The sequence below is a fragment of the Cupressus sempervirens genome, chromosome 9 (genome assembly GCF_028749045.1).
Source record: "Cupressus sempervirens isolate cs-2001-9-10 chromosome 9, ASM2874904v1, whole genome shotgun sequence".
Classification (NCBI taxonomy): domain Eukaryota; kingdom Viridiplantae; phylum Streptophyta; class Pinopsida; order Cupressales; family Cupressaceae; genus Cupressus; species Cupressus sempervirens.
The window spans coordinates 371305739-371443892 of NC_143126.1; the positions used below are offsets into that span (position 1 = coordinate 371305739).

At 34.6% G+C, this 138154-nt stretch overlaps 1 protein-coding gene across 2 annotated transcripts; it reads right to left on the reverse strand.

The window, feature by feature from the left end:
• Positions 1-45424: 45424 nt before the first annotated feature.
• LAZ1 (organic solute transporter ostalpha protein (DUF300)) lies at positions 45425-121456 on the reverse strand. Of its 2 annotated transcripts, XM_089800164.1 has the most exons (9): positions 121016-121456; positions 104288-105089; positions 103948-104004; positions 96956-97064; positions 93176-93360; positions 92941-93029; positions 91691-91952; positions 46542-46793; positions 45425-46398 (listed from the first exon to the last, which is right to left on the reverse strand). In XM_089800164.1, the coding sequence occupies exons 2-9, from the start codon at positions 104501-104503 to the stop codon at positions 46045-46047; spliced, it is 1524 nt and encodes a 507-aa protein (XP_089656290.1). In that variant the 5' UTR covers positions 104504-105089; positions 121016-121456; the 3' UTR covers positions 45425-46044. The 2 variants fall into 2 exon arrangements, with proteins under 2 accessions (XP_089656290.1, XP_089656291.1); XM_089800165.1 differs by lacking the exon at positions 103948-104004 and having other exon boundaries at positions 45633-46398; positions 121016-121235.
• Positions 121457-138154: the final 16698 nt, after the last annotated feature.

Here is a 138154-nt window from a genome sequence, read left to right on the forward strand (position 1 = left end):
AGGCAAAGGTGTTTAATTTATCATGTGCAAAAAGTATTTTTGATTGGCTATATCATGTCGAAAGGAGCACTGATGGCATAAATCCTATGGTGATGGGTTCGTGGGTGTAACCATTTTTTGGTAAACTTGGGGTGACACAATGTACCATATATGTGGAAAAAATTTGCCAAACTGATGTTGGCCCATGAACAATATTTTCCAATTGGTGATATTTTCCACTAAAGTAAATGTAATGAGATACCCAAGTGGAAGTGGGATATTATTTCTATGGAATTCATTGTTGGTCTTCCTATGTCTTTTAACCGCAATGATGATATCATGGAGACAGTTGACATTTTGACTAGAGATGCCCACTTCTCACCCATTCATACCACCTCTACAATGCTAGCAATTTCCTAGGTGTTCTTTTTAGGTGTTATCAAACTCCATGGTAGTCCTTGTAAGATCATCTCAAATAGGGACTCATTGTTTACATCTTCTTTTTGGAGATAGCTTTAGGAAGCATCAGGCACTGGGCTCAATTTTAGTATGACATATCACCCTTATACAGATGGGTAGATAGAGAGTTAATCAGGTGTTGGAGAATAAGTTGTGCATGTATGTGAAGGACCATCAAGTCAAGTGGGAAGAGCACCTACATCTAGTCGAATTTGCCTAAAAGAATGGGCATCTTTCATCTATAGGTATGTCACCCTGTCAATCATTATATGGTAGGTAAATTTTTATTTTTTAAACAAATTGATGTTAATAAATTCAATTATTTTAAATTAAATTTATTTTTTTTAATTTTTTTTTTTTTTTTTTTTTTAATTTAAATTTATTATGGTTAAAATCTAAATTAATTAAGTTTAGTTTATTAAAATTTTAAATTATTAATATATATATATATATATATATATAAGGCCATGAGGCCCAAGATCTAATCAGAACTAGATAGGTATCCTTGGTGTAACCCTTACATAAATATCTTAGAGTAATTTAACCAATTTTAGCACCTATTTTTATTTCTAAATTTATAATTTTTCTCTTCATAATTCTTTGTGAATATAACCTAAAAATTAAACTTGGCTACGATCAAGTTGTTAGAACAAAAAGAAGTATGCTACATGATCAAAAATAAAAGTTATCTCCTAATAACTTTAATTTTAAAATCAAATAAAACATAAGGAAAATATTTGAATAGCCCAAAATATGTCACTTATTAACATTAAACTTCTATGATGTTAGCTAAGTTTAACATGTTTATTTTGACAGTACAAGTTCTAAACCGTTTGTTCTTAAAAACAAGTGTCTAACTTAGACTTATCATATTAGCTTGTCTTATTAGAATCTCTTCCCCGTCTTCTCCTTTGTTAGTGAGAGTATCTTCTTCTCTATTACCTTCCCTACAATTATGTTTTAAGATTGTTTTTTCAAATTGATCAACAATGGCTAAGGCATATTCAAGTTTAGAATTAAGGATCTAATTTTGGGTCACTCTTTTTTATAACACATTTGGGATTATTTGGGTCTCCTTTGATAACTAATTTGTTAATGTGTATCTATCTACTTAGAGTTAAGCCTTCTATTAGAGCCTCTAATTTGGCTAAGTTATTGGACATAACTCCTAAAGGTTTAGCACCTTTAGTTAGGCATGAATCATTATTTGAACAAATAATACATCTCAAGCCCACTAGTCCTAGATTACCTCTAGAGGCCCCATCCTTTGACCACCCTATAGGAGGATGTTACCACTTACGGTCTTTCCTAGTAATCTTGTTGGATTTTGTATATATCATTGGTGGATTAATTACTTTAAAACAATTTTCATGCACATGTACATCCCAATCTAAAAAGGAACCCTCATATTTATATGAGTTTCTGAGATTAGTGTTAGCTACCTCAATAATACAAGCCTCCAATTTAGTAAAAAAGGATTTTAGATCCATCTTTTCAATACGAAAAAATATTCTATTTTTTTCTTTCCATTATTCCCATAGTAGTATGGAAGGGGATATTTTACATAAAATACCATAAACCCTAGAACAACCATATTTTGGCCAACTCTTTAAAAAAATATAGGGTATTAAGGAATGTGGTTTGCCAATTTAATTTCTTACATAACCAATACCAGAAATTCTTATCAAAGGGACAAACATAAAGAAAATTTTCAGATGTTACAAATTCTTTTTCATAAATTGGGCATCTAGATGGTCCCTCAAAACCCATCTTGGTAAACCTATATGTTGTTAGAACTCTCTTTTGAAGAGCAGCCCAAATGAAGATACCTACTTTTGGAAAACATGTTGAATCTCAATATAGATTTAGAGGGATGTCAATGTTATCCCATTTTTGAGACTTTATTACCTTTTCATATCCTAGTTTGACTTCATAATTTTCATCTTTCGAAGCTCCCAAAATTAATTTATCTTTCATATCTTAATGTTTTGGTATCTATCATTTAAAGATTGATTAAAAATGTACTTTTTAAGTGATAAAAGTGGAGTTCCATCTAGGGTTTTCTATTGCCATCCTCCATATTGAATATCGTTAATTTTAATTTATAATCACTCATATTCTTATCCCATAGGGTTGAAAGAGTGTTTTATGTTTATAGGTAGATTTACACTATCTAAAGAAGGAAGCCCATCCCAGGAATCTACACAAAACAAATCATCTTTCTCAAAATTGATATTTCAAGTTAAGTTATTAGATATTAATGGGTGGAAATTCAACATAAAGTTCCAAATTCTTGAACCTTTTGGAGGAATCATAGTTCTAAACAAAGGTTGAGGATTATTATTATTTAAATATTTATGATATAAAATTTTGGCTTGTTTACTATTATGTTCTTTAAACATTTTCCAAATAATTTTTGCCCGTATTGCCTCATTTTTCCAACTCAATTTTTTATGCCTAGGCCTCCTAATTCTTTAGGTCTACATATATTTTCCCATTTTATCAAAGCTTATTTTTTGTTATCTCCAGTACCTTTCTAGAAGAATTTTTTAAGTTTAGAGTCTAGTTTCCTTTTCACACCTTTGGATAAGGGAAGATGCAACATATGATATGTGGGGATGGCCAAAAGTACTTCTTTGATAATAGTCATTCTACTAGCTTTAGTTGACCATTTCCCTTTCTAACTTTTCATTTTTTAATCCAACATTTTCCAAAATCATGTCCCAAGCTTTACTTTCTTTAATGCCTTTCTCAAATTGAATACAAATGTATTTACATGGAATGGTTCCTTTTTTAAAATCCATTATTCTACAAATTTCTCTCTCCACTTCCTCTTTGAGATTAATAAAGAAAATCTCTTATTTGTTAGTATTTACTCTTTGACCTTATGCTTCCGTATAATTATTAATTATTTGCTTAAAATTTTGAGCTTCTTTCAATGTGCTTTCTCTTAGTAGAATTGTATCGTCTACAAATTGTTGATGTGTCATTTTAGGGACCTCCTCAGTTAATGTGGTTCCTCTAATTTTCCTTTCAGTTTGAGTCTTTATTATATCTCTACCAAAAGCTTTTTCAATAATAGTGAAGAGAAAAGGTGATATAGAATCCCCTTGTTTGATTCATCTAGATGTGCTAAAAAATCCTTTTGGGGTGTAATTTATGAGAAGGGATATTTTTAGTGTTGAAATGCAGTTATATATTAAGTTGACCCATTGATGAGAGAATCCAAAAGCTTTGAGTGTTTTACATAGGAATCTCCAATCCACTTTATCATAGGCTTTTTGGATATCTAACTTCATTAGCATACAAGATTCCATATTTATTTATTTATTAAAAATAATTTAGCTCATCAAAAAAATTGTGTGTTATTAAATATGTTTATTTTAATATGTTAAATATAATTTGATAAGCCTTATTTTTATTAAACAACGGTTTAATAAATATTATAGTCATTAAAAATGGTATTCCTGGATTCGATATTGAATATGAAATTAATAAAATATGATAGTAAAATTGAATGATGATTTTTTAAAATTTGGAAATCTAGTTTTATAGTCATAGAGATGATAAGGTCTGTTGCACTAAATTTTATTAATATGGAAATTATGAAATGTAAAAGAGAGTGAAGTTCAATAATAGTAGATTTAATGATAAAGACTATTAACATTACAAGTAAATAAATTTAATAATTTAGAATGACCTTAGTGCAATTTTTATTAAAAGTGTGTTAATTAGTTGCATAAGTTAGGAAATTGTGATGTTAATATATAATTAGGATTTTTGTCTACTCTGAAATAGACAACTGATATTAGTGAGCTTTGAAAAAGCCTCAAACCTTTTCATGATGTTAACGTCGAATAGTATATTATCTATCTAGTCAACTCTAATGGAAACTGAATACATAAATATGATAGACTTAGAGACTCAAACATTCTAATCTTGTATGCTCATTCAATTCAACTCAAGGGCTAACTCTAATTACAAACATCGTGTGACTTAGGTGCAAAGTGCAACTTGTTTAACCTTTAAAAAACATTGTTGGTGTGTTTTTGCCCAAGTTTTGGGAATACTCCTTTTTAAGTAGTTCTCAACCAAGTCCTTTCATATCTCTTCATTGTTCTTGTCTTGAAACAAGGGGATTCCCAAAACAAATATTGGCAAGGAACTAGTCTTCATTTCAAGAAATTTTTTTTTAGGGGTATTAAAGAAAAAGAATTCATTTTTTTTCCAATTAATAAATTGTCCTGATACTACCCCATAATTCTCAAGGGTATCTTTTATTACATGTGATTTACTCTCAGTAGCTTCCTCTTCCAAAAAAGTGTTATCAACAAACTAAATATGTGTAAGTGAATCCACCTCTTCAACAACTTTGACACATTTTTGTACCTTTTATTCCTTTTGTGCACATATAATTATTCCTAAAATCTCATCCATGATAATAATTAAGAAGGGGGATAATATATCATCTTGTTGAATCCATTCCTTTTTTCCAAAGGTACCTTGTGGGCTTCCATTAATCAACACTAATAATCTAAGGGCTTCAATGCAACTCTCAACCCATCTAACCCTATCATCCCTAAAACCAAATCTTTGCAAAACTTAAATTAGAAAACTCCTATCCACCTCATCATATTCTCTCTACATATCCAACTTTACCATCATCATTCTTTCTTTTGTTAGTCTAATAGTGTGAACAACTTCATGAGCAATGGTAACACCTTAAAAATAGATCTTCTCAACAAGAAATAACTATGTTCATAAGATATGACCTTGTCTAACACCTTCTTGATCCAATTAGCACTAATTTTAGAAATAATCTTACAAATTGTGTTACCAAGAGATATAGGTCAAAAATCTTCAAAGGTATTTAGAACATTCCTCTTTGGGATTAAAGTAATGAAAGCGTTTTTGAAGTCCCTAAAAACAAAACCACTTTTTATTGATTCTTCTATAATATCAAAAAGGATAAATTTATTTTAAAAATCCCAAAGGTGTTAAAAAAATAGCAAGGAAACCATCTAAGGCTAGGGCTTTGTAACTCATTAACCCAAAAAATGCATATTTCACTTCCTCTAGGAAGACAGCATTCATAAGCATGTGATTTTGGATATTAGAAATGCATTTGGGGATAATATCTAAAATCTCATGATAATTACTAGCCTCGCCCTCATTCCTCTCCTTATAGCTTGAGAAAAATATGATTGTCTCTATATTGATTTCTTCTATCTTCTCTAGAGTTAGTCCAGTCTCATCTTTAATAGTAAAAAAATTATTTCTAACTCTCCTTAATTAAATTATGGAAAAACTTGGCATTATTGTCAATATCTTTTAACCAAACCTTCCTTGGTTTTTGTCTCCAATATATTTCTTCCCTAGCCAAAATTTTCTCATATGCCTTGTTCATTTTTTATGTAATTCAAAATCTATTTCACCTATATTGTTTTCAATCACATTTGTATGTGAAACAATTAAATCCCCCCCAATCTTAAGTTTTCCTCAAAAATGATTTTTAAAATGAGCCATGCTCTATTATGTTGACTTCTCTTTAAGAAATTGTAACATTTTGAAAAAAAAAAAATGAAAGCTTTGTCACCTATTGTCTTCACGGACATTGGCCACCATTCACTAATCAAATCCTTGATGTCTTGAACCCTTAACCACATTGCCTCAAACTTAAAATGGGAACCTGTCTAGGGATTCATCCTCCTAAATTTTGAGACTAATTGGATAATGATGTGAACTAGTTATGGGTAAAATATTTACTTCACAAGTCCAACCACTAGTTGCCCAATCCCTTGCTATTAAGAATTTGTCCAATTTCTTAAAAAATATTTATAAATCCTAGCCTGCTATTCATCCAAGTGAAATCACATTTCTTGAAAGGTATCTCAATCAAATCATTTTCTAGGACAAAAATATCAAAATATATGCTACTCTTTTTCAACCATATGTCACCTCCTCTTTTGTTTGAAGGATTGAGAATGGAATTAAAGTCCCCACCACCACCAAAATAAAATTTTCCTCCCAATTCCTCTCTAGTATCTCAAATAATTAATTCCAAAAAAATTGTTTAAGGGCATCACTATTCATACCATGAACATTTAAAATTGAGAATTTGAAATATTTTTTTTTTTAGTCTAATATTTTCCATTGATATGCTCTCACATTTCTAACCACCTCAATGTGCATTGTAGTGCTACACCACATTACACCTAACCCACCAAAAACCCCTATAGAGATCGCCAACCTACATTCCCACCAATTGAACCTCCTCTCAAAAGAGTCAAAATCTTATTCCTTAATCATTTCATTTTGTAACAACACCACATTAGGCATCAAATGTCAAGACATTTCTTGATCAAATGAATCTTGTCAAACCAAGATTCCATAAGAGAAGCTTTGTTTCTCTTGATAGAGGAAGGTTCCTTTTCTCCAAATTTTGGTTTGGTCTACAACATTCCCAACCATTTCCAATTCCATTTTAGTGGTTTTTGGACCCCTTCTTTTCTGCTTCCCCACTTTTGGTTTGGAGATAGAGGAAGGTTCTTACCCTATAGATCTATATTCTACAATCTTGAGAGTTTTAAAAATTCTCATCTCATCTTCATCCTCCTCTTATGAATTGTAATAAATTTCTAAATCAACACTATTACTTTCACTATCTTGAATTCCTTCTTAAGAGCTTTCTAGATTCCTCATAGGGGATATCTTGATGTCATTAAAGATTGGTTCCTTTATCCTTCCTGTTAACCCTAAATCATCCAATCATTATCTTGCCTCTTTTTCCATATAGGAACCTATTCCCTACTTTAATTCGGCCAACGTATTCTCTATTGGCTCCTTATCTAACTACTTTCCTTCACCATTTCCCTCAAATAAAGTATCTAAGATCTCCATATGCCTGCACTTCACATGGGAGATCTACTTACTATTCATTAGAGTAGTTTAGATCTACTTACTATTCATTAGAGTAGTTTAGACATTAAGTTTTGAATCCCATCACACTTGTTACTCAATTTTTCATATAGAATCTTCTCTAACATATCCTTAATCAAATCCTTTCATGTTGTCATCCTTCCCCGTTCTACCTCCTAATACTGAAATAAAAGGGTTTCCTTTACCACTTTCACTAAACTAACCACCTACATACTCACACCTTCTCCTTCTATCCCTAGAGAAAAGGTTAAGTCAATTGCCTCCAAATGAGCCATTTGGCCTCCCTCATTTCTCTTTTTCTACCAAAATGTGTGTCTCAATATTTGGTCCTTCCAATCTAATTGATTCCTTATTGATTGATTATATCTCACATCCACAATTTTTATTATTTTATCATTAAGTCTATCAAAATTGTGTCCCTTCCCTTTATGTTTTAAAACCCTATTCTTGCCTTCTAACTCACCCTTATTTCCCTTGTTTCAATAAGGAGCTATCTCCACTCCCCTTTTTTTGAATCCTAATTAGGAGGCACCTCGCATTATTATTTCCACACTAATATCTAGTAACAAATTGAGAGGTTTTTTGGATCCAACACCTCCTATTTCCTCTGCCCAATATTCTTGTGGAAGACTAAGAAAATGAAATCACATGGCAAAACTCTTCTCCTCTTCCTTCTTAGGATTAAATTTAGGAGATAAATATTTTATAGAAAGGCCCTTTCCATAGATCAAATATGACTGATTTTCTTAATCCAATCCCTATCATCCTTTGAGGTGCATGTAACCATGAGAAACCCATTGGCTAGGGTCCTTATAGAAACTAGACATCCCCATTTCTCCTTACATCATTCTTTAACTTTAGCCAAAGAAGGTCATGGACCTAACCGCTCCATAACTAAAGCCTTTTACTCCACAAGTACCAAAATTCCAACCACTTCTTATTGTTTATCCTAAGAGAAGGACGTTTAACATAGTTTATAGTTTTTCTTACTTCTACCTTCTTTGAGTCACTCCTATAGAATTCCCTTTGGGTCCATTCTCTTGTTCCCTACCATTCCATACTTTTGGGTACAAGTTTATGAATATTTCCAAAGATGGGCACCGTCCTTCCTTTATCCCTACTTTGATCCAAACCTAATCTTCCCTCATCGATTGAAAGATCATCTACTATGTGTTTTATTACCATAGTCATAGACTCTATATTTTTTAAATCACCTCTTCCCACCCATTGTAGACCCTCCATCCCACTTTCACATTTAGATTGTTCTAAAACATTCAAAATTATTAAGCATTGATAACAATGCTTTTTGGAAGGGGAGGGGCATATTAGGTCCCTAATACTCTATCCAATATAATGAGGCTAATACCATATATTCTTGAGTATATAATATATTTATAAACATAATAAGTTAAACACTCATGCAATTTTGAACCTTGACATTAATTATAGTACCTAAAATAAGATAAAATGAGATGAAGAATGAAGGGGTATGTCCCTACATGATAAACCTTATAGATTAATGTGTAGATGTTTCTCCCAAATCATTGAATTCGAACATTATTATCTAAATATTGGAAGTCACCATCTCAAAGTGATATATTATTTTATAAAATTTTATAATTATTTACATATAATATCATAGCAATTAGTCTAGGTTATCTTACATAGTACCAATAATAGGCATATGCAACTTCTAGGAGATGGGAAAAAGCAAGTAATCTAGCCTTGACTAAAGATTGAAATATAGGCTCATAACTCATTAAAAAAAACCTTAGTGTGATACTCAATGCTAGACAAACAAAAGGAGAAGATTTGATTGAAATGTTTTGGAAGAAATTAATTTTATGTTTAAAAGAGTTAATGATTTTTTGGAGATATTTAAATTTTCAAAAAAATTTCCCATTGGTTGAATTCATTTGAAATATATTAAGTAAATTGGCTAGTTCAACATAATTTTGATTGAATTTCTTTCATTAGACTAATTGGTATTTAAAATATTTGATTCACTTGGATTAAAATTTTTAATTAAGAATTTTATTTTTCTTCAATTGATAATGTTGCTTTAATATTATAAGCTTGCAAGATTGTTATAGTTGTTTAATTGTTTGGATAGCAATATTGCATTTATGAACATGTTCGTAAGAATTAAAAAAATGAGAAGGTTTCTAAGATCGACAGAAAAAGATTAAGTTTGATTTACTTATTTTGCAAAGACCTAATTAATTGTTTGGAATTAGGTTGATTAATTATTTATGTATGTAAGATTGCAAGTATGCTTGAAAAATCTCAAATGGATGTCTAACAAAAAATGGTAAGGTTAGAGCATGAAATTTTTTCTTTAAATCTTTCTATAAATAGATATACAGCTCTAAGAGTGTTCTCATAATTTTCTAATTTAAAAGTTGCAAAGGTTTAGTTTCACAATATAAGATGTTTGATTTGTTTGAAAATTGAACTGCAAAAAATCTATCTTACAATATAACCAATATCTAATTAAAACTAGCACCTTTTATAAATATACTCAGCAAAAACTAACTGCTTTTATAAAAATACTTGTTAAAAACACTACAACTAATAAGAAAACTGAAACATAAAAGAAATAATAATCATCGATTGCCTGATTTGGACCAATTGTAACTTGAATCGAATTAATAACAAAGGAGTTGTATAAAGAACTTATCATGATGATTTTTCATACAAGTATATGACACTCCCTCAATTAAATGCACATGGCCTATTCATTTCAGCCTCCATGTCATATTCATACCTATTGGAAGGTGTTTTGACAAATCTAGGAATGTATAAGCTAAGAGAGTTAGTCACAAGAAAATATTCATACAATTATCTAGAGAAATGGTTAAGAATGTATTTCATGAAAACTAATGTGAAGATTTCATAGGAATGACAACTAACAAGATGCAGAGAACTTAAGTTGAGAAAACTTAAGTTCAGAAGAAAAGGAAATAAAAGTGAGCAACATAATGGGATTGAAAGGAAATCACTTTCCTCTAAATTATCAAGGATACTCTTAAATAAATTATGCAATGTAGAGGTTAAATTGGAGCTCAAAAAATATGTCTATAAGAGACTATAAAAGAGACATCGCATTGTTGATTGATGAAGGAATAAATTAGATATTGAGAGTGGGGGGTGAACCAGAATCTATTATGCTTTCTACCTTTTCTATAATTCATTCACACCTATCAATAATTTGTGCATGTAAAACTAATGTAACATATAAATATAATCAATCACATGCATGAAAGTAAAACACATAACACAATATTTGTTACCCAGAAACCCTCCAAGGTGAAGGTAAAACTAGGGTAGGGTTGACACCCACAAACATTCACAACTACAGTAATAAAGTTAACTAGTTAAGGTTACAATGTTTGACCATAAAATATGATCAACCCTATGAGGAGTATTGTTAGAAGTAGTAATCTTTCCTCGGTTGTATTTATTTATTAAATGGGATAAACCAAGGTATCCCTTATGTATTTTATCCTTTAGTACACATGTGAAGGACATATTATTTTCTTGTCCTCTAGTACACATGTGAGGATAACTCTTTTTTTGTGATTCCTTTATTAAGAAAAATAGTTTATTCCTCCTTAAGATGATGTTGACACTTTGCACACACTTATTATGAATGGTGGCATTCATAGAAATAGGAGTTACATATGCAACTCCTTTCTCATCTCTATAAAAGAGATGCCTCTCTCATTCTTCCACACTTCTTCTTTACATCTTCTTGATGTTATTGTAATGAGCTAATTTGCTCCACAATCCTTCTTCCTCCTCTCTCCTTCCTTAAGCTTCTTTGCCACATTCTTAATATTACACAAGGGGTTTTCTTTGCTTTCCCCTTTCAAAATCTCTTGTCTCCATTCTTGTTGATCCATTGGAAAACTCATTTGAATTATAGTAATATTCTTCACATTAAACTCTCTTGGATTTTTTTATTAGTTTTTATTTTACTCGATTTCTTACAAGTATGTCATGTTAAAGGCTTTAGAGACTGCTAGGTCTCACCTTGCTAGAGGATTTAACACTTACAATAAATTAAGGACACTATTAGGAGATCTAAAAAGATCTTTTAAGACCACACTATTAAGAGATTTACCCTAATTCAAGTCGATTAAAATTGATTCAATACCTGACTCTCGATTTTCTCTACAAGCCTATTTCAAGTCTTCTCCTTGCTAATTAATCCTCTCCTCTAATCTGAAATGCTTGTCTTTCCCTTTCACTTCACTGTAATGACTATGTCACTTGCTCTATTAGATGATAACAAAACCCTTCACTGACTTCTAATCTATTCTTAGTCCTTCTCTTGTATAACACTTCTAGTTTGCATGCATACATCTCTCTTTTTTTGCTCTTACTTCACATTCTTATGATCTAGGTTAAGATCATCTCTATTTAAAGATTTTTATAAAGATTTTTTTAGATGATTCCATAATAGCCTCTTCATCTTGATCATCTAACACACAACATAGGGATCTATGATCCACATCATGTAAATGTTCTGTAACAACCTCTATAGGTGTAAAACATTCTATAAAAATCTTGACAAAATTTAAATATTCCTTCCAAATCAGCTTGATAATAGTTTTTCTTCAAACTCTATTCCATTATGGACTTTTATGTATTATTGTTGCTCAATCTATATTACCCTTATGATGCTTGCCATGTGTTGTTCTTGGCACACACTATATAACTCAGTACTTGTATACTTGGAATTTTCTCGATCGCTGATGAGCTCGGCTTGTATAGAAAATACTCTATGACCAAAAACTTACTTGGCCCCTATAGAACTTAGTACATACTTGCTTATGTACATGACTCAGGCTATATAGAGTAGCTCGGTCGCAATGATGACTGTCTAACTCTGCCGTGTAAATGACTAAGTAGTTAAAACTAATAGACAACAATGGTTAGAGATACCAACAACCTCCCCCTTTGACATCAATGGAAAAAACACTTTGTCATATTTTCATCGTTATAATACAATCAGATAAATGAGATCTCCTCCTAAGTCTTATGACTTATGCCTTGAAATGAACAATGCAAAAATGAATAAAAAATCCATTTCACCTTTATTTGACTTCTTGTTCACATCACATTCTCTTTATCAACTCTATTTTCCCCTTGTTAACTCTATTTCCCCCTTATTTTTTAACACTGTATTTCACTATTGTTGGGGTTGAATAGGTGGAAGTAATCCATATTTTTCAATGAATTCCTTATGAACTTAGGTAATAATGGTCAATGCAACATGATCCCATTTGGTTTGCATTGCCTTCAAAATTTGATTCTACAACTAAATTCCTACAACCAAATCAATTAAACTATCAGCCACTAAGAGATTATGATCTTCTATGATAAGATCCTAGGTTGTTTTCAGTTTTCTCTACAGGACCTCCAAATGGGGTATCATCATCACCTGAATAGAGATCAATTTGGATCTCATGTCACTATCAGCTACCTAAAGCTCAACCAGTGTACCTTGAGCATTCAATAGATTATTGTAGTGATCAATACTTGATCCTACTAACTCGAAAAATGTGATGCTATATCTCTTCATCTCATCCTAAATTTTATTTATTTGTGCTTGAATGTTATTAATGAATCTTAGCACATCAAACAAAATTGTGTACAAATGTTGTACCTTTTGAATTAATTCAATCATAACCTATAGTTTCTCCAGTAATTGTACTTTCTTCTCGATAATGGTTATGGAGACTTTGTCCACAACCTTGGTTTCAAATCTTCTAGCAAACCAGTCCATGAACTTCTCATTTGGTTCCATACTTCCAGCATTCACTTGATCAACTATATTTACAAGCTAGTTTATGATTGGTGCATCTTCTTTAAAAAATTTAATGTCAAAAGCATCCAAAAAAAATATTCTTTACATCATAGAATACCTATTTCTATTGTAGCTCTCTTCTCAACTCTTCTTGTCTCTTTTTCTTTACCAAAACTTCTTAGAGCAAAATAGTTTGCTCCAAGGTGAGATTTTCCAGGTCCAATTGTGGCATCTCAATGATTTCATCTAGACTAACCTTAATATCTAGTGAATCATCTTTTATTGCTTTCCCTTTTCTGCTAGGTGAAGGAGTGTTTTTTCTTGGCAATTCCTTGTGATTTGGTGAAGGAGTGTCACCATTGAGTCTTGCTTGTGCATCTATGCTCAAGACAAAAATAGTTACACTCTATTCAACTTTATTTGATTCTTTGCCTTCTCAATATGAGGTGTTGAAACAATCTTATTATCTACAATTATTTCCTACTCTTTACCATCTTCCTTTATATTTGTGAACTTTAACTGCTTGGCCTCTAGAGTGTCAAGGGTGTCAGCATGTATAGGGGACATGTTTCCTTGTGGACTCAGTACACCTAAAATTTCTCCACTACTGTAATCATCTTCAATGTTTACAGTTTCTATCTCTTCTTTCTTTGTTGTTAATTCAAAAATGTTCTTGCACAAAAACTCAATTTTTTGTTGTATAGCTTCCTCTTTATTCATTAATATCAAAAAAATAATATCTTTAGGAACAAATATGCTCCTATGTTGCTCCAAAAATATGTCTTTTTTCTCCTGAGATAAGTCAAGCATTACTCTAACTAATACATCAATTTATAATGCTAAGTTTCTGGAATAGATTGTGTAGAGATTTTTCATCAACGTTTCGAATCACACTACGTGATCCATCATCAGGAAGAGAGAGAAAAAGGTGTCAAACAATGTGATCCATCATCACATTGTTTGACACCTCTTGCTCTCTCTTCCTGATGATGGATCATGTAGTGTGATTCAAAATGTTGATGAAAAATCTCTACACAATCTATTCCAGAAACTTAGCATTATAAATCATGGATTTTGGAAATTTGATTGCATTAATTAATACATCAATCCTTATCTATTTATCTTCCTTCTATGCTTATTCCCATATTATGTTCAATCTATCATATAGATCTTAAGGTATCTTCTTCTCTATTTCACTAGGAACTAACTTGAAATTTGAGATCATTTCTACCATAGCCTCCTCAATTTTATTTCTATCATCATTATCTAGTGTATCATATTTGACAATTGTAAAACAAGATAAACCTAGAGAACTCCTTAAGTTTGTGCATACCTCCTCAATAGTCTTAAGTTTCCTCTGAGGTGGTCCTATGACCAATCTCCTTCTTTTAGTTATAGTGGCACTAGGTTCTATAGCTTCTTCTACCTTATGCTTTGTAGACTGCTCGGCACTAGCAGTTACCCTAGTCCTTGGCTTATTTGGCAGTGAAGGTGTCACTGTCAGTTTCTTCTCTATTCCTTGATCCTTATTGCTCGATGACATGACAACAGTTAGAGTTTCTCCCTTGTCACATTCTTCTTCCTCATCTTCCTCATCACCATTGTCTTATTCTTCATCTTCACCAATACCTTGTGTGGATTGTAATGGTTCTTTTCCCTTGCCTAATGTGCCCAATTTAGCTTCTAGGTCTTCAATCATTTTCTTCATTTTCTTCTCCTTTGAAGCTATCTTGATATTTACAGCTATTCTTTCTTTTTCTTCTTCATATTTCCTAAAGATTAAGCCTTGGTATCTATCTCTTCTTTTAGAAGCACATCAATTTTTGCACTCACTACATCATTATTTATCTCATATTCAAAAATTTGTAACCATGCCTTCCTTGTCTTAACTGCTTGTACAAAAGTGTTGTCTATGTCAACAAGAAAACATGTCACTGTAATATTTTGTGACCAGTTATTTAGGATCCTCATTTTCCTTTTCATCCTTTTCTTAAACTCATCAAAGTAAGCATTCATTACATTTTCAAAATTTTCTCCTGATTGAGTAATATACTCATTTACCAATCTTCTTACTAGTTTGTCTTGCTCCCATACAACATTACCAATACCAGGAAAATACTTCTAGATGTAAAAATAAATAAAAGCAATGAGGGATCCAAACTTATACATTGAATTCTTTTCTTTTCTTATAAATGGCATATTTTCTGTAAGTTATAAATTTTTTAGCTTGGCAAGATCATACTCATGATCTTTCATCACAATTTTCCACACTTGATCCACAGCCATACAAGGCACTCTATTCAATCTGCTCGATTGATAGCATTTGTGAGAAATGACTCTTAGTGAAAATTCAATTAGTAGATTAGAAATATTTCTAATCGACTGATCTCATTCATACCACTTGGCTTCTATGTTAGCCTCAACTTCTTCATGACTCAAACATCACATGATTTTATTTTTGTATAGAGTTAGATAACTTGTAACCCTGTGAATTAGTTTCTTTGGTATCTCCATTGGTCCATTCTGTAACCAGTACTTCATATCATGAGTTTTAATCAAAAAAAAAATTATCCATTTGATTTTGAAATTTTTGGAAATTCTAGGGCATGAGTTAACCCTTTCCTCTCAACAATTTGAAATTTGTCCTTCAAAATTCCTTCATTGTACAACTTATCATAAGCTTCTCTAATTCCATAATCTTCTACCTCTCCAATTTTTCCCATATAACAACTTTTGACATCATGGATCATAATTAGCTAGGTGGTACTGAAGATAACACACTCATAGAGTCTCCTTTCATAGCAATCTCTGGAATAGTATGAAACATAGGTGGAGGAAAAGCATCACTCTTCACTGGCTAGATTTTACCAACCTCTTGACTTATTCTAGTCATTGATGAAGCTTCCATGATTGTAGTTAGGGTTTGAAGTTCTTTCTTCTCAGGATACTCAACACATTTTAGATCTTCAATCATTCAAGCTTCTTCGTCCAAATTGCTCTTGAAATATTTTCTTGTTGCTAATATCGCCAAATCACTTTGTACTCTAAAAAATCTTTGCACATGGTCTATGATAATGTCCTCAAAAAAATTTATATACCTTATTTTGATTGATTTAGGGTCTCCATTAATTTTATGTACTTAGGTAGGTGGAATCCAATTTTCTTAGTTGATATTGATACCTTTCATCTAGGTCTCTGTACTACGACTCAATCTCTTCCATATCATTTCTAAAATGCTTGGTCTATGTTGCAATGCTTGGTCAACATAGAAAATTTTACTAACACTCAGAAACCTTTCACAAATTTGTTCTTATGCATCTTGTATATGCAGATATGAACTTTTGACACAAATTTATATAAGGAACTGATATATGAAATATCAAATAAGTATATAGTTCCATACATACCTCTCTTGCTTAGTTTAAGATGATATGATAACCTTCTCCATTGGATTGGATGACCTTAGTTCTATTAGCTCTACTTTTTCCATCTTTTGTTTTCCTTTTCCATTTCTAGTTCAATTCATTCCTAATTTGCTCAATGTCCACTTTGCCTTTTCCTTTCCCTTCTGTCTGATTTGTTGAATGCACTTGAGTCCTATAATTATTGCTTTGATTTCCAAAATTGTGACATTTAGAACATGCATTGTTAATTGCATAATTTTTTATTTGATTTTTCCATTAGGGTTTTGTCTATGATATGCATTCATATGCTCTATGCCCATACTTCTGACAGTTATAGAAATATCCTTCAAATCTAGGCATAGTAGATGTATTCCTCAATCTTGACCTACACTCATGGATTTTATACCCTTGTTTCTTGCATTAGAAATAGTAATCAGTAAAATTAGGTTTAGAATTTTGCATACCATGTTTTCTTCTACAATTATTTTCATTATGACCAATTTTTCCACAATGATAACATGTTGATTTATCCTTTGACTTTGCATTCCTCAATTCTCCATTCCTAGATGATTCTCCTTTCTCAATGCATGAATGTCCAAACCCATCAAAAAAGATTGATGACTTCATAAGTTCTTCAATGTACTTCATTGCTTCCTTTGGTTTGTTGAATCTCTCCATGGATTCTTTCTCATTCTTTAGTATGTCCTTTTGTGATTTCATATTTCCAATTTCCACATCCTTGTGATTTAATTCTTGATTTCCAAGCATTAGTTGATTCATCATGTCCAATTGAGTGTTTGTGAGATTTTACACATATGATATCCTTTCTTCAAGGTTGGTAGCCATTACACTTTTGTCTTCTTTGGCTATAGTCTTGTCCTCTTCAACTTTCTTCTTTTGTTCAATCACTTCACATAGTCTTACTGATGGGATTTCATGTTCTCTTTTCAATCCTCTTATTTTTTCATTCAAGAGTTTTTCTTGTCAAGTAGGTTAGCAGATGCTTTTTCATTTGGATTAATTGGTTCAAATAGTCCTTAAGCCTCAACTTCTTCATAGGAAATTTGTTTTATCTAAATTACAATTTTCTTTCTCATTTTTATGGAATCCTTCAGATCTTGTCTTGCCTTCTCAAGTTTCTATAGTGTTAGTTGGATGTCAATCGCTTGATTGTCAATAACCTTATCCAATTTAAATGCCTCCATTTCCAAGACCTAATCTCCAAGTTGTTAAGCTTCTCTCAGAGAACCAATGGTCTGATACCAATTATTGATTGATGGAGGAATAAACAAGATAAACTAGATACTAGGGGGGAACCAAAATCTATTATGCTTTCTAACTTTTCCATAATTCATTCACACCCATCAATATTTTGTGCATGTAAAAATGTTGTAACATATAAATCTGATCAATCACATGCATGAAAGTAAAACACATAACACAATAATTTGATACCCAGAAACCCTCCAAGGTGAAGGTAAAACAAGGGTGGGGATGACACCCACAAATCTTTACTACTATAGTAATAAAGTTAACCAATTAAGGTTACAATGTTTGACCATAAAATATGATCTACCTTGTAAGGATTATGCCATGTTAAAGGCTTAAGAGACTACTAGGTCTCATCTTGTTAGAGGATTTAACACTTATAATAAAGTAAGGACTTTGTTAGGAGATTAACAAAGATCTGTTAAGACCACTTTGTTAAGAGATTTACCCTGATTCAAGTTGGTTAAAAGTGATTTAGTACTTGAATTTTAGTTTTCTCTACAAGTTGATTTCAAGTCTTCTATGCTTGCTAACTGATCCTCTCCTCTGACCTAATGTGCTTGTCTTTCCCTTTCACTTCACTACCATGACTATGTCACTTTCTTTGTTAGATGATAACAGAACCCTTCACTGACTTCTGATATGTTCTCAGTCCTTCTCTTGAATAACACTTCTAGTTCACATGCATGCTACTCTCTTTTCTAGCTCTTACTTTGCATGGTTATGAACTAGGTTAAGATCATCGCTATTTAAAGATTTTTCTAAAGATTTTTTCTAGATGATTCCACAATAGCCTCTTTGTCTTGATCTTTGAACACACAACATAGGGATCTGTGATCCATGCCATGTAAATGTTTTGTAACAACCTTTGTAGCTATTAAATATTCCATAACAACCTCAAAAAAATTATATATTTCTTCCAAGTCGACATTATAATCATTTTTCCTTAACTCTATCCCTTTCTTGACTTTTACGTAAACTATGCATTGCTCAATCTTTATGGTTTCCTGATGCTTAGCATTGTTGTTGCTTAGTTTGTATTACTCTTTTGATGCTCGACATGTGTTGTGCTCGGCACACACACTATATCTCAGTACCTTTATATTTGGAATTTTCTTAGTCATTGATGATCTTCATTGGTATATAAAATACTTTGTGACCAAAAACTCTCGACTCTTATAGAGCTCAATACATACTTGCTTATGTACATGAATCAACCTATATAGAGTAGCTTAGTCGCAGTGGTGACCGTCTGACTCTCCCTTGTAAATGACTAAGTGGTTGACACTAATAGACAACAATGGTTAGAGATACCAACAATGGTCTCTTAGAATCTATCTCATGAGCTTGGGAAAACCATATATTTTTATAAAAGATGATTTTGAAACTAGCATAGCATTTTTAGACTATGTAATCAAAATGCAAGGGCCTCGTAATTAGAAAACTAGTGGGGAAGAACCAAAATCATTATGTAGGTTTTTATGCCCTCTTGTAACATATTGAGTTATGAAATTTAATTACCAAAACAAATAAAAAGAAACCAATAGCGAAAAGGGACTAAATTGCACAAAAAAGAGGTAAAGGGAGCTAGGGGAGGAACCCTAAACTAGTCATCAAGTTTCATGTTATGATGGAACTTTAAGTAAAAGAAACCATCATGAGTCTAAAAATTATGACCTATGAAAATTCAAGTAATTATAGTACCATCTATATTTCTTCTAAAGTGAAAATTTAAACAGGAGATCAAAACATTTCCACTAGTAAGAAAATGACCTTGATCGTGCTGCTATGTTGTCATTAGTGATTTTGTACTTCAAATCAGCCAATATTTTTCATATCACATTTAATGTAGGAATAAATAGGGATTTTTAATACTTATGGCCAGCATTAACATAGTGGTTTTTGTTGGTGCAGCAGTATTGGCTTAAAAAATCATGACCCCTCTAAGCAAGTATCTACACAAACTTGCTCTGAAGTTATTCCATGAGGCAACATCTTTGTTACTCTTGATGTGGTTTTTTCAATACAAGGTTTTGATGAAGTCTATGAGTGGCTTGAAATTTTACATTAATTGGATACTTTTTTGGTCGTGCTCCTTCTGAAAATGTGTTATGGGATTGGGTTTCCAAGTAATGGACCCCTCATGGGGTCGGCCAGATGGTGTGTGAAATTTGACCAAAGATTTTTTCATGTTTCCTTTTGGGAACCAACTCATGTTGAGGGTATTCTTGACCAAAATAGATCATGTTTTGTATGCTCATCACTTATAGTTCATAGACCTTGTTTTTAGGACTTTCCTATTTCCATAGACAAGAAACTTAAAGTCATTGTTGGATTGAGTTTCTTGATCTACTCTTTCCTTGTTGACCATTTTTGAAAATATTGCTTAGACTTTAGGTCAATTAGTTTGCATGAATCCAAAGCAATTCTTTCATACACATTCTCAAAAGAGTGCTTATGTTGAAATTGATCTTGCTAAGGATCTCAAGGAAACAATTGATATACGTATTGGTCGGAAATGTTTCTTCCAACGTGTCATGTAAAATTTTTCCATACATCTTTTTGTCATCAGTCTATAGACCATAAGATTAAGGATTTCCTTTTAATGACTCAAGATGTCTAAAGATCCTCTTAAGGATTTTGCTGCTTCTTGCGCTCTAGAAAGCCCCAAGGGAGATGTTAGCTAGACAATTGTGGTCCATAAAGGCATGAACTTTTTAGTTCTTTGGCTTAAGAAATATTCATATCTCATTGATTCATCACCCGAGGATTTTGCGTCATCCAACCCTTCCAAGAAAAGTAAAAGGAAATCACTAGGAATCTTTCCTTTGAGTTACCAAGGGAACTCTTAAATACATTATACAATTTATAGGTTAAACTGAAGTCCAAAAAACACTTCCAGAAGAGACTAGGAAAGAGGCATCATAGTGGCCTCTACAGTCCATCTCATAAGCTTGGAAAAATTGTATCTTTTTGTTAAAAGATGGTTTTGAAAATCGTACAACACTTCTAAACCATGTGGTTGAAATAAAAGTGCCTTAGAATAACCAAACCAATGGGGAAGAATCAAAATCATTTTGGAAGTTTTGATGCTCTCTTGTAACATATTGAATTATGAAATTAATTGCCAAAAAAAACAAAACAAAACCAATAGTAGCAAGGGACTAAATTGTATAGAAAAAAGGCAAAGGGGGCTGAGGGAGGATCCCTCAACTAGTTGTTGATTTCAAAGGTATGATGGAACTTTAAGTGATATCTTCCATCATTAGTCTACAAAATATTACCCATCCAAATTCAAGTGATTATAGGATCGTCTACATTAATTTTGAAGTGAAAGCACAAGAGATCAAAATAATTCTAGTAGTAAGAAAATAACCTTGATCTTGGTCTGCAAGCGTATGGTATCTTCTATATGTTAGGTTTTCATTAGGGTTTATGTACTATAAGTTGATCAATAATTTTCATTTGAAATTTACTATGGGAATTGATAGGAATTTTTAATGGCTACGACCAAATTTAGTGCAATTTTTTTTGTTAGAAAAGGAGTATTTACTTTAGAAAATTATGACTCCTTCAAGTAAGTAAGCATATATGAAAAAAAAAATTAAGGTTACTCCATGAATTAAGGTCTTTATAACTTGTAATGTGGTTTGTACGATGCAAGGTTTGGATAAAGCCTATGACTATCTTGAAAAGTTTACTTTAATTGCATACTTCTTTTTTTGTGTTCCTTCTGAAAGTGTTTTGTGGGATTGGGTCACCAAGGCATGTATAACTCATGGGGTCTTCCTAGATGGCATGCAAATTTTAACCAAAGATTTTTTCTTGTTCCATTTTGGGAACCCTACTCATGTTATGGGTGTTCTCAAAAATGGCCCTTGGTTTGTATGTCCATCTTTTATGGTTTATCGACCTTGGTTTGGGGATTTTTCTATTTTCAAAGATAAGAAACTTAAAGTCCATGTTTGGATTGAGTTTCCTAGTCTATCCTTTCCTTGTTTACTACTCTAGAAAAATATTTCTTAGAATCTAGGTTGAGTAGTTTGCATGAAGCCTAAGAACTTATTTCATACGCACCCTCGAAAGAGGGTTTGTGTAGAAATTGGTCTTGCAAAGGAGCTCAAGTAAATAGTTGATATACAGATTGGTGGTTAATGTTTCTCCTCGTGTGTCATGTATTTAAAATTTATCAATACATCTTTATGTTGTCAGCCTAGAAAACATAAGATTAAGGATTTCCCTTTAACAACTCTTGGGACTAATGCTCCTACTAAAGAGTTTGTTGCTTCTCAAGGTCTTGAAATACTCAAGGAAGATGTTAGTTAGACAACTATGGTCCATAAAAGCAAGCACACTTTGGCTCTTCATCCTAACAAACATTCATCTCCCACTACTTCACCACCCAAGGATATTGTGTCATCCAATCCTTCCAAGAATTCTCATCATAACTTTATTCAATCAAATATTTTTTGCTTCAAGAGATAGATTTTTTTTCTTTCTTTCAATGGCATGCCATATAATTTGGCCACACAATATGGCTCTTCACACTAACCATGAAGGTGGTCAAGGATGAAATTTTACCCTTCTTGCACCATAGTGGCAAGATGTTATTGTCAATCATGATGAGAACCTTGTGCACAAATTAATTTGGGGAACTCATACAGACTGACAATCAAATTTTTTAGAATTATTAATATTTATGTTCCCAATGATATAGTGGAAAGAGCATACCTTTGGCAATGGATAGATGACTCACTACCTCACCCACTTGGATTTTGTATGGAGACTTCAATATGGTTGAGGTGTCTTCTAACAAGGATGGCATTTTTCCATTCCACTAGATAGCTGGTGAGCATGAGGCTTGGTTCTACATGCACAATAAATTAAGCCTTTTTTATCCCAATATCGACACCTTTTTCTTGAAGTCTTGCATTACTTGAAGTAATTTTTGAGTTGGTTCCCACAAAGTCTTTTTTATCCCAATACCAACTGACACCTTTTTCTTGAAATCTCACATTACTTAAAGTAATTTTTTATTTGGTTCTCACAAAGTCTTTAAATTTCTTGATAGTGTCATGATCTCCTCTCAATATTTTTTCTTCTTTGGGACAAAATTAACCATTGGCACTTTTTCCTTTGTCAAATTTCATTTTGCTGAACCACTTTACCAATTTTCTATTGAAAGGTTTGTTGCTTTGTCACAATCCTTCCAATCTCAATTTTTCAACATGTCAGTATTGAGTCATCCAGCTACTTTGGCCCACATTCACTAGATTTAGAATTTACAACCTAGACCCACTCAACCTTCAGGTTCAATTTTTTGGTGGAATGATGCACTTCATAGAACAAAAAAAAATCCTTTAAATTTAATGGGAGACAACTAGCCCAATTCCATTAGCATTCTTATGCTTGTATTTCCAAAGAATTGTGTGCAGCAACCAAGAGTTTGGAATTTCATGCTTTTTCAATTGTATTATAGCTAAAAGTGGAAATTCTTTGGTCATCAGAAGTAGGTTGTTGACAGCTATGTAGCTAGGGGTTCTTAGATTAAGTACTATGCACTAGTTAAAATTGGTAGATTGGGTCGATAAGGATTTTTTATTCTCTTTATGACCTCATCATTTGTCATGTCTCCTTTTCAAATATTTAAAAAATAATAATCTTTGCTAAGGTAGGCAGGCCCAAGAAAGTGAAGTTTCGGAAAAAGGGGGTTAATCTTTGGAAACTGTTGGACTAATAAATGAAAATTATTATTAAAATATGTTTCATTAACCTCTCTTGGATGTGAGTTACGGTTATGCCCTCTTTTAAGGGATTTGGAGGCATTTTGGGCTGATTCCAGAACTTGATTTTTGCTCATTCTTTGTTATTCTTCAGAGGCTGCCAAACCTGTGGAGAAGGAGACCCAAGAACGGGAGTTTGCAGGTTTCCAGGGAGACCCAAGAACGGGAGTTTTCAGGTTTTCAAGAAGGCTAAGGATGGGAGTTTGAAGCCATTCCATGTGCATGCTCATACAGAGTTTGCCTTTGTGTTGAACAGTGCAGATTTGTGGGTTTTCGGGTGTGTTTTTTGTATGAGTTTGGTGTTTTCAGTTGAGTATTTCATATCAGTTCGGGTTGCTGTTGTATTTCAGACTTTAAGATGTTAAAATAGAGCTGAATATATGTATTGGGATGTGATTAAACTTCTAAGATAGATTATTAGTGTTTTTGTGGTGTTTTCGAGCATTTTTGTGTTAATTTCGGGAGCCCGATGAGCATAGTTTTTGTCCTACATTTGTGAGCTGTTGTGTAAAAGCTATACGGATCTGGAAATGTCATTTTGTAGGCTTTTATGATGCTGAAATTTCTGTAAAAATGTCCATTTTTAGATTTATTAATAATTTGTGAAGTTGTGAAGCTTTTGGCACTATTTTTAGCATACTCGATTTGGGGTTTTTTGAAAAATTTGGTGGATCTTTGTGATATTAGTTGTTTGATCTTGAAGATCTGATTAGAGGCTTGAAATATCATACAAAATTAGAAAATGGACATTTCAGTGGTATCAGAGCCATGATCTTGCCAGCCTAAGGGTTTGTAGAAGTTTGCATGTCAATTTTGACAACTACCCAGATCTTGCATGTTAGTTTTGACAACTACCCAGATTTTGCATGTCAGTTTTGACAACTACCCAGTTCTTGCATGTTAGTTTTGACAACTACCTAGATCTTGCATTTCATAATTTATGATTGCATGTTGCTTCTAATCAGCTGCATGTCAAAATTTATGGTTGCATGCTACTTCTAATCATTTGCATGTTAGTTCTTGGTGAATTTGGTGGTTGCATGTTGCTTCTAATCAGTTGCATGTCAAAATCTATGGTTGCATGCTACTTCTAATCATTTGCATGTTAGTTCTTGGTGTTTGAAGAAGTTATATCCTATTGGGGTTACACTCTACTTTATCCAGAATGGACAGGTATAGTACAGAGTCTCAGAGGACACAATCTTGGACAATTGATATCCAGAGTCAAAATAGTAGAAAGGATGGTTATTTAGACATTCGAGATAAACTTATGAAAATAAGCCATGACATGTCTGAACAGTTGGTTGAGCACCACCGTATGATGAATGACATGTTGTCCGACCCAGCTAAGGTGGATAAGTTGACTGGATTTCTATTTGGCAGATTTTCTCACAGGGCAGATGACACAACTACCAAGAACTTGCATGAGGAGTTTGAGAAACTAGCTTATAGCCAGGCAAAGGTCTCAGATTCTACTCTGCCACAGGAGGTAGTGGGTTTAGATGATGATTATGAGGATTTTGTTGTGCATGATGGTGAGATACCTGGTAGAGATGAGCAGACATTGAGCATTCATGACTTTGCTGAGAAAGAGTACCAGGCACAGTTAGATGCTTCATCACATGAGGTTGAGGCAGGTAGTACTTCACATGATTTGTCCAGCCAACTGAAGGTGAACAAAGATAGTATTGTGACTTCATTATCTCATCATGACAGGATGTGATATATGATAGAGGATCACATTTAGATGATTCAGTTACAGGGTAGACATAAGGGAGTTCAAGCAAAGTCTCCTTGTGTTGACTTACAAGCGATTAGGGAAGGAATGGGAATGATGAAGTTGAGTTATTTACATCTTCTATCAAATCGCGACCATCTTCTTAGCCTTGTCGGAGACTATTCAGATGCCTTGAGGAGGAAGGAGGAGGAAGTTGACAGGCTTTCTCATGAGCTTGAGGACACTCGGGCTTCTTTGGTGAATACTCCATTAGCATTACAAGACTGGGAGGGACATGGGGATAAGCATGGCATGGAATTGAGTTTAGTTTCATCTTGCACTCCTAATACTCAGCTTTCTACGAATGGTAGATCATATGTGGACATTGATAATGTTGTGAGTTCATCTTGCATTCACATCCAGGATATAGGGATAATGTCAAACAGGTATGTGGAATTAGTTGGTATTGGTCATATTACTTAGGTGAGGATTTTTCTTGAGTTACCAGCTGATTATAGTTTATGGATATGGACCCGAGATTGTTATATTGGCATTTGGGATTTAGTTGACTAGAAATCTTTAACACTTTTTGGTAGCAGTGATTGTTTGGGTGCTATCATGGATTTGATTAGCAAATTGCACGGTGTTGTCTTTTCTTGTGCCAAGAGCTTATCCGATGTTGGTATTAGTTTTTATACACCAGTGTTGGGCTTTGTTCATATATCCAGTCGACCATACTTGCTGGAATGTGTTGATGATATTTCATATTTGGCAGTGTGTACAGATGAGTCCCAGGATCATATTGGCATTGATGACATCCAGGAGGATGCAGTGGGCAGTTTTGAAGACTTAGTTTCCTTGGGTACAGAGGAGTTGGACAGCAGTGCTAATGTTTTTGATACTTCGTATGTTGATATGAGCTTTAGATTTGATTCACAGGATATGGATGGTAATACTCTAGAAACTAGTAACTTTGAGGATACTCCTTTAGACAGTGCATCAGAGGAGGTTTCTAGGAGACAGTCGAGCCAGTGCCATCATGTGTCTAATCAGTTGAGAGTTAGTGACCGAGACATTGTTATCACTTGCCAGCATTTCGATGCTGCTCGTCAGTTGTTAGCAGTTTATGGATGGGGTTCTCCTACTAGTGATGAGCAGGAAGGCAGTTATCTTTCCTTGACAGAGATCCACTCTTTATGGGAGGCTATTCGGATTTTGAGACAAAATTATATGCAGTTGGTAGCCAACAGAGATTATCTTATGGAGTGGGGCAGTACAACATATGATGCATTGTTGGCCAAGGAAGATGAGGTGAGTGAGCTTACTAAGAAGCTTGAGGTGACTTCTGAGATTCTTGAGAGTACACAGTTGGCTTTCAAGGAGTCACAGTTTCATTTGGCTAAGATGACCATGGAGTTAGAGTGACTACAGTCTTTACCTGATTCTATACAGTCACAAGCTGTGGTGTTTGGTGATCCGAGGATGTCCATGGCCGAGATTTTCAAAGACAGTGGAGATGGGGATGCATCCATCCTTGATACTAACATTGGCATATTAGGTTCATTCCCACTAGAGTCAGGTTTAGTTGAGTTGGGTGTTGTAGCAGATTGTTGTATGCCTGACATGGTGGTGGCCTCTAGTACTGATGGCACGGAGACTAGAGATGTTGTATCAAAGACCATGTGTGATTTTGGTGAGCCAATAGTTGGCATGGTTCCTGCTAGTAATACTACTCCCTTGGTGATGTCTTCAGAGGTAGTAGTCAGTTCCAACCTAGTTAGTGATCGATTGTAGTTAGCTACATCTAGATTACAGTCTGAGCCACTGACTGAGATTGGCGCATTCTATCAACATTACATTGTGAGGTATGCTCATCAATTCACCTTTGATGACCATGTTGATGAGATGATGATACAGAGATGTACTTTGGTTCCTAGTGCTTATCATCAGTTATGGGATAGTCTGATGCCTCAAGATGAGAGTTGTGATGGGCATGACATGGTGATAGGTTCTGCAGTTGACAGCTTGATAATATGTGACTTAGAGCAGGAGTTTGGGAGTAATGCTTCAGTGGGTGTTGTTATTGATTCTACTCCTTTGGCTATGACATCTCCTGACTTAGCTAGTGATCAGTCACAGTGGGTTGTATCACTTGTTCATGCAGTGCATGGGAGTTATGGTTATGAGATAGTGGTCGGTGATTTGCAGAGTTGTGTTGACTGTAGGAGTTATACAGTGTATGGATTCTCCATACTTGGTACAGTTTCATTCGAGAGCATTCACCATTGTTGCAGAGTTGGATTGTACATTCCGTATAGGCCAGTGGGATGCGTTGATGGTATTTACTGTGTTGGTAGTTTGATTTGTCCACTTTACTTGGGTTCTGATGTTCTAAGAGTTTGTGTCTCATGGGTTTTTGACTGTGGTAGTGGTGATTTTGGAGTTTGGTTGAGCTATAATTGTCAGTTTGATTATGGATTCCTCTTGGTCATATTGTAGAGGATATTGCAGGAGCCTGTGTTAATTGGTAGTAGTATAGTTCATGACTACATTTGGGATCCAAGTGGATTGATTGGTTTATTGTTCAGCCATTGCTTTAGGACAAGCAATATTTGGGAGGGGAGGACTTGTCATGTCCCCATTTCAAATATTTAAAAAATAATAATCTTTGCTAAGGCAGGCAGGCCCAAGAAAGTGAAGTTTCGGAAAAAGGGGGTTAATCTTTGGAAACTGTTGGACTAATAAATGAAAATTATTATTAAAATATGTTTCATTAACCTCTCTTGGATGTGAGTTATGGTTATGCCCTCTTTTAAGGGTTTTGGAGGCATTTTGGGCTGATTCCAAAACTTGATTTTTGCTCATTCTTTATTATTCTTCAGAGGCTGCCAAACCTCTGGAGAAGGAGACCCAAGAATGAGAGTTTGCAGGTTTCCAGGGAGACCCAAGAACGGGAGTTTGCAGGTTTCCAGGAAGGCTAAGGACGGGAGTTTGAAGCCATTCCATGTGCATGCTCATACAGAGTTTGCCTTTGTGCTGAACAGTGCAGATTTGTGGGTTTTCAGGTGTGTTTTTTGTATGAGTTTGGTGTTTTCAGTTGAGTATTTCATATCAGTTTGGGTTGCTGTTGTATTTCAGACTTTAAGATGTTAAAATAGAGCTGAATATATGTATTGGGACGTGATTAAACTTCTGAGATAGATTATTAGTGTTTTTGTGGTGTTTCCGGGCATTTTTGTGTTAATTTCGAGAGCCCGATGAGCATAGTTTTTGTCCTACATTTGTGAGCTGTTGTGTAAAGGCTATACAGATCTAGAAATGTCATTTTTTAGGCTGTTATGCAGCTGAAATTTCTATAAAAATGTCCATTTTCAGATTTATTAATAATTTATGAAGTTGTGAAGCTTTTGGCACTATTTTCAACATACCCGATTTGGGGTTTCTTGAAAAATTGGGTGGATCTTTGTGATATTAGTTGTTTGATCTTGAAGATCTGATTAGAGGCTTGAAATATCATACAAAATCAGAAAAGGGACATTTCATCATTCCTCTCCATGTATATAAAGGATAAAATAGGAAAATTCAGTTCTCACTTAAATTTAAAAGATTCTTCAATCCTTCATTAGTCATTACCAAAAAAAATACTACTTAAGCTCCTACAACTGTCAATAGAAAGCCCTTGAGGACTTTCTTGCAACACTGCCCAATTGTCTCTCGGGCTCTTAAAGGGCAATTTGTGATCAGACATTGTCTCCACAAGACCTTAAGGATGTTTCTTTCTCCATGGCATATGATATATCCCTTGGTTGTGATGTCTTCTCCTACAGGTTTTACAATGTTCTTTGGGCTTTTTTGGGTCAGACCTACATCATGTTTTTCTTGAAGCATTTCAAAATGGCTCACTAGGTACAAAGATGAGTAAGGTAAATATAAATTTCATACCTAAATCTAGTGACCCTTTCTTGCTCAGTGTAATAAAATCATTGCCAAGGCCCTTGCTCTTTAAATTTTCCATCTTCCTCAAATTGTTTGACATGAGTAGACTTGTTTCATACAGTCTAGATTCACACTAGATAATATTATAGTTGTATAAGGGAGTGTGGAATGGATTCATCAATCTAATCATAATGTTATTTTTTTTAAGTCAATTTTGTTAAAACTTATGACTACATTAATTTGTCTTTTATTCTAGATATGTCAAAAGCTCTCAATTTTGGACCTCACAATGTTATTTTTGTTTGAATTCTCTATGAAAGTGCTTGTTCTTACATAATGACTAATGTTCATCATTTCATAATTTTGGCTTGCATTGGTCCATTGGTCAAAATTTCATGTGCTTTTCATAGAAGGCTTTGGCTATTTTCTTACCTTAGTAATTTCTTTTAGATGGGTGCGAGATAGTTCCCTTCCCATTGACTTGTTAATAGCTATTTTGGAGATGATTCCTTCCTCCTCCTCATTAAGGATAAAGAGAATATCCAAAATGTACTTCATTGATTGGAAACATTTTGTTTAGCCTTTGGTTTTTCTATTCAATAGGATGAAACCCTCTGTTATTGTCAATTATTTCTTCCAACTCCATAATGGATTCTTTAGTATGGATGGAAATGGATTAACATTAATTGGGAACCCACTCTTCCTTTCATGGTTCAGCTAAAAAAATTTGGGATGTAGTGCTTTCATAAATTGAGACCAAAGTGGCCTACTAGGTTAACAAAGCCCCTATCCCTTGTTGATAAAATTCAAATATATTCCAAAGTTCTTATAGCCACACATGATTATTACTCCTCTTGTTGGTCATCATTGAAATCCTCTAATAAAAATCTTGAGAAGAATTCGTGTGACATTTTGTGGACTCTAGGTACAGAGAAACATGGTTTCCATAGAGTGGCTTTGGATTATTTTCATCTTCCCAAGAACTCTGGTGGCCTTGTGCTCATTTCTACCTAGAAATAAAGGTAACCCATATATGTCAAAGGTTTTGTTCGATGTATATCGAGAAATGAAGCTTGATAGTTCTTTGCCATTACACTTCCTCTGAGTTCCCTTTGCATCGCTGAACTTGGAAAGAGGTTGGCTTTCGTACCATTATGATTATGTGAGAACCACCTTAAATCTAGGGTTCATTTTGGGCAAAATGCATTTGGTGTGCCTTGGAAGTTGCAAAACCATAGCTTTGTTGGGATGGGCCTATATTTTGAGATGGATTATCTTTCTACTAGCACAACCTCTAGTGATCCTTTAATCGAGATTCAAGGTCTCTCATTTTCTCGAGTGTTGGGTTTACATGCTCTTTGCTTACATAAATGTGGCATTCATACCTTTTTTGCAAGTCTACAATGTCTCTACACAGTTGGGAGGATATGCAAGTTCAATTTCATGACAAGCCAAGATCATCAGACTTTTGAACTACTTGTCTTTGTCTTCAATACAATTGTTGTATAAAATTAGCATTGCAAATATTAGGCCTTGTGGAAGGATCAACATTGGTTTCCTATGATAGGTTTCTAGAGATACAAACATCATCAAGGATATCATTGGATTTCAACTCATTTTTCAATGGTTGAGGATTTAAACCAGAAATGCCATTTATAGTCCTCACACATTCTTAATATCTAGTCTACTATCGCAAAGCCCAAAATAGCACATTTTTCCTAGTGTATTATTTTCCAAGGCTTACTACAATTTAGACTCTCATCTTCATCATTTGGGCTTTGCAGATCCTTATTCCCATTATTGTGTCTAGTCTCAATCCACCCTTCATGTGCTTTTGTTATGTAGAAAGGCTCAAAATTACTAGGTTTGGATCTATGATTTATTTTCTCCATTTTGACCACAATTTCTTTTATGGCATATGGTTCTTCTCAGAGATAAATACAACTTTGGCATATTTTCAAAATGGAAATATTGTTTACTCTATGTGTTATTGCATTTTAACTTCTTATCAAAATTTAGTACTATTAGGTTTATGTCAGGCTTAACTCATAGATTATTGACTTATTTGTTTTGAATATGATTGTAGCTTCTTGAACAATATTAATATTGAAGTAGATTAGATCGCCAATGTAGAATAGGATTATTTTGCAACTACCGAATTGTAGAGAAGAATGTATTTATCAATTTCAAGGATTCTTCTCTTACATTCGATCAGTATATATAAAATATCTAATGGGCATTTACAAGAACAAATGTGACTATTCAATGAATGGTCTCAATGAAGAGAAGTGATTTGTTATATTGACTAATCCAATTTACTCGATTAGGATTGGGGTTCTTATTAGAGTGCCTAAAAATGTTGGGTGTGATTAAAACATAAGAAATGAAGCCTGATTGATCTGAGGGATCATGTGCTGAATCTTTATGCATTACAAATAGAATGATATTGATCTGAAATATGAATTATGATCCCACATACTTGTGTTTATCAGATGAATGGAAATAAGAGGTTTTATGTTAGAGTGCATAAGTGTATGTGTGAATGTACAATAGTTCATGTGGTGAGTTGGTGAACATGCACACACATATACATATATTTTCTTACAAATGTTTCCTTGAATCTAGCCAACGCTGCAATTTTAACACACCCTCTTTGCTAAGGAAGATAAGAAGTATGAGTAGGTTTAGATATCACCTAGCACGTGATATCAAGGAATATGTGAATATCAAGTCAACATGATATTTGAATATCCTATTTATGGTATGTACACTGACATCATGTCACATGATGTCAACCATGACATGTCATGGCATGTCCACAGACATTACATCACATAATACCCACCATGATTATCTCGTAAAGACCATATTGATTCATGATAGATATCAAGTCAGGATAATACCAATCAATAAGTTAGAGAGATATTAGTTATCAAGACATTTCCATGAATATCAAGTTAGCATGATATTTGTCATGATAGTAGATATTGCAAAGTCATCACTTTACAATGTAGAATAAAAGTGTACATTATCTGAAAGATCATCACATTTTAGTGATGTACACAAGAGGCCCATAAATTCATAGAGTCACATCTATGACAAAACAGTTTACACATTAAACATCTTTAATATATTTGTACAAAAAATAAAACAATTTTGAGACTTTATCTCAATTACATTTCAACCATACCAAGTTTCTTTCTAAGGTGTTCTACTTTAACTCTGGAGAGAGATTTGGTGAGAATATCTTATGTTTGATCACTTGTACTAATATACTCCAACTAGATTGCCTTCCTTTCAACTATATCTCTCACATAGTGATAAGGAATCTCTATATGCTTGGACTAATCATGGAATAATGGATTCACATAAAGCTTGATACAAATTTGATTGTCGCAGCAAATAGTGGTAGGCTTCAGGGGTTCACAAATATTCCCACAATTAACTTTCTGAGTCATATTGCTTCTCTAATCCCAATGGCAATTGCAATGTATTCTTTTTGTAGAAATTTATGCTACTAAAGATTATTTCCTGCTAATCCAAGAGATCATGGGTGATCCCAAACTAAAAAACACCCAGATGTGCTCTTTCAATCAATCACACTTCCGGCCCAATCTGAGTCAATATATCCATGTAAGTCTAAATCAACATTTTTATATTTGATTCCTTAACCAATGGTACCCTATAGGTACCTCAAAATATGTAAACAAGGAACAAGATGTATCTCTCATGGTTCACACATAAACTAACTCAAGGCATTCATTGCATAGAAAATGTTAGGATGTGTATTAACCAAATACATTAGTGATTTGATAATCTATTTATAAAGAGTAGGATCTGCAAATATAGATTTTTTTGTTGGATCTTTCAACTTATGTAGGTTAGTTTTCATAGGTGTGGACATAGGCCTACAATTTAGCATTTCAAATCTCTTCAAAATATCAACAGTGTACTTTCCTTGGTTCAGTAGAATACCATTTGATTTCTACCAGACTTCTAGTCCTAAAAAGTAGTGTAAAATACCCAAGCCTTTCATATTGAATTCTGAAGCCAGATCTTTCTTGCATTGAATAATGAGGTGATCTTCTCCTGAAATCAATAGGTCATCAACATATAGGATTAATGTCAACATATCACCTTTAATAACTTTAAAATAAAGATTTGAATTTGCATCATTCTTTAAGAATCCTAGTCCCACAAGATACTTGTCAATTCTTTCATACCAGGCCCAGGGAGCTTTTTTGAGTCCATAGAGGACTTCCTTTAGCTTGCATACATGGGATGCAGCATCAAGAATCATAAAACCATTAAGTTTTTCTAGATAGACTTCCTCTTCTATAATCACATTCAAGATTTTTGTCTTTACATCCATATAGTGTATTTGCTGCAGTGATAGCTATAACCACTTTAACATATGTATATCAAGCAACTAGTGCAAATGTCTCCTCATGAATTCCCTCCTTCTATGAGAAACCTTTTGTAAAAAATGTATCTTATGTTTCTCTATGTTGTTGTCTACAACATGTTTAAATTTAAAGAGCCATTTAGAGGAGACAATATATTTCCCTTTAGCTTTGGGTGTTATATCCCACACATCATTTTTTAGAATGGAATTATATTCTTACATCATGGCATCTTTCCATTCTTATTTTTTAAGAGCTTTAGTTACACTAGTAGGTACTGCATTTGAATTCTCATTCATTAGTACTACATAATTTGACAATATATTAGGCCTCTTACTCTCTCTAAAAGTGCATTTTGGTGCAACAAAATTTTCTACTTCCCCAATAAATTTTCTAGCCAAAAGTGGTTGTTTCCTTTTGTTACCATTAGGGTTTTGCTCCCTCTAAATCTTAGGACTAGTATGGTTTTCATTTGGGTTTTCTTTTGGTTGCTCCCTCTAAGTCTCAAAATTAGGTTCTTCCTCCATGTTCTCATGTGAGTCTTGGATTTGTAATTGTTCTAATCTCTTAGATCTTTTGAATGCAAAGTCTTCTTCGAAAGTGACATCTCAACTTAGCTTTACTTGGCCTTGATCAGATAGGTATATTATATATCCTTTAGAAGTTTCACTATAACCTACAAAAATCCTTTTTTTTCTCAAAAGGTTCTAATTTTGTCCTTTTCTCTTTAGGTACATGTATGTATATAGGACATCTACATTCCTCAGGTGGATTATATCAGTTTTTATCTTGGTAAATGCCTCTTCTAATGTTTTATTATCTAGATGTGAGTAAGGACATCTATTTTGTATGTAAATAGTTGCTCTTGACGCTTCTGCTCAAAACTATCAAGGTTTTGGTCATACATCATTGAATTTGCAACTTCCACAATGGTTTTTTTTCCTCTCAACTACCCCACTTTGTTGCAAATTATACGGTACAGTGAACTCCCTCTTAATCTCAACATTAATACAAAATTCTCTAGAGATTTTGAAAGTGAATCCTTTCCCATTGTCAGTTTTTCGGGTTTTAACTTTCTTTCCAAATGAGTTTTCAATTAGGGCCTTGAATTCTTTGAATTTCTTAAGGATTTCTTCTGACTCTTTATGTTTCAGGAAGTAGATCTAGGCCTTTCTAGAGAAATCATCCACAAAATTTGCAGAGTATAGAGACCATCCCATTGATGGAGTTGACATGGGTCCATATTAATCTAAGTGGACTAATTCCATTGCATTTTCAGTCTTGCTTAGACTATTTTGGAAGGATCCTTTAGTGTTCTTTCCTAATTACTACATGTTCCATTATGGATTGCATTTAGTTTGGGATGTCCAATTACTAAATTTTCCATAGATATTAGGGCTTGAAATGTATATGCCCTAATCTACTATGCCAAATTGCATTTGAGTCATGGGTTTCATAATGAGTGCTTGTTTTGATTTAGTGCAAAGTTTGTATAGGTATCCATGTCATACACCTATTATTTTAGCCTTCTTAAAAGTAGCATTCTTTGTCCATGCCAAGACTTTTCCATTCATGAAAGTGACTCTATATTCATTATCTTCTGGAGCAGGTATAGATACTAGGTTTCTTTCATGGTACAAATAATACATCTAGTAGCTGGATAGTGATGTCAGAATCTAATTTGATGTTATAGGTTCCTACTCCTATTATAAGATGTGCAGAGGCATCTCTAATGGTTACCTCTTCCTCAATTTCTTCAACCATAGTATCTAGAGGTTCACGAAACCTAGTGATATGTTTAGAGGACCCACTATAAATCATCCAAGTATTTACTTTATTTGATACACGATTTGATAGTGCTGAATAGAATAGAAATTTCTCATAATCTTCTTTTGTATTTATTTTCTTGACGTTAGCATAGGATGCTTGTTTGTTAAGTTTGTCAAGTCATTTGGCAGCATAATGTCTATATTCATCACATCTAAAATATTGAACTTGCGAAGCATCTCTCCTTTCCTTGCCCTTTCCATAGAAATTATGCTTCCTTTTGAAGTTCTTCTTTCCTTTCTTATGATGTTTGGCATTTAGAACATCAAGGTATTTATTTATAGATTTTTGTTTGATTCCTTTTGGTAATTTTCTCACTTCTTCTTGTAGACAATTTAGGGAGTTTTGATCTTTGCACTTATGCCCTATTTAAATGATTCCCATGAGTTTGGTAATCCAGTTAGAGCTATAAGGGATAATTCTTTGCTTTCTATCTCATGCCCAATGCTTGACAATTGATCCCTAAATTCTATTATCCTCATGAAGTAGGAAGTCACAGATTCTTCTTTATTCATACTTATGTGATTCGGTTGTATTTTGAGTGCAAGAGTTATGCATGTATTATTTATTGCTCTCTAGAAATTTTAACATGAGGTATGTTGTATGTTCTACCAGTATTGGTACTATGTGGTCTCTCTCATAATCCACTATTAGTTTCATAGATTTCTTATTATTTTCAATCCATTGGGATTTTTTTGTTTCATCCTTTGGTTCTATCCTTTTATCTTTCAAATATGAAACTAATGTGTGCTCATCTAATATCATCATGATTCTTAATTTCCATGCTATGAAGTTGTTGACCCTTTCAAGGTGAACTTCAAATCTTATAGGGTTTGTCATTTTAAGAGTTGGAAGAGTGATAGTACTTAGAAGATAATTTTTCTAACTTCTCAAGTTTGATTTTGATCTTAATGAGTAGGCTCTTATACCATGTTATTGCAATTAAAATTCTAAACAGAATTTAGTACTATTAGTTTTATGTCAGTTTTAACTCATAGAGTATTGACTTATTTTTTTTGAATATGATTGCAGGTTCTTGAACAATATTCAATATTAAAGTAGAACAGATCGCCAATATAGAATAGGATATTTCTACAACTGTCGAACTATAGAGAAGAATGTATTTATCGATTTCAGTATTTTTCTCTTACACTATATATATAATGGGCATTTACAAGAATAAACAAATGTGGTTGTTCAAAGAATGGTCTCAATGAAGAGACATGAGTTGTTATATTGACTAATTCAATTTCCCTTATTAGGATTGGGTGTGATTATTAGTGTACAAAATCATCCAAGATCAAGGAACTCAAGCACAAGCATAGAATAGCCCAAAGTATGATCAGAATAACAATATGATATTCAATTGATGAAATGTCATGTACATACACACTAGGAGTGCCTGAATATAAAGGTCTCTGGAATGCTTCTAGAATGACTAGGAGTCAGCACACTGATAAGTCTTACAACCAAGCACATACCCACCAGGAGTGGATTATCCTCCATTAAGCACAAGAGTAAGTATGATGATGAGAGGATAAGCCTACAAAGGTGTAGCTCGTAAAATTATGTTGTAGACACCATGTGCTAAAATAAGAGTGTGAACAACTGTGTTGTCAACATAACAACTCAGTTAATTATGCAAACTCCAATGTTGTAGACACCAGGGGTTGAATTAGAGTTGCTTACTTCTGTATTGTCAACATGACAACTCATAAGAGTACACAAACTCCTAGGTGTCAAACTAATACATAATGAAATAATGCATTGACCTAAGTAAACTTAAGTAAAGTGTAAATAGTAAATCTTGAATGCTTAGTGAAGCAACTTCCCATGGTCAACCTATGAGTGTTGTAACTCGACACAAAAGATGCATACTCTGAAGGTAGCCTCTTCAAGATGTGATGAATCAATCGATCATCCTTCATGGGATTAACACAATCTTTAAGTAGTGCTCTCAATTCATTGGCTTTGTTGATATAGTCATGAATTGTGTCAAAATTCTTAGGATCCAAGAGAAGTAGATCATCCTCAATTTGGTATCTCTTTTCCTCGTCCACCTTGCCATAAAACCCTTCAAGTTTGTCCCAAGCAACCTTGGCTTACTTAAAACTGGAAATGTCAAAGAAGAGATCTCTATAAACACAACTCCTAATAATTCCTAAAGCCTGATTATCTTTAATTTGATAATAAACTAGTGTTGTAGAGTTAGTGGGTTTGGTAAGTGTACCATCAACATATAGATTTAAACTTTTTTCCATTAATCTACTCCATATAATATCTTTCCATGTAGCATAATTATGTGAAGTTAGAAGTGGAGTTTTAGGTGAATCCATGATGCATAAAATTAAAAGAGCACAAAAGAGAGACACAAGAACACAAGACACACCCCTCTTATTCACTCAATCAAAGAACGCCCACACCCCACCCCCCCCCCACCAAAAAAATGATGCTTTTGGCACTTTATATGTAGTGCATGTACAATAGGTCATTTATTAAAACGAACAAAGTGGACTTTTGACTTTTCTATTTACAACTGCCTTTTGAGGTTCAAATATGGCACTAGGAACTGTAGCTCAAATGTACAACAATTTTGAAAAGTAATCAAAGCAATACAATGCAGAAAATGACCTAATTCTAAAAGTGGTAATTTTTTTCACACAACCCTATAATCTGATTGCAGATCTAGAAAGAAGACAAAAAATTAAGCACTTTTAAAAAAAATAGAACCTGAAAATGTATCCAGACAAGCCCATACGGAGCATTTTAAATTGCAAAATGCAGAATTGGATAGGTACAATCACCAAAAAATGCAATCACTGACAAATTCATGCACCAAAACCAGAAAAGAACAGCACCACTGAAAAGTTCAAGAAATTTTACCCAAAATAAGGAAAAGTCGCACCTGATTTGGAGTCTCGATGACTGAGTTATGGCCTCTCAAATTCGGACTATCAAATCAAAACTGAATCTGGAGAGCTTGGGTCTGGGCAACAAACTATGCAGTTAAATTTGACGATAAAATGGCCATCACATAAGTGTATTATGGGCTAAAAATGACGATCAAACGACCATCAATTTTAACATAATGAAATGCTTACGTCAACGAAAAACCCCCTTGATGACATGGCAGTGATGTCATGATGACATCAGCAATACGGCTGGAGTTGATGTGGCAGGGTGAATTAGCATACGGACATTGAGTCACTAGGTGTCATGACTCCTGTCAATGACACATGTCACAGTATGAATCTGAGCTAGCAGAAGGGGTCCGTGACTAGGTTGGGTGACTGTCGCAAGGGTCCTCATGAGGTGGCACCTAATGTGTCTAAGAGCTAGCAGAACATGAATGTCTCAGCAATGTGTCAGTGAATGACTGTGCAGTCAGAGTGCCAAAGTTTGTTTGACTACTAGCCAGAATTGAAGGCAGTGCTAGGGAAAATAAAGTTATGTCGGTGGTCAGCGTTTATTGCCAAAACTCGAAGTTTGAAGACCGGCAATCGGGTCGAAAATAACAAGTGATGTTGAAAAGCCATGTGGAGTTACCGGCAATGGGATGAATAATCCCACATGCATGGTACAAAAGACTTTCGCCATATTTGAAAGAGGCAACCCACTAATATTAAACAAATGAAAATGGCATGGTGATTGTAAGGTCCGTCAAATGTTGAAGGTTGTTGCTAGTTTGATTTGGCTGCCAATGGATGTATTATCGTGTCGAAAATGTCTAAAATACCATCAGACTATAAATTGCCGATTAGAATGGAATATTTTGCCAGATCAAAAAAGAATATTCCTCTGTGGGGGCCAGGGTTTCACCCCCTGGTTCTTGCAAAAAAAAATTCTCTGTAGGTCCAATAGGCCTAAAAAAAATTTTGAAAAAAGTGTTTTGAAAACAACAGAAAAATTCTAACGAAAATTGTAGAGAAAATAATACAAATTTGAAAATAGATTATACAAATCTAAAAATTGATTATACCGAATTTGTAAATCGAACCTTTGGGTGTTGCTTTGCAAAAAAAGTTTGTCTCAAATTTGACTATGGCCTTGGGTAGGCATATTTATAGTCAAATTTCACCAAATCAACATTCTAAATGCAATGGCAAGGTCTGCTTTGGCTCTAGACACTCCCAATGACTACAATACTCTGGATCTGAGTCGAGGTCCTCCAAGAGGTGAGCCAACAAGATGGTCTCCAATGGCTATGTGAAGAGAAACTCCCTCAACTCTGATACCATGTAAGAATTTTCCTTAGGGAAAATCACCCAAGATCAAGGAACTCAAGCACAAGCATAGAATAGACCAAAGTATGATCAGATAACAATATGATATTCAATTGATAAAATGTCATGTACGTACACAATAGGAGTGCCTAAATATAAAGGTCTTTGGAATGCTTCTAGAATGACTATGGGTCAGCACACTGATAAGTCTTACAACCAAGCACATGTCCACCAGGAGTGGATTATCCTCCATTAAGCATAGGAGTAAGTGCAATGATGAGAGGATAAGCCTACAAAGGTGTAGCTTGTAAAATTATGTTGTAGACACCATGTGCTAAAATAAGAGTGTGAATAACTGTGTTGTCAACATGACAACTCAGTTAATTATGCAAACTCCAGTGTTGTAGACACCATGTGTTGAATTAGAGTTGCTTACTTCTGTGTTGTCAACATGACAACTCATAAGAGTATGCAAACTCCTAGGTGTCAAACTAATAAATAATTAAATAATGTATTGACCTAAGTAAACTTAAGTAAAGTGTAAATAGTGAATACTTATTTACACCAACAATTAGAGCACCTATAAATTATCAGGCATGATTAAAACATAACATATGAAAGCCCAATTAATCTAAGGGATCATTTGCCCAATCCTTATGCATTGCAAATAGGATGATATTGATTTGGAATATGAATTATGATCCTGCATACTCATGTTTATTAGATTAAGGGAAATAAGACATTTGTGACAAAGTGCATAAGTGTATGTGTATGAATGTACAATGGCATACATGCACACACATATACATATATTTTCTTACAGATGTTTCCTTGAATCTGACCAACAAATAGGGTAGATTTTTTACATGTGACAATTGATACTGATAGATCTATATTTGCTTAGACTTACATTTGTAATAATTCAATGTTATAAATACAAGTTCCACTTGACAAGGTAGCATGTTTGCAAAAGGTATTGTAGCATTAGGAAAATGCCCCCTATAAGTTTTAGATTATGGTAAAAGCAAGTTTTGAAGGGACCCAAAACCCTTTTAAAAAAAACTAAAGATAAACATTAAAGCACTACTAGATTTTACAAGGACCTGAAACCCAAAGTTAAAAAACATCCAAACCAGGTTTTATAGGGCACTGAAACCAAAAGTTTAAACCACGAAAAATGACCAAGTTTTACAAGGACCTAGAGAGTTTTAAACATACTGGAAAGAAAAAAGAAAAAATCAAAAAAAATGCCCAAATACAACCAGCACACCCGATCCACAACCAACACCTACAGCAACTCTTTGATAATGTTTGCCACCTCTTTACTTACTTCTATAGTACTCTAGATTATGTCAACTGGAGAAAGAACGGGAGCCTCAAGAGCCTCAGCAACCTTTTTCCTTGTGCTTTGCCTAGTTCTCTTACTCGGCCATTACCAAGAGACATTATCTCTTCATCACTCTTCTTACCCAAACTAGTCACCACAGCACAAAGACTGGAAGTGACCTGTACCATTTTTTGACCACTTTCCTTTATAAGGTGATGAAGCTCCTATTCATACTCATTAAGCTTATCAGCTATGTTATACCAATTTGCACTTCCATCTGGGTTCTCTTAGCACATTCAGCATCCAATTCTCTTTGCATAATCCCCATTTTTTTCTTGAGAACCATTAATTCATTATACAGCCACGAATCACCCTAAAGAAAAGTCTCCTCTTTAATCTTAGCAGTGTTTAAGGAAGGAGAGCTTAGCATCATGGGAGTCATCCCTCCTGTCAACCACATTCCTAGGCTTAGAGGTAGTCATAGTATTGATTTGGCTATCGGTATTAATGTCCATATTTTCGTCCTTTCCTTATTTACACCTTTACTGTGGCTATTATCCTTTCCTACAAGGCCTTTATCTTCATTCTCCTTACCCTTTCCTCCTCCATTTTCTCCTCACTAGCATTATGAGAAGGGTGATCACTTTGTTTATCATCATCCCCCCTATATGTTACCAAGGTTCTTCCAAATGCTTCTACCTTCAATGCTCATTCTCTTTCTTGTGGCCACCATCGAAGACGAAATTCCTCTCGTCAACATATGAAAGCTTTTGATTCCTAGGTTCCCTGACAGAACTAACCCCATCGTCGAATGTCGCCACACACCTCAATTGGTCCCCCATGTCATTATGGGTCCTTGTCTGAGTGGGCCTCCAATAGGCAACACTATTTCACCTCTCTCATGTTGGCCCTCTATTGATGGAGCTTTTGATTGGTCTAATGGAGAGTCAAATTGGCCTCCATCTTCTAAAGGCTTTCCCAGATTGGCACTGTTAATTTCTCTAAAGGCGAGAAAAGGAAGCTAACAAGGATCTAGATACTCCCTATCTATGAGCCAAACCAAGTGTTGTTGGGTTGGGGAAAGAAGGATGACCTAGAACACCCTCCTTCAGCTACAACTTTAGTTCTCTGAGGTAGTTTTATAACTTTAGTTCTCTGAGGTAGTTTTATTAGTCCAATGTTCCTGATAGCCCCCGCCCTATTAATTTTTGCATAACAAACTATGTCATATTCCAAAGTTTTGTAAGGCCTAATTTTAAAAAATCAATGATTATATATTAATTCTAATTTTTCGATTGGTCGGTCCTTAATTTCCTAAGGTTTATTGTGATTTTCGGAGATAGAAAATCTGGAAATGAGAAGGCAATGCTAATGAAGTTTCCAGAGCCCTCTTTTCTCCAATACCTTTGTGGATGTTTCTAATTCTTGTTGTCAATCCCATGGATGATAAAATGATGTTTTGACAAAGGATTTCAGGAACTAAGGATGTTGCGCTTCAAATCTCCCAACAGGCTGCTCACGCTTAATATTTGGCAAACCACTTTGACAACATGCTGCTTTGAAACCAATTTGTAATAAAAATATTTGGCTTTCTGTTGACATGGGTCTTGCCATTGACGTTTTTATTCCACAAGATTATGTGAAGAGCTACCACTATTCAAGAAAAATGTACCTTTAGCAATTTCTTATTTCTTCTCCAAATGTTCAAATGTACTCATTACGAATTCATTGATTTAACAAAAGAATGAAAAACCCCCAATTGTGAGCGACATCTTCAACAAAGAGGAAATAGTTTTCTTTTGTCTTACTTCATAATTAAGCTTCATTCAAAATATGCATGTCTGTCATCCTAGTACAAACAAGTTTTTTGGAATATTTCAGCATCAATATTTATTTAGGAATTTTTTAGAGATCACATTCACCTAAAAAAAATTAATAGATTTATATATTTAATAATAAATTTATTATACTATAATAGTATTCTTATTTTAAATTAATTTTAAGATAAATTTATAATATTGACTATATAAACTTATTTCTTTTATAAAAAAAATTTGGAAGATAAATCTATAATATGACCATGTAAAAACAAATCTACATTTTCAATCAACTTAAAAATGAATCTATATTTTTAAAATAAATTAATAACATTAACTAAATAAATTTATTTACTCATGCTAATTTAATTTAAACTATCCTTTTTATCTGACTTTACTACAACTTTCAAAATTTTAAAAAATTGACTAAATAAGTTAGCATATTTAAATAGATTTACTTATTTAAAGATATATTTATAATATTAGTTAAATAAATTTATTTATTCATGTTAAGTTAATCTAAACGAAATTAACTATCCTTTTTGTTATCTAATTTCACTACATAATTCAAAATTTAAATTAACTATATATGTTTTTCAACATTACAGATAGTCTCATTTTTCCAAAAGGCGAAACTCCAACTTCTCAAAAGCTCTTGTTTCTCTAGTGTATTCATTTGCTTTTATATTGTTACTTAGGTAGCTTTATTTCTATGGTGTATCCATTTGCTTTTATATCGTTGCTTTAGGGCTGCCCTTATGTTTTTACGACATCACATTTTTGGCAAAACCCATGTGACTTACAGAGTGACTTTTTCTTCCTATTAGTTTTTTAAATTATTAGTTCAATTCAATTAACCAATCAACTCATAGAATTGAAAAGATTAAAAGAAACTTCAAATATTTATATCTTTTTCTGATTTTTCATTATTTTTTAAATCATATTTTTTATTCATTCTATTGAACCATACTATTTTTGATAGGGAGAAAATTCAATTTTCTTCAAAAAAAATACAAATATTTTATAACAACTCTATCATGCATTAATGAATGTGTTAATTACAACTTTATCTTTTCCACATTTGTGACAAGTTGATTAGATTTTTAATAACTAATATTTTTACCTTCCACCTCACACCATTTCAACAAAAATGAATGTCTAATCAATATTAATTATCACAATTTATTTTTCTTATCACAATTTATTTACATTGATGCTTATTTTTGCCAATTGTAAAATGTAACTTCTTTAAGTTTACGCTATGTTTTACTAGCTACTATTTTACAATCTTTCTTTAATTGTTTTTCATACCATTTGACAAATTGTAAAACTAATACTACCCCTCAAAATTACTAGATATTTTAGTAAAATTGAATTAAGTAATCAACAATTTATTTTTTTAAATTAAATATTTCAAAACTTATAATTGAATTGGTAAAAATAAGTAGTTCATTCATATAATATAATTTCTATTATTATTTATATATTTTTTTAAATAATATAATTATTAATATTTTTCAAATTCCCTTCAACTCTCTCTATCATTCTACCTTTATTTGTCCTTATAATAACATATCATTCTCTCATTTAGCTCTCTCTTTCTAACCTTCCTTTCTATCTATAAATTTCTATTTTCCTTCTTTTATAATTATTGAGAGGAACTTTGACTGGATTGTGTCTCTTATTATACTTATGATTTTAAGTTAATTTAACTCGTTAAACTTTCAATAGGGAAAAAATATTTAGTACATTTCTGTATGTACAATCTGCAATGCAATATTAAAATTGAGGATGTGTTCAACCACATTCAAAAAAAAGTGAATATGTTGAACCACATTCAAGACGGCACTGTGCAATATGCGAAACTATAACCTCCATTTTCAGACTACTTAACCGTTTGTCCAAAGTGCAATATCTAGCATATTGGTGGTTTTATGAAGATCATTTTCTTTCTGGGGAACACAACAACCTTTGAAATAATATAGGTGAACCCCTTGGCTCAATCAAGTTTATTTGAATTATATGGCTTTAAGATACTTCTTTCTATAAATTAAACTCATTTTTCACTCGGCGTATCTTTACCTTGATGTTTTCATTCTTGTTTTAACATTCAACAATTTATTAATGATGTCATCTGCCCAGCTTGCCCCAAATCTTCAGACGGTCGGAAAGTCATGCATATCCCACGCGCGTGTGTGCATGTCCGTGTGTGGGTCACGCACACAGATGAAATCGGGAGGATGTTTTTAAAATTAGTTGGATTGCGACCATTGCTTGTAGAGATCATAATAATATTAAAAACTTTAGTAATATGCTAAATTGATTGTAAAAACGGTGGTCTCCAGCTCTTGATTAAAATTTAAATGCTTTAGAAGTGCTGCTACTGGTAAGACAATACAGCTTTCAGGTCTGTATGTTGTTCATTTGACTTTTGCTTTGCACATTTTCTCGTGCATTCTTGTTCGCCATTTCATTAACAAATTGAATATCCCAGACATTTTATTTTGCAAGGGTGAGAAAATACCATGAGCAAAGCATCTCACTTCCAAGTTAAAATGAGATTTCCAAAATTGTTCAGCTGTCAAACTGACCTTGTTTTGTTTCATACACTAATTGGCAAATACTTGTTAATCGCCTCGTGTTCTTTATACAATCCATGCATTGCTACGGTATATTAAGATAAATCATAGCACGACAATGATCAAGAGAACAAATTTCAAAGGAGCAATGCCTGTAAGGATAATACTCAATTTGCATTTTGTGATATATTATAGATGCCCAGGATCGTTCGTCCAAATGGAAAAGAATGATAGAATGTATATCACAATAGCAAATTATTTGCTGAATTTGCCCCTTCAAAACTTTTTCAAATCAGGTTCTCCATTATCTACAGGTAAAGGTCCAACGATTGGAGACATATGTACCATATTTCAGACCAGCAGCTGATAACATGTAATAATGTACTGACATCAAATGAATGGAGCCTCCTCATGGACATGTCCTCTATCTTTCGAGGCTAAAAGCCCAGGGTGATTGATATAAGTGTTTCGGTCCCCTATACATCACGTGAAATGACAGCTGAACAAAATAGACTATGTTCAAAACTTCACGGAGAAAATTTTGCAGCCTAAAATAAATCTCCACCATTAGTCCCTCGAAATCCATCTCCTACCATGAATCTCATAACGACCAGTACCAGGGTCACTGTTCTCCCCGCCACTTTCGGCACTTGCATTCCCAGAAGTACTTCTATGTTTCTTGCTTCTGCTTATCCCACTATCGCTGATGCTTCCAGTCAACAATGGATCATCTATTCCACGTATTACTCTGTTGGCTGAATTTGAGGATGAAACAAAACTGTCATCCTTAGTATGTCTTCTCTCTCTCTCATGGCGTTTGATATTTTGTGAGATCTGATGAAATGTTTCATTAATCCGTGTAAATCCCTTTTCAACGGGTTCTACTGCATGGTGTACGGTAAATTTTACATCATTCACAATCTGCACAGTACAGTTCATAAGAGTGAGTACAGCATCCTTTAGCAAATCAACCAGCAAGGCTCGGCAAATTAGAAAGCATTCTATATAATAACAATTCGAATCACTGAGAAGTTTTTAACAGTCTGAAATTCATAATTACTCACGTATTCACCGCCTCCAAAAACTACATCACGGACACTTTCTCTGAATGTCATTGTCCCTCCTCCCTCGATATCTGACTGGGGAAGTCTCATCTTTGTTGGCCGTTCACTGTCTTTCACCTCTTCTGGATCTAAAGGAGAATCTATAGAGGCATAATCTGCCATAACAGCAACGCTTCCAATACATCTTTCCCCCATAAGTTCATATGGTTTTGAGGGGAATACATAGAGATGGAAAATCGAAGCAACACCCATCTGTGCTGAACAATTTCACAAATCTGTCAAATTGCAGATGATAAAATATTAAACTCAAAGGTACCTTTTACTTTAGAAGCAATAAGAGCATACTTGAAACTTGTGTGTCGAATATTCATCAAACAATGAAGGTACCAATCCACACAACTCCTAGCAATACTAGTGTACTATTTCTGCAAAATACAAATTTAGATGGTTTCCTAACAACTGAAAAACATCTAGTGTTCTTTCATTCTGTAAATATCTGTAATATATCGGGGGTTGTGAAACTTAGTCGCACGAGAGACAATTCAGAAGAATCGGGAAAAGCTTATCAGAAAATGTGGATAAACCGACACTTGCAGGATTGGACCCATGACTGGATTCCACCCCTAAAAGATAAAAAAATGAGAAATTATAAACCAACTCATCCAGTTTGAAATCCAATCCAGAATCTTTCAATTTCGCAAATATTCTTAAACAGCAACACCAATAAAGGAAGATTGAGAGTATTGGTTTCTTTAATTATGCTAATCCAAAAAAAACAAAATTAAAAGAATGCACGATCTAAGAAGTAAATTAAAGTAGACGAGCTCGATAGAGAATGCAAAACACCTGTATTCCTCCATCTGAACACACTCTAGATACAATTGCCACAACCAAATAGGTTTCAATTCCCCAAAAAGTTCTCCCATGATAATAATTGTGTATTGCTTATTTCCATCTTAACAATTAATTTCTTTTAAGCAGCTCTTTGATCTCTCCTTACTAACGTTATCATTTGGATGTCCAAGTAGAAATTCTGGGTCAATTTGTATCAGAGACACAAGATTGTCAGAGGCTTGTAAGGAAATTTTACTAACACAACTTAAACCATTTTTTGCAATTGAACTCAGGGCATGCAGGTTGCAAAGAAACAACCACAACCAAATCCACAGAAAGTTTGAATACCACCAAAGAAGACATGAATTGGCATTGGGCAAAAAAAAACCCTCTCTGAAAACAGATGCACCATTTCAGAAAGCAAATTGAAGTCATAAATGGAGTTGAGGACAACGGTGAAGTTTTGATTGGAATCCATGGGCAAATATAAATGAGTTGCTTATTAAATATGAAATGCTATCAAAACAATGAGAAGGGCAGAGCGGGCCCATAAAGGAAGTATGAACAATCCTCAAGTAAAGAACATGAAAAAGAGAAAGCAGGGGAAAATTCAAGTTTTCTTCAATAGATTTAGACTTAGTTACCGATTTGAGTTCGATTCAAAATACAGGTTCCCGGTTCGCCGGTACGGCAGAATTTTGGAAAGGGTTTTGGGTTAGTTCATACAAAAACATATATATATATTATATATATATATATATGAAACCTAGAAGCATGGAGTGTCATAAAATCATATGATTCAGTCATTTAAACAACAAAAACACCATACGCATAAACTTTAAACATGTAAGTTGTAATCATAGCATCATGAATCAAGCTCATACAATCATATATTTCAAAATTCAAGTTCAATATCAAAGATTCAAAACATTAAAACTACATCACAATCCATGAACCATAACAGCAAGTTCAAGTATCATTGTATCATAACAGCAAGTTCAAAGTATCATTGTTTCAAGTTCAAGTTTCAACTAATCATAATATATTAAATTTTAATATTCATCATATTCATTTTCTTCTTTATCATCTTCTCCTCCTCCTCCTCCTCCTCCTAGTCCTTCCACATTAGTTCACTCTAAAGCCAAAATAACCTATTTACATTCACTTTTTAGGGCTGTGGAACCCAAAAAAATATCAAATATGTTCTAATAAAGTACTTAAAAGCTGCCCGTTACTGGATATTCGCCTGGGTTTGATGTAATTCGAACTGGGCTCATCAAATTCGCCCGGGTTCGAATTTCATACCTATGGTTTTGAACCACCCCCCACAAAATGGAACCTTGACCAAATTTTGGTTGAACCAGACCAGAACCCCGAACTGGTTTAAACCCGGACGTGGTTCTGAGGGCAAACCAGAAAACCTGGGTAATTGATGATAATTCTACAAACAATTTGAAAAGTATACTAAGGGTATAGGCTTCAAGTCACTAGGAAGAGTGGGATATTGGAAGCAAAGGGCTTGGTAAATAAGGCCAAGGGCTCTTCCAACCCCTCATAACAAACATTGCCTCTGTAAAGCATCTAAATGATTGTATAATGTATTTTGAAAGAAAAGAGTAGGCAATGATCTGGATGAGAAGATAAGAAAAACTCAACTTGCAAAGGACAAAACAAAACAAAAATTGCAATTCTACGTATACCCTTGAGAAAAATACAGTTGAGAACAATCCACATCTGTAGAGATGAGCCTACAAGGTCAAACCCGCATCTATGGTAATCACCAAAGTCAAATCTAAGGCTGCAAAAGTGGCCTTTGTCTGAATGGACTAACTTTGCAGAAGGTAGAAAAACAGAGCACTCTGTAATTAAAAGTAGCAGAAAAAGATTACCTAATGATCAAAGAGAAGGAACGGGGAGACTCTGGTTCACCACTAGCCAAACCCAAGAAAGACGTAAAAGAGCATGTAGGTTACCAAAGTAAAGAGTTCACATTTTGTTTCAATTGCAACAGGACATGACAAGTCACAAAAGAATGTAATTTTCCTATTCCTTGGACTCAATGTGTAATCTCTGTAAAATGACACACACACCACCACCACCACCACCACGGAGTGTGTGATTCTGGTAAGAACAGAAAAGAAGGTGCTACTCTCCAAAAACAAAGAGAAGAAAGGCCAGAACACATTCAAAGAAAGTATAAGCAAAATGGTTTAATAATTGAGCTCTGAAGTCTACATTGTGGCACAACACAAAAACGAATGGTGAAAAGGATGAAAACCTTCTTTGAATTTGTACAAGAAACCTCCCTTTTGAAGGGTAAATGAAAAATAATATTTTCCCTTATAAACAAGTTACAAAACCTAGAGTTTTCTATAAGTATAGACCCACAGACTTGAAATAAAACCTATAGTTTTGTTCTCAGTTTACCATTAAAGTAGGCTATTCAACACTCCACATCAGATAAAAAAATCGTCCACTCCACACTAGACAAAAAACAAATCATGCATTTACCTAACATGTAAAACTTCAAAGGCAGAAAATTCTCACAGTTTTTAGCTGAAGACTATAATCAAAAATCCCAACTCTATTGCAAGCAACAAGTAAATTTGAACAATAGACGCAGCTCAATTAAAAGAATCAAGGAAACATGTACAAAACCACAATCATCAATTTTACGAAGACATGTGAAATATACTACTTAAAATTTGCAAATTTAAATGCCCAGACAAATAACTGGAAATTCAGATTTCACTTCAACTTGCTCATGGTCTCTAAAGCATAACGAAACAGAGAATTTTACAGACACAACTAAAGAGGCAGATTGACATCATTAACTATGTTTGGATCCTCATATATACTTCAAGTCATAGACTGACATAAATTCAGATCTAAGCAAGATCGTATCTACTTGCAAGCCATTGATAATACACATCCAGTACAATTCATACTTGCTTTCTCCAAGTCAATTTATGCACTCTGAAGGATGGAACAATTATGGATAGGGTGCCTTGAAAGTGGCACAACCACAGGGATTTCCTCTATGCTAATCAGCTCTGATAAACTCCAGGAAATACACAATACTCAAAAAGTGTGACTTCTTGCTTGAAATAACAACTATGGATGTTGCAGCACTTTACAGCCTCCTTATCTCTATCACTCGTACAAGATATGGCATACAGAATAGAGAGGAAGGGCAGTAATAAACTGTGGAGTGAAGAGGTAGGGGGGGGCTTCCAATGCTTGAATGCTCTCCGATTGCACCTTCAGTTGATCTGCACTAAGTGTCCAGGATGGTGTAACATATTTGTTCTCAACATGTGTCCACTACTGTTGCCCCATGGCTTTGATAGAGATCTTCATTCGGTCACACTATATGGAGTAGTCCATCATTTTGATCTTTACCTCAAGTTATTAGGCTTACCAGCAAGAGGACCTAGGCTCTGATACCAATTGTAAGTATTATAAGGTACAGGATTACTGAGAAGTGGGGGTGAATCAATAATCTATCAGATTCAAACTTTTATCAACTTATTACCAAATGATTAACCCAAACCAGATCTACTCAATAAAACATTCAACCACACTCATCTTCTGTTAAACTTGTGAAGCAATAAGCACAACACATGAAAGCATCCACACAAGTAACACAATAACACCACGATTTATCACATGGAAACACTCCGTTGGAGGGAAAAACCACAGTGAGAATTAGTACCCACAAGTAACTTGCATTCTTTTGAAATACACTCGGTTAAAGGCCTAGCCACCCTGTCAGGAGCTTACAATAATGTCCGATTCAGAGAAGACCCAGTTAGGAGTCATCCGGTTAATGAATCTGCCTCTAGCCCTATTGGGTGTAACCTCATTGCAGGATTTCTAAATCAAGTTAATGATGCTGGAGATTGTAGCTGTGATAGAGATCTTAATCTCTACAAATATAACCTCATTGCAGGATTTCTAAATCAAGTTAATGATGTTGGAGATAGTAGCTGTGATAGAGATCTTAATCTCTACAAATATGGGTGTTATTATCATTAACCTTCAGCTGAAAAGGACATTTTATGATAATGACTGTAATATTGAATATAAGATGTGTCATTCGACATGCATTTAGACATGGAAATATGAAGAGTTGTATATGAAAATAAAGTCATGTTTTGGGAAATTGAAGAGACCTTCGGTTATAATGTGAATAGTCTATAAATATGTTATATATATCGCATCAAGTGAAAGGCTTTGTACACTTCAACTTTTTATGATCACTAAAGTGTTATTTTTGTGTGGCTGGGTTTTCACCTTCAATTTTGGAAGGGCTTTCCCAGGGAAATTTTGTGTCTCTTGTATCTGGTTTGTCTTCTCCTTATTGTTGTTTATCTTATTTTTGGGCAAATATCTAACATGGAGAGCCAGCCATTCTAGCAAAGAAGAGTTAAAGCCGGAAGTATGACATCTCCTAGGACAATGGTATAGACGTCCTGCAACAGTAACATGAACCAAGCTATGATCTCTCCTTCATGATTGACAGGAGTGAAAATGTTTGTATTTTCTACTACCACCAAATTCTCGAGAAGAATATTTACGAGATCCACCAGATGTACAAAGGAAGCTCAGAAGCTCATTGAGTGCATGATCAAAGAGTCCCGTTGGCCTTCTGTCGAAGCCATCTGCTTGGGAGCTCTTTATGAAGGTTCATTCTCTGCTATTTCCTATTGTCTGCATGGTCTAAGGCATGGTTATATGCATTGGGGACTATAGTCATCCCTCCTGACTGCTCATCTCTCTCCATAGTCGTACTTTAGATCAATATCTTCAGTTTTTTGGTGCATTGCCCACTGCCAATGCTTGTACTTGTGTCGTATTTTCATGTATATCTAGTGCGGGCATAGATCTCAGCCAGGCTTGTCACAATCTTCTTCTCAAGTGCCAGAACCTGTTTTGTCTCTTGGCACTGTTGCTGAAATGCCAAACACGGTATTCTCATGCCTGTGGTATTTTCGTGCCTGGTATTTTTATTGAATCTGGTTTTCATCCTATTTGATCACTATTTGGATTAACTGTGACATATATTCCTGTTACAATGGTCATTAGCTGTTGAATATGCCTGGCCTAGATACCGCTGGGGGCTTGTAACAACAATATTTAATGTAACCGATGACTTTTGAGTTCTCCGCTAAATGCATCTTTGGTCGTTCACATTCAATTTGGTGTATTTGTGCATATGAATGAATTCATGTATTGAAAGATGTTTCAGATATGGCTCAACAGGGGATGTGGATTGAAGGAGGGAGGAGGTTGTAGAGCCCCTTCTGTCGACAATAAATTTTAATCCGTCTTGTCTCACTCCCCTGCCCTGACCAAACTAGTACTGGCAGACCCACTTGTGACAAAAGGCCTCCGTGTTTTTCATCAGCTCTATTTGTCGTAATGGATATCGCTGCAGTGTATGATCCTCACTATTATCAAGCGTCATCTAGAACTGACTGTGGAAACTTTGAGTGTTTCTACAGCAACTGGAGATCTCTATTCTGCATCTTTTGAACTGAATTCGGGCTTTGCAGCCACTTCTCATAGTGCCCCCTTCCATCTTGAGTTGTCCTCATCTTCTCTATGTTTCCATTTTTTTACCACTGCTCTCTTCTGTTTGAACCTTAAGTGTATTTCCAGCAACTCAGGCTATGCCTGTGCATTTTCAAAACCTGTTATTAGACCACTGAACTTTCTAGAGCATGCAAAGTATGAAGTGCCCTATCTCCTAAGAAGATTTAAGGCATTAATTGCTTGAATAATAATGCCTGCTGTTTCATAAGAATCTTGTTGTCTTCAACGACATTGGTATTAGTGGAAATTTTGAGCTTGAAATATAACAGTGCAGTTATGCAAGTTATTCAACAGCTAAGTTTTGTTTCTGTGGTAGAAACCTGATGTGTAAATGCATTATGACTTGGTCTTGCTTTGCAACAACTCATTTTCAGTTTCACCATTCTTGTATCGCACAGTTCTTGCTTCTTCATTGGTTTCAAATTTTTGCCAAGACAGTCTTTATTAAGTTGTGGGAATTATCACATTTGTCAAAATTTAGTTATTCTATGTGAGAGCCCATCTAAGATTTTCAAAGTCTCAGGAGGATATTCAAGTATTTTGCAGTATGCGGGCTGGGGCCAGAACTTCCAACACTGAACATTGTGAGAAGTTTTGCTTCAACAAGCTAAGAATTTCTCTGTCAAGCCTGTGTATATTATTTAGTTGGATTTCATTTATGACGAGATGCTTAAAAGCTAACTATTTTCAGTCTCGGGAGGATATTCAAGTATTTTGCAGTATGTGGGCTGGGGCCAGAAATTCCAACACTGAACATTGTGAGAAGCTTTGCTTCACTAAGCTAAGAATTTCTCTGTCGAGCCTATGTATATTTAGTTGGATTTCATTTATTATAAGATGCTTAAAGCTAACTTTTTGTCTGTATCTGAGAAGAAACTTTCAAATTGAATGGAATTGTTTTATGGAATAATTTTTAAGGTTTTCTCAGTAATTAATGGCTAGAACCTGTGTGTTAAAGCTGTATGGATTACTTCTAGTGCATAAAGTCCTGTATATGAATACTGGTTATTGATTCATATTAAGGAGATTATTCTACATCAGATAAGTATTCTGAGTAAAATTGTGGATTTTTATTTTGGGATAGGTGTTTAACTTTATGAATTGTTAATAACCTATCTTCGTTGCAGGAAGCAATGAGATGAAGATGATGTGTTTATGTTTCATATTTAGAGGGAGATGTTCAGCTTCAGAGAGAGGATACTTCCACAATCTTATTGCAATGATCAAGTAGTTCTTGATTAAGAGGCAGTTCTTATGGAATCCCCACCATTCTTATATATAGTTAATCTTTTGGTATTAAAATAGATTTTGAAACCCTGTTGGAGAAGATTTTCAGCAATGATTTCCTTTAATTGTCGATTTTGAGACTATTGTTAAAAAAGAGTTTCAGTTGTGGCTTTATGAGTTATTATGCATGTGATATTAATAATAAATTGTAAGGACAACCTGATAACTCTTTCACTTTTGAGAGATTCGTAGTGAACATCAAGTAGAGAAAGTCCATGATTTCATCACATTGAGAGATTCCGTGATGGGAGTTGGATGTCATGTTGAGAGAGTCCATGACTATATCACGCTGAGGGAGTCCATGACTATATCACGTTGGATGTCATGTTGAGAGAGTCCATGACTATATCACGTTGAGGGGGTCCGTGATAAAATGTTAGTTGTGATCCTTATTGGCTTGTCATCTTGAGAGATTCCATGACAGCATCACATTGAGAAAGTCTGTGATGAAAGCTAACTCTGATTCTTGTAGGTTAGTCATGTTGAGAGATTCCATGACAGCATCAAGTTGAGCAAATCCGTGATGAAATCTGATTGTGATTCTTGCAAGTTTGTCATGTTGAGAGATTCCATGACAGCGTCACGTTGAGCAAATCTGTGATGAAAATTGATTGTGGTTTTTGCAGTTATTTCATGTTGAGTGATTCCATGAATTACGTTTTGGATCTATGTGATCAGAATTTATCATTAACATTTTTCGTTGCAGCCTTGAATAACTAATTAGCTAAAGATCTTTCTCTTGCTAAGAGGGACTGTCAGAGATTTTATCTGCGATAGAGATCTTCATCTCTTCATATATGGGTGTTATTATCGTTATGGTCACCTTCAGCTGAAAAGGACATTTTATGATCAAAATTGTAATATTAAATATAAGACGTGTTATTCAACATGCATTGAGGCATGGAAATATGAAGAGATGTATTTGAAAATCCAGAGTCATGTTTTGGGAAATTAAAGAAAATTTCGGCTATAATGTGAAAAGTCTATCTGTATGTTATATATATCGCATAAAGTAAAAGGCTTTGTACACTTCAACTTTTTATGATCACTAAACTGTTATTTTTGTGTGGCTGGGTTTTTTCCTTCAATTTTAAAAGGGTTCTCCCTAGTAATTTTGTCTGTCTCTTGTATCTAGTTTGTCTTTTCCTTATTGTTATTTATCTTATTTCTGGGCAAATATCTAACAAATGAGCCACCCAGTTAAAGGAATTAATCTTCAAGCCTGTTAGGATCTTGCTCACCCTATTAGGAGTGACCTGGTTAAGGGATTTAACTTAAAGAACCTATTAGTCTTCAACAAGGAGGATAATCTTGGAATAACACTTCTCCTTTGCTTGAACAGATCCAATTAAGCTAGATTCTGCTTCTTGCATACAATCAACAAACTGCTTGACCACACCCACAAATCATGATCTATAAACTTGCACATTCATCAAACTGAAATATAAATACATGCTTCACTTGTTAGGGTGGCCACCGCCTTAACCAAAACATTTTACATTTGAATCTCACCTCTAGCACGCCACAACATATTACCAAATCATAATCCATTATTTGTCAATCTTTGTCAACTTCCAATTTACATCACATCAATCTGATTAAGGACACTCAAGACTTTCCGCTTTTTCCAATGCTAATGCATGACACTAAGAAATTTGATCACCACAACTGATGCAAGGCCAAATCGTCATAACCCAATATTGCTGCATCATTGCCACACCAATTCAACACCTTTGATCACAAAAAGATTCATCAAAGTCACCCACAACATCACCAATTAGGATCAAACATAAATTGTTCTAGGTTTTCTATTAACTTCCCACATAACAATCCTCAATCAATCCAAATCAAGTCTTTCGGTAAACCAAACAAGATGCAATCAAAACATCAATCACACAATTGAGCCAAGATCATGTATCCAATACCACATTTAACTCATCATAGGTCTCAAAACATACACCATTTATCACTGATTGTTCTTCCTAGTTGCTCTATCTCAATTTAATTAACCATAATATCCAATCGTGTTGCCAGTTTGTGTGATTATAGACACTGCTTCTAGAGACATCTTTGAGTCTCCCATTCCAACCGCACATACTAATTTAATCTCTAACATTGTCACAATGCTGAATTACATACTGCGTATATTAGAACAATGCTCTCAATAAACCATAAACCAGCACTCCTTAAATTGGCCTCAATGACAACACAATAATTGATCATTTAAGCATCACACCTATATCATAAAACCTTTACAAGACAATCTGCATCAGTTATGCCACCAATCTCCCCCTTCGGCATTGATGGCAACACCAACTTGTCCAACCATAGACATTGCTTCTTGAGACATCTCTGGGTCTCCCATTCTGATGGAGCCCTAATTATTTGCAAAATTTAGGGGGCCTCCATTTGAAAAATAATGTTGGAAGTTCATATTCAGGGTTGATTGGTGATATTGGTACTCTACAGAGAGAATTTATTCCAACCAAATTATGAAACACGCATAGGAAAAGGTTAAGATCGATTATGATGGAAATTCTCTTATGAAGAAGAATGATAAACAGGAAATTCGATCCAGTCATGAAACAAGGAAGTGCTCTGACTCTTAGCAATTAAATGTTAATAGAAATCATATAAAAAACAACTCATTTTCTGACAGGAAAGAGAACAAAGATCCTGTCACTTCAGTGGTTGGGAAATAAACAAATGTGGACTTAGTTCTTGTACACTTAGATAAAGTGGAGTCTGGCACAAAGTGTTAAGGAATGGTGTTAATAATTTAATTGCATCATTATTATGTGCATGTGTTCAAAGTGGTACACTTGCACAGTCAAGGAGAAGAGCTATACTGTTATTGCTACACTCTTCATACTATATTAATGATGAAGATCGGTTGCAGCTGTACACTAGAAAAGGTGCACTTCTCTAAATCATTCTATCCGAAATTCTCCATAGATTGGAAAGCTTGAATGCCGACTTAGAGCTCCCTAGTCATGGAGTGCAAGGGGCATACAAATGAGTATATAGGAGCTCTCAGCTGAGCCTTAGAAATACAGCCCTTGCTAGTAAACCACAAAATGGGAGATTCTTTAGACAAGAGCAAGAGTGCTAGTGTCAAAGAACTCTTTAGATCATGCAATGCAAAAATGAAACTAAATTAGGATGAGATGCACAATGCAAGCTATGCTAATAATGAGATGGGAATGTTACAAATCCAACTATTAATCTATGTGATCTAATTATTTGCAAAGGAATCAAAGTTAAACTAAAATGCAACTATGTTAAGAATGCCACATGATCTTATGCTAATGTGATGGAAATGAGAGAATGAGACAAGAAATGAGAAGTTCTCCACAAAGCTCCAAAGAAACCTGTTAGAAAACCTGCAGCATAACAATATTCAAATGAGGATGGATTGAGGGGGAAAGCTCTCTCCCTTTTAAAGATGTATGGACGGTAGAGATCAAGATGAAGATGGTGGATGATCAACGGTTGAATTCGAAAATAGGAGTGATCCATGTGCGCACACAAGTCAACCAATAGAATATAAGTTGACTTGTCATATAAGACAAAAGTCACAAAGCCTTTTCTTTTAATTGCAAAATAGAAAAAGGACTTTATGTGTGCACTTTAAGTGGGTTAGAAGAATGGGGTCTTTTATTTAATTAAAAGGGGACATGTTCTTTTAATCAAATAATAAACTTAGGATAGCATAGTCAAACTATAGGTTATAATCAAATAAATTGATCATTAGCAATTTGGCTTAGGTAAGTGATTAAATTAATTTAGCCAAAATGTTGAAAAGGGGGCTAATAGTCTAGATGACCATTTTTAGGTGATTACAGCAGCATGTTCTTCCTTATGTCATTGCAATGCTTTCTCATCCAGCTGCTATTGTGCGGTGTGCTGCTTTGCAAAATATCTATGATGTACTTTCATTAGTCAATGAGATATAAAAACGATAATATATCTGGAAAAAGCACAGTATGCAGATCATAAAACTCAATACTGGGATGTCAAGCATGGTGTGGATAATGCAGATTATTGTGCACAGAAATAGAATTGGAGTTGGTGCAGAACAAAGATGAACAAGATTTGGAGAATGTAGTATTGAATGTGATGTCTTCTGAAGCATACTTCATATCTTAACCGAGACTCTAGCGTGTTTGATATTGAGCAAAACATTGTCATATCAGAAATCAAAGTCTTTTCTATCTGTATACATAAAGTCACAGAATTGCAATTGATGCAGAGATGAAATTATCTTTCATTTGTTACTTATAACCAAGTTGATGCTCATTCTGATTGAGTGGACTTAAAGGAAGATTCTTGTAAAAGAATTTATACATTGTTGCAGTGTAAGTACTGGATAAGCGCACCAAAAGTATTGTTTACCATCTTGTGAGAGAAGAATATACAGCAAGGAAGCAGCAGTAACAGTCAATAGCATTGAATAGAGGATGATTCCAACAAGAGTATATACAATCACAATTGCAGATCATCGGTTCAGAACGGAATAAATAAGTGAATTCCAAATCACAGTCAGCAAACACCAAAAGAAGTCGCACATTATCGGAAAAGGAGGACTATTAAACAGCGATGAGGAAATTCTATTTTATGTGGCACCAAGTCTGGAAGTCTATATGCGATGAAGACAGTGTAGAGGGACCTGCTGGCGGTAATCTTCTTTAGCAGATATAGCTGGAGTTATATATATTGCAGAAATTCCATTTGTATGGTATGGGTCAAACAAGCAACAAGACAAACAATATCGTATGTTATTGGGGGGTTTTGAGTCAGCTAGTCCACATCACATAGTATGGAGATGCAATTTCAAATAATAAGCTTCAGAAGTGGCCATCCAAAGTAATATGCAAATACAGTGAACACTCATAAAAGGAACGAAAACAGAGGAAATGACTGCAAGATTCTCACGGAAAATATCTAGAAGCAACCTGAGACTCTTTTCCGATCAGTTTGGAAAAATGACAAGATGCGATGATTAGATTTCATTCACACAGATGATCAAAGACTGCCTACAGGAGCAATTAATATTCCAGAATATTTAGAATGCATATTCAGTCAATATTTTGATTCAGGATGCAAAAAATAACTAAACACCCAATTAATTATTATTTACAAAGGGGTGTCCTTTATAAAGAGATACGCATTTTTTTGCTCCTATATAAATATGTGATGCATTAAACATAAAAAAGAGATTAAAAGAAGAGATATTCGTTAAGGGAGAAGATTAAGATTCATCCTTTATGATCAGTAAGAAGATTATTGAATTATTCTGACAAGGTTTTTTGCATTGGACTTTTCCGCATTCTTTGTTCGACAATCATGGATATTGTGAAATAAATAGGTGTTTCCTTGTCTTTGTCTAATTGGACTCCCGCCAAAGAAGATAAGACTCATTTGGACTAGCAGAGAATTGCATATAAGATTTTTCTTTTGCAGAGCTCACGAGTAATTGATGATATTGAAATAAATATTGTCTCATAAAGTTGTACGTAATAATCCTCCTTGTAGTTGACTCTATTGCCCAACTAAGCAGAGGCATTGGTCTTTTAAAATCATTGAAATATTGTTATTGGAAATAGTAGTTGAAATCAGTAATCTATATACTTCCTTCTTGAAAGCATTTAATCAATTATTGATAACCTTACATAAGCATTCAACCATTTCAAGCAATCATATAACTTCATATTGAACGAGATAGAGGACCTTGCTAGCCTAAGAACTCACCAAGCCCAAATTCGCTATACAAAAGCTTTAAACAAGGTCATCAAGTTCAAGGTGAAGGTCTACCCGTCTAGGTGTAGCGAAGCCTAAAGTGCAAGGGAATTTGGATTGTTCCCGTTTGTTGGCCAAAACTGATTTGAGAAATCCTATCGGAGAATTGGCAAAGCTCTTGGATTTCCAATCTGCGGTTTTGAGAACCAACAGATTGGCGACTCTACTAGGGAGAGCTTCTCACAATATATATTGTGAAGTTATCGAGAATTTCAGACTTCGCAAATCAAAAGCAATAAGTAATTGTATTAGTTTGCTTGGAAGCATATTCTACTAGAAGCCAAAACCCAAAGATCAACAAATCAATACATTCCTCGAAAGAGTTGGCGACTCTATTCAATAAGATTTCAGTTGTTAACTCTGCTGAGAAGGAAATGGTAGATAGCTTTTTCAAATGTATCAATCAAACCTATTTATTATTGAAACCTTTGAGAAATGAAAATGCCACCACCTGTCTACCAAACCTCTACATTAAAACAATAATGCAGAAGTTGCAAATTTATCATATCAAATGTCTAACACAAATTCAAATTAATTTGTTCAAACAATTGTACCCCATTAACAGTAACCTTGATGTCATCAACATAGATGACGAGAAAAATGATGTTATTACTAGTTTGACATACAAATGGGAATTTGAAGCACTTTTATAAAAAGCCCTACAATCAAATAACTATTTACTTTAATGTAGAATGCCCCGAGGGCCTACTTTAAGCCATGAGGAGCCTTTATCAATCTACATACCTAGCGTTCTTTGCCTGTAACTTTGAAGCTTGGAGTTTGGGACATCTGGATTTCTTCCTTTGAATCACCATGAGCAAGGTGCTCTTCTTGTCCATTTGAGTACTTTACCACCATATTCTATTGCAATGGCCAAAACCAATTGGATAGTGCTCATCTTTGTTGTAGGAGCGAAGTTTTTTGCATAGTCAACGCCTTCTTTTTGCGAGAAGCCCTTAGCCACCAACTGAACTTTGTGCTTCACTGAGTGGACCAATTTGTAGCCAACTTGATTCTTCAATGGTTAAAGATCTGGCATAACCCAAGTGTTGTTCCTCAAAAGACCATGATACTCATCATTTATAGCCTATAAATAAATTTAAGGGGTCATAAACTCTTTCAATGTTGTCCATAAGAGCAGAGTTCAATGTATTATTCTTGCTCTAGTTGTGGATGATCTACCCTCAACAAGCTCATCATCCCAAACATCACCAATACGATTTTCACACCACTTTGGCTAGTTGTAGGACTATTTCCTTCCAAATCAGGATGATCATCATGACTTGGATTGCCTGAAACAAATTCATTTGGATGATGATTTAAGCTTCCCTAAAGAAAATATGGTTGTAAAATGTCATGCCTAGGAGATTCAACAAATTCAAGTTCGGAATCCTTAAAATCCCTCACATTAGATGAAGCTAATGGAAGCCTAACACCCAAATCTATTTCTACAAAGGTTGATCTTCAAAGTATTGGATAGGAGAAGAAACCATAAAGGGCTAACCTTCTTTAGCAAAGACCACGTCTATATTGAATGTGAGATGATTAGTGTCGACATCAATCATATAGGCTTTATGATTGTCACTATAGCCTGTAAGCATCAACTTCTAACTTTTGAAATCTAGTTGGTTCTCTTTGCATCTAGAATCCAAGCATGTGTTATCGTCCCATAAACTTTCAAGTGGCTGATATTTGATTTCCTCCCACTCCATGCTTAGTTTGGAGTCTTCTTATTATCGGCTTTTGTGGGAGACCAATTCAGAACGTACATAATCATATACTCTTCCTCTACCCAACACTTCTTACGAACATATGCTCCAACATAGAGCAAGCAGTCTTCGTAATTCTACAGCTCCTCTTCTAAACAATACAATTCTACTAAGGGGTGTATGGTGTGATAATTTGATGCTTAATACTGTGTTTAGCACAAGAGTCGCTAAATTCATTGGAACAAAATTCCCCCCATTATCTAACCTTAGAGCAATGATTAGAAATACCGACACTTTTTAATGCTTTGAACTTTTGGAATTCATTGCACACATCTGATTTTTCTTTAAAGAAAAACACCCACATTTTCCTACTGAAATCATCTATAACTATTGTATACATTATATTAACTATTTAATGAAGATGGTCGTTATCCACTATTTGTCATGTGATGTTCAGCAGTTGCTTGATTTTGGAATTATGGTTAATAATTAATTTCTTTATCTATATTAAATGTTAATTTGAAAATTATTATGGAACTTGTTATTATCGTTGAAATATTGCACGGGTGATTGCACGAGAAGATGAAGGGGGGAAACATTGTTAAACGGAATCAATGGAATGGGATACTAGCTTAGTCCAATCATCAGGTTGACAAAAATGACCTTAAATTGCCTTGGTAAGGACCTAGTGACTTGAACTTCAAGATACAATTGAAAGACCTACATGAGTTATTAAATAAACATTTAAAACATAAATTAATTTAATTAAAAATAATATGTACCTCAAATGGTTTTTGTTTGATTTTCCCACCACATCATTATAATGTATACCAATGTACATACACATAGATATAGGAATTAAGTGACACCATAATTTTTATTTTTTTTATAATAATATGATGCCACCTCATAAGTATATCTACATTCATGTAGATAGATATAAACCATAATTATTTTCAATTTATAACCTTCAAATCGTTTTCCATCTTTTTATTCAATATCTTCCTAGAAACCGAATGAACACTTGGCGTCCAAGAGCCAAGCCTCTGTTTTCATGTTATGGTTTCTTGGAAGCCAAAGAGACATTTAATCTCTTTATATTTTGAAGTCAAGAGAGACGGAAGACATCAATTTCCATCACCCGACTTCCTTGTTAAAACATCTGACTTCCTTGTTTATCACCCGTCTTCTTCCATATTACCTACCACATTTTTCATAGTGCCTAATATCTCTGCAGTTATCATTTAGTAACCACTGCATTGTTCCTTTCCACAATTTCTTTATTATAATGATGTTCTGTTGAAATCGTAAGTAATCTTCATACTGGGAATTAGCGTTCAAGATCTTTACAGTCAAAAGTGAGGTGGGTTGTTGAGCGTCTAGCAAAACTCATTCCTTTTTCAGATTATACCAAGTTATGTGGTTATCCAAAATCCAAACATTGCAATATGATTTCTTTATCAGTTGTTACAGCAAATCGGATTTACATAGCAATAAGCTACAGTTTATATCATGATGCAAATCCTCTTGCTTAAGTCAAATAAAAGCCAAGTAACCATATTATGAAATCATGATTTATTTATGCAACTAGAAATCAAAATCAAATGATATTTTCTACAAGTCTTAAAGAACACATTTTTCAAATCACAAATTGTAATAAACTGGTAACATATAATATTCATGAATCAGTTGAGAATCAACAAACAGAGCTGATTGCTCTGAGATCCGAGCACCTAGGACTCACCGGTTGTATAGCCATGGAAAAGGTGAAGAGGTGAGATGGAATCTGCAATGGTATAGAAATAAAAGTCAGATATGATACAATAAATCTAAGTTAATTTCATCTCGTCCATATTATTGTTCCCCTATTGGCAAGTTGAGCAGTGGTGATCGGGTCAATGAACCCATCAGAAAACCTTGGCCAAGGTCGGTTTTAAGGCATGTTTTCCATCTATGATCACTTGATGTCAGTGGAGCCAGTTATTCAGACATGTCCATTCATAACTGTGCGGACATTCTAAACACCGGAATTCTCAGGCGGTTGGACTAAAAGTATCCCAAGCCCGATCACAGGGTAGGGAGGGCCTTTCTAATTCAATAGATTGTGTGGGGATAAGAATGGTCTGAGGTTGGGAGGTTAAGCCTAAGTCAATGCTTCTCCTACCGAAAGGCAAGGCTTGCACAACCAACTAAAGACTAACCAGATATTATTCGGATGTTTTTCTTCTTTTCATGTTAAGCATTTACTTTATTTATATGTATGGAAAAATAGTAAATCATTATTTCAGTTATTACAGTTGATCATTGTTGCAGTTAATTCAATTAATCGTTATTATAGTTATTACAGTTGATCATTGTTACAATTATTTTAGTTAATCATTATTACAGTTATTACAGTTGATCATTGTTGCAATTAATTCAGCTAATTGTTATTATATTTATTACAGTTGATCATTGTTTCAGTTGATCATTGATATAGTTATTTCAATTGAGCTTTGTTATTTCAGTTAATCGTTGGTAGTTAAAAGTAGTTAATGTCCCATGAAAAGGAATTCAATTTCTTTGTTTAATAATTTGTTGAGGAAAACTCTTTCTAGATTGTCTTTACTTTGTTATGAAAATCCGTTTGTTACATATGGTATCAGAGCTAGGTTCAACACTAAACCTAGGGCACACTACTTTCCAAGTAAACTTGAAAATTCTTAGAATAATTGTACAGGATGCAAGTACGTAAAACACCTCGTAAGAAGCCACAACATCCCATCTTCTTGTACTTAATTAAAAGCATGCCAAACTCCAACTACACTTGATGTTTTGTGCCCCAAAACAATAAAACTCTGAATTAGGGTTTGCAACGAATGAAGAAAGAAAGAGTCAGGTGGACTCTTGCTAGTAAAGCAGTATATAGAAACAAACTAATTCAAAACTGGAACACTCATCAGGGCAACTCTCTTCTGCACTTCCACAGATCTTGGATGGTGCAGGATATGTACAAATTTGAATCAGAACTGAATGCTAAGAAGCAAAATTTAGATTCCATAATGTAAACATCATCAGTAGAGAAAAATTTTATAAATAGGGCTACCATGAATGCAGCAGCAAAATTATTAAAGTTAATAAATTGATTTATTTGTGTGTCATATTCACTCGCAAACTCTTTAAATTTGTTGTAGACACACTTAAAATATGTATACAATAAATTGACACAAAAAAATTTGTAAATTTCCAAGCTAAACCAGTAAACAAACAAAATGAGCAACGACGAGAACATTGCAGGTCATGACATGGTCCATGAAAACACACAATCATCCATTGATTTATTACTTCAGATTTTGCAAGAAACGAAACTGAAGTTGGATAATATGGAAAAAATAATGAATGAGATGGCATCCCAAATGGGGCAGAACCAAAAGGAAATACAATCCTCACCTCCTCTAAAAACAGAGACAGAAGTCTCTGAACACAACAAGAAACCCTCACAAGCTTCACCCACTCAAACTGAAAAACAAAAGAAACAAGAAATAGTGAGTGATCTATACGCAAATATTAAGATCAAACCACCCAAATTTGTTGGTTCTAAATCCAGAGAGGATGCAAAGGCCTGGTTAACCAAAATGGAGCAGTACTTTGAAATTTAGGAACTTTTCAGAAACCTCAAAAGCGGTTTGGGGAATATACTACTTTACTGGAGAAGCTGCTACATGGTGGGGAAACACCAAGGTTAAGCAAAACATTAAAACCACTGAGATCACCTGGGAAAAAATCATAACCATTTTTAGAGATCTTGATTACCCCAAAACTTTTATGACAAAAAATTGTTGGATTTCCAAAACCTGAAGCAAGGAGATTTACCAAATTACTGAAGCATGTACCACCATATCAACAAGATAGAAATTTGAAAGTAAGGAAATTCATCATGAATTTGAATAATAGAATAGGAGGAGCAGTTTATGTTCTCACTCCTCGAACCATGGAAGAAGCTTTAGAGAAGGTTGTCTGATAGGAATATAAAATCAAGAGAGATGACTCCATCTGAGATCAAAGAAAAAAAAACAAACAAACTAGAATACAGAGAGTACAGATACTAGATCTCAGAAGAAACAATTTAAAAATTATAAGTTTAGCAAGTTAGAATCAAAAGGGAACGGAGTCAAGGATTTTAAAAGTAATATTAGTACAAGAATAATAAGAGCAATGAAAAGAAAGCGCCACCTTTCAAATGTTACTATTGTGAGGGAGATCATTATGCAAATAAATGCCCTATCAAGACCAACACCAATCAGCCGCACTGACCACCCCTTCCACAACAGCAGCATGTTTATCAGCAAAGGATTCACGCAGCCCTTGACAATAGACAAGCAGAACAACAGATAGGTTCGATCGAAACTTCGAGTAAGATCTACAAGAACCCCATTTCTATTTTAATTGATACTGGAGCTTCTGAATGTTTTATATCGCCTAAATTATTAAGTAGATTTCCAAAGATATCTAGTTTTATGGCAAAACCATGGACAGTCGAGTATGCAAACCAGTCAAGGGCTAAGGTAGAGCAATGTCTATTTGAGGCTTGAGTTGATTTTCCAAATTTCTCCACTGAATTGAATTTGTATGTAGCACTTTTTGGGTCTTACGATATTATAATAGGCATTAATTGGCTTTGTGAACATAAGGCCAAGGTTGATTGTCTTGCTAAAATTGTAGATTGTTTGGATGACCAAGGCAAACTTGCAAGCATTATACGGATTAAACATGAAATTAAATCAAAACAAATATCTGCCATGCAACTCAAGAAATGAGGAAGAAAAGGCTGTGAGATTTTTGCAATAAGAGTTAACGATATAAGAAATCCAATAAACAACACATATGGAGATGACTACATTTTTTAAGATGGGGAAATCAGAGAAAAATTAAAAGAATCTTTCGAAGAAAAATATCCCTACCTAAAGAATTATCAGGATGTGTTTCTCGAAGAACTACTCGGTTTACCTCCATCCCGAGTCTTTGATTTTACCATAGATTTGTTACCAAGAGCAAAACCCATTTCTCGAGCACCTTATTGAATGACCACCTCAAAATTAATGGAGTTGCAAATACAATTGCAGGATATGTTAAGTAAAAAACTGATTCAGCCCAGTGTTTCACCATGGGGAGCTCCCGTATTGTTTGGTAGGAAGGACGGAACTATGAGATTATGCATAGATTATAGAATGCTCAATAAGGTTACTATCAAGAACCGATACCCACTCCCTAGGATTGACGACCATTTTTATCAAATGAAAGGCACTACAGTATTTTCAAAGATTGATTTGAGGTCAAGATATCACCAGCTTCATATTAAGGACGAAGATATTCACAAAACTGCATTCAGAACTAGGTATGGGCATTAAGAATTCACAGTGTTACTTTTCGGGTTAACCAATGCTCCAGTAGCTTTTATGAACATAATAACTAGCATATTTCAGGATTGTCTAGATAAGTTTGTGCTAGTCTTTACAGATGATATCCTAATCTATTCAAAGAACGAGTGAAAATATTTAGAACATCTAGAAAAAGTTTTGCAAAGGTTAAGAGAACATAAATTATATGGAAAATTGTCTAAGTGCGCTTTTTATGAAAAGGAAATCCAGTACTTAGGACACATTATATCAACTCAGGAAATAGTTGTAGATCCGTCAAAAATCAAGGCAATTAAGGAATGGCCTATACCTAAAAATGTGACAAAAATCAGAAGTTTCATGAGATTGGCAGGGTTGTGTAGGAAGTTTGTCAGAAATTTCTCCAAGATAGCCTACCTAATTACATCACTTCAGAGAAAGGGAAGGAAGTCTGTATGGACTGAAAAATGTCAATTAGCTTTTGAATGTTTGAAGGAAAAGTTAACTACAGCACCCATACTAAGAGTACCTGACCCACAAAAGAAATTTATCGTTATAACTGATGCATCAGGAGTAGGAGGTGTGCTAATGCAGGATGAGCAGGGAATTACATACGATTCTAGGAAATTGAAGAATTACGAGCAGAATTACACCCCTCATGATTTGGAATTAGCAACTATCGTTCATGTTCTTCAAATATGGAGACATTACTTGATTGGAAAACATTTTGATATTTGATCTAATCACCATGGCCTAAAATACATTTTTACTCAATCTAATCTTAATGCTAGACAAAAGAGATGGCTGGAATTTCTAGCAGACTATGAATTTGACATAAATTACATCGAGGGCAAAGAAAACAAAGTGGCAGATGCCTTAAGTAGGAGACACATTTTTGCAATGGCTTTTATTAATTTCAGATTAAAGGATCAGATTTTACAGCATCTAGAGCATGATGAGTTTTATGCAAAAATCAGCTTAGCTCTCATCAGAGACCCACAAGATCCCAAGTATTCAGAATTTAGAATAGAAGAGGATGGATTGTTAAGATATCATGACAGGATTTATATACTCAATAAAACTGAACTTCGGAGAATGATTCTGGAAGAATCTCATTCAGCTCCATATTTAGGACACCCTGGAGTAACTAAAATGTTATCAGATATAAAACCCTTATATTTTTGGAAAGGAATGAAAAGGGAAATAACAGAATTTGCGGCAGGATGCCTGAAATGCCAAAGAGTAAAAGCAGAACGTTGTTACCCAGTCGATCTTTTACACCCAAATGAGGTACCGGAATGGAAATGGCAGATAATTACCATGGATTTTCTACAAGGATTACCTATGACACGGAATAAACACAACACCATTCTAGTAGTAGTAGATAGATTGATAGAAGTTGCTCACTTTATACCAGGAAATCTAACCAATGGGGCACCAAAAATCCCTCATAAATTCATAAAGGAAATTTTCAAATTACATGGAGTTCCAAAGAAAATTATCTCAGATAGGGATGCTAGGATAACTTCTAGATTTTGGCAAACATTATTTCCAACATTAGGCACTAAACTAAACATCAGTTCAACTTACGAGACAGATGGTCAAACAGAAAGAGTAAACCAAGTATTAGAAGATCTTTTAAGATTTTACTGTATGGTTCAGCAATACCAGTGGGAAACGTATTTATCCTTGGTAGAATTTGTTTATAACAACTCCTATCAATCCACCATTAAAATGGCCCCCTTTGACACTCTATATGGCCGCAAATGTAGAACTCCTGTGAGTTGGAATCGATTGGAAGATAGAATTATTGTTGGGCCTGAAATGCTTAAGGAAATGGAAGATCAGATAATCCAAATTCATCAAAGGTTGAAGGAAGCCAATGACAAACAGAAAAGTTATGCAGATGCAAAAAGAACACCTAGGGATTTCTCAGTAGGAGAAAAGGTGCTATTAAGAGTAAAACCTCAAAAGAGTACTATCAAGTTTGGTAAGAATGTCAACCCCAAGGCATGTGGGACCTTTTGAAATATTGGAAGTTATGAACCCAGTAGCCTACAGAATTGCCCTACCACCAGCTCTTGCAAGGATGCATGATGTCTCCCATGCGTCATACCTTAAGATTACATTACTCATCATGATCATATAATTGATTGAAAACCTATTACAGGTGCGAGAACCAAGGGTGATGGAAATAGAACCCCTCAGAATACTCGAGGTGTGTAAGCTACGCTTACGAAATCGAGAGGCAAGGTCTAATGGGATCAGTATGCAGAAGATAATGCTACCTGGGAAGATTATTACGAAATATTTCAAAAATAGCCTTATCTTTTCTCCAGGGCTAGAGCCTAAACCTTTACCTTCTTCAAATAATCTAAATAGATATTGTTCAAGTTTTGTTGTGATATTCATCAAGGACGATGAAAAACTTAAGAGGGCGGGTATGTTACATCCCAAATTTTGACCTCATTTTAAATTTATTTATAGCTGTTACACTAAACGGATTTTTCTTTCATAATCATGTGAAGTAGGTAGTTATTTATATCCATTGTATTCATTATATTAATTGTTTAATGAAGATGGTCGTTATCCATTATTTGTCATGTGATGTTTAGCAATTGATTGATTTTTGAATTATGGTAAATAATTAATTTATTTATCTATATTTAATGTTAATATGAAAATTATTATGGAACTTATTATTATCGTGGAAATATTGCACGGGTGATTGCAAGAGAAGATGAAGGGGGAAGCATTGTTAAACGGGATCAACGGAATGGGATACTAGCTTAGTCCAATCATCAGGTTGACAAGTATGACCTTAAATTACCTTGGTAAAGATCTAGCGACTTGAACTTTAGGATACAATTGAAGGACTCGCATGAACTATTAAATAAACATTTAAAACATAAATTAATTTAATTAAAAATAATATGTACCTCAAATGGTATTTGATTGATTTTCCCACCACATCATAATGTATACCTATGTATGTACACATAGATATAGGAATAAAGTGACACCATAATATTTTTTTTTAATTATAATAAGATGACACCTCATAAGTATATCTACGAGCATGTAGATAGATATAAACCATAATCATTTTCGATTTATAACCTTCAAATCTTTTTCCATCTTTTTATTCATTGTCTTGCTAGAAACCGAATGAACACTCGGCATATTTATTTGGTATCCAAGAGCCAAGCCTCTTCTTTCATGTTACGGCTTCTTGGAAGCCAAAGAGACATAATCTCTTTATATTTTGAAGTCGAGAGAGACGAAAGACATCATTTTCCATCACCCCACTTCCTTGTTAAAACATCCAACTTCCTTGTTTATCACCCATCTTCTTCCATATTACCGACCACGTTTTTCATAGCGCCTGATATCTCTGCAGTTATCATTTAATAACCATTGCATTGTTCCTTTCCAAGATTTCCTTATTATATTGATTTTCTGCTGAAATCATGAGAAATCTTCATACTGGGAATTAGCGTTCAAGATCTTTACAGTCAAACGTGAGGCGGGTTGTTGAGCATCCAACAAGACTCCATTCCTTTTTCAGATTATACCAGGTTATGTGGTTATCCAAAATCCAAACATTGCAATATGATTTATTTATCAATTGTTACAACAAATCCGATTTACATAGCAGTAAGCTACAGTTTATATCATGATGCAAATCATCTTGCTTAGTATCATAGCTTAGACCTTCTCTAAGTCAAAGTTGTTTAAGGCAAATAAAAACCAAGTAAGCATGTTATGAAATCATGATTTATTCATGCCACTATTTTAAAATCAAATGATATTTTCTGCAAGTCTTAAAGGAACACATTTTTCAAATCATAGATTGTGATAAACTGGAAACATATAATATTCATGAATCAGTTGGGAATCAATGGATAGAGTCGATTGCTCTAAGATCCAAGCACCTAGGACTCACCGATTGTATAGCCATGGAAAAGGTGAAGAGGTGAGATGGAATATGCAATGATATAGAAATAAAAGTCAGAGATGATGCAATAAATCTAAATTAATTTCATTTAATAGCTCATGCTCATCTATATTATTGTTCCCCTGTTGGCAAGTCAAGCAATGGTGATCGAGTCAATGAACCCATCAGAAAGCCTTAGCCAAGGTCGTTTTAAGGCATGTTTGCCATCTATGCTCACTTGATGTCAGTGGAGCCAATTATTCAGACATTTCCGTCCAAAACTGTGTAGACATTCTAAACACTAGAATGCTCAAGTAGTTGGACTAAAAGTATCCCAAACTTGATCCCGGAGTAGGGAGGGCCTTTCTAATTCAATGGATTGTGTGGGGATAGTATGGTCCAAGGTTGGAAGGTTAAGCCTAAGTCAATGCTTCTCCTCTTACCGAAAGCCGAGGCTTGCACAACCAACTAAAGACTCACCGGATATTACTTGTATGTTCTTCTTTTCATGTTAAGCATTTACTTTACTTATATGTATGGAAAAATAGTAAATCATTATTTCAATTATTACAGTAGATCATTGTTGCAGTTAATTCAGTTAATCATTATTATAGTTATTACAGTTGATCATTGTTATAGTTATTTTAGTTAATCGTTATTACAGTTACTACAGTTGATCATTGTTGCAGTTAATTCAGTGAATCATTATTATAGTTATTACAGTTGATCATTGTTTAAGTCGATCATTGATATAGTTATTTTAGTTGAGCTTTGTTATTTCAGTTAATCGTTGGTAGTTAAAAGCAGTTAATGTCCCATGAAAAGGAATTCAATTTCTTTGTTTAATAATTTATCGATGAAATTTCTAGATCGTCTTTACTTTGTTATGAAAATCCATTTGTTATAGATAGAGTATTTACTTGTTCACAAACATCTACATGAACCAGCTGCAAAACTTTGGATGCTCTCCAAGAGTCTTTGTTTCTCTACCAAGTGAAATCCACATACTACAAGTATCTACAATTAAATCTCAGATAGTCCTGCTAAAGCTCAAAAAGTTTTTGGCCTCCAATTTAGAGATAATGTTGGAAACTTGGTGGAAGTTGTCATTGATGTCATGACTCAAAGGGACCTCTTGTAAAAATAGCAATCAGGCATGAACAACATTAATCTATTGTAAAAACCCCTAGCTAGTTAGAATTCAACAATTTAACCTTAAAACATTAATTACCTTGACAAATCAGGAGTTTGACATTTTGTCAAACAATTGGTCAGCAATTCAGATATCCAAGTATGTGTTTAAATTGAAAATACTGAAATTCTCAATAATAATATAGAATTTTGACTGAAAGATAGTATCAAAACTGTTGCCTTTATTTTGAAACAATTGCCACTCGTATGCTAAGATATATGCTAAGAATTAAATTGCAATTGATTGGTCCTTTATAATAATTTTTTTAATTTTGTAAACAAATTATGTTAGATAAGTGGACGAGATCATCCATGGCATTTTATACTTGACCATCGTAGATATTGTGAAATATTTAATTGTTTTTTAATCTGTTTCCAGTCTATCTCCCCAACCTTAAGAGTTAAAGCGCATCTGGACTAGTTTAGAATTGCTTATATATATTCGATCTATCGCATCTTGATCATTAAATTGTGTCTAGTTTACGTGCATAGAACATTATAAAGTTGTACGTTATAATCTTCAATATAGTTGACTCTGTTGCCCGAATAAGCTAAAGCATTGGTCTTTTTATCATTTAAGTATTGGATTTATATTTGAAGTCAGAAAATCTATAACTTCCTTCTTACAAACCTCAAATCCATTGTTAAAAACCTTATACAAAAATCCATTCTAAATTATCACATAACTCCATATTAATCGAGTTGAAAGACCTTGCCAACCAGAGAACTCCAAAGCTTAAATTCACTATACAAAAACCTTGAACCAAGCAATCAGCATTTGATGTGAAGGTCTACCCGTCTAGGTGTAGCGGAGCCTAAAGTGCAAAGGAATCAAGGTGATTCTCGTACGTTGGCCAAAACTGATTGTGGAATCCTGTTGGAGAATTGGCAAGTTCTTCGATTTCCAATCTGTAGCGTTTGCAACCAACAAGTCCATATACCGGATTCTCTGAGACAATTGTGAGAGATATGATAAATTGAGGTGTCTATACCACTGATGCCAAAGAAAACTAATGCAAGAACCCTTTGCTACCATTGCAAGCTCCTGAGACCCCAATATCAACAAGGCGATATATAACATGATCTTCAAGGCCAACTACAATTGTCTTCTTGGACTCCTTATCAACAATGTGACAATTGTGTGCACTAAAGACAATATCCAGCTTTGAAAAAGTGTTATATAATCTGAATCACAAAGAGTAGATTCAGGTCCATGCCCAAAACATAGTATTCGTTGAGAAATATGAGATTTCTCCAACCCTCATCCCCATTTCAATGGTGTTTTGGGTATAGTGATATGATAAGGGATGTCCCTTGGCCATCCCTACAAATCTCTAAATTTCCAAAATATTTTTGAAATGAATAAGATATGTAACAGGGAGGCACAGCCATCCCCAGGACACTCAAAGCAGCCTTCTAATGGAAAGGAAACTTTTTATTATGGTTTTAAAGTAAAAAAATCATTTGTGACATTCAAGAATCAAAAATAGTTTTTTACACGTCCTTCATGAACCTGAAGAACTTATAAACCATTAACTGTTATATAACTGTTCTAAAAGCTCTCCACGAATCTGAAGAACGTACAAACCATCAAATGTTACCTTTCTGTTTTAAAATTATTTCACAAAATATTTTTTTTTAAACTAGTAATTGTTATATACTTCATGAATCTGGGGACCTTATAAACCGTCAACTATTATATTTAAATTTCCATCATGATATCAGAGAGATAATGCTAGTTATAGCATTAAATAATGAATCAGTAACATGATAATTTACTGCTGCCAAACTACATATACTATTCTTATACTTCAGATACTGTTTTAATAGTGATGTCATGTTAATCAAAGTAGGTAAATCTCTCTCTCTCTCTCTCCCTCTCTCTCTCCCTCTCTCTCTCTCTCTCTCTCTCACACACACACACACACATACACGTACACCATTAACTGCTGAATCACTTTTAAAATTCCTTCACGATATCAAAAAGATGTTAGCTGTTACATTATTAGATATCAACCTGAAACATGATAAAGTTACAGCTAATCTACTACTGTCACAGAAACTCTCTCTCTCTCTCTCTCGTAAGCTTCTCTTGCGGAATCAAGATATCACTCAGTGCAAGGTCAATCTACTACTGTCACAGAAACTCTCTCTCTCTCTCTCTCTCTCTGAGGAGTGAGATTCAGGGGTGGTGGAAATAGAGCCACTCAGAATACTCAAGGTGCGTAAGCTTCTCTTGCGGAATCAAGATATCACTCAGTGCAAGGTCCAGTAGGACCAATATACTGAAGAGAATGCTACTTGGGAAGATTATGATGAAATCTTCCTAAAATCTCCACATCTTTTTCCAAAAACTAAAACTATGAATAAATTATGATTCAATTTTATACAATGATATATAAGTTGTAATTGGAATTTTTTTTTGTTTGAAAAGTTCATCGAGGATGATGAAGGACAAGGGGGAGGGTATGTTACATCTCAATTTTTTCTTAAATTAAAAATGTTCTAATAGCCGTTGAGATTACATGTGAAGTCGGTTGACAAGTAAATTAGTTAAACATTATTGTTTCATGTGAAATGGAAAAGTTGGTTATTCATTAAAATTTCATGAAAAGTGAGATGGTGGTTAACCACTATGATGTTTTATGAAAAAGATTACTTGTTATAGTAACCTTGATTTTATAATGAGAAATTGGGTAAGGGACACCAATGGGCCAACATGTATGAATTCTAACCACCAAGGCTAAGGGGTGTAAGTTTTAATAGATCTTGTTTGGTGAAGACTAAGTACTGGATATCTGAAATTTCCTTTATTATGACAGACCTAATGGATGTAGAATGATGTCTTGATTCCTAAGTCTAATGTTATCTGAAACTTGTCTTCAAATGATGTCTTGATTCCTAAGTCTAATGTTATCTGAAACTTGTCTTCAATTTTCAGTCTGAGATCTATATACCAGTGTTATTGATATTAATCTACAAATGGAAAATGAACCGGATATATATATATATTGAAACATGATCAAGTAGGGGCATGAACCTACTTGATCATGCCTCAATGTATACAATACTAAATGTGACTGTTCATAACTAATCTCTAACACATACTAATCACACCCGATGGTAATCTCATTAATGGTAATAATGATCGGTTAAGGAAACTCCCGATTATCCAATCGGTGGAAGTAATAATGCAGTTCACCTTTATAATTGGCGATGAATATATACTGCATAAACCCGATACTCATCAATGTTGATAACATGCATTTGAATACACACGATACAATCGGGATTACAAAGAGGCATTGGAACTTTATTAAATCTAACGATCGTAGAGTATGTTTAAGTTTCTGCATTCAGAATGACAAGTGAATATATATATATATATTTTGTCAACACTTATGAAACAGCAGATGTTTCTGAAACAGCAGATGTTTCATCACTGAATGCCTAACAGTCTTAACAAGGGGAAAACGAGCAAGAGTATACTATGGATTACCATGAGCTAACCCGGTCAATATATATATTATTAAAAAAAAGATCACTAAGCATTAAATTAAAAACTAAGAACTAATATATTACCTTATAAATTGGAATGATCTCAGAGCTTCCTGTGATATCTGTCATATCTTAATATAACAATACCATAGTATCTGTTCGTTCTCAAAACCACAAATTGAAAATTCAAGAGCCTGCCACTTCTCCAATAGGATTCCACAGTCAATTTTGGCCAATGAACGGGAATGACCTTGATTCCCTTGCACTTCAAGCTCTGCTAACCTAGGCGGGTAGACCTTCACCTCAAGCCTAATCACCTAGTTCAAAGCTTTTTATCTAGCGAATTTAAGATTGGTGAGTTCTAAAGTTGGCAAAATCCTTGAACTCAATCAAAATAAAGTTGAATGTTGAATGTTTGAATTGAATGAATGTTTTGTATAATATTTGTCAATAATGGATTTGATGCTTGTAGGAAGGAATATATAGATTTTTTGACTTCAATAATAAGAAGACCAGTGCCTTTGCTCATCCGAGCAACAGAGTCAACTAAAATGAAGAGTATCACGTACAACTTTATAAAGTTCTATGCACTTGAACTATAAGCAATTTAATAATCAAGACGCAACGGATCAAGTATATATATGCAATTTTAAACTAGTCTAGATTGCACTCAAACTCCTAAGGTAGGGAGACAAACTGGAAAGACATGGAAACAGTTCAATATTTCACTATGTCTATAATGACCAAGTTTAAAATGCCATAAATGACTCAGTCCACTTATCTGACACTTAAAATTGCTTACGAAATTTTAAAATGATTATAAAGGACGAATCAACTACAGTTTAAATCTCCATGCCTCAAATACAAACAATAGGCTTTTTATTTATCATTAGAATTTTTGTTACAAAGTCATATTTTTGCTCATTATTCCTCGTTACAAGCGAGAATATGAAATACTTTTTCTTCCAAATTTTATTGTGAGAATATCTCGTATTGTGTTACAACTTCCCCCTTTATTTATATCTCAATAATAAAGAAGTGTGACTTTTCAAATTGAAAATATATTTCTCTTCAAGAGTAAATCACACTTATTCCATATTAATGTTTAATTATATATTTTTAAGCTACTCAACCACCCCTCCTCCTGGATCCCGATTATTTAGCCTAGGCTCGTATTATTATTATTAGTTACTATTATTATGTTGTCATTCTACATAACCTTTCTGCAACAGGTTTATTCTAGCGGCACATGGATGATTTTAACTTTCTTCTTATCATTCTTTTGGCATATGGATAAATATTTATTTTATTTGCCACTGAAGGCTCATCATACATATCTCTCGAATTCTAGCTTCCATTATTGTATATGCAGACTCGATTTCTGACCCAAAATTCATTTGTGTTCTACTCCAGGATTGGATTTTCATTGTTGGAATCTCTGTTATATTGTCGATAACATGTGTTCAGCCTCTCGACATCATTATGCATCCTTCCTCTATCAATGTCAAGATGTTGTAAACAATTTCAACACAGAACTCTGATTTCACTTCATTCTATTTGAAAAAAAAACCCAAAGATCATTCGGTAGTATCCAAACAGTGCTCTGCAACTCAGGAGACGGATATACATTCCAAAAGCACAAAGTTGTTTCTCCAGCACCTATAACAATGGCCTGCCCATCATGAGAGATATAAAACCTAAAGAGTATGGCCTGGCTTTACAGGTTGCATTGATTGTTGATTCCATATCAAAAGCTAATAAACATTTCCACTTGATCCAGGCTCTCGATGATTCTTCTTCACATAAATTAAACTTGTAAAGACTCATGACCATCACTTCTTTCAAATGACTGGCTGTCGTTCATATGCATTGTTGGTTATTTGGCTTCAATATTATAGCCGTATTATGTATACCTTTGCATTAATAATAAATCAAACCTCTGCTTTTTGTGTTTGGCGGCAATATCGTTCCAATATCTTCAGGCCTGATAGTTATTTTCTCAGGTCTTTGAAGAAAATGATAATAACTCTAACGCCATCCATACATCATGTCGTAATCGCAGCATAACCAGTTTGCTTGATGCCTTCCCTTGTTTGAAACATTTGATTTCCTCCATTGATCAACTGTTTTATAGACAATCTCATGGCTTCTTCTTTATTCCTCTAATTTTCTGGTGAATGTTTTAGCATTGAATTAAGGATTTTGAATTGAAGACCTCAAAGACCATGGCGATGCTTTCACTTTGATTAAATGTCTGTATCCATGCTCCAACCCTTTGTGTTGAGCATGAGATTCCTGTGAATGTAAGGTCTGCTAGTGCTTATAGATAATGACTATCTTTAGTTGTATAAGATAAGAAGAGAATAGATGCTTCCAATGTATGCTACAGATATACCATCAGAACCAACGTCTACAAAAGCTGACTGAATTGTTCTACCCGTCTGCAGTTTATATTCTTCATGTTCACAGCAGAATATAGGCATGGAATTATTCTCGTGGGAAGTTCATGCTAATGAGTTGTATCTGTTACAGTAGAAATCATCTCACCTTCCTTGAGTAGGTTCAGGCATTCAGTTACTTCTGACTTTAAGTCCCAAGCTTGACCTTTGCTCACTTTAATCATCTCTAGCCTCTTATGGCTTTAATTATTAGAGAACTGTCATATCCCGAAATCTTTGCCATGTTATGGATTATCATTGCAAACACTTGTATTTGTCACACCCCTCCAATGAACATTTCTGATCAGATATTGGAGTCTTTACATCTTTAGTTCATTAGTCTCTGTATTTTTTATTAGAGCAGCAATGTTTGTTATTTTGTCTTCATGTGCAGTTGTCATATCCAGTGCTAGCTCTTCATGATCAAGAATGGAGACTAAATTTGGGCTCCATGACTATCTACATATGCTCACATATGTATATACACAGTTATGTATGTATGCGTAAATTCGAATGAGACGTACATATACACCCACTTAATATATGGCGTATACACTAGATACGTTGTTGGAATATCACGCATGTGTATATATACGTGTGTACGTACATACACAAGTGTATGTAGGTATAGTACGATATTTTTATATTAAGACATTAGTATGAAGTTATTATTTTTCGTTGGGAATAGTTTTATTATTTTATCTTGAGCGGTCATATTTCTATATTCTTCATTGGGCCCTTATATAGATCAATTGCCATTTTTAGTTCCTGCCGGCGGCAGGAATACTAATGCAATCAGTCAGTCCACTAAAAAACTAATAAGAACGATTGCTAAACCAATAAGATTCCAGTATTTTTGAAGACTTCAATTTATGATAAAGTTTGAAACTTTACACATATTTTTTAAAAATAAAAAATGTCATTTATCTGACATCTTATTGGTTCTATTGAAAAATAGCAGGGGAGAAAATTATTTTTCCAAAACAAAAATTACCGAAAAAAATTGTCCACGCTTTGGTGATAATATAATTAATGTTGCTTCGATCAACATGGAAAACTCCAGAAGTTTCCAGGTTTTTACCATGGCAGCTTCATTTTTCCCCAATCTGCCGCTGGAAAAAATTGGAAAACATTGGGGCAGCTTCATTTTCCACCAGTCTGCCACTAGAAAAAAATGGGGCAGCTTCATTTTTTACTAGTCTGCCGCTGGGAAAAACTGGATACCACTAAGAATTGCCACTGTCTAGAAGGTAATCTTTTAGCGAACATGCTCGAGGATTTCAGGTCCAAAACCTTCTACAACACAATGGTATGCTCTCTGCAGCCATCTCGTTTTTTAATTTCTGGTTCTGTTTGTAGGGAAGAATATTTTTTATCAGTTCCTTATCTCCGTGTTTTTGTTTAGATTTTCTGCTCTCGCCTTTTTGGGGTTCGATTCCAAGCATTTTGAGAGCTAAACCCCTGCAAACCCAAATAAGTTTGGACTTTTTTCGTCAACTGGTCTTATGTTTTAGACATTTCTTCAACCTCCACAGATTTCTGGTATTATGAATACATCAAACTCATTTATGTTTGTAGTGTGTGCTTCCTACGACTCCACCTTAATTGTCCTCTTTTTAGCATCTCTAGCAGAAGCTTTATCATATATCTCCGACAATTTTAGGAGATCTTTCTCCCTGTTAGATTTTCTAATTTCTGATCGCTCAAAAGTCGTCCCGGCTTCAATGTCATCTGACACTTCTTGACGGTTTCCTTTTAATTCACAATTCTATCTTCTCAATAAAAAATGAATTTCGTTTCAGTTTCTTCATCGTTTCCTGAAAATTACCCTTGCTTACACTCGAGCACTAGTCTTTGGAACTTAATTATTAGTGAGAGTGTTGTATCTTTGTGGCTCTGCCTGTTCACGTATGCGCAATCAGCAGCCAATTTTATATATCTTATTCAGAATAAGTAGTTCCCTAATCTCCAAATTTGCTTCAGGGTGAAGATCTTCAGTTTATAGATTCAGTGTCTGTAATCTATACTCTCATTTCTTTATTACTGCAATTCAGGGATCAGAGTAGAATCTTTCAACCTATACACATTAGGCAGGAACTATGACGCTTTGCGTCTCTTGTTATAATATTGCCACATATGTTGCCAATGGCTTTTCGGTTGTAACTCCTTGCCACCTTCATACCTTCTTGCTTGTAACTGGGCATGCAGCGGAATAAGGCAAAGATCTTATTTTGTGTGATGGTTCATATTAAGTAGCATTCAAAACATCGCAGCAGAGCTATCACAACTTCATACTGCCTGCATTGCATTTTTGTATTGCTTTCACAATCTTATTTCGCCTGCCAATGCTTCATACTTTATCGCAGTCACATACAGTTGCTATTTTCATTTGCCTCGGATTAATCATTTGCCTTGAATATTGAATCAGGTGTCACCATGATGTGAAAAATCCACCGAGAAATTCTCTTGCAAAAATCTTGTCATACGGTGTCGGACCTTTTGCTCAAAGACACGAGCACAGAGTGTTGCAAGATGCATTAGAGACTGTTTTCTATACTCCCCTGCTTACATTTGCAACCTTGGTCTTTTTTTCACCAGCAACTGCTTAGATACCAGTTGAGCTTTCAAAGAAATGACATTATAGCAAGGTCATGAAATACTTCTTATTTATGCCCTTTAAAATTGATATAAGAGGCTCATAAATATTAGCCTGGAATGACAACGTTAGCATAGTTAGAGCCTTGATCTGAAATGAGCTATTTGTTTTCATTTTTATAAGATTTGTAAATATGCTCCACATCGAGCATAACTGTGGCAAACTATAGTAACATCTTCTTTTCAGAATTATTGTTTAACTGGGAGTAAGATCCAACAGTGAAAGCTTATACAGAGGTAACTGCCATATATACTCTAATATAAGAGATTGCACAGCAGTGTCCCAAGCCTAATCCTAGGGGAGGGAGGGCCTTTGTCAGTAGAGATTGCGTGGGGATGCTTAAGGGTCCGCGGTGTGGAGGTTAAGCAATCGGCAATGCTTCTCCTCTCTTCCGAATGCCAAGGCTTGCACAACTCAAGGATAAGGTCTGTATGCAAGATAGCTTACCTTTCAGGTATTTTACTTTTATATTTCTACTTTCTAATCTATGTATTGTTTAGATGGTTATTATAGTTAAGTTAGTTTCTCTTTCATTGGATTAAGAATCTATTAAATCTATTGCTTCTATCATTTGAATATATAAGTTGAGGATGAAACTTGTATTTCATGTGTAATCAATATGATAGCGGTTATAATTGTCTTTCTTGTGCTTTTTCGGTAAAGAAATGTTATTTTATTTTTTATATCAATTAAAGTAGGATTTGAAATTTTAGTATGCTACATATGCTATCAAAGCATTGGGTTCAGCACTAAACCTTGGGCTCATCACTGTCATAACTAGAATTTTAAAAAATGTAATGTTAAATGAAAAACAGGATATACACCCAAATTACTCCTCGAAAGAAGGCCCGCCAACCCATATTCTTCTATCTGATTAAGAAAATGTCAAAGCACGACTACTCTCACTATTTTGAACCCATGATGATGAAACTTTAGCCCATGCTTTGCTCCGGATTAAAAAGAAGAGAGTCTGATGGACTCCTGCCAAGATGTTACATCCCAATTTTTGACCCAAATTAAAATGTTCATATAGCCATTGAGGTTTCACATTAAGTCAATTGACAATTAAAATTTGTTATGATCATGTGAAATGGTAAGATGGTTAATTGTTATAATTTCATATGAAGATGACATGTTAGTTAATCGTTATGATGTTATTATACGATTATCTTGGAATCTTAGAAAGTTGGTTATTTATCATGGGAAGTAGAATGGTGGTTAGCTGTTATGATGGTTTAAGAATAATAACTTGTTATGATAAAATGTTATTATATTGAAGAATATGATATAATCATGGACAATTCCCTGCATGAGCACATCGAAGGGGTGGAAGCATTGTCAGAAAAGAATTGGGCACAGGGGCACCACCATCACTAGGCAAATAGGCATGAATCTTGAATCACCATGGCTAAGGGTAAACGACTAGGCAGCAAGAGTGTACATTGGATAATACCATGAGCTACTTGGACAATACCATGAGCTACTTGGTCAAACACATAAAATATATGTCTATCATTATCAAAATTCACGTTTAGAACCATTACCTTTGTTGTTCTATGATGGCATCTCCATTTTTCTTCATCATCGCATATATGTATATAAATGTATGATGCCACCATAATGTTAAATCTCTAGTTCCTCTCTATTAACATATGTATAAATATATACATGCATATATATCGACACGATATAAGGTTAAAATAAATCATAATCCTCTAAATTATGCATGCATATAGATATGCGTATTTTAATAGGTATGACCTTGGACATAATAATATTATGATGACATCATTTTGAAAATTAATTTTATATATATATATATATATATATATATATATATATATATATATATATATATATATATAGATTCTTTTTCTTTTAATAACTCTTTAAAGGAGCCCTTTGATATTTGTTTTCAAATTATAAATCTCTATGAGAGAGGTTGAGTACATTTGGCACCTCTTCCTTTTTCGGTGAATTCAAGTAAACCGAGGATCTTGTTCTTTAAAAATGCTGCCTTAGGCCATGGCTTTATATTTTAAAACTTTTAATATTGCCAAGAACAACATTCAGCCTTTATTTCCTCTCAGCTTTCTTTATATTAAAAGAACCGAGCTTCCTTTATCTCACGAGATTTTACATACCAGATTCCAGCATTTTTGTCTACAACTTAGACGGCTTGAGCTACTAGGCCAAGATTTCCTGAGTCTCATTGATCAATGATTAGGTTATGTTTACTTCCATTCTTCTCATTCAAGAATCGATGCCAACAATTATCTTGATAAATCTAAACCTACCATTGTTCCTCAAACATTTTATGTTTCAATATTACAAGTGAAGTTTAAGTACTCGACTCATATTTGTCGGCTTTTCCTATTCTTTCTCCATGATTAATGCCAATTGTTTAGCATCTGAAATGAGTCGGCATGCACAAGCATAACTATCACAAAGAACAGTTCTATGTATGTCTGTGAAACATTTTATTTTATGATTTTTGATTCATCGGAACAACTTAATGCCAAAGTTGGTTTCTCATGTTTTCAGCTAAGAGTCAGCAATATACTGCTAATGGAGGAATTTTGTGCTTAGCAGCATGATCGTTCACCAAGGATTCACCTTGGTCGGGAGGACCAATGAAAGAGGATGAAAAGGTGGAGGAGATCCTTGCGAAAGGAAGAACGAAAATCATAACTATCAAGCATGATAAAATATATAATTAATCTCTAAGAACGTCCAAGTAAGCTCATCTTTGTCCAATTCATATATACCCTATTGTCAAATAGAGTGGTGGAATTAAGTATCAAGATGCTTAGTTGTTGGACAAGGTATTCCATGTCTATTCTGGGTAGGGAGGGCATTTCTCGAATGAGATTATGTGGAGATATTTTATGGGTTTGAAGTTGGGAGGTTAAGCCCCTGACAATGTTTCCCCTCTCCTCCAGATGTCAAACATGCACCAGACAAAGATAAGTTATGCATTCAAACATTTGTTGGTAACAGGTATTTTATTTTCATGATGTTTAATCCAGTAGAAGATATGATGGATTGATTTATATCATCGATTTTGTTATTTCCTTTAATGAAAGCAACATTTCTCGACAATGTAATTGGTAACCAGTAGATCGGTTGATCTTCCAACTAAACATGAAATATATTTATATGCAAGAGATAGGTTTATTTGATGGATTGTTATTTTTGTCTTTCATTTATCTGAATAATGAATATGGGCGTACCTTCTAACTGTATATTATTGCCATAGTTAACAATAGAAAGAAAAGGAACAATACAGTAGTATTTGATGCCCTAAATGATATCGTAGTATTTGATGCCCTAAATGATATCGTAGTATTTGATGCCCTAAATGATATACTGGTATTTGATGCCCTAAATGATACAGTAGTATTTGATGCCCTAAATGATATAGTGGTATTTGATGGTATCTATCATTTCGATAACATGGTATAGCAATTTGTTCCTTAGCAGTATATATGGACTAAACTGGTTTTTGCAAAAGCATCCCTAGAGAAAGTTTAGTTTTGAATTATATGGTATGTAGATTTTAAATTCCTTGTTAAATTCATTGATGGTGCCTTCAATTGATAGTTATGAAATTTCCATTTAACTGATTGTAACCATCAATCTCATTCACATGAACATAAATGTTATAACTATCTTCCTATGAATAGAAGTTTCATCCGTGACTACAAAATGAAACGAGGTAGGAGAACTGTCTTTATTTTATAAAGACAACATACCCGTTTTTTGTACTAGAATAGAGATCAATTTATAACAAGTCGCACACTTATAATTCCAAAAATCCTTAAATTAAAAGAAATTACCTGATCAAACTACCAAAATGTCATAACCTAAAAATAGAAGCTTTTTACCACATAAAACTAAACATCGAATACTGAAAGGAGTTATTTCTGTTCGAACAAGTTTTCGCAATACCATTGTTACTAGCCTTCCAACACATGATGAAACACACATATCTATCCACCACCAACCCATCTCCTTGGAGTCTTGGCCTCCCACCACCACCATAAGCAAGATTCTATAGGCGTACATCAAATGGGTGGGTCAAAAGTGGGCTCTCTAATCCTCTTCCACGTTTGCTTGATATTTGCTTTCGGGGTTTAGAATTTCCCCTGGGCAAGATCCCAATTAATAAAAACTTTATGCCCTTTTATAACATACCGTAACACTGTTTCCCATGAACAATGGAAGGATACATTAAGCGCAGCTCCAACAATAGTTGTTTGAGCAGTTGGGCTATTAAATGGTTGGATATAGTCTTAGGAGTGCAGGAGCCATGTGGCGAACAAATTTTCTTGTCAACTGATCTATTCAATGCAAGAATTCAATTTGCCATTACGATTGACAATTTTGTATATTACTATTGAAGTGAAGCTATTGATCCAGCTATTCCCCCCTACATATCTGAGTGCCCCTTTTATGGGCTATGGGCAACCATACCACTCAGTGTTGCACTCACAAGAGACTACTAGTGATGTGCTGGAAAAGAATTGACTTTGGTCTCGGTATCCAATGATTGATTGCTGAAACTTTTTGTCGTTGAAAACAGACAGCTCCTTTTACCAAATCTCTACAAAAATCTCCTTCATAAGGATAACTAAAGACATATATCCCTACCCCTACTATTTGAAGGGAAGGAAAGGGAAGGGAAGGTAAGGTAAGGTAGGGGGAGATGGGTTGCCCCAACTACATAACCTTCCCTCCTACATGCGCTCTCAGAGAAAGGCTACGACAAGAGCCAATTACATCATATATCATACATTGGGGAAGAGAGAGGGCCCTATCCCATATATAGATAGGGGGTCGAGCGCAGTATAGAGTTTCATTGCCCAATGATGACTGAAGGTGCACCCAACCAGTCCCCGTAGCCAATACTGTAGATAGCCCTAGAATACCAAATAGTCCGGCATGATGCTCCAGCGAACTTATCCGTTTGATAAGAAAAGCTCTAAGCTTAGACAAAAGTGAACCTATTTGTTCCATAATAAAAGTCAAAAAATGTTGTATAGTTTCTTTTCATTCACGAACAGAGAATTTTGGTTCTTGGCACTTCTAGTTCTAGTTGGCATTGGCACTCGAGGATAGGAGGCCTGGCTATATCTACCCACCCAGCCTCTACTATTCTAAGGGACACCGGAACGTCATCCCAATGACTATATTGAAATCAAAGATGCCAAGGTCCTATACCGATAACGAACCATTGGATTGAACTAGGGCTACGCTAATGAGATCCGGCCTGGAAGTTGCAGGAACGGAGGCGGCGGCGAAGCCTTAACCTTGCAAAGCATACCCGTCCCTACGAGTGTGCATGCTTATGGCTCGAGGTAAAGCACTCAATGGGCTAGGATGGCCCAAAGCTTGACCAACCCCAAGGAAATTCCGAGTACAGGCCATTTCAGTAAGCAAACAGACTTTGGGTGCTATTAATGTTGGCTTACCCGTCAGTCGCGTGGGGTCCGCCACTCAGTTGAAAGCTATGAAACAAGTAAGCGGTAGTTCAAAACTCGAATCAATGCACTATCCTGAAGTGGCCACCTCTGCTCAATCCGGGTCAAACCCTAATGATCAACATGACGGGTGTAAGGTGTGAATGAATAGGTGACACTAGTCCCTGGTGTCCTTGTAGCTCCCATCAGGAGCCATGGGGAGCTGGTAGCAGAATCTTGCTAGTATGGTAACTTTATTCTACGAAAGTTGCATTTTATTTAAGCCAAAGAGAAATTCATTCAATTGAAACATAGGAATATATAGAAAAACTTATGATGATTGGATGAAAAAGTTGATAGCTCAATCAATTTCCACCTTAATAATGATAGAGATATAATGACTCACACATATATTGCAAATACATATCCCTTTTTTGCACATCAAGGTTACAAAAATCCTCAAGAAGCAACTGGGCATATTGTATGTGCCAATTGTCATTTGGCTAAAAAACCTGTGGAGATTGAAGTTCTAACAATTGGCCCCCAATATATAAAGGGCCTGTGCACCGACTCTGTGGGCCCTCTGTAGCAGTGCAGAGGGTCTTGCTATTTATAAGGGCAATTGACTTAATCCACTAATGAATCAACTGACTAACCAATCAGCCACCTATAGAATGGTGGGGGGTGCACATGAGCATTAGCTTTATATATCCAAGCAGCCCCGATTCCAACCTCCCAATCAGCAACTATAGTTTTCAATTCTCAGTTGCAGCCAAAAATGCATGTTCATTATGGGTATACATAAGTGCTATTTAGTTGTCCTTACAGTTGAAGTGAATGAAGGTCCTCCTTTGAAAAGATTTCGACCTAGAGCTTAGGGTCGTGGCTATCCAATACAGAAATCCACTTGTCATATAAGTATTACATTATTTTATGATACATCATTGGATTTTTGTAATTCAACTGACGATTACATAACAGTACGATGTCTATGGTGATAGTTCAACTGGGTTGTTCGACTAGGTTGGGCGACTATCCAGAAATTGTGTATAGCGGGGTGGCATCGAGCAAGGACCAGCTGAATCAGCATGAACATGGGCAATATCTCATGCCAACACCTGGATAAATGATTAATGTATGTTGTTCTTTATACATAAAGTATTCAACTAAGTGTATTTCTTTGAGATGATAAGTTGTTAGTTAAGACCCAGAAAAAGTGGTTGTTACACAAGAAGGCAAGTTTGAGAACCACACTCATTGAGGCTTGGAATGCCAAAGAAACAAAATTACGCATGATTATCATAAACCTTGTAAAGGGCAAGATACACCCAAGAAAGGGAATAGACAAAATATCTAGGAATAGGTTGTCCAATTCCCTTAAAACAATTTATGATAAGTTATTTTTTTATATCCTCAAAAGGAAATTTTGTAAATAAATATGGTTGCAATTGCAACAAGAGAAATATTTCTATTTCGAATAATAATGAGAAAAAATGGCATTTTGTATTTAATTTATTTTGAGCAAACAATTGTATCTTCTCTCTCTTCCTGAGGATATATATGAAAACATAATATTAATAAGGAACCAACTGTATATTTAGGAAAACAAACACCATGGCAAACAACAGAAACAATGTAGACAATGAGATGTCCAATGGAACCCTTCCTCAAAATTTTGTCCCTCTGAATTCCACGGACATGCTGATCCAAGTCTTTCAGGACACCCAAACTAGGGTGGAAAACATGGAGAAAAGAATGAGTGCATTGGTGGCTCAACTTGGGCAAGGACAAGAGGATACTCACTCCTCCCCTCCTAGAACTGAGCAAGAATTATTTGCTCATAGTGCACACGAAACCAGACCTACTAAAACACCATCTGAAAAGAAAAATAAGCAAGATATAGTCAGTGACCTATGAACTGACATTAGGAAAATTGAACCCCTAGATTTTCCGAGTCTAAATCCAGTGAAGCCGCTGAGGCTTGGTTAACCAAGATGGAGCAGTACTTCGAGATCAAAAGTTTTTCTAAAACCTCCAAAGCAATTTGGGGAATTTATCACCTTTCAGGAGAAGCAACCACCTAGTGGGGAAACACCAAGATAGAACTGATTATTAAGACTACTGACGTTACCTGGGACAAGTTTGTCTCTAATTTTAAAAACCGATGGCTACCCCAAACTTTTTATGGTTAGAAGTTGTTGGACTTCCAAAACCTTAAACAAGGAGATTTGACAGTGCACGAATATTGGGAGAAGTTCACTCGTCTACTAAAGTATGTCCCTCCATATCAGCAAGATAGGAACTTAAAGATTAGGAAATTTGTAATGGGGTTAAACAACAGGATCGAAGGAGCAGTTGTTCTCGCCCTATGAAGCATAGAGGAAGCCCTTGAAAGGGCCATTTGACAAGAACACGAAGTTAAAAGGGATGAATGATTCCATCCGGGATGACAAAAGGAAAGCAAATTGGAGCACCAACAGTTCTAACTCAAGGACACACAAAAAGAGTTTTAAAAACTTTACGCCCAACAAGACGAAACAAAAAGGGAATAACAATAAAAAGTTTAAAGGTAATTCCAACTGTGGCAGTAGCAACAAGGGAAGTGAGAGAAAAGGACTGCGTAAGGGTTGTTCACATGTGGTAGAGACCACTAGGCCAACTAGTATCCTAATTAAGGCATCTCTAACCAGCAACCCCGACCTCCTTTACCTCCTCGACAAGTCGTCTTTCAACAGAATATACAAGCAACCTTGGATAACCATCAAGCAAAGCAACAATTGAACCCTATTGAAACCCTAGGTAAGATTTACAAAAACCCTATCTCTATATTAAGTGATACTAGAGCCACATAATGTTTCATCTCCCCAAAATCATTAAGTAGATTTCCCAAAAGAACAAGAATTATGGCAAAACCCTAGACTGTTGAATATGCAAATCAGTCAAAGGCTCAGGTAGATCAATGCTTATTTGAGGCTCAGGTAGACTTCCTGAATTTCTCTATTGAGGTTAATTTGTGCATAGCACCTCTAGGGTCCTACGATATATTATGGAGATAAATTGGCTCAATGAGCAAAAAGCGAAGGTAGCTTGTTTTGCAAAGACAGTAGAATGCTCGGATGACCAAGGAAACCCCGTGAGCATTCAGGGAATAATGCATGAAGTAAAACCTTGTCAAATCTCAGCAATGCAACTTAAGAGATGTAGGAGAAAAGGGTGTGAAATCTTTGCAGTACAGATTGAAAATCTGAGGAAACCATTAGAGACCACCTATTAGGATGATTACATTTTTGAAGATGGGGATATTAGAGAAAGATTGCAACGATCCTTCGAAGAAAAGTATCCATATCTTAAGAATTATCAAGTCGTATTTCTAGGGGAGCTTCTTGGCCTACCCCTTCTAGGGTATTTGATTTTACCATAGACTTGGTACCTGGGATAAAGCCCATATCAAGAGTGACATACCGGATGACCACTGCCAAATTAATGGAATTATAGGTGCAGTTACAAGATTTGTTAGACAAAAACTCCTCTAACCGAGTGTTTCGCCTTGGGGAGCCCCAGTGCTATTTGTCAAGAAAAAGGATGGAACTATGATGCTACTCATAGATTATAGAATGCTTAACAAAGTCACCTTTCAAGAATAGATATCCATTCCCCAAGATTGATGATGTGTTAGACCAAAATCAATCCGAGATTCGATTAAGGAAGAAGATATTCACAAAACCACTTTCAAAACCCACTATGGGCACTATCAATTCACAATTTTACCCTTCGGACTAACTAACGCCCTTGCAGCTTTCATGAATCTCATGAATAGCATATTCTAGGATTGCTTAGACAAGTTTGTGCTAGTCTTTATTGATGATATTCTCATCTAGTACTGGAAAGAGGAAGAACACCAGAAACATCTTGAGATAGTGTTCCAAAGATTGCATGAACACAAGTCATATGAAAAGCTATCTAAGTATTCTTTTTACCAAAAGGAGATCCAGTATTTAGGGCATACCATATCAGCCAAGAGAATAGCAGTAGAGCCCACCAAGATCAAGGTAATCAAGGAATGGTCAGTGCTTAGGAATGTGTCAAAAGTCAGAAGTTTCATGGATTTCACGAGATTTTACAGGAAATTTGTCAAAGGAAAGGGGAGATACTTAAAGGATAAGTTAATCTTTGCACCCATACTAAGGTTACGAGATCTTGAGGGTCATTTTGTGGTTATAACAAATGCATCGGGAGAAGAATTGAGGGGTGTCTTGATGCAAGCAGACCAGGTCATTACTTATGAATCTAGGACGTTGAAAAATTGTGAACAAAATTATGCACCACACGTTTTAGTGCTAGCAGCCATTGTCCATACAAATGTGGAGACATTATCTAATTGGGAAACCATTTGAACTCAGATCAGACCATCATGGATTGAAGTACATATTCACCCAACCCAACCTTAGCACTCACCATAGAAGGTGGCTAGAATTCTTAGCAAATTATGATTTTGAGATCAATTATATCAAAAGTAAAGAGAAGAGTAGCTGATAGCTTAAGCCAACGAAGACATATTTCAGCCATGGTAGCAATAAATACTGGGCTCAGGGAAGATGTATCTGCCAAGAGCTGAGTTTGATAATGAGTTTCGTCAAGCACTCCATAGGGATCCTCAAGATCCCGGGTATGAAGGATACCAATAGGAAAGAGATGGACTCTTAAGATATAAGGTTGGGAGGTTAAGCCCATGGCAATGCTTCTCCTCTCTTCTAGATGCCAAGGCTTGCACACCTCAAGGATAAGATCTGCATGCAAGATAACTACCTTTCGGGTATTTTACATTTATATTTATGCTTTCTAATATATGTATTGTTTAGATGGTTATTATAGTTAGGCTAGTTTCTCTTTCATTGTATTAAGAATCTATTAAATTTGTTGCTCCTGTCATTTGAATATATAAGTTGAGGATGAAACTCTATTTCATGTGTAATTGATATGATAGTCGTTATAACTGTCTTTCTTGTGCTTTTTTGGAAAAGAAATGTTTGTGTTTTTTAAATCAATTAAAGTAGGATTAGAAATTTTAGTATGTCACAACATGTTCATGAAGGTGCTTGTGTCTTGCTTGAATTGCAATTGTCGAACTTGGAAGGTAGAAAGAAATCAAAGATGCTCTCACAAATGCATTATTATACTTGTTAGTGCTACTGTTTTTAATTCACACAGTTCCAATTATTGATCATATGTAACAAGCAACTGTAGCTAAAAATTACATTGACTAAATGTCAGCAGTTCACATTTATATGCATAATATATATTTAATTTGCCACAATTTTAATAAGTTATGAGCTTAGAATATAAAAAAGAAGCTATATGTCCACACCTCTATGCATATAACGAAGTCTTGAACACTTGCTTTGGATTGCAGACCTTGTGCTAAAGCACCGTTGAATATGCCCAAAGAATAGAGAACTGCTATTGCAACACCCTGCCACCATGTCAAAAATACAATGGACTTAAACATAAGAAACTTTGCCAAGGGCTTAATTGGCTCCAGCTCATCCTTTGTAACTGTGTAAAATTGGACCAGACAGTACAATGCCCATGACTGACTGAAGTTGAGCACCACTGCCAGGTAAGGGTACCTGCAAATATTTACAGGAAAAAAAATTGCAATCAAAGATTCAAAATCAAACAAGACAATCAACTGAATGTCAGTCACGAGATCATATTTTAAAAACTGAAAATCATATAGAATAAAGAGCATGCAAGCCATAAGATTAAATATACTATAACAAAAACCATCTGTTTGTGTGAACAAGTTCATGATGCTGCTCCACAGGCACAAACCTGCTCTGCCGTAACTAAAAAGTTGTAACATACATGATGAAAATCTATCATTGCTAAGGATGATTCATAAAGGCAAAAATGACAGAAGGAAAGGATCCTAGAAACTCCTATGCATCCCAGGGGTGAACCCAGCTGAACTGATAAGGACCTACACCCAAAAGAGTTTTCAAAAAAATAACTTTTTTGAAAAAATTTGTAGTCAAGAAAAAAAAATATTTAAAACCTGCATTTTTTTTTGCCTCTGTACTGTCATTGTCATTTCCTGAAGATTGCAGCGTTTCTGTTTCAAGATGAGGGCTACAAGCGAAAAAAGAAAAAGGAAAAAAAACTACACTGACAAGGGAGGAAGCTGCATGGATTATAATGTCACTTTACTTGTAAGATTGAAAGTTTGTAGTTTTGTTTTTATTTTGTTCATGCAGAATGGCTAGTTGTTTTAGTTGTTTGCCCTCGATGCATATATCTCATTTAAATTTGATACAGTATCACCTCTTTGGCAACACACAACTACGAATCAAATTCCTAGCAGCAGGAGTAGTTGGCATCGTATCCAATGTGAAAATGACTATAAGAGCCCATATAATCAAAGTGAAAACTAACATGTGCACTATTTCTAGCTTGGGAATAACATTTTGTCAAAGGACAAATAAAAAGGGTTGCAAACAAAACAAATAATGGGACATCTCAGTTGTTGGTTTGATACTCCAGAAATAAAACATTATTTTTTTCTGTTGCTACTACACATGTTATCTAAGAATCTAGTGCATAGGGATGGCAACTTACCCGCAATTTACCTTAAACTCTCCTTCACAGTAAACCCCAAATGTTTCAAGAACCACTGCTAAGAGCGCAGAAAATGTCTTTATTATCATCTGAGGAAACCAGATATTTCAGCAGTCAAAATAGTCAGAACAGAAGAGCCACAGCCCCAATTAAAATATCATATAAGAACCAAATAACCTACAACATAACACTTCAACTATTTTACAAAGATTGTTGAGGGAGTTAAAAGACATACATACTGAACAATACCAAATTTAACAACTTGAAAAAACCACTGTCCAAGCTTCCATGGCTTAAAGAAATAGTTCAGTGGGAAAGGATGCTTCACACATCCCTTTTCAGAGGAAGGTTCTAACAAAGGTGTTTTGGAATTTGACCGACCCTGCCTCTTCATGAACTCAACAGTTCTTTCCTCTCCACCTTCAATAACATTATTTGAGATAAGAGAAAATATCCAAACTTTATATATAACATTTACATTTTTATGCACAAAACCCATGATATATATTAATCATATGTACTCTAGTAGCAGTTATCCTAATCTGAAAAATTATAAATCATTTTCATTGTTGTGGACACTGACTTTACTAGAATGAACAACTGGTGTCAAGGAACAATTCCAAAAGATGAGGCACAGAAAACAAGCGCAATAAACAAAAATCTAATCCATTTTTTGACTTGGATAGAAGATGACCTCAGATATTACAGACAAGGAGATATGCATAAAATCTCAGGGGTACATATCAATATGTCAAGTCCAAATGTTGAAGATCACATATTCAAATTTCAAAGTTGTAACATATATGGCATACATCAGAATATGAAGTTTCAACTACAAAGGTAACTCTACTGGGCATTTACAAATTTGAAATTGCATTATAAATATTGAGGCATATCCAGCCCGAGAAGTACATAGTTACCAAATAGGTTCCACAAAAATGACAAAAACAGCATCTACTTACTAACTGTGGCATCTAAAAAGTTCCTTGTCTTACTCTATGTTTTTTGAATTTTAACTCAGGCTGCATGGCTAATGTAATAAATTGTGATCCACCAGCCTGTCAATGTGTCTTTGAGGGTTAATCCTTTTCAGCCTATGGAGAAAACGAAAAACATGGAAACCTCCAGACAAAGGGTGGGTGAAAGTAAATTTTGAAACCAATACTCAAATGTGATATAAAAATGGTGAATATCATATGTTGATATTGTAGACCATTGCCTTATTGAGTAGATGGTGAATATCATATGTTGATATTCTGCAGACCATTGCCCTTATTGAGTACATGGTGAATATCAAGTGTTGATATTCTGTAGACCATTACTCAAAGTATTTGGTGAGTATCATATGTTTATATTCTTAAGGCCAATACTCATGATATCTAATGTGATATCAAAACGATGGAGATCTTCTGATCAAATATATCCTTAAGAGCGTTTCATTCTCAATGTTACATATGATGTTATATTTATCCTTCTAAACTAAGAGGGAGTGTTAATGTATAGTTACGTCGGATAAAATATTTAACATATATTGATGTGACATATTTCTATTTTTTATTTTTTATTATTATTGTACTTTGAATATTGAAAGATTGGAGTATATATACATAATCTCACATTATAAAAATTGTGCAATTAATATGTAATAAATATGGTTGATTATCCTTTACCAAGTGCTTTGTATCGACAAACAGTCCATGTTCTTTGGAAGGCAGCATTGTTTAAGAAGTGACGTGGAGGCACAAGACATGACTCCAGTCGCCTGCAATTCTATATCGAAAACAAAAACAAATAACATATACCCTTCTTCCAAACGGTGAACTACAAACACTTGGTCAAGGATTCAAAGGTATACGCATCAGACTTATCTCACCCAACGAAGCAACAGAGTAGTAGATTATTCTTGAGAACGTGAATATAGATCGAATATAGCATTGGTTAAATGGTCTGCAGTCCTTGATAACAAATAAGTCGATGCAATTCAGAACAAGTCTCTCTACAGTACACCTGCAACTACTATAGGTGTAGCTTATCTGCAACAACAATTTCTAGCAAACATCACTGTGAAAGAACCTATCGGGATCTGGCAGTTGAATATAATCTCTGACTTGTACAGTCAGTTTATCAGAGACAAACCTGATACTATAGTGAGTGAATCAACTTCATTAACATACATGTTGCTATAACAGGTAATGTACATAAGAGATATAAACTGAAAGTGCTATTTTAAGTCTCACATATACTATAACATATAAAAGGATTTAAGGACCTTGTGTATAATTTAGTGAAGCAAGTTGATAAATCTGATCATCAAAATTAACACTCATCTATAAAATTGAATGTTTCCAAGCATGTACAGTTATGGAAGGATAACCTCGTACATGCCTTCAAAGCCTGAAGTAAATATTCAGGACAATCACAAGCAACTGACATTTTGAATGAAACTGTGTAAATAAACTAAATCTTAGGTACCTACCACAGTGTTGATAATAGAGGTATCAAACCAGACGCTCAATAATAAAGCTTGCCAGGCTAAGGAAGTTGGCAAATCATAAGACCAAACAAGAAAGAAATTCTGTACCAGCGTCAAAAAATAATCAACATATATAGTTGTTGGTCAACCATTTTTCCAAAAAATTATGGTAATTTTTCAGTCTGTTAGTTGCCAGCATTGTATGTCAGTTAGTTTATCTTTCGGCTGATAACCGAATTTTGTGTCATGAATTGTTCTTCAACTACATTTTATCCAGTCTATAAAACTACTATTGAGTATGCATATAGGCTACAAGTCACAAAGGAAAAGTAACTATAATGAATAGTGCATGTCGATTACAGAATGTTCTGTGGGTCATTCAAATGTTCCATAGTTTTATGTCAGTCATGGTGAGTTTACTTTGCAGATTTCCAAAGTCAACTAGGTTTCGAGAAAGTCAGTTCTACTTCTTGTTCATTGACTGATATAAAAGTAAATTATACAAGAACAAATCCTCAAGAAAAAGAAATGTATTATTTTCGGGCATGCAAGTATTCTATATTTTGACCAAGGTCTTTTGACAGTAATATGCTTAAAGGCTTTACTTGACCGGAGTTATGGTCCATACCGCCACAGGAAAGTCATTCTTGCATGCTGTGAAATGCCAGATTGACAATCATTTTGCACATCTGTTCTTGTTCCTTATTACCAATTTCATCTTTGAAAACATAAGCAAATCATTTCTGTGTGTGTCTCCATATAAAAAAGAGGACTCGATAATTTCATATCCCAGTTCAATTTTACAATTTGCAAATATAGGGTTTTATCCACTTGCACCAGCAGTTCAACTTCTGATTTCTTCAGGCAGTCCGTTTTCAGATATTTAGCTATTTTAGATTTTCCAACTATTCCAGATTCAGAACCGGACAGTAATGATGATACTCCAGTTATGCAAACGAAAACTGTTCTGTTAACCAACCATATAATTGCCTAATTCATTGGTTTTCCATTTTGATAGCTAGTCTTTACCCAAGAATACAATCAGTGGTTTGTCAAGTAGAAAAGAAACAACTTGTCGTCTAAATTATCTTGGATTGAGCCTGACCTTTGCCTTCAAATCATCAAGCATGTAACAGAGGATGTTAACAATATGATTTTAGCCAGTGGTGAAAGGCAGAAGATCTTTTTTATCTGAGCCCAATCAGTTACCAGTTATGTTATAAATAGGTTGCATTTTTTCCTATGCCTATTGGAAATGGTAACTTCAGTAACTTTGGAATAGTTTTAAACCCCATAAAGTTGCAATTGTGAATACTCACAAGATATTAAAACTGCAGTAATCTAATATAAAAACTGAAACAAAACTGTCATCTGAGAAAGCACACAAAATTCAGTTTGCTTATAAAGTAAATGACAGGAGAGAAGCCAAGAGCGTGAAAAGGAATTTAAAACTTTTCAAGGTTAATATGTAACTTTAAAAGCAACAAAATGTATGTCAATGTAATTATAAGTAATTTATTTAAGCCAATAAAATATACATACCCAAGCAAGCTATAAGATATCTCCCAAAACAGTACATAGCAAAAGCCTCATAGCAGTCCCGTAGGATTTCACAATCAACAGAAATTGCAGGTTTCACGAGTGACACAAACTGCAAGCCAATAGATACAACAATATAAATATAAGGAAATGGATTTGTTAATAATATGAAAGAAAGGTCAAATATGCTTGACCAAAATCTTTCTTGTTCTCAAAATCACTACCTTATTATTACTGAGAAAACAAAGTACTTTAATATATTCAGATCAAGGACAATTGAATCATGCACCATTCATATGAATACAGTAGAAAACATGTTTAGCCAATGCAAATAAACAAACAACAGAAAATTCATCAAAAGGAAAGTATGTCAATAATGTTCGTATCTTCTAAGCATGGTTCCGAAACAGCCACTCTAGTTCAGCTCTTGCCAGAACTAGAATTTTTTTGACTAGCCACATTTGTCTAATTCGGTCGGCAATTTTCAATTCCTACAGAAAACAATGACCTAATTATTTTTTAAATTCCAGAATTTTGAAATTTTTGGCCTGCTCAAACAACCAAATTTGTTGAACCTGGTGACCATATCTTTTGGTAGCCAAAGTTTCTGATTCATCACTGAGGTTCAAATAGTTGTACACGTATCAAACTTGTAAGATTTCCGAGGTTCAATTAAGCCAACCGCAGCCATTGCGGCTGGAAGAAACAATACACGTCAAAAATTAGAAAGAGTAATTTGCAATCTGCCGGCTCACTTTATCCAGATTTAAAAACTGCCTACAGCTGTTGATCCAGGTGGATCAACATAAAATATGTGATCTGTAAATGGGACATAAATGATGTAAGTAGCAAACATAAATTTGTAACATGTTGCAAATAGTGCAGACAGCATATATGTAGGCACTTCACTATTTGCAAATCAAAAGTGAGTGGAAGAGTAAAGGTAACTTGGTGGATTTCCAACCACAATGTCTTGTTGACTTTTTATTAGAAGTGTCGAATCACTTTTCTTCCCATTCTTAAGAGTGAGAAGCGTGCACGGGTTAGCATAGCGGGAAATGTGTGAAGAGAATTTAATGGTTAACTACCTCATTCTCTTGCCCAAGAGGTTCGATAGCCACTTTGTACTTGCTTAATTGAGCTTGAGGAAGCAACAAAGGCCATCTTTTAGGCTGGTTTTTCCCACACTTGAGTTTCTGTGATAACCATATCTTTTGACAGCCAAAGTTTCCAATTCATCACTGAGGTTCAAACAGTTGACACGTCTCAAACTTTTAAAACTTTGAGATTCAATTAAGCCAACCGCAGCCATTGTGGCTGGAAGAAACAATATACGTCAAAAAATTAGAAAGAAAGAGTAATTTGCAATCTGCCAGCTCACTTTATCTAGATTTAGTAACTGCCTACAGCTGTTGATCCAGGTGGATCAACATAAAATAGTGATCTGTAAATGTGATGTAAACGATGTAAGTAGCAAACATAAATTTGTAACATTTTGCAAATAGTGTGATCAGCATATATATAGGCACTTCACTATTTGTAAATCAAAAGTGAGAGTCGAAGAGTAAAGGTAACTTGCTGGATTTCCAACCACAATGTCCTGTTGTCTTCAAATTGGAAGTGTTGAATCACTTTTCTTCCCGTCCTTAAGAGTGAGAAGCGAGAGTTAGCATAGCAGGAAATGTACAAAGAGAATTGAATGGTTAACTACCTCATTCTCTTGCCCAAGAGGTTCCATAGCCACTTTGTACTTGCTTAATTGAGCTTAAGGAAGCAATAAAGACCATCTTCTAGGCTGATTTTTCCCACACGAGTTTCTGTGATAAATACTTGTGTAGGGCATGTTTTCTTTCACTATTTGCAGTCAAATCGCTATTGTTCTTCATGCAGTCAAATTAACGCTATTGTCATAAACTCTACAACTCATGCAATACACTTATACAAACACAGTATAATGGATTTTTTTTGTATCAAACATAATTCTTTCTGCGAATTGGAAATGCTAAGTTGAGTATATCCCACTCACTAGGAGAGCCAAAGCACAAATAACAGAAGATTTGGAAAAATTCAATAGCAAATAGTACCACGGGATCGGAAACCTTCACAAGTTACTCATGGAGAAAAAGAAAGCTTGAATCTATGAAATGGTATAAAAGAGTCAAGAATGTATAAAACTATCAATAAGGTAAACGATTCCCAAGCTCAATTGTTTCAAGCATAATTGGAAAACTGGACAAGTCACCAAGTTTTCATGGCTTTTTTCGAAACAAGTACTTGACTGAGCTCATCAGTTTGCGGAACAAGCTTCAGCAAGTTGTGGTAGCAAGACTTGGCAAGTCCATGCAAATCAACAAACACTGAACAGATACAACCTGACAAAAAATACTCCAAAAACACAGCATGAACACTAAAAAACATGGTTTTTCACATTTGAGTTTTCTTGTGCAAATAACAATTTTGCCTTTTCAAAAAAGATGAAAATGGCATGCATCAGGAAGGTTTGTATGCTTTCATGATTGCCTTGGACCCCACAAGGAGCACCTACTCCTCAAGCTTCCCAAAAAGTTTGGTCATCTTCAATGAAGGAAAAGACACAGCTAAAAAGGGAACATTGCACTACAAAGTACAATTCTTTCAAAGCATGTGAATATATTAATGCAGAAACTTTGAACAGTCAGCTCAAGGCATTTAATATTGTTTCATATGTGCAAGTTTAGTGGTGAAAAATGAATTACTTATGCTAGAGTAAAGAATAGAAGCCAACCACTGGTTTTGGTGAGATAACTACTTTACCTTTTAGTGGACAGCCTCCAGTTACCAAGTGAACGAGTTTGAAGAATTGCCCGAGACAAATATACTGCCCACCTAACTACATGACCAAAAGACTCAAGAGCAACTCATAATTTGCAAAACTAGGGCATGATTGTGAGACTACTGTATTTGGAGTTTGGGGTACTGTTGTGAAACTTTGCGCTGAGACATTGGAAATCACAATTACCAAAAAAAAAGACAGAGAAAATGTCAAGACCTTGTGTAGTGTGTATTGTTGGATGAGATGGGGATAGAGGTGAGTATGAAAATATCATCCAATTGTGACAAACAATGCATGTGAATGTGGTAGTCAACTATCTACTAAAAACAGAATACCCTACACTATTTTAGAGTTCTTGATTCACACAATACCATGAACTTCTTCTTGAGGATACGGGTAAACCATGTTGAGTGAAGAAAATGGTTGAAGATACAAGGAATGATAGGAGAGATTTGGTTCTAAGCTGTCAAATCTTCGAAGGATCATCATTTGAGTCAACCATACAACTCTTCAAGATATAAGCACAATTAAAGTATGTTTGACCACATACACCACAAGAAGCATTGTATTATTGATGCAAAACTTGAATGATCTTGCTTATGTTTCTTACAATTACAAACTTTGCCTCCATATGAAAATCTCAAGCTTTGACTTATCTTCATCACATTAAAGGAAGTTGATCTATAATCAAATAGGTTCATCAACATTGACACTCTTTTTCTTCCTAAGGATGGCCTACATAGGTTAGTCAAGCTAATCACGAAGGCAAAAACCATAGTGAAAGAGAACACAAGTGCATCCTTTAGATGTTCTTATAATAGGACATACCATGGAGCTAAAAATGTTGGACCAAGTAACACAAGCTCTTCTAAATCATAGTTGTACATCTGGCTTTTGTTTTCCATGCCACGGATATCATAATCCATGAATTTTACACACCTAAAACACTTGAGAATATTTATTTAAAATATGTTCCTACAACTCAAAACAGCATTTGTACTCGTTTAATGGATGTATACAAGTGTACATGATTAAAGAAGCTTCTAACTTAATAGTTTATTATGCTTTTTAAGTTGATTTAGTGAAGGGTAATGCTGAATGGTAAAAGTTTCAAATCCTTCAAAAAAACTCTCCATTTCATTGTTTCAATTCGTCAAGTTTGAGTTCCAAGTCCAAGTTGAAAACCAACCATCAATACTCCAAGACTGGTAACCATGGTATTAACATGTTCAGGAATCAGTCGCATGCAAAAATTATTAACCTAGTTAAAAATAAAACAAAGAAATGAACATAGAAAATCCACAAGATCCTCCCACTGCCTTAAGAAACCTAAACACACCCTAAATTCAACCCACACACTCATTTCTACTCATAATTACCACTATTTGTTTTGCACTTGCAAATGTGTATTTGAAGAAGGGAGCATGCATAGTTTCTAATTGGTCAGCCTTGAATTATTTATTTCAGTTACATCGTTTAGTTTCTCATGCAGTTGAAATAAAATTTGGAAGTATGTTTAGGCACCATTTAAGAATTATTTATATGCAATTAGACCAACAATTTTAATAGCTTTTTAATTTACTTTTTTCAGCATTCTGTAGTTTGTTTTGTTTTGTCTACAGTTTTCTATAAAAACTACCACTACCATGTACGAAAACACTTTTAAAATATCTAGAATTTAGATGCCATTTTATTTCTACTAAAAACTAAGTTTTAGTTGGTATCGTATGCTAAATATTATTTATACTAAAACACTTGCAAATGTGTATTTGAAAAAGAAAGCATGCATAGTTTCTGATTGGTCAGCCTTGAATTATTTATTTTAATTACATCGTTTAGTTTATAACTTTATTATGCAGTTGAAATAAAATTTGGAAGTATGTTTAGGCACCATTAAAGAATTATTTATATGCAATTAGACCAACAATTTTAATAGTTTTTAATTTACTTTTTCCAGCATTCTATAGTGTTTTTAGTTTTGTCTACAGTTTTCTATAAAAACTACCACTACCATGTACTAAAACACTTTTAACATATCTAAAACTTAGATGACATTTTATTTCTACTAAAAGCTAAGTTTAACTTGGTATTTAATTTAATACCTATATACTTTAATTAAAAATATTAGCATTAGATATTTAACCATATAGTTATTTTTCAGGGTTTTTTAAGTGCATAAATATTGACTATTTTTTGAACTAGATTTATTTCATCAAATTTATTTTATTCACTATAGGTAAATGAAAATGAAAAAACCATGTAGACAAATATTTTGCAGTTATTAAACTTCTCTATGTAGGTCATGTATTTTATTTGTTTTATTTTCTTATCATTTTTCTATTCCAGCTCTTTAATAGTTTTTGTTAAAATGCTCACACCACTGCACTCCACCCCTTGCTAGCACTCTCCACATAGTAATAAATTGAACCCTAAAATTCTGTATGTTAAAAATCAGTTGATTTTAAATAGTTCCATGATATTTGGCAAACATACAAAAATAATTAGGCAATTGACTATAAATTTTGATTCCCCAATATACTCGAGGGCACAATCAAAGAAAAAACAAGTGCAAAAAAGAGACTGAAATTTTGAATTACATGGATATTTTGTTGTCATGTCCCCAATTTCTGCCCTTCCTTAGTGACAACATTTCTAGCAGGGTTGGTCTATTATCTGATTCCCATAGGCCAGCAGAGTGTAGAGGGAACCAACCCAGGGACTATGAGAGTCATGCATGAGCTTCCCAAGTAGTTTGGAGCAGTAGACAACAATTTCCTACAATTTAGGAGGGATTCCTAATTTCTAAGGATTGACTAGGAGTTGTCTAGGAGGCATTTGGAGACCTCGGCGAACATTTTGGAGACTTAGAGTGCATCTCCTATTTTTTAGGAGGCATTCCTACTTTTTAGGAGGAACTCTCAGTTCAGTGACAGTTCTCTCAGAGGTGCACACAGCAGGGGAGTCATTGGGACTCAATTTTGGTTGATTGGGGCTGTCTCCTACTTTTTAGGAGCATCCCTAGATTTTAGGGATGGACTACCAGTTGACACATCTTGTCCGACATCAGTCATAGACAGGTGACAAGGTCAGATTCATGTTTGATTGGTCATATTGGACCTTTTGGGGCCATTTGGAAAATATTTTAATATATTTAAATATTTCATAAGTTGGTGATTAAATAAATTAAATAAGCTTAAGTTTTAGCCATTTTGGAGTAATAAGAGGTTTTTTGGCCTCATCTGGATGCGCATCCTATGGTGTGATAGCTCGTTGGAAAGGTCTCAAAATTCTCTAAATCTTTCTCTTTGGTCTCAGGGCATTTCAGTGAATGGAATTCTATCTATGAGGAAAAAGGTCATTTTCTAGTAACATGACTACTTTAAAATAAGAAATTATAACATTTTCACTACACAACACCACTTGGAGACACTTAGGGTTCGATTTGCAATTGAGAGGGGGTTATAAGGAGATGGAAGCTTCATTCTAACATCATCTTTTGCATATTGAAAAACTTGTTTTTGTGAATTGGCTCTGAGAGCAATTCTTCATCTAGGACGCAAACCCCAAGTTCTGGATTGGCTGGGACGTAGCCCTCAACAATTATTGGCATTGGATTCTTCGGACAGTGTGCGTTGCTATTAGGGATAGAGTACACCATTCTTTATTGTGGATTCAGGTTGCAGATTTATGGTTTCAGCGTTACAGATTGATTCTTTCAGCTGGGATGTGATTCCTTGCAGTCTTACGGCTGCCATTTGCAGCAGTTTGGCATCATTGTCGGATGTAAGATCCTTGGAACTGCATTGGATTTATTATTTGGCTTTATAAATCAGAAATCTGCCTGGTACGATTTATAGCAATTCTGATTTGGCTCTATGTTCTTATTTATTTTCAGTCTCCTCTTATGTTTATTGTTCATTATTCATTACTATTGTGAAAACTATCAAAAAACACAAAACAAAAACAAAACCTTCTGCAACTTCTGTCTATTCTCAAAGACCATCAAAAAAATCACAGGAAAATATAATTTATTAATTTAAAAACTACAGCAGATCAGCAAGGGCATCTATCAGGGATCTTTCATTTGTGAAGATAAATTTAAAATTTTAACTGCTGTATCTTTAACCATAGTTAATCAATAGTTACAATTAATTTCCTGAACAAATGAATTCGGTAAACTTACCGATTCAACTGCATAGCAAGGAACCATTAATATAACTCCAATGAGAAATTTCTGTTCCTGCCAAAATTTGTATGTCCTTGTCAAAATGGTTATATGAATAGAAGAGACTAAAAATTGATAGAAGAAAAAAGGCTTGACATACAATCAACATCCCCTCACCCAAAAGAAAAAGATTTTATAACATCTAATGTAGAACACCTCTAAGTCATATCACTCAAATGTTGATACATTGTCTGGGGCAGATATCTACAAGATGCATGCTCTATGTAACAGTCAATAATGAATAGAAAAAATTATCTATGTAACAGTCAATAATGAATAGAAAAAATTAAGTAAAAACCTCAGGATTTTTGTAGGCAGTCAGATGCTCAAAGATGAGAAACATGGAGAGACAAACAGCAATAAGAACGAAAGTGCCTGCAACAATGATTGCCCATGTGTGAAATGTATTTTCTTCTCCAGTGAAAAACAATGAGCTTGTGGCCTTCACTATGCCTGTGGATACTGCCATACTTCCAGTCTCTACTAAAAAGCTCCATTTAGCCCTCCCTACCATTGAACCAATGACTCCCAAGTCCGACCCAATACAAGATAGGGTACTAGCTTTTGAAACTCAAATTCTCAATCCCACAGTTAATTGAGCATGCAATCAAGAATTTCACAAGCAGAAACCAGAACCAAGGCACCACAAGTTTGTAATAGACCTCCGCTCAAGATCATAAACATTCCAGATGCTTTATGATAAGATACAATTCTGAATCAATATATTTTAAACCGCTGAACATTTCTACAGCATGTTTTTTTGTTCTTTAGATATATTTGCCGTCAAACTTGATAATTGATTATTACTTCACCAGAATCTATCTTCCAGCACATAAATCTGTCAGTGACACAAAAACCAATATCTATTTCAACCTTATTCCTTTCCTGTTACAAAACTCTCCAGTTTGGGCTCTACAGCATGAGACTGCTACTGAACATTGAAAAAATCCTGCCCTGCCATTAGCATGCTGGTTCAATAGAAATTACTGTCTGTGCCGACCACCTAAATATTTATAGTCCATAGGTACCCAACTGAACTAAAAAACTTGAAGGTATTAGAGCTTTACAATACCCATCACTTGGCTATGCATCAAAAATATCTGCATTGTCAGCAAATAAATCAAATTAATTTATATCACGCAAAAAGTAATCAAGCCTTGAACGATTAGTAAATGCACATATTTTGAATTGCATGATCATGACAAATACAATCGATGTAACTAAATCTCAGAGTATATCTCTACAGAATGACTTGATAACCATAATACAAAAAATTCACATAGGACAATTTGATAACGTGCATCCATACAAATAAAAACTTTTAGAGGCTATCTTCTTAGACAGAGATGCATTGTTTACTACACATATGATGTATGGTAGATTAAACAACATCTACAGTACAGATACTATTATACAACAGCGTATATAAATAGTAAATATTCAAAAATATAAATATGTACTAAAATAGAAAAAGATAGAAAATTATCTAAAAGGATGAGTTCAAGTGGTAAATCACCAAGAGTTCCATGGTTAAGAGAAGGTAAATAATTTCTGTCTCCATTTTTAAATGGGAGGAATGGGATGTGGAGATAGGTGGTCACCAAATTAATGCCAGATTTTGTAGCCATGTATATCATACCATCATAATAGATGACCTATTTCAAATAACAAATGAAATTTGTAAAGTGTTTCAAGAAATTAAGATACAATTGAAAATTCTGATCTATACTTAAGAGAAAAATTTCCAACTATATTTTTTGGCTTCATAGATATGTTTGAATTTCTGCAATTTTCATCTGACAGGCAAACATTATGAACATCAAAAAAATCATCAAAGCAAAAGTATAGCTCAAATTCGGAAATATAAACAGAAGACCTCAGGAACGACAACCTATTAATAAAACTATTTATAAAAAATTGGTAACTGTGAAGTCAATGTTTGTAAGCAAAAGATTGCTAATATTTTATATTTGTACATAGCATAGATATCTCAAATACATCTCTATCTAAAAAAATAAAATATACCAAGAGAGGTCAATCTCAAGGAACCCGTCTAACCAAACTCACAAATCCAATAGAGCATAAGACTGCTAATATCTTATATTTGTACGGGAGTTGAACTATCATAGATATCTTAAATACATCTACCTAAAAAAGCTTATAGATTTCAACAAGGTGTGTATATTGGATTTGTGGCATAGGTTAGATAGGTGCCTCAAGATTGATATCTCTGGGTGACTAAAGTTATCTATCCTAGTTTATTAGGCTTTTAATTTTCCAAGTCTGTACTGCCCATAAATATCATACTATCACCACCCACAACAGGGTGTGGTAGAGATTTGGCATGTAATGGCCATAAATTTATGATAAGGGGTTCTTGTTATCCACTCACTCCATCAAAACCATCCCCTCAATTGCTGCCATTGTAGTTACACCTCTCAACACAACAGCTACATGTTTTTTGCCATAGCTAATACAAAAAATGGATCAAAAGGAAAATACATCTCAATCCCTTTAAACAAGTGAGCTAAAATTCTAAAACAATGATGGAACAAACCAACCACAAATTTGCCATACACCTTGCATAACAATGGTGTCCATTCATGTGGTTCACTTGGGGATGGGGGACAACAACAAAAATCAAGCAACTTTTAAAATATGGAAGAAAAAGGATTGTCATATAAAAAGGACAACCGCACTTAAATAAAACATGCTCGGGACACTTGTCATGCTGTATATGGCATTAAGACTTAATTTGGGATTGCTTAATGACAAAAAAGACACCTTAGTGGAAGGGAATATTACATTCTGCATGAGGACAAATTGATTAAGCCATTAGTTACAAGGAATCACCTAATTAAAGCAGATTGGTGCTGGAATTTTTGCAACCTCATGCCAGCTAGCTTGGTGAGGTGGAAATCCATGGTGTTGGTCAATGCTTTGCAAATATATACAAGCCATGAAATAGTGGTTTGATCATCCAAAGTTTCAGATGTAGTGAGTAGCTACTAAATTCTTTAAGTTTTGAAGATATTGTTGCCTTATCTCTTGTTAGTTAATTCCTATGCTATCAAGTTTGGCAGATTTGGGTGCCATACTAGATGGTGTCAATTAAAGTTCAAGCCAATGCCAAGACAACCTCTAGTTCGCCCAGGGTCTACCAACCATCCCAAGCACCCCATGTTCCTTGTGGGTTCATTTTGTGGTGTAGGGATTACCTACTAGATTATTCAAGCATTGAGGAGATTGTTGTTGTATCACTTGTTAAATAACTATTTTACCAAGTTCAATTGCTTTGGACATAATGTTAGACAAGTTCACTTCATGTTTGAAGCTAAGACAAACGAGATTCACCAAGGGTCATTCACTCAAGATCCAATGGCCATCATTGGAACCTAGGGTGACCCAACCAAGCCCTTCGCATACCCATCACAAACCTACAAAATGCAAAATTTACATGGCACTCACCATGAATAATAAGTATGGCTAGGCAAGGACAATAGACTACACATTACATCACTATAGTCTATTTCTTATTGTATCAAATAAATTAAGGAAGGCTTTTTTGTGCTCTACAAATCTTGAATGAATTGACACAAATGTGATTAAAGTAGAGGAAAGGATATGATGCAATTTTATGCCTTATGGTAAGTTTTAATGAACTTCAAAGCAAGCCCCTTAGAAGAAAACTTTTGTTATTCAACAAGTTATAATCAATGTAACATGGGGACTCTCCCCGCCCCCAAAACCCTCGCACCTAAGCGGATACATCCCCTCATCGATGTCTTGGCGTTCCTTAGTCCACACCACCACCGCCTTGGCACAACCATCTCACCCTCAAGGAATTCTGCAGGCAAAAATTGCAGCAACAACACTTGTGATTAAAAGTGGCTTTACTGGCTATGGTAAAGGACATTGTTACACACACAGGGAGACATGACATATGCATAATTATGAATGCATGTTTATGATTTTGTACTTATTTTAATATCATGCTACACATTATAATCATCTTTATAAAACAATTATATTCGTGTTGCAATTTTTCTATGTTCAAATATTTTTTGGTACTATAATTTATTAGTTCTTATACTATTATACATCATTTCATAACTAGCATTTCAAGTATTGTATGTATAGCATATTGCAGCACCCATGCCCTCGTGGTCATCCCCCTGCCATCCGCAAAATTGAAGCCCTTTTTTCCTCATCCCAGAAACCCATCTTGACATCCCTTTATGCTCATGCTACATTGGCTATAATTCAAATTTTAATATGAAGACTAATATTTTGTTGTGGCGCTTTGTTTGTGAAGTTCACAATACTTGATACTGTTTTAAATTTTACATTCTATCGTCCTAAAAAGTTAGCACCTAGAATTTGCTCTATTGGGCCCCACTTTGGCAATTTCAAGATTTCATATCCATTAAGCTTGATCTTAGCAACCTAGCCACCCTTATTTTGGTATTTTCCCTTTATTTTTTACTGCCAATTTGATTTAGGTTCATTTTCCTACGCCTGCAACAATTTTGACATTCTCTACCCAGGTGTAGAACATTTGTGGCATTGTATACACCACATTTTGGGCCCAAACTTGAATGGGTGGCCCATTACAATGTTCTAGCAGGATTTCACGATTTCCAATTGACCTAGCTCAATTTTGATTCCTAAAATGTTGTAAGAGGTATATAAGTGGCCTATCTCTCCTTATTTTTGTCAAAATCATGATCAAGATTTCAAGTGCTCTCCTACGATTTAGGTTTCAAGCATTTTTCAAGCATCCAAGGCAATTCTAAGGCAATCTTTGATGCAAAGATAAATTCAACGAAAGCAAAAACGAAAGGAACTAGCACCAGCAAGAGACAGATAATAAAATTCTTCTAATTGATTTATCAAATGAGCAGTATATACACTTGCTCTCCTATAGATTTCTTCTCCTTGTAATTTCATATCCAAAAACTTGACCTAAACCTAAACCTAAAAACTCTATTTATACTTGCTAGGACGGTCTACAGAATATTCTAGATTATTACAAACTAGATTATTTCAGAATAGGAAAACCGACCCAAAGAGACTTCCTGCCAAAACTGCTTACAGAAAACTCTAGATCAATATAGAATAGGGAAGAATGACCCCACAATGATCTAAACGAATCCCAAGAAAAGATCTTATCCTAATGATGAAATCAAGATAAATTCTTCGTGCAAAAATCACATCCAAAATATTTTATGTGGGTGCTCCTGCACCATACTCCCCTAGAAATTTTATTTCAAGCCCACTTAAGATGAGCACTTGTAGAGTGGTACCTTGCTTCTTGATATCGTGTTCAGTCATCCACACAGCATCTACATCTAAATAACCTTCGAGTTTTACCAAATAGTGCTTGGACTCCTTTCCTCTTGTTTGCTTTATGACTTTGGCGTCAAGTATCCTTTCTAGCTGTGGTGTCTACTTAAATGGTAGACGTTGAATGTCTTCTGTATCAGCAATCTGTCCTGTATCAATTTCTTCAGTGGGTGCTTTGAATGGTGTGAAGTCTCCTATGTTGAAGATGGGAGAAATGCCAATCTCAGGTGGCAATCGAATCTCATAAGCATTGGTTCCAAACTTCTTCAATATTTGACAAGGTCCTAGTTTTCTCAACATAAGCTTGGTTGATTTACCTTTTGGTAGCCTCTCTTTCTTGAGATTTGCCCATACTAAATCTCCCACTTCAAATTCTAAGTGTCACCGTTTCTGATCTGCATGCTTCTTATACTTGTCAAAGGTTTGTTGTAGTTGTGCTTTGACTTCATCATAGAATTCTTTTATGGTTGTAGCAAATTCTTCTCCTTGGGCACTAACTTCTTGTTGTGAACTCATATCTCTTAACTCAAAAATCCCTCTAGGATGAATTCCATGCACCACTTGAAATGGTGACTTTCTTGTACTTCTATTGATGGAGTCATTGTATGCAAATTCAAGCTTGGGGTAGGATTACATCCCATTTTGCTGCATGTTGTCTTGTGAGTGTTCTTAACAAATTGCCCAATGTTCTATTAACTATCTATGTTTGGCCATCAATTTGAGGGTGGTAGGCTGATGAGAATGATAAATTGGTTCCAAGTTTCCTCTATAAAGGTTCGCCAAAAGTGTCCTACAAACTTCACATCCCTATCTGAAACTATGTTGAGAGGTAGCCCTTGAATCCTTATGACTTCCTTGAAAAAGAGATCTACTATATGAGAAGCATCATTGGTCGACTTACATAGTGAGAAGTAAGCCATTTTGCTGAACCTATCTACTACAACAAATACACTATCATGCCCCTTTTTTGTCCGTGGCAGCCCCATTACAAAATCCATCGTTATGCTTTCCCAGGGTCTAGATGGTATTGGCAAAGGTTGATAAAGTCCTGCATTTGTAGTCCTTCCTTTGGCCCTTTGACAAATCATACATGTTTCCACAAAGTTTCTAACATCAGTATGAAGTTTAGGCCAATAGTAGTACCTTCTAACCAATTCTAAGGTTTTATCCAAACCAAAATGTCCACCCATTGTTCCACTATGCTTCGCTTTGATAATGTTTGTCCTCATAGAGCACCTGGGTACACATAGTTGTCCTCCTTTGAAAAGAAGTCTGTCTTGTATCAAAAAATCAGGAAAATCAGCATGATATCTTTCACCAAACTCCATACATACCTTGTAGATGTTGCCAAAATCTGGATCTGCTACATACATGTCCTTGAGTGCTTCAACTCCCACACTTTCTAGCTGTATCTGGGAGACAGTCAGATTCCTTCTACTAAGAGCATCAGCAACCTTGTTTGATATGCCCTTCTTATGCTTGATGGTGAAGGTATAGGCCTGTAAATACTCCACCCATTTCATGTGCCTATGACTTAATTTGTCTTGGCTATTCAAAAAACTAAGTGCTTGGTTATCAATATACACAACAAACTCCTTTGGCAACAAGTAATGTCTCCACCTTTTGAGAGCTTGAACCAATGCATACATTTCTAGGTCATATGAAGAGTATTTATGCTTGGCTTCATTGAGTTTTTCAGTTGAGAAAGCCATTGGTTTTCCTTCTTGACTAAGAACTGCCCCTATAGCAACCTTGCTAGCATCACATTCTACTTGGAAAACTTTGTTAAAATTAGGTAAAGAAAGAATTGGCTACTCACTAACCTTTTGCTTAAGCAATTCAAAAGCTTCATTTGTTGATTGACTCCATGCAAACTTACACTTCCTTCCTCCTTTAATAGTTTCTAACATAGGAGCACACATATGACTGAAATTTCTTATGAATTTCCTATAAAATGTAGCAAGACCATGAAAGCTTCTAACATCTCCAACTGTTCTTGGGGGTGGCCAGTATAGTATAGCACTTACCTTATCTTTATCCATCTTCAAGCTACCTTGGGAGATAACAAAACCAAGATATGTCAGCTCCTCTTGCATGAACAAACACTTTTCCGTGATTATTACCAATTTCTCCTCATGAAGTCTAATCAAAACCATGTCAATGTGCTCTAGGTGTTCTTCCTTTGTCTTGTTGAAAATTAATATGTCATCTAAATATACTACGATGAACTTACCATTGAAGTCTTTTGAGTATTTCATTCATAAGTCTCATGAAAGTACTAGGAGCATTAGAGAGTCCAAATGGCATTACCTTCCATTCATATAATCCATCATTGGTTTTGAATGTTGTCTTCCACTCATCTCCAGCTCTTAGCCTTATTTGATGGTAACCACTTTTTAAGTCAATCTTGGAGAAATACTTTGCACCTCCCAAACAATCAAGCAAATCTTCAACTCTTGGCATTGGAAATCTATATCTAATTGTGATCTTATTAATGGCTCTAGAATCAATGCACAACCTCCAGGTTCCTTCCTTCTTGGGTGTCAAAATAGCAGGTACAGCACATGGGCTTAAGCTTTTTGTAATCAAGCCAAAATCGAGTAACTCCTTTACTTGTCTAGCAATCTCTTCATTTTGTTGAGGCGTCATCTTGTATGCAGCCTTATTGGGTAAAGTAGCTCCAGAAATGAAATCAATACAATGACTAATGTCTCGTATAGGTGTTAAAGACTTTGGCATACCTTCTGAAATCAAACCTTCATGCTTATCCAAAAGTTCTTTCACTTCATTAGGAATTGCCTTTTTGTTTCAGCCTCCTTTTTGTCATTTCCAATGGGTTCTTATGGTTGTGGGTTAGGCAGCAAAAGAAAACAAGGTTTAGGTTCATCCTTCATGTCCCGTAAGAATTCTTTTTTATCAACCATCATAATTTTGGCTTCCCTCTCTTTATTTTCTTCCACTTCTTCATGATCAGCAAATGGAATCAATCTAATCACCTTTCCATCCTTCTTGATGGTGTATATATTGAGTTTTCCATCATGTTGTGCCTGCAAATCATACTGTCAGGGCCTACCAAATAATAGGTGGCATGCATCCATGTCCACTATATCACACAAAATTCTATCCTTATACTTTCCAATCTGAAAATCAACCCATGCTTGCTCATTTACAAGAGTTTGTTGACCCTTTGTTAGCCATGAAACCTTATAAGCAAAAGGATGAGGTATCCTCCTAAGTTTTAACTTCTAAACCATCTCAAGAGAAACTAAATTCTCAGTAGATCCTGAGTCAATAATGACTTTACATACCTTACCTCTAGATTTGCAAGCAGTCCTAAAGATAGTTTTCCTTTGTGGTGGTTCCATGGTAGTAGGCACTTTCAAAAGTGTTCTTTTCATCATTAAAATTTCTCCTCTCTCAGGTACACTATTTGAGTCAGCCATCTGCTTCTCTTGGTATTCATCATCTTGTACCAAATGTGTTCTTTCACCTAGTACACTTGAACTTGCTCTATTCGAACACCTAGATGCATAATGTCCCTCCTTATTGCAATTGAAACAAATAATCGGACTTGCCCTTCTACCACCAAATCCACCTATTGAATTGCCTCTTCTACCTCTAAAGTTACCTCTAAAATTTCCTTCGCTTTGACTGGTTTCTTGCTTTATCTCCTTATGATCTTCATGGTTTTGTCCTCTTCCTTGGAAATTTCCTATTCCTCTTTGATTTCTTCCTCTTGCTTTGCTATTTTGTTCTTGCCTTCTTTTCAATTTGACTTCCACCTTCAATGCTAGTTGATAACACTTCTGTACTGTATCAGGACACAATAAATTAAGTTCTTCTTGAATGTTCAACCTCAATCCATTGAGATATCTAGCAACTTTTACACTTTCACATTCACTCTGCTTTGCCCCCAGGCTTAATTTTTGGAATTCTTCAGTATAGGCTGTGACATCTAGCTCCTTTTGTTTTAAACTTTGTCTCCTTCGATGAAGTTGGATTTCATAATCCTCAAGTATGTATGTTTCTCTCACCTTGGCACACATCCTTTCCCATGAAGTTATCATGTTCTTACCTTCTTTGACCCTTTTTCCTTGAGTGAAATTCCACCAAGTGAGGGTTGGTCCCTTCAACTTTGACTTGGCAATTTTTACCTTGTCCTTTTCTGCTATATTTTCACATTCAAAATGGTTGTTCAAGGCTTCTATCCAATCCACAACAGCATCAGCATCCATCTTTCCCGAGAAGATGGGTAGGTCACCTTTGGCATCCTTCTTGCCAACTCTTTCAAAGGCTTCTATGAAGTATCTCTGGTCTGCATGTAAGTTAACCACCTCCTGCTCAGGGGTATCATCTTCTTCCTCTTGCTCTGAGGAAACCTTTGCTCTCTTTTCCATCTGGCCCTTCAGCTTCTCAAATTCATCCAATAACCACTTATTGATTTTCTCATGTTCTTGCATCTTCTTTGCCACTTCAGCATTGGTGACCATGTTTGATGTTTCAGCTCCTGACTCTGATCCAGACATAAAATCTAATTGCCTCAGGAGCTTTCCCAAGCTCTGATACCAAAAATGATGCAGAGATAAATTCAACGAAAGCAAAAATAAAAGGAACCAGCACCAGCAAGAGATAGATAATAAAAATTTTCTAATTGATTTATCAAATGAGCAGTATATACACTTGCTCTCCTATAGATTTCTTCTCCCCGTAATTTCATATCCAAAAACTTGACCTAAACCTAAACCTAAAAACTCTATTTATATTTGCTAGGACAATCTACGGAATATTCTAGATTATTACAAACTAGATTATTACAAAATAGGAAAGCCGACCCAAAGAGACTTCTTGCCAAAACGGCTTCCAAAAAACTCTAAATCAATATAGAATAGGGAAGAATGACTCCACAATGATCTGAACAAATCCCAAGAAAAGATCTTATCCTAATGATGAAATCGGGATAAATTCTTCGTGCAAAAATCACATCCAAAATATTTTATGTGGGTGCTCCTGCACCAATCTTCTCCAATGAAACAAGCTTCTCTAACATGATGGCCAGGTAGAGGAGTTCTCAATCAAGAAAGACAATATTTTGGTCCATCTACATGAATTTCATTCATCCATTATTCAAGGCAAGAGTTATCACACATAGCAACATTGAAAATCTTGTAGATTTGTGCATTTGAGAAAGGTATCCTTGATTTAAAGTCAGCATTCAACAACTATGAGAATCACAATAAAGATTCCAAGTGCTCTTCTACAGTTTTGCATTGATGTGTTCAAGGTCAAGATTCAAGCATCCAAGGCAATTTTGAAGGCACTCTTCTCCATAGTAGCAAGCTTCTCTCCCATGGTGAGTTCTCTATCAAGCAGCAAGATTCTTTTGTCCATCTACAAGCATTTCATTCAATCCATTTTTCAAGAAAAGATTTATCAAGCATAGCAACATTGAAGATCTTGAAGTGGCATCATAGACCCATACATTTGTGAAAGGCATCCTTGATTTAAAGTCAACATTCAACAACTACATTCAAGCAACATACAAGCCATGGATATGTGCAATCTCAATATCTATTCATAAAGGTATATGCATTACAAGGTAGGTCTAATATTTACTTTTACATTTACATTACTTTCCTTTATGTAATTTCATTTCAATTTCAACTTTGATTCCTAAACAATTGTTTAACCAAGGCAAACTTCTTTCAACCCATCAATTTTTGTGTGCAGAAACATGCAGCAAAGCTGTCGTTGAAAATCCGGAAAGCACGAGATCTGACAGCCTGTCTAGAAAAGTTTCAGACAAAGTTGCAAGGTAGACAGAGGGCAATCATTTTGTATCTGAATACAGAATGCCCAAAGCATTCTATACCCTCCCATTCAGCCTCAAATTCAAACACAGATCAGATCTACGGTACTGTTTCAAGTCACTACAGGTGTCTGCCTGATTTTTGTTATTCTTAAGATTCAGTAAGTTGTTAATTTTGTTTATTTAGCCTTATCTCTTGCATTGATCAGCCATATCCCCTCAAATTCAACATTTTCTCAGATTATTATCAGCGAGGGATCATTGACTCAACTAGCCCTTAAGTCCTACTTGAGTCTATTAAGTCATCTTCCTTCTGATTGAGCAGTTAGGAAAAGAGGTGAATCTCATCCACCCATCCTTTTTTCTTACTGTACAGACATTACACAGCCAAACTTAGTTATAAAGTTACATTCACCATGTGAAAAGGTTACAAGAATAAAATGGGTCTTTCTTAAGCACGCACGCGCACACACACGCACACGCGCGCACACACACACAGACGCGCACGCATGCACACGCGCACACCCACACACACACACACACACACCCGCACACCCGCACGCACGCACAAGCACACCCGCACCCGCGCCCGCGCCCGCACACACACACCCGCACACGCACACGCACACGCGTACGCACACGCGCACACACACACACACACACACACACACACTAATACTACTTAATTATTATTATTTGTTAAGCTCAAGTATACTCGAACCCAAGACCTCCTAGGTAAGAGGCTCAAAATTTACCGTTATGTTGTAGGCTCTTGCCTATAAATACTATATTTATATTCAATATTATATACTAGATTTATATTCAATATTATATACTAAAAATTTATTCAATTTATAGTCAAGAGCCTACAACACAACGGTAATTTGTGAGCCTCTTATCTAAGAGGTCTTGGGTTTGACTCTACTTGAACTTAACATTTAATAATAATTAACCTCAACAAATAATAATTAATCTAGGCTTCGGCCCATTACCTATCAAAAAAAAAATTATATTCAATTTATATTTTAATGCTAAATTGGTAATTGTATGTGTACATCTGTACCAATCCTGGAGGAAAAAATCTGCCATATAAACAAACCCAAACCTACACCAGAAAAACTTAATGAAAGCTCATTCTATTTGTAAGCTAGTTTCAAGTTAATGTGAATAGAATCTACATTTGATTTCAGGATTTTTCTACCCGAAAAAGGTTTTCCCAGAATAAATAGTGTTATGGGGTATGTGCTTCTTTAGTTGGCAATTACTCCATTCATATTGCAGTTTTGTTTTAAACACATTTCTGATCTATTACAGCAGGTTGACTCATATCTGAAACCTTTTTTATGCTCTTAACAGATGAATTCAACTAGGCTTTTTAACAAAATAGAGACATCCAAAGGTTGTAGGTGCTCGCACTGGCAACCTCTACAAGACTTATTAAAGAAAGGAGCAGGATTGAAGAAGACAACCATAACCACAGACAATCTTGCAATTTCAAACAAGGGTAACGGGATATATTAGTAAATACCATAAACAAACACTTTTAGGAGTCAGAAGCACGCTAGATGATGGATCTGATGAACTAGAGCTGCAGGAAAACTCGGGATCAGAAAAGTCAAACAGTGCCTATAAATACAAATCAATGCTTAGTAAAATTGCTGGCCACTAACCACAACAGCAATTCTGTGGCAGAAGGAATATGCAACAACTATAAAGTTTGAACTATGAATAGTTACATTTGATCACAATTGAGAAAGTGCAACGGGATATGACATAAGAGAGCAAAACACAAAGACCAAATGAAGTTGAAAATTGTAGTTACTATATTTGCTGACAAATGTGTGTTATTAAAAACAGTGATGAGAGAATGATGTATACCAATGGACAGAACTAACCAAAAAAATTGAATGTTACAGTCATAAGAAAGAAAAAACAGAAACAAACATGGTTGTCTCACAACATGGATTTGAACTTTGACATGTACAATAGCATAATCATTTCATACATGTTTCCTGAGACCAACATATCTAGTATCTGATCATTAAAAGGAGAATTGAAACAACTACGTAAAACAAAACCTAAGCAGCATTAATCTTGTAAAAAGTTACTATTCTCTACCAGAAGCACTTTCAAACCAAATGAATGCTGAAGAAACATCTCGGGCAGTACACTGAGTAGCATTCCTTGGAAACCTAGCACACAATATTTGTTTCGAATTATCTACTAAAAGAATATCCGTTGCAGTGAGATAGAAGAATTGTCTTTAGAATACTTATCAACAATTCAAAGAAAGCAAGTGGCAGGAAGATTTCAGAATTAAGAATCGAAATCGAAAAAGAAGGTGACTAACACAAAAAAATCTAGAAAAGAAAACTAATCACCCATATTTTAGACACATGACCAATTTGAGTGTAGCCAGTGTAATTCAACATGCATGCTCTAATTTCATCTACAACATGAGGCTCAAAACTCAAGGAAACCCTGATGAGATAATAAGCAGTGAGAAATGAAATAGTGCCAATAAACTAATACAAGAGAAGCAACACTAACAGAAACTTGAACATATACAAAGAGTAATTGCATACTCGAACAATAATACAATTATTTATCCCAGCAAGCCCTTTCAGAACAGTACTTATTGACTGTACTAACTCAACCATTGACAATAAAATAAACTATTTCACACCTGTCTTTAACTTTAACCTAAGTGCGATATTTATAGCAGTCAGATAGAAGAATTGTCTTCAGAATACTTATCTACAATTCAAAGAAAGCAAGTGGTGGGAAGATTTCCGAATTAAGAATCAAATAGAAAAAGATGATTACTAACACAAAAAAACCTACAAAAGAAAATTAATAGCCCATATTTTAGACTCATTACCAATTTGATTGTAGCCACTGTAATTCAACATGCATGCTCTAATTTTACCTACAACATGAGGCTCAAAAGTCAAGGAGACCCTGATGAGATAATAAGCATTGAGAAGAGAAATAATGCCAATAAACTAATACAAGAGCAGCAACGCTAACAGAAGCTTGAACATAATACAAAAAGTAATTGCATTCTCAAAAAACAATACGATTATTTATCCCAGCAAACCCTTTCAGAACAGTACTTATTGACTGTACTAACTCAACAATTGACAAAATAATAAACTATTTCACACCTGTCTTTAACGTTGATCAAAGTGTGATACTGATTATTTATAGCACATCACTATAGGACATTACTAAGCAATAATTAAAAATAATGAGTGTCAAATCATGGACTGAAAAAACACCTTGAAAAGGGGCCCTAAAAATTGTATCAGAGGCACCCATTATTCTAGTAAAATGTAAAATCTATAGGAGAAGTTAAACAATTTAAAAATATAATACATATCAAATAAGTGATTCAAAACAAACAATTGTGTTTCGACAGTGCAAAGGAAAGAAAATATGCAGAAAAGTCTCTATTCCAGAAAGCATGCTACTTGCCCATAAAATTAAAATAAAGTTGTGAGATAAGGGCCAGTGGCAAATAGAAAGGGTATGTATTTGATAGCCCAAAATACATATCCAATAAGTGATTCAAAACAAACAATTGTGTTTCGACAGTGCAAAGGAAAGAAAAATATGCAGAAAAGTCTCTATTCCAGAAAGCATGCTACTTGCCCATAAAATTAAAATAAAGTTGTGAGATAAGGGCCAGTGGCAGATAGAAAAGGGTATGTATTTGATAGAAATATTATGTATGTATAGATTGAAATAAATGGCACACATCTTGACTAGCCATTTATCAAAAAGTATATATTTGTTGACAAAGACAGATAACTTATTTGGGTTTATTATACATGTCTTGCCCATTTGGATGGTCTTCCACAAATTTATTAAGTGATTCATAATTATCAAACACTGCACCATAATATATCAAACCTGACACACAGATGGAGACATTTAGAAATTTATAGTTTCCCAAGTTTACACCTGCTAAATATCAAATGGAAAATTGGGAAAATAAACCATTTTAATAAAACTTTCTTGATGCGAAATATGCCAAAATTCAAGCTGGCTGCACATTCCAGGTGAATTTGATGGAAGAGACACCTCCTTGGTCATGCCATCTGAGCCAAAGGCTTACCAAATTCCCCTGAAGGGTAATTTACAAATCAAACAAAACAGAGCACAAAAATCCACATGATTCTCAACATCTTGGAATTTAGGAACAACCACAGATTAGATGATGTTCGTAATACAAAAGGATAGAAGACCTAAAGTTGGCAATTGCTAGTCTGATGGCAAGCTGAAGTGAAATAGCCAAAGCCCAAGATGTGTGGTAATGCTATCTGCTACAATCTGAAAATGTAATATGAGGTAAAATAATGTTTTCTGGTGATCCAGAAAAAGGAAATTTGTGATTATATCATGCATAGATAGATACACAAACAGCTCCCTACTTTGATGAAAAAAGTTACAAAATATCTGCCGCTTGAGACAACAGGAAATAAGAATCAACCAAGCTCCCATGTTTTGGTCTAGAGTTTTCTGGAGGTGAACCCGATCTAAACAGTACCAAACAAACATGTAGATCATTTCTCAGGTATCAACTTTATAGTATGGGCTCAATTCTCTGTGCAAAGAGAGGGAAGCACAGATCATCCCAATACAAAACAGACTTTACAGAATTCGAGAGACTCTACTAGACTCACAGAATCCCAAACCATGTTAGAGCAAGCAATTTTTCCTGTGCTTTGGCTGAATTGCAATGCAACTTTTTGCAAGTTAAGCAAATTTTACAGTCTATGTTACCTTTAAATTAACTTTTTTATACTTGGTAAATATTTTCAAAAACACATTAAAAGAATTTTAAGACATTGAAGTCCCCTATAACATGTTCCTCAGTTTAATCAGACATTTATGCAGACCAATTTCTTTAATTCATTATTGTTTGATAGGAAACAAAATCCTTGCAATGACATTATTATTCCATGATAGGAAAAATTGGCCAATTAATCAGAATTTTTTTTTATTTAAGTGAGCAGGTTAGCTATGATTTAATGCTTTTTTGTCGTTGATGTTTACTTTGTTTATAATTAGATATAAATTTCATGAAGATGTTAACAATTGAAGTAGATTATAGTTTAAAACGTGCATGTTAGCAATAGGTTAATCTTATCTTCGTTGATCTTACTTACTGTTTAAAATTAAATTAAATTCGGTATGCTAAGCTATAATCTCCATGCTCCCTATTTAGGGTACCCAATAGGTTAATAATCAGAATACCTAAATTTGAGTTAACTGTATCAGTAAAGCAATATTCCGAGGACCCCCTCCGAGGGCAACGTCTATATGTACAAGAATTTACGGACGTGATATCGAAAGGGGAAATAAACTATTTAACCAGTTAACATGACGATCCGAAACGTTAAATGTTCAATATTTGCACACACAATTTTCAACAAGAGTTTTACATGACAAAAATTGACCGTGAAACCTATTGTTCCTTAATCTTTATTTATGCAATAGTTGATTCAGAAGTACCGAATTCAAATTACCCTAGAGAATACATTTTAGTGGCCTCACAGGATTAAAGCATGCGGTTTATTTCGCTGACACTAAATTCAATTCACGCCTGCGGTTCACAACTCTAGAATGACAGGTCAAACAAACTAAGGATCGAAGTTTTGGTTTAAACAATATGCCACTTAACGGATTTTTTGTAGATAAGAAATCAACATAACAGTTGGTAATAAAGCACTGCCCTTTTCTGAAACCTGTAACGAACGGCTGCATTAAAACCTAACGATGGAGAAATCGGGCATAATCATTTTGAACTTGGAAAGCGTAAAGAGCAAGTAATCGATAAATCCTTCTCGGGTTGGGAATTGATCTTACCTGTTTTCTAATCGTTATGATTATCGTCCATCCATTCGGAAAGGAAACAAAGTCCCAGGACCTCCGCCAATCGATGCCGATGCCAATGCCAATGATAACGCTTATGCTGATAGAAATGGAAACGGCAACGGCAATGGCAATGGTAATGGTAAAAACATGAATCAGGAATCCCGAGCGAATGTACGTTCAAGCAACCGGATGCCGCCCCACAACCAAATATACCTGCTCATTTCTTTAATTGAGATAAATATGTGGTCGTGTTAAAAGAGGCGCACCTTCCGCAGCGTCCGAGGGATACGATGGAGAAGAGAGTTCCAATCGATGATTCTGGGTGCTTGGTCAGCCCTAACTGACACGTGGGTTATTGGAAAAGCTACTTTGCTGGTGACTGGCCCTCAAAGCTGCTGCCGGGTGTAGGGTAACACTCTCTTTACCCATCTCCCCTTCTTGCACATTTTCTTCATTTTATCCGTCGTATCTTCCCTTCGTCCTCCTAATCACCGCCTACCTCCCCTTCAACCACGGATTCTACCTTGATTATAAGCACACAATTGGAAATGGTAATTAGCACAAATCTTAAAAAGTATTTAAACCTATTAGTAAATCGAACTAGAAATCACTTAAAGAGTTTTTAACCGCTAATTTAAATTTTTGTATTAAAACAAAATAGGTGTAAAATATTAGTTTAGATAAATAATTCATATTGACTAACATAAGTATGTCCTTAAAGTTACTTCAAGTCCTAAGATTGTCAATTATTACTATTAAATACTAATACTAATATGATGAATCATGTTGTTTCTTTCACAAAATTTGGTTGAAACAACTTTCAACACATATTAGAGACTAAAAGAAATAAGATTATTAAGCTCATTCATTAACAATATTGGGTTAAACATAAACAAAATTTGATATTAAGAGATGGCACAATAATTATCTCAACTAGAGTAATTTAGTATCCACTAGAGTTACCTACTTGCTAGCCTTGGCTTTGAAGTTGAAACTCATTGAATTTTCAATAATGAAGAGGTCACCTTTATTATCCAGTCAAGCCTTCTTGGAAGTCCTCAAATCCCCATTTTGTCCCTTCTCCTCTTCCATCTATTGCAAGAGGTCCTTTACCATCTCCATCCATCTTTTGCTTCCTCAATCCAAATTTATTTCAAAATTGAAGTGCTCCAAACAAGAAAGGGCTTATAATTATTCATCGTTCCTTCCATTGCCTTCTGATAACCTTCCCCTTCCCTCAAACCCACATCTGTGTAATACCCCACTTGTTTGTTACCATTCTAGTTGATGATCATGATGACGATCTATATGATATGGTGTTATTTCAATTTATGGAATTATTGGTTGTACTTACCTCATACTTTCATGTGTGTGTGTGTGTGTGTGTGTGTGTGTTTGTCTGTGTTTAATTGTGGTGACTGATCAGGAAAGTATTGTACATACTTCATAAATACTTGTATAAAAGAGCTTAAGGTTAGGGATTGTTTCGTTGTGGTGATGCAAAAATTGGTTCTTGTGGCGATATTGTGTTGTAAGGGATTACGAATTGTAATCAGGTTGTAATCATTGGATCATAATAATATCAAACTTGTTGTTTGGTGGATGTAGCCCAGGGTTTGGGTGAACCACGTTAAATCTTAGTGTCTTGTGTTCTTTTCTATGTGATCTATTATTTTCTGATATTGGTTATATTTGCATGTAATTGTTATTTTTGTCCATGGTTTAATCCTATATATATATATATATATATATATATATATATATATATATATATATATATATATATATATATATATATATATATATATATATATATATATATATATATATATATATATATATATGTATGTATATATATATATGTGTATATATATGTATGTGGTTGAGGGTATATACACACACACACACACACACACACACACACACACACACACACACACACATATATGTGTGTGTGTGTATATATATATATATATATATATATATGTATATGTATATGTATATGTATATACATATACATATACATATACATATATAAGTTTGATGTGGTTGAGGGACAAAGTTGTAGCTATGCAGGATCTACATGATGTATTGGTCCCCATCATTATATTCATGTATGTATGATGTGTTTATGTATGTATGTATGTATATTGATGAGTTTGATGTGGTTGAGGGACAAAGTTGTAGCTATGCGAGATCCACATGATGTATTGGTCCCCATCATTGTATTCATGTATGTATGTGTTGTGTCTACCCCTAGTTTGCTTTTATGTTCTATTGCCGAATTCTTTTAGGCTAGCTTTCATGATTATGTGATTTAATTTAGTGGTACTTGGTTACCTTATTTGGTCGATATTATTTATATGTTTGAATTACATAATTGATGAACTACTTTATACTCAGATATTTTATGTGTTCATTGTCATTCATTTGATGATGATGCTTTGTATACTTCCTATAGTGATTTTAGTTGTTTTCATGATGACAGAGATATGGATGATGTATATGTGGTTTCATGGTTACTTGCCCCATGCTTGCATGTGTATGGTGTACATGTACGTTTACTTTATGTTTGACGTATCTAATGTAGTTGAGGGAGGGAGTTGTAGTCACCTGTTAGTCAGGATCTACATAATGTACCACTCCCCACCATTGCCTATTTAGTTTAGAAATAAATGTATATGTAAATGTTCAACTTTTATGTAGATTGTAGGTATCAGGCATTGACTTCCCTGAATTGTCAGGATGAGTATGCCCTATCGCTTTATCTTAATGATAAAAGAGGGGAGATAAATCACAAGTCCAAATCCTAAAATAAAGGACAAGTATTTGATTTCCTTACCTTTCTGAATTTGTCAAAGTGACGTGAATTTGAAATTCTGACCTTTGAGTTTGAGTCGTACTTTGTGTTTAAGTTGAGTTTTCTTATTTAAGCTTGTCAGTTTGTTGTGATTTTTCAAGTATAATTAAATTAGCCAAAGATTTTATTAAACAAAAATTATATAAAGAAAAATCAATTTTATTATATATTTAATTAATTAAGAAATTAATTAAATAGAAGAGTTAAATTAAAAGATTTAATTAAAAGACTAAATTTGGCGTAATTTTATATAAAAATAATAAATTTAGAAGTTGCATTTAAAAATGGACTTAGTTTTTTAATATATTTATTTGTAAATGGTCGAAGCCTTATCAGTTATATTAATAAAATAAATAAAATTACAAGTGTCTTCATTCAAATGGGCACTGGTAGGAAAGAACAAAGAAGAAAATCTCCAACCTAGCCCAAGACCTAAGGCTTATACAAATTACAAAAATAAAAGGGACATATCCCAATTTCATATCTTGACAAAGGACAAACCCTTCTTTACTGCTTTATTCATTTTATATTTCATTTCATGCTATATTATCACTATTTTATTTGAGTTTATATATTTATGCCCTCAACATAGTCAAGATCTAAGAAAAACATTCCTTCCTTTACATCTTTGATAATTCTATTGAAGGGAGATCTGATTTCCTTACCTTTTTGAATTTGCTAAAGTGACATGAATTTGAAATCTTGACCTTTGAGTTTGAGTCGTACTTTGTCTTTAAGTCGAGTTTTCTTATTTGAGTTTGTCAGTTTGTTGTGATTTTTCAAGTATAATTAAATTAGCCAAAGAGTTTATTAAATGATTTTATTAAACAAAAATTCTATTAAAAAAATAATTTTATTAGATATTTAATTAATTTAGAAATTAATTAAATAGAAGAGTTAAATTAAAAGATTTAATCAAAAGACTAAATTTGGCATAATTTTATTAATTTTATATAACAATAATAAATTTAAAAGTTGAAATTAAAACATAGTAGCCTAATAAAGAGGCATTTTTGTAATGTATGCAAGTGAGAAATAAGGCATAATGTATATGACAGTCTTCTATGATAGAAATATGGACCTTTTTGTCTATGATGTAAATCTATTTTTATTAATAAAATATAAACTTATTACCGACCAAAAAATAAATAAATTTAGAAGTTGCATTTAAAAATGGACTTAATTTTATTTATTTTTATCTGTAAACGGTCGAAGCCTTATGAATTATATTAATAAAATAAATAAAATTACAAGTATCTTCATTCAAACGGGCACTGGTAGGAAAGAACGGAGAAGAAAACCTCCAACCTAGCCCGAGACCTAAGGCTTGTACAAATTACAGAAATAAAAGGGGCATATCCCGATTTCATATCTCGACAAAGGACAAACCCTTCTTTACTGCTTTATTCATTTTATACTTCATTTCATGCTATATTATCACTATTTTATTTGAGTTTATATACTTATGCCCTCAACATAGTCAAGGTCTAAGAAAAGTATTCCTTCCTTTACATCTTTGATAATTCGATTGAAAGGAGATCTAGTTTAGATGTTTCCAAAGTGAAGCCACGTGTGAATCCTCTTACCACCTCAATTGTGTATTTGCCTTTTTGCTATGAGTTTCCTTTATAGCTCCCTGCATCTTAAGAACACTTCAAGCTTATATTTAAACATTAGTCCTCAAATGCCATTATTGTTCTATTATTCAGGAATCTTGCCCCTTTTTTAACTTTTGTCTTTAAGAAATATTACTAGTATTTATCATTTGAATTTCATATATATGTGTTCAAATATTTTAATAAGGCATCTTTAATTTAAAGTTGTCACTTATGAGTGTGATTTGATGCTAATGTTATTTAGGATATTGGTCTAAAATCATAAAATGTAAACAATTTGTAAATAGTGTAGTTTTTTAAAATTATTTTATTAAGGAAGTTTAAAATGAGTTTTAACATGGTCCAATAAGAGAAATTAAATAAGTTAAGATAAATCATAACATGTTCCAATAAGAGGAATTTTAAATATAGAGATATTGCATTATTCCCCATTAAATGTTATATTATTTTATTTTTGTGAGTCTTCTTTTCTAATGAAGGGGTTTAATCTAACTTCATTGAGTCAGTTTTATTGACGATAAAAGAAAAAGGAATGTTATTGGATTCACATTAGATATCAGGAATAATTTGAAGCATGTTTCGGAGAATACTTCCTGATGAAAATTTTGACTAAATTATGAAATACTCAATCTTTTCCAAACCATCTTAATTTTATTGGTCCTTTCAACTCGCCTTTACATTTTAACTCTAGAGATTACCAATCACAAGGAGAGGAGTTTTTAATATTAAATTTTGGAGATTCTAAATTTCTCAGACAATGTTTATCTGTGGGTATTTTACTTAGGAATATTTGTAAGGTAAATTTCCTCACCATCAGCTCTTTTTTTGGCTAAAAAGTTTGCATCTTTATTACCTTCTCTATAAATGTGTCGAATTCTTGTTCCCTCAAACTTATCTAATAGGGGAAAAACATTTTCAAGCTTTGTGTTTATTCTCCAATTTGTAGTATGATGCTTCCTAATAGCGTTTAAATTTTTTTGATAGTTTCCCTCCATTATTATCTTTTATAAATCTAATTCTAAGCTTATACTAAGTCCCTTCATTAACACTTCCATTTCTACTATATTGTTTGTTGTGATTCTAAGATTTTGCTCGTTTTAAAGTTATGTGTCTAATCGCATAATACACCCTGTACTTGCTTTACCTAGGTTACCTCAGGAAGCTCCATCAATATTTAATTTAGTCCAACCTACTAGAGGAAGTTCCCACTACAATTGCTTCATGTTTGCTTATTATTATTGACATATGTCCTTGGGGGATTAATTAGATTGGTCTAGTTTTTATGCACATTAGCATCCCAATATGAAAATGTTCCTTCTTCCTTTACTGTATTTTTTAGGTTGTTATTCATGACTTCTATGATATTTGCCTCTATTTTGTTGAGGAAGGAAGGTATGATCATTTCAGCTTCATTGAAGATTCTTTGATTTCTCTCCTTCCAAATTTCCCATAATAGAATGGAGGGCATAATATTCTAGAGTTTGTTGTATACTTTCGTACCTCCAGAGGTAGGCTAGCTAATTAAATGACTATTCAAACTTTCGGGTAACATTGTGATCCAATTAAGTTTTTGACAAAGCCAATTCCAACTTTCTCTTGTAAAGGGATATTTATATAGTAAATGTTATGCACTTTTTGAATTCTTTTTGCATAGAATACATGATGAAGGGTGCTCCACTTAATACCATAAACACAACAAAAACAAAGAAACAATAGTAATTGTGAGAACAAAAAATGGGCTTCTTATTATCACTGCAAATGTAGAATCATAGAACTCACAACTACAATATGCTAACTTGCATGGGTGGCTTCATTACAACAATCTACAAGACAAAGCTGCGAACTATCACCCAAAGTTGTCCTAGACAATGTTCAAGCATTTCTTAAATAGGCAATTTTATACCTCCTGGGAAGGTTCTAGACATTCAAACTTAATACCTAGAGCCGACAAACCCTAACAATACATATAAAATTGGCCAAATACATTTTGACATTTATTTTGGACATTTTGGTCAGCCCAACTTTGAAAAACCATAACTCTCGAACTGTTGCTCTAATTGGCTATTATAACCACTTTGCGGAAACCCTGGCTTCTTATCTATAGGCTCTAATATGCGTAAGTGCCCATCTGTCGATTTTTTAGGCCTCATTCAAGCACTTTAAGGCCTCCAAAAGTGAGCCAGAAGTTTATATACCAAAATTGCAAACCAAAAATCCACAATAAATCCATGAATGTACATGATATGGCACTGAGCTTCAATTGATAGGCTAATATATCCAAGATGAATATCCACCTCTAAAATTAGGATATTCTGAGCTCGTACGAAAAACTTACTAAAAGTGGTAAGTTTGCAGAAATAGTAAACCCCCTATCTACTAGTCCTGATTAAAATAGAAAAGGTTGGAAATAAAAATATTTTTTGCATGATGCAAGATCAGACACCCAAGCCAATTTGAGAAGTGACCCTATCACATCTCAGGTGTTCAAAGAAAAACCAAGATGGTTAACCTCCTCCCTTACTAGCCATGATGAATCTTTTATTGGTCTCCCTTTCCATTTGACTAGGTATTCTTCATAAGTTTTGTTCCTTGTACTTTTTCCATCACGATTGTCCAGTGTCTTCTCAACCTCCTTTGTAGCTAAACTAGCTGTAGGAATACTCCACTACTCTTCTGCAACTTCATCTCCATCACCTCCTTCATAATACTCTGTTAAATATGAAATGTTGAATACTAGTGAAATATTCAATTCAACAAGCAACTCCACTTCACATGCATTTGAATAATCACACATTTTCACTATCTTGTATGGTCCAAACTTCTTCATTTTCAACTTATGATACATACTCACTAGAAAACACTCCTTTCTCAAATGAACTATGACTTCATCTCAAATCTAAAATTCCTTATACCTCCTTTTCACATATGTCTTAGCTTTATACTATGTATTCATCTTTATAATGTACTTCCTCACCTCCTCATGGATGTTCTTCAAATGTTTAGCAAAGTCTTTTGCTTCAGCACTACTTATCTCTCCTTTATCCAACTGTTGCAATTCAGAAGCATTTCTAGGACTACTCCCATATACAATCTAGAATGGTGATTTACTAGTACTCCTATTGATAAAATTATTATATGCAAATTCTACCTAGGGTAAAATCATATCTCATTCTTTTGGCTTATCTCCAACCAAACATCTCAACAAATTTTCCAAACTTCGGTTCACAACTTTTGTTTGTCCATCAGTCTATGGATGATGTGATGAACTGAACTTCAACTCCATCTTCAATTTCTTCCATAATGCGTGTCAAAAATAACGAACAAATTTGGTATCTCAATCTGAAACTATACTCTTTTGCAAACCATGTAGTCTCACTACTTCTCTGAAAAACAACTATGCCACATGAACAACATCACTAGTCTTCTTGCAAGGAATGAAATGTGACATCTTTGAAAACCTATCAACCACCACAAAAATAGAATCATGCCCTCATTGAATCTTTGGTAATCCAAGAACAAAATCCATGTTGACATCCTCCCACTGCTTATCTGGTATAGATAATGGTTGATACAACCCTATATTCTACTTCACTCCTTTCTATTAGAGAAGAAGGTAAATTTAATTTCATTTATTAAATTACCTTTTCTCCCTTCTTAATATTTCACCTTTATGCACTTTTGCGTTCATATTTAATAATTAATCAGTAATTATCAAATGGTTTGTCCCTTTTAGGTTACCTTTTTTGGGTTTCGATCTCCTTCTATGAGGATAGGTCGTTTGTAATTATCTCTTATCTTTTTCATTTCTAAGAATACAATATGCATATTTTTAGAGCAAACCCTTGCCTCCTCTTGTATTTTTCTTCTCTGTGACATGTTTTAACATACAGGTATTCTTCAGACTTTGTGGATTTGTATTGCATATTGCTCAAATCCTTCATGGTATTAGAGTTAGATCTGTTGTAGCTTGTTCAATATTTAGAGAAAAATGAGAACAAGGGTTTAACAAATTAGTTTTGGTATTTTTGGGTTTTTTTGTTAAAATAGGGGTCTTTGATTTTTGAAGCACTTTGAGGCCAAACAAATCTCACAATTAGATTCAAAAAGTGTCAAAACCCCTATTTTCATATAAAGTTTCTTGATTTTGGACAAAGTTGATCCAAGAAGCAAAAAAAATTGCCCAGTAGGTCGTACATCCTTCTCGATGTGTTACGAGGTGAATTTTTTTTAAATTTAAAAAATAAAAAATGATTGCAATGTTGTTTTCTGGCATTGTTGCCATTTTTCTAGCACCGTCAGGAGTATTCTAGTCACCACAAAGGATTATCGACACTGCTGCCACTATCCGGTCGTCGGCAAAATTCTCTAGCCCCTAATAAAGTTTTTTTGATGTCATTGCTTCCACTTCGGCCGTCGTCATCAAAAATTTGCCCCCCCACTACCACTAGCTATTGCTCCATCGATTGCTTCGCTCCTACACCACCGCTACTTTGCTCAGGGGGTGGTTTTTTTTAATTTGTTTTTTTTATTAAATAAAAATTCTTTTTTGATGCTCATTTAGGGGCCCTATAGTTTTTTGGTGATATCTTGAGCATACGAGAGTCTTTTTTAATCCAAAAAGAGTGTCAAAAAGATGGTTCTAAGATAGACACAATGAATTAGGTATTTTTTATATTGTTTTCTAGTTTGGTACCTATTTGGGCACTTGAAGTCTATGGATGACTTCTATCTTTTGGGGGGCATAACTTCTTCGTAAGAGATTTTCCAATCCGAAAAAAGTGTTGAAAAGCTCTTCTTGAGCACTTTCCAGATTCTTTGTCATTTCACCAGTATTTTGCATAAAGTATTTTTGATTCATTTCTAAACCTTTTTTTTCCTCTATTCTCATTTATGCATTCCTTCTAGCAACTAGGGTTTAGTTTCTTGCATTGTGGGGGGTGTTTTGTTATATTGTTTCTAGTATTTACTTATATAAACTAGAAATACATTCAAAAAACAATTCAAATACCATCTAAATAATGGTCAAGACCTCTTCTTGTCTAGAACTTCTAACCCCTCGTAATTATCACACATGGAAGACCTTGATGACATGACTTCTCCAATCAAAAGGGTTGTGGTCTTGTTTAGATGCAGTTCAGCCAGTTTTACAGAAACCATTTTGAAGTCATTCAGCATAGGAACAAGACAGATAAGGAAATAGGATTGATTTTTTTTAAAGTCTCTGACAGTCTATAGTTTCATCTTGATGGGTGCAATACCCCTCTAGCTATGTGGACCAAGCTTGAAGGCTTGTGTGGTACAGTGAATGAGTTCAAGGCACTTCAAATTGAGGCAGAGCTTACCTCTCTTATACCAAATCATTTTCCTTCCATTGAGGATTTCTTGATGAAGTTCAATTAACAAAGATCCTTATTGCAATGTTATGGAAAGATGAAGACTGACACTGAGTATATCTACCTAATTCTTTCTAAGCTTCGTGGAAACTTTCAGATTTTTTCTTCTACCTTCTATTCCACCAAAGATGCTTCGGGTAATAGGTTTGCCATGCCATCCTTTAAAGTTTTTGGTGATTGGTTGACTTGAGAACAAGCTAAGCTCTCTCAGTTGGATTCTCTCACAGGCTCACAGGCTCATAGACTCATGCATTGGTAGCTCGGCCATCTTCAGGGACGAAGGAGAAGAATCAAAAATCTCATTCTATAGGGTCTCGGATTGATTCCAGCACTCACAATTCATTAGGGCCACTTCCTCCTAAGTGGGATAAATCAAAGTCAAAAAGACCAAAGTGTGCTTATTGTAATAAGCCTATTCATGATGAGTCACATTTCAATGAGAAGAAGTTAGATGACTATGGAAAATAGGTTTCAGATTTGATAACTCTCTTTTAGAAGAGCAACATTGATATTCCTTCTACTTCTCACAGATCTTCTTTATCATCATCATTTCAGTCTGATGGTAAAGATATAGGAAAGGGTTATGCACTATGTGCAACTACTATTCCTCATTCTTCTAGATGATTAATAGATTTAAGTGCTTCACACCATATGGCATCTTCTTAGGATTTGTTCTCTTCTTTTGAGGATTCTCCTACTCCACATATTTTGATGGGAAACAACACTATTATGACTGTATGTGGGAAAGGTTCTATTGGCATTGACGATGATACATTTCATGATGTACTTTATGTTCCATATTTTTCATCTTACCTTCTCTCTATTTATCAGATTACACATAGTGGGACAGGGAAGACAGTTGAGTTTGCATAGGATTCAATGCACATCAGAGATAGTGAGATAGGCAATATTATTGCTATAGGGAATGTTGATCATGCTTCCCAACTATATTCCTTCTCACATTTTGGTCCACCATCTCCACTATCGGAGACTCACTCTCTTTTTCATGTGAGTCTACTGAGGTGAAGTCAAGTCACTTAAACTTATGTGTTGTTCTTGAGACCAGTGTTGTGACTTCTACACCTCCACCTCTTGTTCAGATTCCATCTCTTGCATAGGATTACTCTTCAACATTGCCTACTATTGCAGCTCCATTCATTGAGCCACCTATTGTAGTTGTTGGGGTTATATCAGAGGACACACATCTCGTCTTAGATGGCAGATTCAACACTCATATTATCCCACCTTCATTAGAGATTCAATTTTCAGGATTCTCATGCTTTCTCCTTTGAGCATTAGCTAGGACTTCTAGCTACATGACGTTACATACATGGGTTTTATCATCCTTGTGCACTACCTTTGTTTCCTTCTGATTAGAGCCACATTGGTATGTTCATCGACACAAGAGTTCTACCATTCTTGGGGGGCTATGGAGTCTCAAGCTTCTATCATAGAGGCTTTTATTGTACTTATGATCTTGATTCTCTTGAGATGTTTCATTTGTACATCCTTTTCTATCTCTTTTTTTGGAGTAGGGTTTTCCCATTGGGTTTTCTCTATTTCTTTATTTCATAGAGATTTGATTATGATTAGCTACATTATTAGGTCTTGTTTCTAGGACCCAAGTTTGCTTTCAGCTTTGTAGTTTCTTGCATTATTTGTAGCTACATTGTTGCTCATCTTAAGGGGGAGTGTTAGAGAAAAAGGTTAATTTAATTTCACTTATTAAATTACTTTTTCTCCCTTCTTAGGATTTCACCTTTATGCACTTTTGCATTCACATTTAATAATTAATTAGTAACTATTAAATGGCTTTTCCCTTTTAGGTTACCCTTTTTTAGGTTTTGGTCTCCTTCTATAAGGACAAATCATTTGTAATTATCTCTTATCTTTTTCAATTTTGAGAATACAATTTACATATTTTCAAGGCAAACCCTTGCCTCCTCTTTTATTTTTCTTCTTTGTGACAAATTTTTGCATGCAGGTATTCTTTGGGCTTTGTGGTTTTGTATTGCATATTGCTCAAATCCTTCACTTTCACCATTTGACATACTCTGTAACTCTGTACAAACTTCTTCACATCTTGTTGCAACCGTGGCTAGTGATAATTCTCAACAACCAAAGCAATAGTTTTATCTCTATGTAAGATCCCTTCCCTAATACCCTATTATAAATCATAATATCACGAATATAATTAGAGCTAAGAAGCTTGAGGAGATGAGATGTCATGTTTCTGTCTCTTGTGTACAGGATCTAAATTATATACTGTTACCATACACCTTATGATAGAACGATGGTAAGAAGGTTCCAAGATCTAAGTATGCCATGATTGGCATTTTCCTTATCAATAGTGAACCTAAGATCTTATTGAGTCTGATATACATTTTTGTCATTGTTGTGCTAAGTATCGTATTTGGAATTACATTAGGTTGATAAGCTAAGACCCTGTGGAATAAAGGCTCAATATGTCATAACTTAAAAACTATGTCGATGGGCTCATGATATTTTATGACCTATTAGGATAATTGAATTAAATGGTTATTATGGAAAGATGAATCAACACCCACCCTTGTGAATACAACTAATGGTCATAGATGAAAATTGATATCAAAATTGGATAAGGGTCTACACGTTAGAACTCAGTATGATGTAATGTAATAAGTCAATTATTGTGCAAGAAGTATTAGGTGGATGTGTCGATATTCATGAGGACAGATTTTATGGCCTAATAAAATGTAACATATTTATTCTATGATTGATTTTGAAACTATGTGACATGACTATGCAAACATCTTGGTTACCTGACACAATTGATACACCTTATCATTTATCATCTCATATTGATAATGTGATATTGTTAGTAATCACACTATATTTAATTGAATCAGAGGATACTAGTTATGATGTTACATTTTGGTAATTTTTGCCTAAGATATGTATTTGAAACTAATTTTCATGTTGGCTGATCTAACAGTTATAGATTCAACATTTCATCATTATGATAGGAATTGGATTATGATGTGGTTCAAAATGTTAATTGGATCATGTGATTAACTATTATTGTTGATATGCAAATTTTGATATTTTAATGTTTTAAATGCTTTATATGAAATGATTAGAAAATGAAAGTTGATTATGACAATTGAGTATGTTAATGTGAATTATTTAATATGAAATTGTCATGCACCTATATAGATGCATTTTATATGATTTTTCATTGGGCTACTGATGTTTGAGTTTAGTGTGCAGGCAATTGATCCATGGAATTTCATCAGGGAAACAAGGTTCAAACTTATGTGGATACAATATAGCCAAGGCAAATATTTGGAAGATTCAAAGCCTCGTTGTGATGTATTTATTTCGTAAATGTGAGTTACATGTGTGTAATCAATTTAGACTCATGAGTAAAGTAGGGACATGTCATGGTGATGTGTTATGTGTTTTAAATGTGTCACTTGACACTTGTGATTATTTTTGTGTTAATGACGTGTCACCTAGGGTTTTGGTCATGGTAGCAATTAACCTTAAACTAATCACCTTTCATAATATTAAGTAAATCCACTTGGAGAAAGGATAGCATGGATCACCATCAAGGGAAATTCGAATTCAAACTTGACAAGGATTTTTAAGGGTCAATAAGTGGTCCTAATGTACCATTTTTGGGAAAATAATCCACTCATATGTTAGCATAACAAGTTAGGGGCCTAAACTTGACCATTTTAGTGCTTAGCTAGCCTAGGGAGCCCCTTAACCAATGCATTCTTCCACCAATTCGAAAATTGTGTTGTTTTAGAGTTCCTCTCCATCTTTCTACTTAGTCAAAGGTAGAAAAATTGGTAGGGACAAAGTTGTAAGAGATAGTGGCTTGATGTTTTTGCCAAAAAGAGATTGTGGGAGAGTCCTTTTAGTGAACTTGGACAAACTAGTGGATTGTTCATCCACTCTCTAATTTTAGAGACAATTAGGGTTAGAAAGAGGAAGGACTAAGGAGAAGGGAGCTTTGTGGAAACTTTCATTTTGCCTTTAGCTTGGACAAAGGTTGGTGCCCATGCCATAGCTCTCATTGCACTTTCTCAATGATGTTGTTCTTGTTCATATTGTGTTAGAATTCATGTCATGTGTTTGTGTTGAGATTGTTGGTATGTGCCATTGTTGTGATGGATTTCTCATTTAGATTTTTTATTGTTTTTTTTTGTGTGTATGAATGTTAATGGATTTGAAGGCTTCAATCACCCTTGGGAAGGAAGAGATTCCTTGGGTGAAGGGGTTAGTTGGGCTCAACATTGAAGTTGAGAGATTTTCCTCTTGGAGAGGGTTTTGTTGTTCATGGAGTATGGGCTCCATTTAAGCCATGTGCCTTATCTTGCATTATGGGAGGTATAAGTGTATTGATGTGATGAGGAGGATGTATTTTTATAGCCTTGAAGAGGCATTATGCAATTGAAAATGTATACGTGTATATAAATATGACATTCTCATCTTTGGAGAGCCCACCTTCATCCATTGTTTCATGATTCCAATGGTGAGTCATTGTTTTAAGCCTTGGAAGGGAGTTTATATGTGTTGTAACTATATGTTGTATGCATATTTGGTGCTTGAGTGTAACCCATTTGAGCCTTGTTTCCCCATCTCAGTGGGTGGCTTCTTAGAAGCGTAGGATAGGAGATGAGCCTCCATGGTTCTTGTGTAAATGTTTTGTAGGTTTTGTGCATTTGGATCCATGAAAGAAATTAGGGATTTTCCCTTGCATTGGTAAAGCAAAAGAGGTGGCAATATGTAGTGTATTTGGAAGGATAATTCTTCCTTCAAGCCAATATGTATTGGGTTGGGATAACAAGAACTCCATTGTTGTTTTGTGTAATGTATTTTAAAGAAGGATCATCATTTAAATGTATGTTATTGTGAATACAGTCTTGTGAAAGGAATGAAGAAATTAGAATATGGACATTCGTAGTTGCATTGTAAGAATCCATCTTTATGCATTTAGTTTGCATTGGAATAGAAAAGTTGTCCATCATAATAGTCATAGTTGAATGCATGGAAGATTATCTCTCCATAAGTTATTTGTGTTTAGTATTTAACATGAACATGCAAATGTAAAAATTTTATGCATTTGATTTATGAATCAACATAGGAAGATGCATCTCCGTGGTTTATGCCAAGAGATCTCATTCATTGAGAAGCAATATTTAGTTCCCTCATTCTTAGTAAGAAAAATACAATAGTTATATAGATCATGTTCATTACAATACTCAAGTTAAATATATTGTTCAAAAATAAATTTAATAGTTTCTCAATTATTATATTTTTGTGTTTATCATGACACTATCATACCAAGAAACCACCTCTTCGTAGTTTAAAAGGAAAAGGATATTTATAAGATACATAACATAAATCTTCCATGGAAGAAAACTAGTTGTAGGTGTAAATTTTACTCTCTAGAATTTGTATGGGAGAGGGAAATAATTCCCCCTCCCAAATATAGACCAATATTATAATCCAAAAAATATTCCCTTAGTATCTTGTCACAAAAAAAATGATAATTAAATAATAACAACACTAGTTCTAGGAAGGTGAGAAACTATAACATTGCCAAGTTCAAAACAAATAATAAGTGTATATGAATTGTAGGCCTCCTGTGACTATCGTTCCATATATGCGCAACATTCAAAAACAAAAATACTACAAACTTCAAAAATTCATATGGAGGATGGTACCCTTGGGACATATGAAACATTATGTCAGTGGTCCCCTCCACACGTACCTCCTCCTTAGGCACTATAACAAGACTTGCACCACTTTCATGACACCCTTGGCACACATCATCAAACACTCAATCAATGCATGAGGACGGAAAAAGTCCTTTTTTTAAAGAAGTGTATATTTGTGCTTGAGGCAGGTTATTGGGATTGATGACCAACCCAACTCTTGAGTTACATTGTTCGTCCACTAGCTAATGTCCCAATGCCTTGGAACCCGCATCAAAAGTCAACCATGGAGCGTGTGAGTCAAGGTGGAAGGAAGGAGATAGCGCTTGGTAGGTGATTAGGAGTATGGCATGTTAAGTTAGACTAGCATGTTTGGGGTTTGTGTTTATGATAAATTTAGGAGCTAAAATTAAGTGGTTAGTATGTTAGAAATTATAGTTGTAGTTATCTAGCCTATTAGGCTATTAACGAGGCAAAACCTGGTTAGATTTGTCACGTCATCCATTGGTAAGTATAGCCTTTTGAGCATTGAATCGTCACGTCGTCCACCAGGAGGTTCAGCCTTCTGAGCATTGAGGTCAGAAATAAGGAGCTTTACTTGCTTGAATAACTATGGGAATTACCACTATGTTGCCTTTGACCATGCTTGCCACGTCCGAGCTGCTCATGCCACGAAGCTACTACCTAGCCCTACCAAAATGACTTGTGACTTACCCACTATGTACCAGGTGAAATTTTTAAATGTCACGCGACTACCTAGTGAATGCCATAGCTTGGATATTTTATAGTAGAACCATGTAGGTGAGCTTACTACCTTAAGGCCTATATAGACCATGCCCCTTCCTTTCACTACAACGTTCCCCCACAGTTACTAGTCTACCCTAACTAAACTATAATTTGAACAACACATTCATCCATAGTGTTACAGCGAGCTGCTAGCCGTACCATGGAGCTATTCCTTGTATGCTTCACAATGAGCTTTGTAGATGGGTTTATGGCCTCGATTGTATCTAAGATATAGTGTACTTTACATTCTTCTTAGTGTACCAATCTTGTGCCCTTCAAGCTACTTTCCAGATGCATGGAGTGTATAATATTGATTCTTTCATTTCCTTGAGAAGTTTTGATTGGTGAGTCTACTCTCTACCATGTATGTTCAGGCATTCCAATAATTTTCATTTTGCGGCCACACCATGGTTGTGTAGCTCTTTAATAATTTATGCATATAATAATACATTTTCCTTGAGTTTTATATGTAGCTTTTTGTTTAGTGGAATGGGGAAGGGCCAATTTTGAGGTTCTCTTTGATTACCAGCTGGAAAGCTCACTATTACAAAGTTCTTATAATTGTATTAGGTATGCCTCCCTCAAGAAGGGGTTTCTTGTTCAAATTAGGGCTGTTAGTTAAATTTAGAAACTAGATAGTAACTTTGACAATTTCAATTTAGGTCCAGATCATTTTGATGCCTTAAAGGTTTCAACTATGGCTAAACTCCATAAATGATACCCAATGGTGGACTCCCGCCAATGGATTTGCATTGTAGATTAAAGCC

Coding starts and splice junctions, on each gene's coding strand:
- LAZ1 (XM_089800164.1), bottom strand. CDS start 104,503: ATGGTAGGGAGGGCTAAATGGAGCTTTTTAGTAGAGACTGGAAGTATG. Junction 93,361..96,955: donor ATATCTTATAGCTTGCTTGG/GTATGTATATTT, acceptor ATGTTATTGAAG/GTGGAGAGGAAAGAACTGTT. Junction 46,794..91,690: donor ACTTCGTTATATGCATAGAG/GTGTGGACATAT, acceptor TGTTCAGCACAG/ATGGGTGTTGCTTCGATTTT.